Below are 117,910 nucleotides of genomic sequence, written 5' to 3'. Positions count from 1 at the left end.
GTCAATGGTTACACTCCCCTCTGCTTAGAAACCAAATATAAATTTAACAGTTTGGCTTGTAGAATCAAACAAAAGTGGTTTATGTCCGGGTTTATGTCCATCCCCATTACTAGTTTATCCCTATTACTATCAATTGCATTACTTTGAGACATTGCCACCTAAGCTTATTTTAAGCTATAAATGAAAGCAAGATGACTGTATGATTCTGTTAGGTGCTCTTTTTAGCTTTGTTATTGACTTAGCCTCGTTTTCTTGATACGTGGTTTGTAAAGACTCCTTGTGACCTGAGTAGTGGCCCATATTGATATGGGTTGTGAGAACAGCTTGTCAGTGGAGGTGGTCCATTAAGGGCAGAAACGTTCTCGCACCCGCAGTCTGTAAACTCATGAAACATCAAAGACCTGTGGTTTGCTGAGTTCCGGGCTGGCTCGGTGCACTGTTCTTACCTGTTCAGTTTTTGAACCGAGCCCTAGGAATGCATTTGATAAAATTGTTTGGTTGAAGTGTACGGGAATAAAAACTGAGTGAAAGTAATGAAGCTAAGATAGAGTTTTTGGAGTTATATGAACTGGAACCTGTAATTTGGAATCCACTACACAAAGACCATAAAGACAGAAACAAAGTGTACGATGCATGAAAATGCATCCAACCGTGTTTCAGCATTGAATCTTGTCTAAAATGTTTAAATAAGAAAAGAGAAATCCTAATGGTGACCTAAAGGAAACTTTCTTAGAAGGTGAAGAAAACTAGTACTGGAGGTGCAACATTTATAGTGTACAAGCCCAAATAGTGTTCATACAAAAAAGTGGTTCTTCTTGCATATAGTATAAACACTCAGAGGTACTAAAGGAACTGAAGTTGAGGTAAAGTATTGTTTATTTATTATGGCTTGGCCTTTCTGTTTGAGCTCGTCGGTAGCTTTTGAAATATACAAGCCACCTCCACCGTGAGAACAGTCACGTTCGCAAATTCTCTGATCCGTTGACTGATCTAGGAGATCTGGGTTTTGCCCTAACACGCGCCATGAGAACGAGGCTTTGGGTAAACTATTCCTTTAGCCAAGAACATTTATACAAACCTAAGATCGAAGGACAGTACAAACCCACTTGTGAACAATCAAAAACCTGGGAGTTTTTCAAAAATTTAATTTTTTAAGACAGCAATCCATATTATGTACTTGGGTGCTTATTTTAGGGTGAATGAGAATAAAGGGTGAGTGTAGAATGAAGTGAGATGATCTGTGTGCCGTACTACCAGCTGTTTCATATTCAACATTATTTATTGTTGTACCAATGATCTGTAGTAGATTTAGATGTATGAACTTCTAAGACAACTAAATAATATGATCATAGTTTGACTTTAAAAAATTATTATTTTATACTTAATTTATAAAAAACTACCAACGATAATATGTCAAAGTATACATTTATTTTACTGTTGTATTAAATAGTAGTTAAGAAATAATTTGAGCAAAAATAATAATAAACAGTTGCTAGGCTGTTTTTATCCTGTTGAATTATTTTAACACTATTTATTGTAATTATTTTGACACTATTTATTGTACAATGTACATAAAAATGAATAAAGATATTTGAATTGAATTGAATTGAATGGTGACAAAAAAAGTCTATTGCAGTGCTGAATACAGCTTGTATATTTAATATACATTATTGTTTTAAGTAATTAAGCGAACAGTTAATTTTGCTGCCCTATAGGGATGTAAAAACCTGCCCGGTCCCAAAAATTATACGATGACAGCTGGCGTGGCCAGATGACAGCTGGCATGGCCAGCAAAACGTATAACTTTCAGCCACCAATTAAAAGTAGCCTATGTAAAAAAGCTAAACACATCATAGTGATCATAGTGTGGTGAAAAATAATTTGGTTTAATTTTGTTAACTTTTCTTAATCTTACAAAATGAAGCACACTGTCTCAAGATTGATGCACATAAACAAAGACAAATTGTTGCAAGTAATTTTGTAATATTTGTATGTTAACCCTTGTTACGTTATAGTTATTCGAGGATTTCAGTTTTAAGTCTTCTAACTACCGGTAAGGTAAATTTTCAGCTTAATTTTCCTATGTTATGTTCAATAAATCGTTTTTTTAATTGAGCCTTTTAATTTTGTATTATTACCTTTCAAGGTAGAAACCGCTCTAAAAAGAAACCAAAATTCATTAGCCTAAATATATTTTCAGTTTGTACAGGGTAAAAACTTAATTGTAAGCAAGTCTTTGAAATATTTATTAATTAAAAACTATTCAATTTTATAAATACAGGAATATTAGACTAGAGCAGCTATCGTGCTGCTTGTTCTATTGACTAGACAATTTATATTTTAGTATCACTTTGACTTATATCATAATGACTCATTCAAATGACTATTACTGTAGTTAATTTATAAAAAGATTTTGTACATTTGGCCTTTGTATCAATAACTATTTACACGAACAAAAAAACGTTAAATAAATCGTCTTAAACTAAAATTATAAAATGTAGATCACAATGAAAGTCCAAATCCTAAAAGCCTGAAAGTCTAAACTATAAAAACGGTAACTGACGTCTGTGCTTGAGTTAAGTAGAGCACAATTAATCTGGAATGATAGTTAACTAATCTTGTGTTACAAAATTTGATCCTTACACTATACCTATCTTTGGTTGGTTTTCAAAATATAAAAAAAACATGTGAAGAGCAATATAATGTTGAAATATTGTCTTTTTAGTTACTGTATAGTCCACTGTCAAATGTGCACCCGTGTGCTCCTTGATGAGGCAGGTGTGGGAGTAGTCTTAATCTCTTCGTTTGACCTTTGAGAAATACAATTTCGATGGTGGCACTCTTGGAAATGGTGCGTTTGAACGCTGTGGGTAAAAAACAAAATGGCCGCCATTTTAAATGTTTAAAGTCAAATTCCATGAAAACCAGCAATAAAAACAAAATTTTGCAACACATTATTTAAAGTCCTTTATATTACAAATCGAATGACACTTTATTTACGAAAATCGGATTATAAATAAAAAAGTTATGTAACTTTTATTATTAATAGTATTTATCAAAATGGCAGTCATATTAAAATCACAAAGTTAAATTACATAGAAACTAGTGACAAAAACCTTGTAAAAGTTGCATAACTTTTTTATTTATCATCCGATTTTCGCAAATTAAGTGTCGTTCGATTTTTAATAAAAAGGACTTTACATATTGTGTTTCTAAGTTTTGCTTTAATTGCTGGTTTTCATGGAATTTGACTTAAAAAATTTTTATGGCCGCCATTTTAAAATTCGATGTGCCTGATCAAAGATTTTTTTTGGAGAATGTTTACAGTTGTACACTTAAAGTTTATACCAAGTTTCATCAAAATATCTCCAAGGGCTTTTGAGTTATGAATTATTTTCAAAAAATACAAAATGGCGGATTACGGATAAACTAAGCCGAAATTGAAAAAATGTTATACAACATTTTCGACTTATTTTTGCACATAGAATCTGAATCTGCATAGCCCGCTACGCTTTACTGAAACACCCTTTATTACTTTTTGAAATATTCAACTCTCCTGGGACATTACATCCACCCTGATTAATTTTATTTATGAAAAATATAAAATTATGTTTTATGAAAGAATGGTTGATCCTACCTAAAAACTGTAATAATCTTTTTTGTGCAGATTTAAAATAGCTACATTTTGGTATCAACAATTCTTTCATAACTCTAACGGTTACTAATATAAGTAAGAAAACAAGTTTGCGACGGCGGCAATTTTGTTTTTTACCCACAGTGTTCAAACGCACCATTTCCAAGAGTGCCACCATCGAAATTGTATTTCTCCAAGGTCAAACGAAGAGATTAAACTACTTCCGCACCTGCCTCAAGGAGCACACGGGAGCCTGTATGTGTACATTTGACAGGGGACTAGTAGTTAAAATACCAACAGCTGTGTTTGTCTAGATAATTCATGGATCTAACCACAAATACTAGTCTACACGATTACTAAAAAAATACCTGGTATGGATCATAAACATCAACAAATGACGTTTTTGGCCCGAAAATAAACATTATTTAACATTGGTTAAATGGAACTGCTAAAACATATGTTCAATAGTCTAGTATTCGTGGATCTAACAGACAGAACCCTACATTTTTAGTATTGAATCAGCAGAAGAGACAGGTAGGTTTATTTTAAAGGCACAATGGTTTGAATTTGAACATATCCTTTCACCTCCAATTTTTATAGCTAGCTAACAATTTATTTTTAATTAAAAATTTGTTTTTAAAAGCTAGTATTCATAACTGTTTACTGATTGTTAAACATCTAATCCATAAAATAAAGACAAAGGAACGTGATGAAAGTTTAATCGAAAGTTGGGAAACTATTTCTATTCAGGTAATAAACCATTCTGAAATCAAACAAACGGATTGAAAATTTATAGTTCACAACACACTGAAATAGTAATGAACCTTTGAATGCCTACAGAATATGGGGCTTTTGCTACTTGATGCACACCACACACAACACACACACCACACACACACAAAGAACACTATCAGGCTCAGTGCACAGGATATAGAAGCAGCTCCATTGTCTGACAGAAGGTAGACATCTCGCTTGTTGAGGTCTTGAAGTCTGCGATAGTTGAAGTCCATTGGGTCATTGTCATGTCCAGGAATGTGGACTAGCTTGAAAATTTCCATCTGTAGAATATTGCACAAAATTGTATAGTACTGTTAAGATAGTTTATTACTATTTTGTTGTAGGATTTCAGACAGTTTCACTAACACTATACATCTGCCAAGTCATTCAAGTATCATTACAACTAAAGCAAAATACCAAAACATACCTAGAGACACAAGTTTAGAGAGTAATGTCATCACAAAACTGGTAAACTATGTTCAAAACGCTAATGTCCAAAGTTAAGTTATTTTTCACCTGAGGACGGGATCAGATACCAGATCCCGAAACGTTGTGTATTGTTTTTTACCATCGTGATGGGAAATGTCCGCAATAAACCTTTGAACAACATTAACTCACCATCACCAACAATGAACTTCAAACAAAGAATCTAAGGGATATAGAGAGGAAATAGCTAAAAACTACTTATTTCCAAAAAAAAGTATCAAACTGGCCATTGGTGACCTGCATGTTTATAGGATACACTAACAACCACATAGCTAAAAGATTCACCCAATTACACACAACACAAGAGACGTGCATCTAGCGGTGTCAGACAGAACATTCCTAACTTCCTGTAAGTCCTTGTACATAAAGGAGGTTTAGAAGGGGTTATGTTTATTTTTATACATATTTTTTTATATTTTTCCATTCATTGCAGAAAATATTTCCTGAGACTACTCAGGTGAAGTAATGATTGCTTTCAAATAATTTGCATGTTTCCCCATTAATCCTCTTTCTACTACTAATACATCATTTTTCAACCTATTTCTGAAATGAAGACCATATGGAGAATATGTAAGTTAGTATTCATCTAATAAAATTTTCAAGGTTAATTAATACCTGTTCTTTAGACACGGGCACTTTGGTCTCCATGATGGTCCAGGTGACAATCTCATCGCAAGGTGGGGTTGTTAGTGATTTAGAATACCTGTAGAAGCTGCTCCTGACCTCTGGCAGGAAGTCTAAAGGGTTGAAGTGAGAAGGGAGGCGGTCTTTCAACCCAGTTCGGCCAGCTATTCCTTTCATTACTTCTAGAAATGGATCCAAGGCCTCTGTTCCGTTCTCTGACTCCTAAAAAGTAATCTCAAGTTAAAAATGCAACAAGGATTTTTTTAAGTATAGTTTATGTCCTTCAACTTTGAGAAAAGTTTTATATATAAAATTCTCAGTTATTCATTCTCTATTTTCTGCATACTAAAATAGGATATATTACAATAACAAACCAAGATGGAAACTAGTAGTGGTAAAAACCAGAACTTTTGAAGCTTGAACGAAACCTAAACTTATTTCATTCATCCCCATAATATATGGGACCCAATATTTATAATAAGCGCCTTCAACAATGAAAGAAATGGGGGAAGCGGAGAGAGTGCCATTCTATCTTTTGCCGTGGGGGTTATAAACTGTCAAACCCCTCAGAACCAACCGGTCATTGATACCTGGTTTGCACTCAAACTGACCCTCGTCAACATTTTTAGGCAACTGGCACTCGGCCCTGCACTCAAGAAATTGATTGCATATAGAAATTTTTAAAAAGCACTTGAGATAATTTAAAACATAATCTTAAGATATGACTTCTGGAGAAGGCTTTTATTCATTGGAAGATTTCCTAACAAATGTATGATTATTTTTAAGTATTCGGTATGTTGGTTGTTTGATTGTTACAATAGATTTTAGTTTTAAAACAAATGACCTGTGAAACATTGATCGTAATGATCTATAAAGATAAAAGAGGATGTTTGTATATACAGTATATATATTTGTTTGGCAGTGATAAACTCAGACACCGCTGAACCGATTTCCTCGAAACTTGGTACATACGTGTAAAATTTCATGGAATAGGTTTATACACCATCAATTTCGTGATCCGTCCAATCGGCTCCGCCCCAGTGGCTCTGGAGTCCCATGTTAACCTTATGAGAAATGGCATTAATGAATCTTCACAGCTGTTTCAATTAAACAAGTTGGTTCTGTTCTATGATGTTCAATAGCATCAAAGTTACAAGGATTACCAACAGGGTGCAGCACTATTATTTCTTTTACATTTATGACAACAGCTAATTTGCAACCAAAAGATGAGTGAGCGTAGCGAACGAACTTCAACCTGGAGGCGAGTTAGTGTAGCGAACGAGCTAACCTGAAGGCAAGTGATCGCAGCGAACGAGCTCCAACCTAAAGGTGAGTGAGCGTAGCGAACGAACTTCAACCAGGATGTGATTGAGCCATGCGAACGAACTTCAACCAGGATGTGATAGAGCCATGCGAACGAGATCATTTTGAAAATTAAGAAGTTAAACGGGGCAAAGCCCGCCGGTTACAGCTAGTAATACATAAATAATTAAATCCTTATATATGGAATACGTGAAGGCGATTTCTACGAAACACTACTCCTCTGTTAATAATGGACGGATTCTTACTAACGATGTGTCAAAATTAAGTATTTTTTGCGTAGACGCCCCCTTTCACCAATTCCTTTAATAAAAGTCTTTGGGCTTTGCCCCACAGGCCATCCAAATCCTAATTTATCAAGAAAAATTTTGTTTACTTAAAAAGGCGAATAATTTGTCTTAAAACAGCTGTTCGTTTTTAGCGAATTTCCCTATAGGGAAGTAGCTATTACCGTAGGTCTCATGGTAAGACCTGGGCGCGGGACCGATTTACTTTTTTATTTTGATGTCCCCAGAGGCCAAAAACACTAATCGTTCAAATTCATATATATTTATATATGTGTCCGTTAGCGCGATAACTCGAGCAAAAATGATCCGATTTCGATGAAATTTGGTATGAACGTGTAAACCTACGTTTATTCGAACGAGTTCGCGAACCAGCATGATCGGACTAAAGGAACGGGTGTTTATGGGGGGTTTTATGGGGTAAAAATGGGGTTTTCCCATTTTTGACCCTAAAAATAAAAAATTTTGCAATTTCTTTTTAGACCGTAGAGCTTAAAAAAAGAAATAATTTAGTATATTGAAGGGGTCGCCGGAATTTTATCCCCCTGGAATTTTAGCCCCTGGGCAGAGCTGATGTCACTATGACGTAGTAACCTGAGTGGCCAAAAGTTTGTTCGCGGCCGGAATTTTACCCCCGCGGATTTGGAAGTCTAATGAAAATAGCCAGAGCGTGATTAATTAGATTAGCGATAAAAACCGGAATTTTACCCCCTGTCCATATAACTAGCGTTTAGACAACTGAAGATGTACGGGCCGGATTTTTACCCCCGGAATTTTACCCCCGGATTTTTACCCCCCGGAATTTTACCCCCGGATTTTTACCCCCCGGAATTTTACCCCCTGGCCGATTTTAGAAATTGAATGATTGATTTTCTTATTTATGTTTTTAATTAATTGTAAACATTTCATTATTTAGTAGCCTATCTTTATTAATTTTTTATTGTTGTTGTTGTACAGAAATGTTTGATACAATTATCACTCAGTTGATTGTTTATACCTCATATTAACCAACTGTTGGCTTCAAAGATCGAATGCTAATACTAGAATCTCTAAATTAAAATTCAAAACCTGTTCGATTAGTTAATGTTACAAATAAATTAATATAGGCTACTTCATAACAAAATGTTTACTATTAAATTAAAACAGAATGAAGATAATTAATCATTCTCACTAATTTATATATCTGGCCAGGGGGTAAAATTCCGGGGGTAAAATTCCAGGGGTAAAAATCCGGGGGGTAAAATTCCGGGGGTAAAAATCCGGGGGGGTAAAATTCCGGGGGTAAAAATCCGGGGGGTAAAATTCCGGGGGTAAAATCCGGGGGGTAAAATTCCAGGCCGTACACTCTAGGTTTTTATAATTTGATGTATTCTGATTAAATTCACAACCGTGAAAATATATGTTTAATTCCGCGTTTAATCCATCGAGCTGATGTCGCGAAACTCAAAAGTTCGCAGCCGGAATTTTACCCCCTGGTTTGTGACGTCACGTTTGCCCAGGGGGTAAAATTCCAGGGGGATAAAAATCAGCTACCCCTATTGAAGCGCTGTTGTATGCCTAACGGTCACGGAGAAAATTAAAAAATAGTGTAATTTAAAATTCCCGTGTTATTCTTATGGAGAAAATGAAAATTGTTGTAGTTTACTTGTTTATGGATATATATTGATAAAATTTGGCAAATTTATTTATTTCATCCTATACTATTGACGTATAGTCAAAAAACACTTTTTACCTTCCCCGTAGCAGCAAACCTAAGCACTCGTTAAATCTAATGTTATTTAAATAGGGAATAAAAATATGTCTTATTTATGGAAATACTAGCAGAGTACCCGTCCTTCGTACGGGGTTGGCGTATAAGTGTAAAATGCTAATTGAAGTTATACTCTAACTTAGCGTTTGCAATGGGGGAGGACACAGTTAGATAAAATTAGCTTCTTTAAATATACGGTATACTTAGTATTACACATCTACCATATTAATAATGTTCTAACTCTCCACCTAAACAATAGAGAAAAATAAATTATTAAAAATTTAAACAATCCTACTTTGACAGTTCTCATTGCCTATCACAGTTTTTTGTGGCTGGTTAGTTCAAATTATCTGTTTATATAAATGCAAAACAATAATAGTGCTGCACCCTGTTGGTAAATCTTATAACTTTTTAATACTTTTGCATATCATAGAACCAACTTTTTTAGTTGAAACAGCTGACTAAATACTTTCAATTCCCTTTAAATATGAACACTCATAAGGTTAACATGGGGAACTACAGAACCACTGGGGCGGAGCCCGAAACGATTTTTGAGATAAGAATATGTCTATATGTTAATCGGGAATATGATCTATCATCATGCCAAATTTCAGCCCAATCCGTCCAGTGGTTAATGCGTGATTGAACTTCAAACAAACAAACAAACAAACAAACACACAAACTTTCACATTTATAATATTAGTAAGATTTGAGCAAAAATGTAATAAGACGAGTTGAAATTCGCTTAGTCTGCAGGTTTGCTGCGGCGGGGATATTTTTTTCCTAGGACGCTTAGGCACGAGCCTGGGATTGTTTTTCACATTACTTCAGACTATAGACCTAGGGGTTGCGGCATTATCAATAAGTTAAAATCCATTGGTGACTTGGCGGGTATCGAACCAAGGACCTCAAAGACTAAAGTACCGCGCTCTAACCACTACGCCAGCTCGCTCCCCAGCTGTTTATAGTAAACACATCATACACAAAGAGAGTTTCTTTTTCAGAGTGAGTCTGTTTTCAGTTTCAATTACTGTAGTGGAGTGATTAATTAGATTATTTTGACTCTTAAGTCATCGGAAATTATGACTGTTATTTGTTTTGAAATAACGCCTGTAATACTTTGCAATTTCTCAAATTCGAGCAACAGGTGCACTAATAAAAATAAATAATCTGAATAAGTGACTATACCTGAACTTGAAACCTAAAATACATAATTTTTCTCAAACAGTTAATTACTGCTACAGAACTCTTACCCCTATCAAAAACACAAATTTAATTAGATTTATACTTACTACATACACTAAAAAAAATTATGATGTTTTCATAAATGTCATAAATTTTATGATAAACAAAAACACTGAAGCCTGTGTTTAAAAGAAGTTACTTTGGGCCCTTCTGATGAAATATACCACTATCCAACTACTATTGTTATAATGATTATCACAATAAAACAAATTAACTACACAAATAATTGGATGTTAAAATATCTGGGCAAGCCAGTGAAATTTTTGTTCCTGCCATTGGTGTAAAACTGAGATACATGGAGTTTAACTGGATTTTCTGTCAACGCATACATTTAACCAGAAATTTTGTTTCAAACTAATGCGTGTAAATATTAAAAGATGGGGACGCCACCTATGCGTATTCTAACCCAAATATGAGTGTAGAATGTTGTGTGATAATCTGTGTAGCTTTACTGACTAAGATTGGCTGTTTTATCAGCCAGGATCATTTATTTGAAGCCCAATGATCAGAGGCAGCTGGGTCCAGTTTCAAACCATCAATGACATAGGTACTGACTTTTTTCAGGATCGAACCGGTGACCTTTTGATTGTTAGGCGAGCTCTTAACCACTCAGCTACCCAGCCTACTTGCTAGCATAATAACCAAGCTGACGTTAACACTTTGTATGAGTAGCCTATTACAAGAAGAAACAAACCTCAAACAAAACCCCAACAACAGCTAGGGCGTCTTGTGGATGATGGTGTATTGCCTCACTGAAACTTGAGTACAGTACTTGCTGTTGTAATGGACGAGATGTAACTCCAGAGGGAACCTACCAGAGCAACAGTTAGATCACTTGGTTTATTTTGTCAAGACCTGTTCACTCACAGCTAATACCCAACAGATTGAGGGATTTTCAGAACTCCACTCATCCTTCTGACTCGCTCAGCAAGCCACTTGGTGACAAATAAAATCACTATAAAACTTATATAAAAATAGTAAAATCTACTGAAGCTGCAACAAATGAAACAAATTTAGGAGATTTTTTCATAGAATTATAGTAGTTAACACAACGATATATTATTATATCAATATTATATATCTGCGCTTGTTTTTTGCCTGAAAATAGCCACTTTTGAGGCAAGTAATGAAATTCTTTACATTGTTACTTTATATTGTATCTAAACTGACCTGTCTCCATTTACAGTGTGTTCCGAGTCCCAATGGAAGTTCATTTCATGTAGGACGTAAAGTCCTCGCAACATTCCTCCAGTCACCCCTGAGTCACAATGGTCCTCATCAAAATGAATGGCAACTATCAACAGAAGCATTTGAAAGGAGATCAGCAAATTGAAGAGCAACTGTCATAAATCACACTGAATTGGCTCTCACAAAACTACTACAGACTAGTCACAGAACGAAACTAAGTGGCTGAAGATGTAAAGAGAGTGAAATTAAGCTATTGTTGTTCAGAATGAAACCATAGATAAAAGATAATCCCTTAGTAGATTTCTCATCACTATGGAACAGCTGAAGCCAATTTTATTGTGAGTTCTGTCCAGTGCACTGTAGAACTTGTGTTTTGTTTACGGTTTTTTCCTGTTATTTCAGTAATTTAAAGCCTCATTTAACCAAATAAAACTATATAATCATAAGCAATAACTCTTACCCTAGTTATAAAACCAAACAATAAAGCACAAATCATAAAAAAAACCTAAAATAATAAAAACTAAATTTCGCCGACACTAAGGCCCAGTGTCACTGGATGTGGGGAAATTTTTATTCAAAATTTTATAACAACAGATCACAGAGTGAAACTGAAGTAGTTGCCGATGTTAACAGAAACCAGGTCACAGAATGAAATATTGTTATACTATATAACTTGTTAAAAACTGATCCGGGTGAAACTATGGTTGTAAACATAAACAATACTGCTTACTACTTTCTTACTAAATGGCGACCATACTAATGAAGGCATTTCAAGTCAAAAGTATGAATCGAGTAATAGTTTACAGAGTGAAACTATAAATGAAGACCAATTATAACATGCTACAATCCTTTACTCGTATGGTCACCATTATATGATATTAGTCAGTTACAAAAGCGCTATACATCTCACCCTGTATTAATTCAGCTTAAAATAGTAATGGCAAACGATGTGGGTTGGATGTGAGAAGCTTGAGTTGTGACCAACATCAGCTGTTCCTAAGCTATTTCCATAAAACTATTATTAAAATATCAATGGTTATGGACATCAGGGTTTCAGTTTCAAACTGAAGGATTAAACCAACAAACATGTAATTATTAGGTTAGGTGAGCACTTTGGCAAATCTTATATCTAGACATTCCATCCCCATGTTCAATTTGTAGCCAGATTTGTTATCGAAATCTTCGTAGTTTATGTGAGTCACCTACAAATTGCGCTGATCTAAATTGCTAAATTTTGTCAAAACCTGGTCAGCAATAAAAAATAAGGTTTTAAAATGGAATTTTAGTCACTAGCGCATTCTGTGACTAGCTCACACAACTACTTTCTTTTTTAATAAAAAAAAATTAGCTACAGCTGGTCCGGGAAGTCTACTTCTGAATCCAGTAGTCAATGCTTATATATTTAAAAAAAATTGTTTTACTTTTCCAAGTTCGTATATTTTGTTCATCTACCCGACCAATTTTCATGATTGAGTTCTAAATTGAAGGTATGTACACACAGATTTCACATCAAGCATCGGCATAAATTTATCTGCAGTCCTACTCAGCTTATAAGTAAATTAAATGTGCTCCCTATGTATTTCTTATGGGAGTTAAATTTGTGTTTTCTTTTCCGAGTTTGTTTGGGTCTATTAACCCACCGATTTTCATTATTGAGGTCTCAGATTTTCATTATTGAGGTCTCAAATTGAAGGTATGCACACACAGATTTCACATCAAGCATCGGCATATATTTATCTACAGTCCCACTCACTCGGCTTTATACGTAAAAGAAATTTGCTCCCCATGTATTTCTTATGAGAGTAAAATTTGGTTTTTCTTTTCCAAGATCGCTCTTCTACCCGACAGATTTTCATGATCGAGATCTCAAATTGAAGGTATGCATTATGCACGCACAGATTTTGAAAAAAATGAGTATCTTGATTCACAGAACACGTAAAGAACCATTGTCGGAAACTCGGCCGGTTTTGACAAAAATCCTCCAAGGAAAGTTTTATTTAAATCGTCTGTTTATGAATGTTATGTGTGATTGACCTGTGTTAATTAAGTAAATATTTCATATTGTCTGTGTTTTATATGTAAGTTAGTATTGCCAATCTGTCATTTTTCTTATTTGGCTGTGCATGTATTCTTTGCAAATCCTGTTCTAGTTGGTCCGTTAAAGTTTTTATGTCACATGTTCTCACACCCAGAGAAAAAAATATGTATATTATTTATTAAATTAATCATATTGTCAAGTTTGTTGTAGAAATTATTAGAGGTTTAAATATATATTAAATTGAATTTATAAAGCCAATTAAATTGAAATCAATAATTATCTGTGTTAAAAGATCAATTTTTTATTTCTATGTTAAAGGTCAATTTCTGTAATTACAGCTGAAATTATTGTATTACATTTAATATATTGAGTTATTGGTTAATCAAAAAATCAGTTCCATTGCGACTGGTTGATTGTGTTTTTATAGGAGAGATTCAGAGGCAAACGTCGCATTGTCCACGATTGAAGGCTAGGAGGAACTTTAAAGATCACAAGGATAAACTCCCATTAGAGTCAAATTGTTAATTTCAAATAAACAGTCTACCAAAGATCTGACTCAGTAGTCGATCGGCCCATTTTTGTATTGAACATCGCAGTGGTACTGCAGTATAGTCCACTGGCAAACAAGTCCCTATTGCAATAATATACAACCGGCCAGCTGTATAAAATATACTTGGAGGGTCTGGTGATCTCAAAATTAAATTAATAAATTGGTTTTCTCTATTTTTCCCGGAACAGTGCATATTATTGGGGTTGATAGGATTGAATCAAATTATATCACAATCATATCCTCCACTTGGAAATAGACTGTATTTCTCTGACTATATTCGATTAAGTTTTGTATCATCCATTCCCTGCTGATTGTGTGAATTGTAAATTTAATTAATAGCTCAAAACACATTCTTTTTTCAAATATCATCTTTTATTCTCCGCCAGTTTGATCCTAGGATATTATTTTTTTTCAAGATCGACACATTTTTAAGAAACGGCTTAACCGATTATCTATATATATATAAAAGGCAAAGCCCTCACTTACTCACTCATCACTAATTCTCCCACTTCACATTTACCTAGGAGGCTGAAATTTGGTACACTGATTCTTTAGGCATTAAATAGGAAAACTAAGCTATTTTTATTCTGATCGGACTCTCGGGCTCCGCCCCAGTGGCTTTGGAGTTTCCCACGTTAACCTTATGAGTACTCATATTTAAATGGAATTAATGAATATTAACAGCTGTTTCAATTAAACAAGTTGGTTCTGTTCTATGATGTGCAATAGCATTTAAGTTACAAGGATTACCAACAGGGTGCAGCACTATTTTTTTTTATTTATGACTACAGCTAATTTGCAACCAAAAGGTGAGTGAGCGTAGCGAACGAACTTCAACCTGGAGGCGAGTTAGCGTAGCAAACGAGCTAACCTGAAGGCAAGTGAGCGCAGCGAACGAGCTCCAACCTAGAGGTGAGTGAGCGTAGCGAACGAACTTCAACCAGGACGTGATTGAGCCATGCGAACGAGCTCACTTATGAAGTAAAACAGGGCAAAGCCCGTGGGTACAGCTAGTACTATTATATATTCAACTTGATTTAACTTTGCATTTTATTTGACTATCCAAATATCAACAAAAGGTAATATAAATATGTCAGTAAAATCAGGCAATATTGAACAATTTATTATCAATCCAACATTAAATAAACAGTTTATTATTATTTATCAAATTCAGAGTGCCACATCACTAGTAAATTGTAAGAAGATTAGCATATTAGAAATAAGTTCAACAAGGTGATTGGAGGAGGACAGTTGACAGATCTGTCCGATCCCACTTTGTATTTGCAGATATATATATATATATACATTACATAGTAAAAAACACAAAACATAGTATCTGAAATTTACCACTGTGAAATGGTCCTGTTCAGTTAGCCGTACTAAATTAAGTTTGTCACATTAACGTAAAAGGATCATTATTTGACAATGTCACATGAACTATAAACCTTTATTTTTTTTACAAACCTTATGTCACCAAATGGTGAAGCAAAACATTACCCTATTTTTAGTGTCTATTGAATGTCGTGGTAATATATTGAAAATGTCCTCCGATAGTTTTGCTCATGATCATCTTTGAGAAAAACCTAAAATTATGAATTGCATCCATTGCTCAAGAGTAAATCTTACAAACACTTACTGGTATGGCCGTTGTTTTCTAGGGTCCCATTAAGGCTTTTGAAGTTGAAAAACTCTAGAGGCTCAACCACAAAGCGCTCAGCTCTTTCTGCGACTAAGGCTATAGGCGACTGTCTGGTGCCATCAATACATAATCCTGGCCACCCTGTACACACACAGTGTTATCATTTAATTGGTAAAACAAAAGTAAACAATTAGATATACTTGATAAACAGTAACAAAAACTGAACCGAAACATTAAGCCATTTTGCCTTAAACAAACATGTTGGTGTTTATATACACCATGTACTTGTACCCATATACAAGTTCGAGGCTTTGAAAAATACAATTATCTTGTAAATGTAACAATTTGACGCTTGCAAGACAAAGGGGCATAAGTACATATGATGAGCCTATGTACCAACACCCCTTTGTTTTGTGCGGGGCCAATTATTACCTATGTAGGAGTAATTTTAATTTTTTCAATTTAAAAAAAAATATCATTTATTGCTTATCCAAAAACATACACAACATGTTTCCTTCCATGTTATCCTTATGAAGAGCACACTAATTATTGTTGTATATTACTATATAGGCCTATCATAATCCTCACAAGATTTAATAGTATATTTAGTACCTAGGGCCGAAAACAAGGTTTTGCTGGCTCGAGATAGTTTTTAGCAAAATGTAACTTTCAGCCACCAACTAACGTATGTAATACAGCCAAAAACATCATAGTGTGGAGAAAAATATTTATTTTGTTCATGATAGGTTTTTACAATACACAAATTTGTGTGTTTCTCACAGCAGCGAACCTTATTCACCATATATTCCTTTTACTCATATGTTTGGCATGTGTCCTAAGTAACAATTATTTTTTTTTTAATTTGCTTGCTGGATTAACAAAGCAAATGGAAACTTGCTTGGTATCTAGGTTTGGTGCAACAATGCAGTTTTTACAATACCATGGAATGTTGTTAGTAAGATCCAAAGCTATGTGAATACAAACCAGCCACAGGGCTGAGTAAATAAATAACACACCCTTCACACTGTCAAGGGCCAACACATTACGTCACATCAACTTGACAACTTAACTTTGTTGTTTCATACCTTCAGGCTTGTCAGTAGGAGAGTGCTTCCAAGCATGACTTAGACCTGAAACAGAAATACATGATGGTTGATGACTCAAAAATCAAAAGTTTCTTTGGGTTTTTGTTAATAAGCTATTTTTGTTAATTAATTTCAACTGCCAAGGGTCTCGGCAATGTTTTGCTCTAACAAATCTGAAAATTCACTTGTAAAATGTAGAATGATTTATGTTACCAGTAGGATGATTTCATGCCCATTAGGATACTCAAGAGTCAAAACCCTGATTCAATATTCATACCATTTCTTTAGTGCTCTATGTCAGACATGTGTATCTCAATCTGCATAGATAAATTTTTTTATGTTACAATTTTTACTAGAGGTCGTCCAGTGGTCGAAAACTCGACCAAAAATTGTATGTTATGTACAGATTTCTGTATTTTCACCCCACACAGTAAATAAACATGTGATTGGAATTTCTTCCAATTGTTTTGATTTTCTGTTTATATTTCGATGTTATTTCGTCCCTAACATGGCAACCCATAAAGCCCGTGTTAATTTTTTTTTAGATTTTTTGTGCTTATTTTGAGCTTATTTGAATTTATAAAAGGATTCTAATAAAAAGGTTAAATACCTGTAGTACTGTCAGTGATCCTGGAATTTAGGTCAGCGACCCAGGTTTCGAACCTAAAGGTTCATTTTCAAGCAGGTACCATAGTTAAAACACATAATCCTCTTCATAACTGTGGAGAGTCGTTAATAACACATAATCACAGTTATGAAGAGGATTATGTGTTTTAACTATGGTACCTGCTTGAAAATGAACCTTTAGGTTCGAAACCTGGGTCGCTGACCTAAATTCCAGGATCACTGACAGTACTATAGGTATTTAACGTTTTTATTAGTAAATTACGTGATCCAGAGGCTAAACATGTTAAAAAAGGGATTCTGCACATCTACAGGAAAATATCTTTCCAACAATATCTTCATCTCTCCTTAGGGGCTAAACAATTTTTTTACTCCCTTGGGCCTAGAGAGTAAAAATAATGCTACTTTAGACCCACAACGCATACATTAAAACGGCTGCTTTTGCTGCCGAAAAAGTACTTTCGTTTCTAACTAGGTTCGTTAAAATATTACTATGAGACGGAAAGTAGCTATGTAGCTGATTGGTTAAAGTGCTCGAATAACAATCAAAGGTCGTCGGTTCGATCCTGAGAAAGGTCGGAAAATGAGCGAGGGTTAAAAAGACCCGTGTGGTGAACTATATTTTTCATCATATTTCATCATTATTATAAAAGACTAAGCTAGAAAACGAAATAATTTTTATGTAAAGATAACCTCTCAAAACGACTTCCAACTTGTTTTCAATTCTCCTAATGCAAATAAGCAGCTGTTTAGTAAGTGATTCAATCATTTCGTCTATTACGATTGTACATTGTACGATCAATACTCGACCAATGGACAACAATAGGAGAAGAGACCTTACCTGATAAATCAATCGATAAATAATTTAGATCGATATGATTGTCACAATCGAAATTTACAACTGTTTACAACAGCTGATTTTTACTCCCTAGAGACTAAAAATGATTTTTACTCCCTAAAGAGAAAACGTTTAGCTTTCTAACTTTACTATCATGCATCTTTAGCCCCGCAACGCATGCATTAAAACGGCTGTTTTTGCTGCAGTATGACGAAAATTAATATTTTATGTGTTGCCAAACTAGTGTTACATTATATTTTTATAATTTGTCGAGTCTTGTTAAAAAAAATGTAAATTCTGCATCGTCTTCATTAAGTTCTTGAATTGTGAGCAAAAAAGAGTTATAGGCTATTGTAAATGTAATTACTTGTTTTTACTAGCACTATTCAATTCACAGCATTGGAATATTACGAGGAGACACGTGCGAATATTGCTCAATAATATACTGTAGGCTAGTTCAAAACGCGTCTCCAAAGCATTACGAATAATGCAATACTTTTTTACCTAAGACTGGTTTTTGCCAGGCCATACATTGACATCACCTCATTCGCTGACTGAGAGGAACAATACTGAGAAACTAACGGTCAGGACACCACAGTACAGTGTCACCTCTTTGTATAAGCCTCACGAATATCAGTATGTATTTACAGAGCCCAATAATCTATGCTATGTGACATTAATATCGTCTTGGGGGATAGTAATTGTCAGGCTTGGGGATACAAATAGACGATTGAAAATTTTACAAAACTTGAAACCTGGGCTGAGGCAAATGACCTGCAGCTCATACACGATCATAAGCTCCATTGCTCCTTTAACAGCGGTAGGTGGAAGAGAGGTTATAGCCCTGACAACATCTTTGTGAGCAGCAGGATTGCCTCACAGTGTGAAAAGTCTGTAGGTGATCCGATTCCCCGAACTCAACACAGACCTATAGTATGCACCGTTAGTGCTGTTGTTAAACCTGAAGTTGTTCCTCTAAGACGCAGGTTTAATTTCTAAAAGTCCAACTGGACGGATTTTAGGAGATAATTGACAGAGAATCACCAATATCCCTCCACAACCTGATATGTATAAGTTATTCATGGAAAATAATACCAAATCTTATTAATTCCAGACCTAACTTTGAAACAAAAATATGACTAAACGTCATCATCATTAACGAATTTGCCTATTGGAAAGTAAACTATTACCGCAGTCCAAAAATATCAATACGGTATGCGAAAACTGCTCAACACTTTTGATTTCAAAGTCCCTAGAAGCCAAACCTCCAATTATAAATATTTCCTGATTCCTAAATAATCCAAACCACCATGCCACAGAGTTTCTGTAGTGTTTGTAAATATTAATTTTGTAAAAATTGTATATTGTAATTAAATTGACGCAATCTATCCGATGATGTCAGTCAAAGATGAAGACATTGTAGGCCTATTCAAGTAATCCTGAGTCCTAATGTTGTAACTATCAACTTATGTTTACTGTTAACTTTTTAAGAGGTTTATTAGTTAGATAGATATACAATATTTTGTAAATGAAATAGAAATACATTGTTTACATACATCTGCAAATATCATTGTAGAAATATCATTGAAGTTTCTTGCTTGCGTTTAAGCATGTCATTAATGCTGTGCAGAGGTACAGAAGGTCACATTTAGCACATATCTTACGAATATGTATGGTAAATAAAATTCACTATATCTAGCCTACACTTTTTAAGGAATAATATCATAAAAATACTATACTAACTGTAATTGAATCTGATAACTATTCAGTTCTTATGCGTTGTTTAGTGATTTACGTTTGAAAACTTAGAGTGGCGTAAAAAGTCACCCCTATTGTGAATTAAGCTACAGTGAACACCTTTACTTAAACATGTGAATTTATTGGTTTACAGTGGTTAAGTCGTGTTTAAGCAACTGGTTTAAAGAGACCGGTTTCATTTAAAAAATATGTTATCTAAATGAAAAAATTACTATATTCTACAAAACTTAATTTAACGTAAGTTGATTCCGTTGTAACTGACCTGCGATAAGTACAAGTTGAAACACCGACAGAATTGCTGGCAACTGACTGACCATCCCTCCCCTCCTCCGGAAACCTACCCCTTCACCCCCAAAACTCTAGACTTTTTCATCTCTTGTTGGATTGGGAAAATTAAAAATATCAAAATTATAATAAAGAAGCCACGTTAAGTTGAGCAATAAAAACAATGTAATAAAAAAGTAAACATAAAAAAAAATAGCATATGACAAATACGCACACACATGATAGAGACAGTTTAAGGAGAAAAGTCTTTAACATACTGCAACAAAGGGCCTTAACACGTTGCCTACCAGCCGTCACACCCCTCTTTGTGAGGACTCTTGTGTGACCTGGTAGTGAATATGTTAAAGCAACAAAGGGGTTTAACAAAGATCCCATAAAAGTCTCATTAAAAATGTAGTATTTAAAAATATTATTAATAATGCGGCTTAGAATCTTCTAGTCGAGTGGCAAAGGAAATACTTTTATTGCTGGACGGGTCAGGTGTCCTGAAGACGTCTTGAGGTCCACAACACGGACGATCCCATCCTTTCCAGGATGGATGCCCGTTATACGCGGGCAAGAGGCCAATTGAGTGGTGGAGAAGAATCGTGCACCAGAACTAGATCTCCTATCTTCAGGTTTTGAGAATTTTTACATTATTTTGAGCGTTGTTGAAGTGTATGAATGTATTCCAAGCTCTATCGTTTCCAAAGTCGTTGATAGAAAATCTGTACTAACTGCCAATGTTTAAGGCGATTTGTTGGCACATCCATGACGTGAGGCTCTGGAAAGGATGCCAGTGAAGTTCCAATGAGGAAGTGACCGGGAGTTAAGGTTGAAAGGTCAGCTGGATCGCTTGAGAGTGGAGTTAACGGCCTGGAATTGAGCATGGCTTCAACTTGAGTGGTGAGCGTGATGAATTCTAAAAGAATGAGAACTGTCAGCACCGACGAAATTCGTGCCACAATCACAATAAATGTCCACACAAAGTCTACTGCGGGAAACAAAGCGCGTTATAGCTGCTAAGAATCCATCGATGGTGAGATCTGTCACTACTTCGAGTTGGACAGCCTTGGTCACCATGCAAATGAAGATGCACAGATACACTTTTACGTGTTTCACAGAACGGAGATTTAAGTTTTTAATTGTGGAAGGGTCCACAGTAGTCGATTCCTGTAGAGAGAAATGGCCGAACAGGAGTGATTCGAGAGGAGGGTAGACCACCCATCAGCGGGGTGTTGTTGCGTGGTTTATTTCGGAAACATGTAACGCACTTGAATATACGTGAGCGAACAACGCTACATGCACAAACAATGCAGACGGATTGAACGATCAGAGCTTGAGTGAGTTGAGGTCCAGAGTGGAGATGTTTGACATGGAAATGGTCCACTAGCAGGTCAACAACATGATTCCTAGGTAGCAGCAATGGATGTCGAACATCAGAAGGTAGTGATGAATTTTGAGGCGACCACCAACGCGCAAAAGTCCATCAGAGTCAAGAAATGGTTTCAAACGTTGTAGTTGGGTGGAGCAGTCTTTGGAGGGACGAAATTTCATCTGCAAAGGTGGCTTGTTGAACATGATGGAAGATCTTGAGACGAGCTTTGGAAATTTCAGACAATAAGAGAGAATTTAGGGATGCCCTTGCTCTACGTTATGGGAAAACAAATGTAAAACTCCCTGCGAGGGATGCAGAAAGGAGTTCAGTGTAGAGCATGCTCTTATATGTTGGATTGGAGGAATTATAATAAAAAGACACAACAAAGTAAGAGACACAATAGGTAACATAATGGAACAAGCCTGGGGAAACTGCATTAAAGAGCCCTTGATAGCAGAATTCAGTCATCAAAACGAACCTGCCCTAAAAGCTAATTTATCTTGTAGAGGCGTATGGGAGAATCAGATGGAAGTATTGTTTGATGTTCGTGTCGTTGACACTGATGCTCCATCTTACGTCTCCATCCCTCATCAACAAGCTATAAAAAAGCAGAAGATGAAAAAAGAAAGTATACAAAAGCTTGCGAACAACTACATACATCATTTACTCCTCTTGTCACAAGTTAGTGTTGATGGAGTTTTTGGGAATGAATTCCAAATGTTTTTAAGAGTTATGGCTGAAACATAATCAGAAAAATGGAAAAACCCATACAGTTTGGTAATTAATTGGATACGATCAAGAACAATTTGTGCAGTTTTAAGGGCAACCAGTATGTGTCCGAGACGAAAGAGAAAGAAATTGCGTTCAGCGAGGGAATTTGAAGATGGAGCTAGGATTCCAATTTTTTTAGTCTAAAAATAATTGTTAAATTCTGATTGTACTGTTATTTTTTTATAAAAAATTCCATTGTAATTAAATATTTGTTGTGCTATTATAAATAAATCCATTGTGCACTTTACTCCCCCTGATGTAACATCAGGGGTCACACTATAATTTTATTTCAAAGTAAATCTTGAAGTTAGTAAAATAGATATTTGAAAACGGTGAAAATGTACCGGTAACCAGTCCAGTACAACCAATGTATAGTTTTAAACAGTGAAATTAAAATGAACAGTCAAAATGTGTTTATTTCTTAAATTATATTGATTAGTTTATGAACTGATTATATAAATTAATAAAAGAATTGATACCAGTAATCTGACATATACTTTCTCCTATTAGCTTGCCAACATAACTAACTCTTTATTATGGGTAATCGTACGTCAAGCTGTCGTCAAACTAATTGACTGTCATTTGACATGAAATGAACACGAAAACTACTGCCTACTGCTTTACTAAGCTGATTCGGATAGCGAAAATCAGTAGCACATCAAACAATAGCCTTTTCAATTACGTCAGGCGTTGGACACGCTTAGCTATTCGGTACAAAGAGGTGATTTCCTGCCCCGGGTGAGAAGGTCCGCGGCGCTCATAGGCGAGTGATTAATCTCAAATTTGGCGTGAGCGAGCCTCTGGCTGCCGTCCAGGCTTCTTTTGACCACCTCTATCTTAAATGTTACAAGCAATTGATAGGGGTTTTTATGACGAACGGTCAGAAGTTATCAGTAGATTTATATGTCATTGACTTTACTTTTGGTCTCATCTATGGACTATCTGTAGTGGATATTTTATTAAAATATGATGAACCACTCAGAGAGTGTGCTACAATCAAAATTATATTTTTGTCATTCGCTTTTGATACTATGGTGGTTGATGTTACCTAAAAAGATGGTATAGTTTACAAAGTGGTATTTAAATTTGATTTTAGTTTGGGCGTATTTGACAATAATTCCGTCGGCGGCTCAGTTCAGCTATATGTTTATGTTTATCCTAAAACTGACTACAGCTTAAATATGGCAAGTGGGAGTGGTATGTCATGTCTCATTGTATGAAATGTCAAATGCACTATCCAAAATCAAGCATAGGCTAGTAAGTTAGTCTATTCTTGTTTTACACGTGTTGGTTACAGAGATATACAACGCTAAACGTATTTCAGTGTACAACTAATAGACAAAATTTGAAAAATATTTTTGCTTCAAACAATTTTTTATTCGTAAGATTCAAATACCTTATAGGTATTTAATTCATTCGGCATTTTTGACATTATTTCCTGTTCTTGTTTAACACTTGACATACGATTCTATTGTGACTATTGCATCTAGCTTCACGTCGAGTTTATAGTGTATATCTAGTTTTACATCAGACCATTTAAGATTCAAACGTTACCATTCAAAATTACCATTGCGACACTTTTAGTTTTAACCTGAAAATGCTATTAAATTGAGACGAACGATAATTTAATTGAAAACTATGCCCAAATTACCACAAGAACTGTAACAATAATCACCAGTGTCGGTTTATTCACTGTCAGTGACATAATTCACTTTCTAGACTCAATTTGGTGTTAGATCAAAATCCCCAATTTCCAGCTGCATGCAATAATTTAGAGGGTAGAGAAACGCTTATCATTTTTACTAAATGTGAAAATAGAATAATAATTTAGAATTTAATTAATTTATTTTTTTTATTTAATTTAGAATAATAATTTATGTACAATATGTTAACAGCAGCCATGTCAAATCATCTGAGAAAGGCAATATAATACAGAAGATACATAGGTAAAGTAGGTTCAATTGTACATAATAACTTGATAATAGTTAGCAAACCAATAAATCTATCTATATATATAAAATCCAATGTATGTTTGTTTGTTTGTTTGTTTGTCCTTTATGGACTCCGAAACCGCTCGACAGATTGTAATGAAACTTTCAGGCATTATTAAGCATTATTCAAGGATGGTTTGTGTGAAGTTTGGTGCAGATCCGTCAAAAGGGCTCCGTCCCAGTGGCTCTGGAGTTTCCCATGTCAACCTTATGATTACTCATATTTAAATGGAATTAAAGAATCTTAACAGCTGGTTCAACTAAACAATTTGATTCTGCAATTCTTTTTGTCTATGGTGATGTTCATTAGCATTAAAAAGTTAATAGGTCTACCAACAGGGTGCAGCACTGTTTTTTTTTTTTTTTTTTTTTTTTTTTTTTTTTTTTTTTAATTTATGACAACAGTTGAGTGAGCGCGAACGAACTTCAACCTGAAGGCGAGTTAGCGTAGCGAACGAGCTAACCTGAAGGCGAGTGAGCACAGCGAACGGGCTCCAACCTAAAGGTGAGTAAGCGTAGCAAACGAACTCTAACCAGGACGTGATTGAGCCATGCGAACGAGCTCATCTTGAAAATGAACGAGCATTTGACATAAATCCACATTAGGACAGGACGACGTCTGTCGGGCCAGCTAGTGATCTATAAAAAATTTATTTCAGTTACAGAAATGCGGATCATTATTTTGTATAAACATGGAAAATCATAACTATAAGTAACAGTTTCATGTTATTCCTAAATGGAGCATGTTTGTAGCACTAAACGATTCAACCGTTATTACTTAAATAAATAATTAGAAACATAATTTTAATACCAACATTTCTAAGACTGTACCAACAAAGTGTCAAAAGTCCTCCTCACATGACTGTAGATCTGTGTGAAATACTCGAATCACCTCTTTATACAGACATTTACTCCTCGGCCATCTCTTGCATTACCATTTCAGACAGTTCTCACCGTTTATTTACATCTTGCCCCAATGTCCAATGTCACGCCAGTTTTGGCTTGGAGCCATCTTTCTACAGTGCGACAGAACCGGACCGAACAAATACAAATCGGCCTAGGCGACGGTTAATTATGTAGAGATTCCGCGTTGGGAGATGAAAATTGGTTAATAGGAGATGAAAAGGTCCAGAGTTTAGGGGGTGACGGGGGGAGGTTGCCGGGGGAGGGGAGGGAGAGCGATGGTCAGTCAGTTGCCAGCGATGCTGTCGGTGATTCAACTTGTACTTATCGCAGGTCAGTTACAACGGAACCAACTTACGTTCAATTAAGTTAAGTTAAAATATGTTTAAAATTAAACCGGTCTCTTTAAACTATTGCTTAAACACGATTTTACCACTGTAAACCGATAAATTCACATGTTTAGGTCAAGGTGTTAACTTTAGCTTAAAATTCACATTAGGGGTGACTTTTTACGCCACTCTATAAGTTTTCAAACGTAAATCACTGAACAACGCATCAGAACTGAATAATTCTCATATTCAATTACAGACATAATGTTTTATGATATTATTCGTTAAAAAGTATAGATGCGTCCATATAGTGACGACGTTCTAAAACCTTATATTTAGTTACCGGCGTAGCAAGTTTATTTTTATGTGTTGTAAGCAAGGAAGTCATAACAATAATGTTCACACTGTTTTTATTTAGGTAAAATGATAATGTTATTTAGATCATACGTAGATGTTTAGGTAAAATTGTTTCCTTTTTTCATGCATTTGAGTTAATAGCTTAAATAAGTAAACCAAAAGTACTAAATATTACCCTTGTTTGATAAGTTACCGTAAGCACGACAGGTAGATCTGGTTGACGTTTTGAATGACCCAAACACATACAGATTAAATAAAAATCGTTCTTGATTTTCAATTCATACATTATGCAAACAATGTATTTCATTTACAAAATATTGTATAGCTAACTAATAAACCCTTTAAAATGTGAACAGTTGACATAAAAGTTGATAGTTATTTTCAACATTAGGATTCAGGATTACTTGAATACGTCTTCATCCTTGGCCAACATTATCAGATAGATTGCGTCAATTAAATTACTATATAGGCTACAATTTTTACAAAAATAATATTTACAAACACTACAGTTACTTTGTGGCATGGCGGTTTGGATTATTTAGGATTTAGGAAATATTTAGGATTGGAGGTTTGGCTTCTAGGGACTTTGAAATCAAAAGTATTGAACAGTTTTCGCATATTGATATTTTTGGACCTCGGTAATAGTTTACTTTCCAATAGTTCAATTTGTTAATGATGATGACGTTTAGTCATATTTTTGTTTCAAAGTTAGGTCTGAAGTGAATAAGATTTTGTATTATTTCCTATGAATAACTTGTATTTTATTTATTTATTTCTCTTTAACATACCATTGCATGTAATTAAATTCAAGTATTTTAAATGTTTTAATTTTACATGTGATAAAATGTAGTTCAGGTGATAGCAGCAACTATGAAATCGGTCTACCAAATAGGTTAAGTTTAGTGAAATGTATACAGTAGTTATTTACGGTTCGTTTTGAAAAAAAAAAAAAAAAAATAGGAGTAGACAAAATACCTATAATGCTAAAATTTAATACCTCAGTCAACAATTTAGTTATCAACAAAAGCACACTTGATAATCGTTCACTTAGGTTGCAATTAGTATAGCCTACATAGATATTATTTGGTTATAAACATACAGCGCGTTTATTTCACTTAATAAATATGAACTTTCTGTAAAAAATATTGTTGGAAGGAGAAATATTTTAAAATGAAAACCTAAAATGACATAATTTCTTAATTACAAGGCAAGCTAGAAGTTGTACATAAACGGGGAAAGTTTGGCGAACACGTTTTGATGAGTCAGTTAGTAATGAAAGTTTCGTAGCCGTTCCGATTTACCATCAAAGAAACCCATAGAGATATTTCAAATATATGTGTAAAAGACGTTTACAAGGCGAAGTATTTTGAATTTTTGAAAGTTTTACATACAGATAAACGTACGATACACAAGGAAACTGATTACTTATAATCGTGTATGACGTTTATACCCAATTGGATATAAGACGATAAGCCCGTTTGTAGAAAAAAGCTGCCAACGCAAGAGGTCATGATCATATTATGCTGACAGATTTCCGTGTGAGGATCGTGGGTCCTGTGACAGCATCCAAGCAAATGTGGTTAATATCGTAGGCAACTGAACCTAACGTAGATCTAACCCCACATTATCTACCCCTAACCATTAAATAAATCATGAAACAAAAGTTTTCACTTTTGAAGCGTGAAACATTTATCTAACCTAATGACTGAAAGAACAGTTTTTATCTCGTTTGCTGATATTTGTGAGTATATTTTATTGGAACTTCATAATCATTATGCGGATACATTTCCAATGTACTCTTATGAAGCCCGGTTCAAAAACAATAGTCCTCGTAGTTCTGGTTCGAGGGGGGCTGCCAACTCGAATTTGGCATCGAAACCTCGATGGCCAATGCCAAAATTACCCGCACATAGAGCAGAAATCAACATCTATTGATGATACTTGAATTAGTTACTCAATAATTAGCCTAGGTCTCCGAATAAGCCTTAGACCAGTGTCAGACGCGTTTTCCTCAGTTTAGATACTTAACAAAAATTGAACTTAAGACTTATAATTTTTTAATACTTACGAAGTCACGACTTTCCTTAGCTTAAAAGTTTTCGTCCGCTGTTTTGAAAAATATTATTTAGCAAAATATATTTTCGTGATAAATTATGTGTCTGCTTCTGAATATAATGTGTATACTTGTTGGAATTATCAATGTCAACACTTGTACAAAAAAGAAGAGTTCAGCAGTTTCCCGGAATCTAACTGGATACAGTTTTTTGAATATACTTTGGCATACTAGTAACTGCAAAGTATATCCAGGATTAGTACTGCCAGTTATAAATTACACACTGATACAAAAAATAACTCAGTTCAGGCAAACAAATAACGTGTTAGTCCCGGGCCTAAAACAAATAAATATCACTGAGCCCAACGAGTGCATAGGTTTGCTGCAACAAGGAACACACAAATGCGTTTTTGTCAAGTTTCAATGTCCGAAGAACGTTTGCTACACCCCTTGACGATTTAACTGTAAGAAAAGCAATCCACACGAATCATTCAGTCATTAGACACCGAAACGCATTCAGCTATTTGCTTATCTCGTATACCAATAATTTTCTAAGTTAGTTTTTTAGCCGAATTGAATTTTAGCGTGAATACAAAAAGTCCCTATTCCATGATCGGATCGGCGATCGGAGAGTGGTCACGAATTAATTATTTCGTTTGGAAATTCGATTAATTCTTTTTCAGAAAAATCTGAAACCCTCCCCAATATTATCATACCTTGATATAATGCTAGATATAATACGAGACAATACGAGATAAAGCGATACTCGTGAGATTAGCCAAGTCTCCGTTTCTCACAGTGTAGCAGAGAGGTGTGATTAGTATGAGAAGTTGACGCACTGTCTGGTATGCAGAGTGCTGACAATAAGACGCTACTATGTGCAGATACCTGAATCTTCCGAGTATTGACAGGGGTTGTCTAGAAACACTAATAATTCTCAGTAAAAAGTATTACTCAGATTACACAATTTCAAAAGTCGATAAAAAAGAAAGAGGGATTTGTATGACAAAATCCGACCTTTGATGCTTGCAACTGTTTATGAACGATAGCCTATTTATTTGCCAATGATCTTGTACAAAGTGTATTAAATGTGTCACTCATTGGTTAAATATCACTAGTTAAATGACGGACCTCATTATCCCATCAATAGAAACCACTGTGACTAATAATGGTCATTGGATTTATGACTATGTTGGCAATCTGTAAACGAAATAATTACTGATAGCTGGGTCAGTGTGCGTTTTCCCGACGTTAACCCTAAGACCTTATGATTGCAGACATTGATAACTCTTTCACTGATAGGTTTTATAGTTTATGGTTACGATATCTGAACTGTTTTATTTGTTGTCTAAGGTCCCAAAATGGTTTGTCAACTGATTATGTTTTAAAAGAAGTATTGATTTTTATTTTACGTCAGCTATTTTTTACCTTTAGTGGAAGGCTACAAAGAAACAAAGTAATTTGGATGTTTTACTTTTTTTACGATTTGACACCGACGTTAGGAAACAATCAATGTTTCCTACAACAACTCAATTCAAAACACAATGTTCAAAAAACAATTCAATGTTCAATGTTCAATGTAGATGTTTGTCTATAAACGAATTAGCGGTTTGCTGTGCTCTATTTATGCATGTATTTGTTGTAAAAATATTTGCTTACGCTAATAGCAATATCAAAAATACTGTTGTAATAAATACATATATTTGTTTTATCCATTGTATGGTTCATAACGCATTCGCTTCTTTTGCGATATTACCTTCTCAATGTGTATAGGGTGGTTATTAATAATGTCTTCTCAATAAGTGCCAAAAATAAATATTTGCAATCCGGAGATCGTGTTTATGACTGAAAAATGTTTATGGATTGAGAGCTTTCATCCAAGTAAAAAGTGCACTGAGTATTAAGTGAGCCGAATCGTTTCTTATTATCAGTTAAATTATTGAGTATTAAGTGCAAACGCAGCTTTTCACCACAAGACAAAATAACGAGAAGCATATGATATTTAGTTCAAAGTTAAATACACCAATCCAGAGAACCTACGGTATAAATTGAAAGTTATTGTTGCTAAGAAACAACAACAATGTAACAAAGTAACAGCTGATTCAAGGGCTCTCATTGGGCTTCTTTCGTCAAAAAACATTAAAACTGTTTAAGGATTATACTATACATGGTTCATACATGGTTCATATTATTTGTAAGGAGTAAAAATTAAGAACTAAATATTTGAAACCTAAAAATATTGCAATCAATTGCAGTTGTGTCTGAGATAAGAATAGCTTCTGCAAGACAAAATATGAAGACAGAGGATACATGTATTCTTACTTGCACATTTTAGGTTAATATATTAGTTCAAGATTTGGTTTATTTTTTCCTTGCCCATATCTTTCATGCCAATATGAATATATGTTTATTTATATCTATAAATTAATAGACAGCATGGTTCTCGTTGCAGGAAAATCTGCGTATATTAAAAAGATATTTTCCTGTGCAAAATCCCTTTATAAATTAAAAAAAGCTCAAAAATAAGCAAAAAAAAACACAAATTAGTTTAAAATGAAAAAAAAAATAACATGGCCTTATGGTTTGCCATGCGGTGATGAAATAACAACGAAATATAAACAGAAAATCTAAACAAACGGAATAAATTCCAATCAAATGTTTTATTTACAGCGTGGGTTGAAAATAGAGAAGTCTGTAAATTACATATTTTTGATAGAGTTTTCAACCACTGGACGACCTCTAGTTTTTATTAACATGCTTAATCCTATTAAGTTAAGTTTATACTTTTAAACATCTAAAAATTTAGTTAATTGCAGGAAACTATTCACAAACATGTTTTGAAATCACAACAGCTTAGGAAGTATAAAGCATATATTAAGAATATTTTAATATCAAAACTTTCCTTTAAGTCCAATTTGGGCCAGGAAATAAGAATGCTTAACTTAGATTGGATTCACTTCACGCCAATTGGTTCGAAGTGACGTTCAGGCGGTAAAACTTCTCAGAACAATGATAAAAAAGGTGATTGATTACAAATATAGCAGTGTTATTTTGCACTTAGGCTAGTTGTTTATTTATGTCAAAGGAGTTAGACTTATCAGTCTCAAAGTTTGAAGAAACCAGATGTATTTGATGGAATATATCTGGACAGAATTATCCAGCCAGATTATTCAAATTACAAATACAAGTTTTAACGTTAATAATTAATTGATTTTAAAATAGAGGTCTCCGGTATAAATGAGTTCCGGATTATTAGGGGGTATCTACATTTGCTTGACCTAAAACGTACCTTAAAATTAAAAAACAAAAATTAAAAGGAAAAATATGGTCTTTGTAAACGAATTTACGGCCATCATGTAATCAGTGAGTACAAGTTTTCATACGGCGATGATCTCCTTCAAAAACACTGTTTACACAAAGTCAGTGAATCATGAATCCAAACTAAGTCTACTTGCCTTAAATTTGACCGTTCCTTGAATAAGACTTCGTTAAAGCGAAATTCAATCGTAGATTGTAGGTTACCCATTCGTAATGATAATTTCAAAAGGGCTCATACCTGTGGTTTGAGGGTTATTTAGTTTACAACACTTTTGCTGGTTCCAAGAGATTTTTTTTAAATATACAGGGTGAGTCTTCTAATCTGTCCTAAACAGATTGCAGACGAACGGCTTGACATACAGAGATGACACAAAACCGTTGCCCACTAATTCATACCCAAGGAACAACGTAAAAATATTTATTTAAAATTTTAAAATACAGTGTTCGAAAAACTGGGGGTCATGGGTTCGAATCTGAGAGTTTTCAAATGTAAACATATGTCATGTTATGCATCATTTTAAAGCTCTAGACTAGACAAACAATTGAGTGAAAACAGAACTCTTTTATCTTTATCCGTTTCAAAATGGCGGTCATTTGTATGGAAAATATTGATATTTACAGAATACCCTGTATCTTAAAAACCACTTAACCTATTTTCGTTCTGTTTGAAAATTCTTAATCCTTGTGAGTTCAGCTTTAATTTTATATGCGACTGTCAATTTTTAAAAAGTAAATATTTTCTTCAATGATTTTATATTTTTTTATGTTGGTAGCCTTGTAAAAAATAAAATTAAAAGTAAACATATGTGAAATGGAGTATCATTTTAAAGGTCTTGCAAAAACAAACAACTTTTAAATCTTTGGTAGTTTTCTAGTAATTAACCAAACTCCAATTGCCCGTATAAAACCTATGTTAGACGTGTAGTACTGGAGTTTAGTGGATGCAGATATACTATTCCCATGATACTGCACTTTTAACATGGGTTTTATACGGGCAATTGGAGTTTGGTTAATTACTAGAAAACTACCAAAGATAGACGGTGAGTTTAAATTTAAAAGTTGTTTGTTTTTGCAAGACCTTTAAAATGATACACCATTTCACATATGTTTACATTTATTTTTTTTATTTACAAGACTACCAACATAAAAAAATAAAATCATTGAAAAAAATATTTAGTTTTTAACACTTTAACCTGTCGCATATAAAATTAAAGCTGAACTCACAAGGATTAAGAACTTTCAAACAGAAAAAATGAGTAACAAATATTGATTTAATTGTTTCAAAAATGACCACCATTTTCCAAAATGGCATGGATATTTAAAAATAGGAAAACTGTGTATGTTATGGTCTTATCAAATTCTAGATGCAATTGTAAGACTTTTTTACTATTTGCATTTTCGCTCTAAACGTACTCGTTTAGGAGCTACATGATACAGAATGTACACCTCAAGTATTTTTTTTCTTAGTTTTAAAACACTGTAACTCCTAAACGAGTAGCTTTAGAGAAAAAAAATGCAAAGAGAAAAAACGTTTTTAAATTGCATTTACTTTCTAAAACAATCATAAAATATAGGGTCTTCCACGAGGAAAATCAAAGTTAGCGGCCATATTGGAAAAATAGCGACTAAAATTATTTTTTCAACTTGACCAAATTAAAAAAAAAAATTCAATGCAGTTACAATTTAACATTTTGTTATATCTCTTATAACTTTCGGATGAAATAGCTGGTACAATATCAATCACCCTGTATATACTAGATTTTGACACTCATCTTCGGGTTTGATAAAACTGGATCTGTTTGATAAACAAACCAACAGACAGACTGGACGTTTCTAGATATCTAGAAACAAACAAGAAATCTAAACAACAAACCTTCGTGTTGTAACACTTTTGAATTATGACTGAGGAGCGAAACCATACTCATTCTGGAGAGATAATTCTTTTTACGAGCCAACGAAAATGACTAAAATAGATTCTAAACGCACTTTGTTTGGATAAAAAACAAATATGCGTCATTTTACTATAGGAATCAATAATGAAATTTGATAGAATTCATTTTAAATTTAGTGTTTAATTTCTGTCGATTGTTTATTTCTATTAACAAGATTTTTATGTTCTGACTAGACAGGCATTTCCCCGAGGCGAGATAAGACAAAAATGGTGTGACTAGTTATCACACAATAATGCTTTCAAACTTTGTTGTCTAACCAATTTAAATATGGATTATATTTTTGAACAGATTTACAACCTTATTGGCAATATGAATAGAAGCGCAACTGGTATTCTCCATGTAAAAATAGTTTGTTTGATTTTTAAATATATGTCAATAAGTATGGTTTGGATATAAATTTACTGACTTATACAAAATTTAACTGTCGAATGATTTTCATTGTGCAATCATCGACACACACACATATACACATATTTATTGTGTATTTAATACAAACAAAAAATAATTTTGTAAGAACCCTAATACTGTATTCAAAGTTAAGAGGAGAAATAATTCATTGCTCATTGATATTTTTAAGAGGCAAGTCAACAGATTTCCGCTGAGATTAGTTTCTTTGCAATCATTCAGCTCTGACCATTAAAAAATTATAACTTTTAATAATAATATTTTATTAACTTCTTACATACAATGATCGAGTATAATCCATCTATTTGTACCCCAATAATTAATACAATAAGAGTTTTTTTCTGTAACATCCCTTTTTCAGCCATCCTACTTAACCAAACTTGAAGATTGAGGTGTAATTTTAATGTTTATAATCTAGCGCAGTGACAAACTGTATTGGAGAAATAATTTAATTTAGAGCATTGCCCCTTTGGCCTTTTGTTGCGATTTTCCCATATAGGGAATAAGCTATTGCCTAGCCGTAAGTGTAATGGAAATACCTAAACCCAGGACAGAATTAGTTTTTTTGCCCAGAGGCCGAAAACACCATTCATTTAATAAAACACCATATAAACGACAACTTCCATAAAAATGGTCTGATTTTGATTAAATTTTAATAAAAATGTGTAAACCTAAGTTTATTTGAACGAGTTCAGGAACCAGCATGATCGGACTATGGGTACGAAGTTTTATGTGTAAAAATAAGATATCCCATTTTTGACGCTAAAAACATAAAATTTAGCAATTTACTTCCATACCATTTTGTAAAAATAAAAATAAAAATAATGTGTTGGAGCGTTGTTGACATTTACAATAGCCTATAACTCTTTTTTGCTCACTATTCAAGTATTAAATGTAGACAATGCACGATTTACACTTTGTTTAACAAGACAAATTATAAAAATACAATATAACACTTACTAGTTTGGAAACATGGATTTACTGTTTGTTTGTTTACAATTTGGTTAGCTAAATGGACCAATCTACTCTTAAGAGCTATATATGTGTTCCTACGTATTGTTGGGAAGTAAAACCCTCAAGATTTTCACTTGGGAAGGGAGCATGTAAAATTAAAACATTTATCATTTTATCATTTATTGTTTATGACCCCAAATCACCCAAATCGTTCAAATAAAATGGTTTCTGCAACACGAAAAATTTGGTCATTTTTAATACAATGTGTTTTATGAAACAATTGTAAACATCCGTTTATCAATTACATAACTTAACTGTAGTGTATCCTTAACTTAAAGCTTTTAACTTCGACCGGTTCTGCTTCTTTTCCGGAAGAAACAGATTGCCGTGTCAGTTAAGAAGCTAAAGCGATTATGAGTCTTGCATGAAGAACAGTAACTTACCCAGACCAACTAACAGTTGGAAGGCCTCGCACGTCACAACTATATCCACTTAGGCCACTTTGTTTACAATAATAGCTATATCATGTGTCACTCTCATCCGGAAACGTCAACTATTAGATTTTAACGACTGTTTTTTTTTTTCATCCAAAAGACTTGACTTTGAAAAATAATAGAATGAATAAAAAAAAAATGAATGTGGGGATAGGTACTTTCTATGTAACATTTATACATTTGCTATGACTAAATTTAAAGTTCACGATACAAATTGTAACAAATTAAAGTGTTGAGTACACTCAAATGTGTGTAGTGTACAACATTATTTTGGAAAGTATATTTTATTTGAGTTAAGATTTCTGAAAGGTAATTGTTTAAGAGATACATTGATGCATTTATGAAGGTCTGCCCACTATTATTGTGTCTCGTAACATAAGACATGAAACATCATAAACCATAGTGTGTAACGCAAACATAAACTATTTCTTTTATCCCCACAATTCATAGAATTTACAATAGACTTCCTTCATAATTTAAATCTATGGTACTCCATAATTTATCAAAACTTCAAAAATATGGGTACTGAAGAATGTTTCTTATTGAGTGGGTATTTGTTTAATTTTAATAATTATGGTTAAATAACTTTTTCTTTGATAGGCCTATTACTTATTTTATTTTTTAGACAAACCACCAGTTACTTATTTGATATAATGTGACTATTACACAATCAAATAGGTACAAATTAATACAAGTGTAATAGTATATTTCATCACTTCTTCTTTAAAGTGACTCTTTTTTACTGGAGTTTAAGTTTTGGAAAATCGGCGTAAAGAGCGAGTGTTGAATGACACCTAATTCACGTATTGTGAACTATATTTTCGATTATCAAAAAATCAATTAATAAAATAAATAAATCTATCTATCTATCTATATATTAATAGGCAAGCGTGTTTCTTTAAAACCTTTTTTCTCAGCTCGTGTGTATCGTACGGAAAATCTACGCATACCGTTAGAAAGATGTTTTCCTGTAGGTGTGCAGAATCCCTTTATAAACTAAAATAGGCACAAAAATAAGCACGAAAAATGAATTTGAAATTTTAAAAAATTAACATGGGTTTTATAGGTTGCTATGGTGATGACGAAATAACAACAAAATATAAACAGAAAATCAAAACAAATTGAAGACATTCCAATCACATGTTTTATTTAACAGTGTGGGGTGAAAATAGAGAAGTTTGCACAAAACATACTTTTGGTCGATTTTTCGACCACGGGGCGTGCTCTCGTACTTTTTTTAATACGCAAGCAGGTTTTTTGTGACAATTACTCCTCCGAAACTGCCGAACCGATTGACATGTTTTTGGTGTCATTGGAAAGTGTGTAACGTGAAGTTGTGCAGGAAACGTTCTTTTTAGGAAAATGATTAAAGAGTGAGGCCCAGGGGCCCTTTAAAGTTTTGTATTTCTCCATAAGATTAACATGGGAATCAAACATTGTTATGAAACTCCAGCTGTAGTTAGAAGTGCTGTTCTGCTATTTAATTTATTTTTTTAATTAAATTGTTTACAAGAAGAATTGTTTCATGGTGCCATGTGGTCAATGAATTATACTTTTGAATTTGTTTTAAATGCTATACACTATATAAAATGATAGTACCGTAATACATCAAGAGATCTTCATTTAAATACCGGTAATCAATAAGCACGATTGAGCCTTTGCCTATATATTTCCTGGTAAGTGTGTTGTAACTGTTTCTTATAGTAGATTATAGTATCTTAAAGTAAAAAGGAAATATTCTTTTTTGCATTCTCACCCCGTAGCGAAGCACGGGTAGAGCAACTAGTCAATTAAATAATTTCCATTTAGTTCGACGTATCACTAGGTGTGTATTTGAACTCAAATATAGTAAAGGATGGATTAGAATGTTGTGAGATAATATGTGTAGTTATAATAGTTTATAAATAAAAAACCTTTTTAAAACAAACCATTTTTAAACACACTAAAAAGTAGAAAATATTTTATAAATATGTGGAGAGTATAAATACTTGTAAGATTTAAAACGAAAAACGTGGGGTGCATGCAATAGATAATAAACAATTACCTTCACCTATTGAACTAATGAATTATTATCAATTGCATGCACCCCACGTTTTTCGTTTTAAATCTTACAAGTATTTATACTCTTCACATTTTTATAAGTATTAAGTAAGTATACATTATTTTCTAATTTTTAGTGCGTTTAAAAACGTTTTGTTTTAAAAAAGTTTTTTATTTATAAATTATTTTCTACTTTTTAGTTTTAATGTGTGTGGATGTTAAATCTATTTCAAGCATCTATATCAAATTAAGACAGAGGCATGTGGGAAATCTAAGGTTTATTTGAGTTTCTTTTCATATAATTATGTATTAGATTAAAATGTATGGCCTATCTACTACAACTATAAATATATCAATCTATTTAATTTATTGTTTACCTTATAGAATACTAAATAAATAACAATTGACATTATTAAAAAACACCTTTATATCTGCAATCAGATTGTTAATCTTTATTTTGAAATGTTTGTTTGTATAAAGAATCTCTTGGGAGCATAACCTGTACCTCAACCACTGCTCTTCGAACTGTCAAATTTAAGTATTTACAGCTGACTTATATTAATTCATATATTTACATTAATTCAAAATGTAAACATGAAAAATTTGGAAGCCCATGGAGCGTAGCCCAAGGGAAATATGAAAATTAAATGATATAATATTGCATTGTCTTCCATTTGTGAGCTATGTGTCAAGTTTCAAGTCTCTAGCTCATCGGGAAGTTAGTACTGTATAAATTCGATTGCAAAATTTGTACCGGACAAGAAAGCGAGCTAATAAAAACATTTTAAAATGTTTCGTCAGTCAGGATAATCAGGTATAGCTGGGTCCAGTTTCGAACTATCAAAAAGCTGCCAAACATGTCTCAGGATCGAACCGACGACCTTTTGATTGTTATTCGAGCATTTTAACTAATCAGCTACATAGCTACTTTTTGTCTCATTGCAATATTTTTAACGAACCAAGTTAGAAAGGGATCTTTTTGGGCAGCAAAAGCAGCCGTTTTAATGTATGCTTCGTGGGTCTAAAGTAGCATTAATTTTACTCTCTAGGCCCAAGGGATTAAAAAACTTATTTAGCCCCTAAGGAGTAAAAATCTGCTATTATCGACTCAGTTGTAAATTTCGATTTAAACAATCGCATGTATCGAAAGTATATATTGATTTTTAATCGATTTTAGCTTATTGTTGCCTTATTGTAGTTAGTTCATCATACGAGCAAAAGGCGTCTTTTCAACCCTCGCTCATTTTCCGACCTCGGCTTCGCCTCGATCGTGAATCATTAGCCTTTACGCCCTGGTGATGGAATATACTATTTATGTAAAGACCATCTCAAAACGACTTCCAGCTTGTTTTCAATCCTGCTAATGTTAATCAGCAGCTGTTTAGTAAGTGTATAAAAAATGTTGTCTATTTCAATAATTGTGTTACTGTTTACAGTAACAGACTGCTGCTGTACATAAGTATTGACAAGAATGCAACAATAAGCTAAAACCTAACCTAATAAATCAATCGATAAATAATTTTGATCCATCGAAATTACAACTGTTAACAACAAGCTGACTTTTACACCTTAGGGACTAAAAAGGCAAGGGAAAATCGCTACTTACAAATAGTGTAATTTTTAATTGTCAAATAATAATCCGCCTATTCAACTTAGAGAGAGATACTGTTTAATCAATTAAAAATAATATAATTGGAAGAAGTAAAGACATATTTTTTATGCCAGAACTATTTTTAGAACCAACATTTTCTTTTGTTATAAAACAAACCACAAATTTCATATACAATCACGTAAATTCAAGACTTTAAACCCAACTATCACGTAGTTATTGTATAATGAATAAAAGAAGGTGTAGAAGACGACATTTGCATGATTCTTCTACAGAATGAGGTCAAGTGATACTTATACAACATAGGCTGAATAAACTCTTGAAAGGCCCAGAGGATGCTTTTTGTTGTTCCTCACTTTCGTCTCATATATTTTTTAATCGTAAATAACCCCTGCCGCAACAAACCTACAGACTAAGAAAATTCCTGTTTACCTTATTATATTTTTTTGCCAAAATATCTCCTTAAAAATGTCAGATTGATAAAATTTCAATAAAATTTGTTTAATATGAGTTCATTGGTCTGCTGCTACAGGAAAGGTATATTAAAAATTAATAAAGTTTGCAAATTCGATCCAAATTTGTTCATAAACAAGCTAACTAAAAAAGTTTATTTTATATAACAATAGCTATATAGAATATTAAATTTACATTTTTTTAGGGGTTTTCCATAAAAGGTCATAGCATTGCTTCAATGCCTTCAATATACAAAATTGCTTGTTTTAAGGTCTACAAATTGTTATCAAATTATTAAAAGAGAAATTGCAAAATTTTATGTTTTTAGGGTCAAAAAAGGGAAAACCAATTTTTACCCCTTAAACTCCTGTTTCCATAGTCCACTTTAATAAGTAGGCTACCTATAGGTTTGCTGCTACAGGGAAGATTATAAAATGTGATATTTTGAATCAATGTTGACCCGTGGTGGCCAACAGTGTAATTTGCTCAGCATTTGTTGATAGCTAGGGTCAGTAATAAAGATTACTTTTGAAACTTTGACTTGCCTACTATACGCTCCCGGTCAAATTAAATTGTAATTGTATTGATAGATGTAGGGGTTATGGAAAAATAGTAGTTTACGCAACGATTGCGTAAAGATAGTGTTAACGACACGAGTAGAAAATTTAAGGCACGAGCCTTGGCGAGTGCCTTAAAAACTTCTACGAGTGTCGTTAACATTATTTACGCGAGTTGCGTACACTATTTTACCTACGACGTTGTTTTAATTACTAAAAATCACTACTCATAACTTCTAAAAGAGGTAATGTTTTCGTTTATAACCTCTCATTGCCACTGACAGTGATGCAACGAAACATTGTATCAAACACTAATTGCACCAATCAACAATTAAATTGGCCTGAACAGCTGATTAGTTGAATTTCGAATCATTACAATTTTACTTCTCCTCTCTCAATCCTTGAACCTCATTGGTCCGTTACCCGTGTTGTTATGAGTAAAACTATGCTGTTATGAAAGTAAACAATGCTGTTATGAGATACTTTTCAATTCTATGAACTGTACTGAAACGGCTACTTTGAAAAACGGTCGTAGGTAAAAGGATTTTCCTACAGTTACCTAACAATGTACATGTTCTCTCACTGATTTGAGAAAGCAAAGTGGCCAATTCGCTCATCAGTGAGACAATGTTAACATTGTCTCACTCTAATTACTTTGTCTCACTCCAGATTTGCAACGTGAAGGCACGAAATAGTGAGCGCGTAACATGCAGGCAACGTCGTATGCGCGCGAAATACGTTGGCAGCACTGGCTGTAAATCAGCTGGTCAGCTGTTGTACTGTTGTATTTGTCACTTCACATTAAATGTTATATTAAAAGTTCACTTCTGTGTAAAAATAGGTTATGTTTCTTCACAAATTTATTTGTTTTATGGTAACTGTAGGAAAAGTATAATGTGCAACTCGAGTTCAAAGTACAATTGCCTCACTCGAGAAACCATTCCTCACTCGCCTACGGCTCGTGAGTAAGAATTTCTCTCGAGTGAGTCAATTGCTCACTTTTCTCACTATTTGCACAAATAACTATTTATAACTGGAATGAGACAAAGTTATTAAAAATCGTTCTAGAGGTTTTACAGGATTGAGTTACAAATCTATAACTTACTAGAGGTCGTCCAGTGGTCGAAAACTCGACCAAAAATATGTAATGTACTCTATTATAAACAATTGTAGCCATTGATTATTGTAGCTATTCATATCCAAACAGGTTGCCGCAAACCGATTTCAAATATCTCAAATAGTTAAAAAGATAAAGGGGGTGCAAGTTAATTTTCAGCCACCCTCATGGTTATTTGGATTTGATACGTTTTAGGGCGCCATTTTGTTATTAGTGGGCCGATTTTCGTTTTCTTTATGTCAATTGTTTCGTTTCGTCAAGACCTGTAAAATGATACCCAACTCGACCATACTTCCTGTTTGAAAACTTTAAGCTACCTACCCCCAACTCCCACTACCCCTAAGGGCAACATTTTTTAAATTACCCATCATTATTGTAGCCATTCATATCCAAACAGGTTGCCGCAAACCGATTTCAAATATCTCAAATAGTTAAAAAGATAAAGGGGGTGCAAGTTAATTTTCAGCCACCCTCATGGTTATTTGGATTTGATACGTTTTAGGGCGCCATTTTGTTATTAGTGGGCCGATTTTCGTTTTCTTTATGTCAATTGTTTCGTTTCGTCAAGACCTGTAAAATGATACCAAACTCGACTATACTTGTCATTTGAAAATTTTGAGCTACCCCCGCTAACCCCAAGGGCAAAATTATCAAAATTTACCATAATTGTAGCCCCTCATATCTAAAAAGGTTGCCGCAAACAGATTTTGAATATCTCAAAGTTAAGGGGAGTTCAAGTTACTTTTCAGCCACCGCGTATAGATACTAATAGGCAAGCATGTTTCTATAAAACTTTTTTCCTCAGCTCGTGTTTTAAAGAAACATGTTTGGCTATTAATATATTAATAGGCAAGCCCCTGCTGTTGTACATCTTAGGGAAAATCTGCGCATATTTTTTGAAATAAATTTTTCTGTAGATGCGCAGAATCCCTTTATAAATTAAAATAGGCTTGAAATAAGCACAAAAAAATATTTAAAAAAACTAACATGGGCCTTATGGGTTGCTATGCTAGGGACGAAATATAAACAGAAAATCAAAACAATTGGAAGAAATTCCAATCACATGTTTTATTTACAGTGTGGGGTTAAAGTACATAAGTCTGTACATAATATACAATTTTTGGTAGAGTTTTCGACCACTGGACCACCTCTAATAAAAATGTTAACACACTAAAGTTTATTTATTCAAATTGAGATACACATGTCCGACATAGAACACTAAAGAAATGGCATGAATATTGGATCAGGGTTCTAACTCTTGAGTATCCTAGTGGGCATGAAATTATCCTACTGGTAACATAAATCATTCTACATTTTACAAGTGAATTTTCAGATTTGTACAGCAAAACATTGCCGAGACCCTTGGCAGTGGAAATTAATTAACAAAAATAGCTTATTACCAAAAAACCAAAGTAACTTTTGATTTTTGAGTCATCAACCATCATGTACGGTACTTCTGTTTCAGGTGTAAGTCATGCTTGGAAGTACTCTCCTACTGACAAGCCTGAAGGTATGAAACAACAAAGTTAAGTTGTCAAGTTGATGTGACGTAATGTGTCGGCCCTTGACAGTGTGAAGGGTGTGTTATTTATTTACTCGGCCCTGTGGCTGGTTTGTATTCACATAGCTTTGGATCTTACTGACATCATTCCATGGTATTGTAAAAACTGCATTTTTGCACCAAACCTAGATACCAAACATGTTTCCATTTGCTTTGTTAAACCAGCAAGCAAATTTCTAAAAAAATAATTGTTACTTAGGACACATGCCAAACATATGAGTAAAAGGAATATTTGGTGAATAAGGTTTGCTGCTGTGAGAAAAAAACTAATTTGTGTTTTGTAAAAACCTGAACAAAATAAATATTTTAAATTTTGTGAGGATTATGCTGTACAGTATAGTAATATACAACAAAAATAATTAGTTTGCTAAGAAGGAAACATGTTGTGTATGTTTAGCATTTTGGATAAGCAATAATGATAACTTTTTTTAATAAAGAAAATTAAAATCATTTCTAAACACAGGCAGGTAATTCAGGGCCGATTTACCGAATAGGCACGGTAGGCACGTGCCTAGGGCGCGAGGCAATTGGTTTTTTTTGGGGGCGCCAAAAAATTGGAAAATAAAAAAATTGTGGTTGTATTTGCATGCGATCGCGGTAAACTTCTGATGATCCCTCGCGGCCGTGTAGACATCGTAATCGTCTCCCGCGATTGCGGCAAAATTCTGACTATTTTCCGCGGTCGTGTAGAAATAATTATCGTCTTCCATGATCGCGGCAATATATGAACATATTCCGCGTCGTGAGGAGATTGTCATCGTCTACCGTGAATGAGGCAAAATTCTTATCTTTTACCGTGGTCGTGTGGACATTATCATCGCCTTGCGCGATCGTGGGCAAAATCTGATCAACACTCGCGGCCGTAAAGACATCATTAAGTTGTCACCCGCGGTCATGTAGATATGGTAATCGCCTCCTGCGATTGCAGCAAAATAGTATTAATCTCCCACGCTCTTTAGGAGATCATTAGGCCTACCGTCTTCCGCAAATAAGGCAAAAAATTTTGATATTTTCCTGCGATCGAGTGGACGGACATTACATATTCTTGCGCGATCGCAATAAAATTCTGATTACCCCTCACGGCCGTGAAGACATCTTTATATTGTTCCCAGTGATCGTTTGAACATAGTAATCGCATCCCGCCATTGGGGCAAAATGGTAATCATCTCCTGCGACCATGTGGAGATCATCGTCTTCCGTCAATGGAAAAATTCTGATTTTTTCCCGCGGTCATGTGGACATTATCATCGTCTTGCACGATCGCGGCATAATTCTACATCCCTCTCGTAGGCCTATTATTATTGTATCTCCCGCAGTCCTGTAACCATCCTAATCATCTTCAGCGGTCGTGAAAACATCCTAATCGCCTCCCGCAATTGCGGCAAAATGTTAATAATTTCCCGCAGTTGTGTGGAGATCATTATCGTCTTCGGCGATCGTGGGCAAATTCTTGCTGTTTCCCGCGGTCGCGTGGGCATTATCATGGTTTTCCGTGATCGCGGCAATATTCTGATCATCCCTCGTGGCTTTGTAGATATCATCATGGCGGTCTGTTGTTATGCGGGATTACGGAAAAATGACAATTCCAGGTAGAAAATACAAATTTAATGCATAATTCCCGGTTTAAAAAACTCACTCATAATTCACGGATTTCCCAGTTTTCCCGATTTGTGGACACCCTGTTATGTATATTGCAAAGGGGCGCTACTATTAGTTGTGCCTAGGGCGCTGACAGGGTCAAAAACGGGCCTGAGGTAATTTGACACTTGCAAAACAAAGAGGTGTTGGTACATAGGCTCATCATAATATGATGAGCCTATGTACCAACACCCCTTTGTTGCTTGCAAAGAACAATTTGTTCTTTGCAAGCGTCAAATTGTTACATTTACAAGATAAAATTGTATTTTTCAAAGCCTTGAACTTGTATATGGGTACAAAGAAGTACATGGTGCATATAAACACCAACATGTTTAAGGCAAAATGTGTGTACAGGGTGGCCAGGATTATGTATTGATGGCACCAGACAGTCGCCTATAGACTTAGTCGCAGAAACAGCTGAGCGCTTTGTGGTTGAGCCTCTAGAGTTTTTCAACTTCAAAAGCCTTAATGGGACCCTAGAAAACAACGGTCATTCCAGTAAGTGTTTGTAAGATCTTGAGCAATGGGTGCAATTTATAATTTTAGGTTTTTTTCATAGATGATCATAATCAAAACTATCGGAGGAACTTTTCAATATATTACCTTTGACTATCAAATTATCTTGGCATGTAGACACTAAAAATATTAGGTGACATAAGGTTTGTATAAAAAAATAAAGGTTCATGTGATATTGTCAAATAATATATGATCCTGTTACATTAATGTGACAACTTAATTTAGTACGGCTAATTGAACAGGACCATTTCACAGTGGTAGATTTTAGATACTATGTTTTGTGTATTTTACTATGTATTACATGATAAAAACTTAACTTTGCTTCAACGATCCAGAGCTACTCATCAAGAAACACAGAAAATAATGTAAAGGAAAAAAAAAGAAATATTAATTGATTGATTTGATATTTATATATACTTATATTATTATAAATATATTATATATATATATATATTAATTTATATATCTCTGCAAATTTATATATTAAGGCAAGCATGTTTCTTTATAACCTTTTTTCTCAACTCGTGTGTATCAAAGGAGAAATCTACACATACTGTTGGAAATATATTTTCATGTAGATGTGCAGAATCCCTTTGTAATTGAAATAGGCTAACAAATCAGCACATAAAATGATTTTAAAATTTAAAAAACTTAACATGGACCTTATGGGTTGCTATGCTGGTGTTGTAATAATAATGCAACATAAACAGAAAATCAAAACAAATTGAATAAATTTCAATCACATGTTTTATTTACAGTGTGGGGTGGAAAATGGAGAATTCTGTACATATCATATTTTTGGTCGAGTTTTCGACCATTCCCTATACAGAATATAATTCAATATTCCATAAAGGTGTGAAACCACAAAAAGTTGCCTCCTGGTGGGATTTAAATAAATTTAATTTAATTTATGCAGAACCTATGAGGACATTAATCACACAGAGCCTGGGCAGTGAAAGATTTGATGTTAGGTGTGTAGGTCAATATAATTAAGTTACCTCAGAAGTCCGTAAGTGGGATCGGAGAGATCTGTCAACTGTCCTACTCCAATCACCTTGTTGAACTTGTTTCTAATATGCTAATCTTCTTAAAATTTACTAGTGATGTGACACTCTGAATTTGAGAAATTATAACTAACTTACCTGATTATTGAATCTTAGATTGATGATAAATTGTTCAATATTGTCCGATTTTACTGACATATTTATATTATCTTTTGTTGATATTTGGATAATTAAATAAAATGCAATAAATCAAGTTGAATATATGATAGTATGTTCGGTTAAGCCGTTACTCTTAAAAATGTGTCACTCTTGAAAAAAAATAATCCTAGGATCAAACTGTAAGAGAATAAAAGATGTTATTTGAAAAAAGAATGTGTTTTGAGCTATTAATTAAATTTACAATTCACACAATCAGCAGGGATGATACAAAACTTAATCGAATATAGTCAGAGAAATACCTAATTATTTCCAAGTGGAGGATATGATTGTGATATAATTTGATTCAATCCTATATACCCCACTAATATGCTCTGTCCCAGGAAAAAAAGAAAAACTAATTTATTAATTTATTATTGAGATCAGCAGACTCCCCAAGTATATTTTATACAGCCGGCCGGTTGTATGATATTGCAATAGGGACTTGTTTGCCAGTGGACTATACTGCAGTACCACTGCGATGTTCAATACAAAAAGGGGCCGATTGACTACTGAGTCAGATCTTTTTGGTAGGCTGTTTATTTGAAATTAACAATTTGACTCTAATGGGAGTCAATCCTTGTGATCTTTAAAGTTCCTCCTAGCCTTCAATCGTGGACCGTTTGCCTCTGAATCCCTCCTCTAAAAACACTATCAATCACTCGCACTGGAACAGATTTTTTGATTGACCAATAACTCAAGATATTAAATGTAATACAATAATTTCAGCTGTAATTACAAAAATTGACCTTTAACATAGAAATAAATAAACGGTATCAGCAATCTGACATATACTTTCTCCCATTAGCTTGTCGTCAACCTTTCTCATGGGTAAGCGATGAGAGTAACTATGATATTTAACAGGTAAAATCACAAAAGTTTCATTAACTTTTGAACAGTAATTTTAACAGGAATGAAGGGATTCAAAATTTTGTTTAGAATTATAATGACCATAACAGAAGAATTTTAATCAGTATCGGTTTTTTTCTATCCATTTTTCCGTGAATAAATTGGTGTTTTGTGGGAAAATAACATAAGTTTCAATAACTTTTTTGAACCATAATTTTTACAGCAATATGGGGGGTTGCACTATGTTGTTTGGAATTATAAGGATTATCACATAGCCTACTAATTTCAATCCAAACCGTTTTTTTAGATTGATTTTTACACTGGAACTGATTTTTTGATTGACTCGAGATATAAAATGTAATACAGTAATTTCAGCTGTGATTACAAAAATTGACCTTTAACATAGAAATAAAAAAAATATCTTTTAACACGGATAAATATTGATTTTAATTTAATTGGCTTTATAAATTCAATTTAATAGATATTTAAACTTCTAATAATTTCTACAAGAAACTTGACTTTACAATATGACGAATTTAATAAGTAGATAATATACATATTTCTGGGTTTGAGAACTTACCTAGCACAGGTCAATCACATAACATTCATACACGGACGATTTAAATAAAACTTTCCTTGGAGGATTTTTGTCAAAACCGGCCGAGTTTCCAACAACGGTTCTTTACGATTGTCCGGTTAATCAAGATAATTAATTTTTTTGGAGCCGGATTTGTTTAAAAAATAATTTTTTATTTCTGCGTTTCACACTCGATAATTTTGACAATTGCTGTCTGATTGAGCACGTACAATTTATTTTGAATGCTATATACCGAACTACAAATGAGTTTTTGTTTTTGATGAATTACTGACCTCGTCAACACGACTCTACGTCCGTCCTCCAAAGAGATCGTTGCACGCTTCTCCTTTCCACATTCAAACGTTTATCTATATATCCCTCCGCGATCGTTGGACAATGTTGTCCACTGTTTTGGCGCGGATTTTTAATGAGTGAATTCAAAATCGGCACAATAATTACTAAAGGACTGGTTTGAAGATAAAATAAAAGATAATATTTAAAACCTTACTGGCAAAATCACAAGTCTTCTGAGTTGAGACTAATTGAAATTCTGAAAGAAATGTCCACTGAAGAAATAACAGTCAGAAGAAAAGAAATACCTTCATACAAAGAATGAGGTAAACAGCATATAGTTGTCAATGGAAATATGATAATAAGCAGGTGGCGTTTGTTATAAGCCAAAGGTGACAATGCTGGGAACGAGCCAGAACGGTCTGTTCAACCAGAGGTTATTTCTGTGACAGAGTAGTTATATTTACATCAGGCCGAGGCAAATTGCTTCTTGACATAGGCCTGTGAATTCAAAAATTAACAATATTGCCAAATTAAGTTATTCTGATTTATTTCATGCTATTGGATCACTTCTGACTAAAATACTAAACGTTTCAAATAGTAACTCACCAAATAACTCCCTCAAGAAATACATGGGGAGCAAATTTAGTTTACCTATAAGCCAAGTGCAGCTGTAGATAAACATATGCCAATGCTTGATGTGAAATCTGTGCGTGCATACCTTCAATTTGAGACCTCAATCATAAAAATCTGTCAGGTAGAAGAGCCAAACAAACTGGAAAAAAATCCAAATTTAACTCCCTTTAGAAATAGGATACAAAATTAATTTATAAGCCAAGTGGGACTGTATATAAATATATGTCGATGCTTGATGTGAAATCTGTAAGTGCATATTTTCAATTTGAGACCTCGATAATGAAAATCTGTCTGGTAGAAGAGCCAAACGATCTCGGAAATGAAAAACAAAATTTAACTCTCATTAGAAATACATGGGGAGCAAATATCTTTTACAAGTCGAGTGGAACTGTAGATAAATATATGCTGATGCTTAATGTGAAATCTGTACGTGCATACCTTCAATTTGAGACCTCAATAATGAAAATCGGTGGATGGGGTAATAGACCCAAACAAACTCGGAAAAGAAACCCCAAATTTAATTCCCATAAGAAATACATAGGGAGCAAATTTCGTTTACTTATAAGACGAGTAGGACTGTAGATAAATATATGCAGATGCTTGATGTGAAATCCGTGTGTACATACCTTCAATTTGAGACATCAATCATGAAAATTGGTCGGGTAGACAAACAAAAAAGAACTCTGCAAAGAAAAACAAATTATTTGTCTATAACTATTGATATTTTAATAATAATTTTATATATAGCCTAGGAACAGCTGATCTTGGTCACAACTCAAGCTTCTCACATCCAAGCCACATCTTTATTGAAATGTAAACAGTTTGCATGTTTTTTTAACTAATTAGAACGCGGCAAAGAAATGTTACCTATAGGACACGACGAGAGAAAAGTTTTACATTTTATTTTCATTTAAACATTCCAAGGACCTGACGACAAAGAAATATTGCCTACTATTTGAATTATGGTTGGCGTAAATATTACAATGGAATAGTACAAATAAAACTGAACCAACACTGTGCTGCATTTCTTGATCAATCATTTAAACAAAGAGCCAATTTGCAAACTATGGAAACATGGGAAAGTCATAGAACACCACCAAGTAGAAGAAATAGAAATAATGTGTTTTTTTAGAATTAATAATCATTATTATGGACAACCTCATGTGGCTATGAGTGGGAAACATTTGTAGAAGACACTTAAAAACATGATCATCAGCTTTTGAAAAGTGATAAGATATTTACAAGAAATGTTGATTATATCGAACTGTTATGTACATCATGAGTATTTCCATTATCTTTGAGGCGACTCTTTTAAAGTAATCAGAAATTATGACTGTTATTTGTTTTAAAATAACGCCTGTAACACTTACCAATTGCTCGAATTCGAGCAACAGGTACACTAGTATTTGGTTAAAGGAGGTTTAAAATGACTGAAATAAGAAACAAATTGTAAACAAAACACTAGTTCTACAGTGCACCGGACAGAACAATAAAATTGGCTTCAGCTGTTTCATAAGGATGAGAAATCAACCAAGGGATTATCTTTTATCTATGGTTTCATTCTGAACCACAATAGCTTAATTTCACTCTGTTTACATCTTCAGCCACTTAGTTTCGTTCTGTGACTAGTCTGCAGTTTTGTGAGAGCCAATTCAGTGTGATTTATGACAGTTGCTCTTCAATTTGCTCATCTCCTTTCAAATGCTTCTGTTGATAGTTGCCATTCATTTTGATGAGGACCATTGTGACTCTGGGGTGACTGGAGGAATGTTGCGAGGACTTTACGTCCTACATGAAATGCACTTCCATTGGGACTCGGAACACACTGTAAATGGAGACAGGTCAGTATAGATACAATATAAAGTAACAATGTAAAGAATTTCATTACTTGCCTCGAAAAAGGCTGTTTTCAGGCAAAAAAACAAGCGCAGATATTGTAATTATTGGTTTTAGAATGGACTTTTGGATACTGTAAAGTCTGGATTATCCAATTGTCTATCTTAAGGATTTTGAAAAAAAAATTACAAAAAAGATAAAGAATTTTAATGAATTTGATGATTTTTTACAGGTTAAGAATGTTTTTTTTTTTACTTTCCAGTTTATTTGGCTTTTTCGGTTGTTCAATTTTTAACGCTGGTGGCTTATGCCGGATGATCAAAACTATCCTGTACCATTTGCAAAAGATAATCGTTTACATTCTGTTTAAAACAATTAAACAGGTCTAAATAAAATAAAAGTTTTAATAAATGGGTTCAGCAATTTGACACATCCCTTCAGCTTGTCAAAAACCTTTATCTTGAGTAAGCAGTGGGAGTAACAATGATAGTTTGTAGGAAAATCAATAAGGTTACAATAACTTTTGAAAATTGATTTTTGCAGCAATGGGAGTTGTACAATTTTGTTCAGAATAATTCAAAGGACTAAAACATACAATATTTTTATCAAGATAGTTCAGGCCATTTTGGAGTAAAATCAATTTTTAAAATTATTTTATAGGGTTTTATGGGAAAATCTCAATTGAAAATCTAAATTTCAAAAAATAAAAATAAAGCCTCAATATACCATGGATTAGTACATAGACAACAAATTTCATAAAAATTGGACTACAGGTGTGGTCTGTAGCTCTGTACACATCCACACATACAGACAGACATCACTTTGAAAACCATTTTTTTGGGGTTCAGGGGAACCCAAAACGGATATCTACACTCAAAACTCAAAATTTTTGATTGTATAGGCTGGAGAAAGTAAAAATCTAATTTTGAATCGGTTAAGTCAGGTGTACCGACTTTGAACAAAAGGGGAAATTGTGGGAAAGGATAATCATTAAGCATCTCAAGGACCGTTTCCATTACAGTTACTATCTATTATTATCTACAGAACAGACTTTCTGTAAATCTATATGGTGTTAAAGACCAAATGTGTACATATACTGTGTTTTTGTATGTGAAAACTATTAAAAATTTGAATATATGAAATTAGGGATTTTTGGAACTCAACTTATCCTCTTACCCATTTGACCAACTCTTCTAATTAAGTTGCTATTTTAGTCTTGAACATTTTCAATTTCAATTTTTAAACATAGATATTCTTAAAGTACCGTTTAAAGTTATTAAAGTTTTTAAGGTAGCCGTTTCAGTTCAGTTCTTAGAATTGAAAAGTTTCACATACATTATTTGTTTACTTACATAACTACCTAATTAGTTTTACTTAACAGCACGGGTAACGGACCAATGAGGTTCAAGGATTAAAAGAGAGAAGAAAAATTTTAATGTTTTGAACTTCAGCTAATCAGCTGTTTGCCGGAACCAATTTAATTGTTAACGATTGGTGCAACTAGAGATTGGTACAAGAGTTGTATGGCAATGAGAGGTAATAAACTAAAACATAACCTCTCTTAGAAGTTTTGAGTAGTGATAATTGGTAATTAAGAACGAGTCTTAGGTAAAGTAGTGTACACAACTCACATAAATAGTGTTGACAACACTCGTACCTTAAATTTTCTACTCGTGTCGTTAACACTATCTTTATGCAATCGTTGTGTTAACTACTATAATTCTATGAAAAATCTCTTAAATTTGTTTCATTTGTTGCAGCTTCAGTAGATTTTACTATTTTTTATATAAGTTTTTATAGTAATTTTATTTGTCACCAAGCGGCTTGCTGAGCGAGTCAGAAGTATGAGTGGGGTTCTGAAAATCCCTCAATTTGTTGGGTATTAGCTGTGAGTGAACAGGTCTTGACAAAATAAACCAATATTGATCTAACTATTGCTGTGGCAGGTTCCCTCTGGAGTTACATCTCGTCCATTACAACAGCAAGTACTCAAGTTTCAGTGAGGCTATACACCATCATCCACAAGACGCCCTAGCTGTTGTTGGGGTTTTGTTTGAGGTTTGTTTCTTCTTACCTATCGCTGATAGGTTATTATGTTGGCAAGTAGGATGGGTAGCTGAATGGTTAAGCGCTCGCCTAACAATCATAAGGTCGCCGGTTCGATACTGAAAAAAGTCAGTACCTAGCTTATTGATGGTTTGAAACTGGACCCAGCTGTCTCTGGGCTTCAAATAAATGATCCTGGCTGATAAAACAGCCAATCTTAGTCAGTAAAGCTACACAGATTATCACACAACATTCTACACTCGTATTATGGGTTAGGCCCGCCGCACATTGGAGAGAGGCGAGGTGCAGGCTGGAGCGAGGACTTTTTCGTGTCACCGCACATTGAAGAGAGGTGGGATAGAGGTTTCCTAGCTTTGGTCCTACTGTCGCGAGTAGAGAAATATTATTTGGACCTTATTCATTCTATTTGTGAGTTTAATAATTTAGTTTGACTCTAATCGCTATCCGAAAAACGTAAAAAAACGTTTTTGAAAACGTGATTACACGAAAAAATATTAAGCCATGGGGAGTATGTTTTAACTACTGAACTGCCAGACCGGTCTTTTAGAGAATATTTTCGTGTGAACAAACAACAGTTTAATGATATCCATAACTTGATAAAAAGTGGCATTAGTGGAAAGGAATGCAAAGCTCAAAAACATATAGCCATCTGAATTAATGCTCCGTTTCTATATCTTTCACTCACAAAACACTTGAAACCCAACGCAGGCGCGAGCGAGGTGCAGGAAAACTGTATTCCAACCACAACGCCAAGGAGGCCTGACAGAGGCTGCCACGAAGCCTCTGCTCAATGTGCGGTGCTCCATTTAAACACGTGTATTACAGAATAGTCGCGCCTTGCCTGCACCTCGCCTGCACCTAGCCTCGCTCCAATGTGCGGCGGGCCTTAGAATACGCACCTAGGTGGCGTCCCCATCTCTAATATAAATACACATTAGTTTGAAAAAAAAATGTCTGGTTAATTGTATGCGTTGACAGAAAATCCAGTTTAACTCCATGTAACTCAATTTTACACCAATGGCCGGAACAAAAAATTCACTGGCTTGCCCAGATATTTTTCACACCCAATTATTTGTGTAGTTAATTTTTTTTTTATTGTGATAATCATTATAAAAATAGTAGTTGATAGCGGTATATTTCATCAGTAGGGCATCAGTAACTCTTTTTTAACACAGGATTCAGTGTTTTTGTTTATCATAAAATATATGACATTTATGAAAACATCATTATTTTTTTTTATTATATGTAGTAAGTATACATCTCATCATTCTCATCTTTGTGTTTTTAATAGGGGTGAGAGTTCTATAGTATTGTTTGAGAAAAATTATGTAATTTAGGTTTCAAGTTCGGGTATTAGAAACTTATTCATGTTATTTATTTTTACTAGTGCCCAATTCGAGCAATTGCAAAGTATTACAGGCGTTATTTCAAAACAAATATCAGTCATAATTTCCGATGACTTAAAAGAGTAAAGATAATCTAATCAATCACTCCACTACAGTTATCGAAACTGAAAACGCTCACTCCACTCCAGTTATCAAAACTGAAAACAAACTCACTCTGAAAAAGAAACGCTCTTTGTGTATGATGTGTTTACTATGAACAGCTGTTTTAGTATGCAATTTAGACAAATTATTCGTCTTTTTAAATAAACAAAATCTTTTCTTCATAAGAAATACGTTAGGATTTTGATGGCCTGTGGAGCAAAGCCCGAGGTCTTTTATTACAGGAATTGGTGAAAGAGGGCGTATACACAAAAAATACTTAATTTTGACACATCGTTCGTAAGTATCCGTCCATTATTAACGGAGGAGTAATCTTTCGTAGAAATCGCCTTCACGTATTATACAGGGTGAGTTTTAATTGTCCCCCCCCCCAACTTTTTTCTACATTTTTTTCAAATATCAATCCCAGACCACTTCCAAACATTGTTGGGTAGTAAGTACTTCATTTTGACAAGGTGGCCATTTCCGGCCGCCATCTTGGATCCGCCATATTGGATGCAAAATTTTTTTTTTCAAATGTAAAGGTGGGGTTGTGACCCATTATTTCGAACTACTTTTTTAAGCTGAACTTAATTCCATGATCCGTTTTTCATTTTCATTTTTTGATTTTGAAATATTGACATTTTTAACAAAAAAAATTCAATATTTCATAAATAAAACTTGATAACAAAAAATGGATTGCGGCATTGTCTTCAGCTTAAAAAAGTAGTTCGAAATGATGGGTCACAACACCCCCTTCATATTTAAAATAATTTATCACATTTCAAAATGGCGGATCCAAGATGGCGGCCGAAAAAAATACATTAGTCATAACCAAGTGAAAATAGGTCGACAATTACTGGTAGTGTATACTTATCTTTATCTAGCACTATTTTGAGATTATGGTCTTAGTTTGTAAATGCACAATGTTAAAATGGGCTAAAAATAAAGTTTTAAAAAGCCCTCATAACTTTAGAATGAATCAAGATTTTTTTAAACAGTTTGCGGCATTGTAATCAGGGTAAAAATTTAGTTCGAAATAATGGGTCACAACCCCACCTTTACATTTGAAAAAAAATTTTGCATCCAATATGGCGGATCCAAGATGGCGGCCGGAAATGGCCACCTTGTCAAAATGAAGTACTTACTACCCAACAATGTTTGGAAGTGGTCTGGGATTGATATTTGAAAAAATGTAGAAAAAAGTTGGGGGGGGGGGGACAATTAAAACTCACCCTGTATACATGTATATAAGGATTTATTTATTTATGTATTATAATCAAATTACGTCAATGTTTTACAGGTGATTTGTTTAAAAACTAAAATCTTTTCTAACAATCAAACAACCAACATAAGTTACCGAATACTTAAAAATAATCATACATTAGTTAGGAAACCTCCCAATGAATAAAAAGCCCTCTCCAGAAGTCATATCTTAAGTTCACGTTTTAAATTATCATAAGTGTGTTTTTTTTGTTGATATGCAATCAATTTCTTGAGTGCAGGGCTGAGTGCCAGTTGCCTAAAAAGTTGACGAGGGTCAGTTTATAGCCTGAGGCTTGGCGGTGTGAGTGCAAACTAGGTGGTATCAGTGACCAGTTGGTTCCACGGTGCGGTGGGTATAGGGGTGGAAAGATCAACCAGAGGAGGGGGGGAAGGATGAGCTAAACTTATTTGAGCGTTGACGGTTTTGACAGTTTATGACCCCCAAGTCAAAAGACTGTTCTACTCACTCCGTTTCTCCAATTTCTTTCATTTTTGAAGGCACTTATTATAAATATTGTCTCCCAAATATTATGGGGACGAATGAAATAAGTTTAGGTTTCGTTCAAGCTTCAAAAGTTCTGTTTTTTACCACTACTAGTTTCCATCTTGGTTTGCTATTGTAATATATCCGGTTTTTGTATGCAGAAAATAGAGAATGAATAACTGAGAATTTTAAATAAAAAATTTTCCTCAAAGTTGAAGGACATAAACAATACTTAAAAAGAGTCTTGTTGCATTTTTAAATTTTGATTACTTTTTAGGAGTCAGAGAACGGAACAGAGGCCTTGGATCCATTTCTGGAAGTAGTGAAAGGAATAGCTGGCCGAACTGGGTTGAAAGACCGTCTCCCTTCTCACTTCAACCCTTTAGACTTCCTGCCAGAGGTCAGGAGCAGCTTCTACAGGTATTCTGGGTCACTAACAACCCCACCTTGCGATGAGATTGTCACCTGGACCATCATGGAGACCAAAGTGCCTGTGTCTAAAGAACAGGTATTAATTAACCTTGAAAATGTTATTAGATGAATACTAACTTACATATTCTCCACATAGTCTTCATTTCAGAAATAGGTTGAAAAATGATGTATTAGTAGTAGAAAGAGAATGAATTGGGAAACATGCAAATTATTTGAAAGCAATCATTACTTCACCTGAGTAGTCTCAGGAAATATTTTTTGCAATGAATGGAAAAATATTTAAAAAATATATAAAAATAAACATAACCCCTTCTAAACCTCCTTTATGTACAAGGACTTTACAGGAAGTTAGGAATGTTCTGTCTGACACATCTAGATGCACGTCTTTTGTGCTGTGCACTTTATAAGTACAGACGTCTTCACTTCATCAGTGACTATCCTGCCATCACAGCCATGGTGTCGTTGCACTGCCTGCTGAAAGTATGATCTGCAATCTAAGATATCTTGTTTGTTCGTTGTTGTTGGTTGAACGTAATATTGAATAAAACCTTGATGTAGTTATATAGGATTATTATAATATAGCCCCCCTGTATGGCAAATAATTGGTGCCTGCGTGTTTGTAGCGATATACTACAACCACTGGGGCATAGTGAGGTGTTCATAATCCTCGGTTTAGACATACACCTTGTATCATCGGATTGGACGAATCTTTTAGCTATGTGGTTGTTAGTGTAACCTATAAACATGCAGGTCACCAATGGCCGTTTTGATACTTTTTTGCAAATAAGAAGTTTAGCTACTTCCTCTCTATATCCCTTAGATTCTTTGTTTGAAGTTCATTGTTGATGATGGTGAGTTAATGTTGTTCAAAGGTTTATTGCGGACATTTTCCATCAAGATGGTAAAAAACAATACACAACGTTTCAGGATCTGGAATCTGATCCTGTCCTCAGATGAAAAAAAACTTAACTTTAAGTTAAGTTTTACTTAACTTTGGACATTAGTGTTTTGAACATAGTTTACCAGTTTTGTGATGACATTACTCTCTAAACTTGTGTCTCTAGGTATGTTTGCTTTAGTTATAATGATACTTGAATGACTTAGCAGATGTATTGTGATAATGAAACTGTCTGAAATCCTGCAACAAAATAGTAATAAACTATCTCAACAGTACTATACAATTTTGTGCAATATTCTGCAGATGGAAATTTTCAAGCTAGTCCACATTCCTGGACATGACAATGACCCAATGGACTTCAACTATCGCAGACTTCAAGACCTCAACAAGCGAGATGTCTACCTTCTGTCAGACAATGGAGCTGCTTCTATATCCTGTGCACTGAGCCTGATAGTGTTCTGTCTGCTCAATACTTGGCTCAGATGAAGACGTAAACATGTTGTTATAAAAACAATCAAGTAGCAAATGTCCCATATTCTGTAGACATTCAAAGGTCAATTACCTACTATGGGTATTTCACATTTGATGCTCACCAAAGTGTGAACTATCAACAATCAGTGTTTGTTTGATTTCAGAATAGTTTATTACCTGAATAGAAATAGTTTCCCACCGCAACTTTTGATTAAACTTTCATTATGTTCGCTTGTCTTTATTTGATGGATTAGATGTTTATTGATGTTTAACAATCAATAAACAGTTATGAATACTCGTCACTGACCTGAGCTTACCTAAATCTTTTGTTTTATTTCCTAGTTAATTAAAAAGAAATAGTTAGCTATAAAAATTGGAGGTGGAAGGATATGTTCAAATCCAAACCATTGTGCCTTTAAAATAAACCTCCCTTTCTCTTCTGCTGATTCAATACTAAAAATGTAGGGTTCTGTCTGTTACATCCATGAATTATCTAGACAAACATAGCTGTAGGTATTTTAACTAACTAAAAGACAATGTTTCAATTTAATATTTCAACATTATATTGCTCTTCACATTTTTTTTTTTTTTTTTTTTTTTTTTTTTTTTTTTTTTAACCAACCAAAGAAAGGTAGTGTAAAATCTTTAATGGATCAAATTTTGTAATACAAGATTAGTTAACTATCATTCCAGATGAAATGTGCTCTACTTAACTCAAGCACAGACAGTCAGTTGCCGTTTTTATAGTTTAGACTTTCAGGCTTTTAGGCTTTGGACTTTCATTGTGATCTACATTTTATAATTTTAGTTTAAGACGATATATTTAACGTGATTTATTCGTGTAAATAGTTATTGATACAAAGGCCAAATGTACAAAATATTTTTATAAATTAACTACGGTAATAGTCATTTGAATGAGTCATTATGAATGTAAGTTAAGTGATTATTGTTTTCATGGTTTATTTGTTATAATTCTGTGAATATTAAAATGGCTACACATCAATGTGTAGCCAGCCTATCAATATGTTTAATTCAGAGATGTAATGAAATTTCGGACTATGTTATACATGTATTGTATAGTCTGAATATTAAAGGTAAAAATCACTTTACATTAGTTTCACCATAGTACTAAGTTCTTTCTCAACCGTACTGAAATATAAATTGTCTAGTCAATAGAACAAGCAGCACAATAGCTGTTTAGTCTAATATTCCTGTATTTATAAAATTGATGAATAGTTTTTAATTAATAAATATTTCAAAGACTTGCTTACAATTCAGTTTTTACCCTGTACAAACTCAAAATATATTTTTAGGCTAATGAATTTTGGTTTCTTTTTAGAGGGGTTTCTACCTTGAAGGGTAATAATACAAAATTAAAAGGCTCAATTAAAAAAACAATTTATTGAACATAACATAGGAAAATTAAGCTGAAAATTTACCTTACCGGTAGTAAGAAGACTTAAAACTGAAATCCTCGAATAACTATAACTTAACAAGGGTTAACATACAAATATTACAAAATTACTTGCAACAATTTGTCTTTGTTTATGTGCATCAATCTTGAGACAGTGTGCTTCATTTTGTAAGATTAAGAAAAGTTAACAAAATTAAACCAAATTATTTTTCACCACCATTGTTATTTTTTCATTTTTTATTATTATTGTGGTGAATAGTGGTAATAGGGTATTAGAGTGTGGTGAAAAATAGCTTTTGTACCACGGACCGAAATGGTTTTGCAGCTCTCGATCCAGTAAAACCTAATTTTCGGCCTTCGGTACTACTATTGTTGTAATCTGTATTGTAATAAACTACACACATGTAATTTGTTTTCTTGCTGTTACAATTATCAGGAAATACAAAACGATTAAAGGAATATGAAAAGTATATTAACTAAATAATCTCAAGGTAAGTGACATATACTATTAAGTAGGTTCACGAAACTACTATGAAGGACAATCAAAGTTAATTATATTTTGAACCAGGATCAAGTACAATTGAAAAAAATGACATTTTTGAACATTATTAACTTTTTAAAGTCTTGGGACAGATAAAAATTCAAAATATAATAAAGATTTAACTACAAAACATCAAACATTCACTGGACATAAAATTAACTATATATATATATATTTATTTATATATTCAGTGATAAGATACCTCTTTAGAGATAAACAAATCTGCCCACCTGGAGTCGGGAAAAAATCTTTTCATGGTAAGCATAGGTTGATATGCACACAAAATTTGTTTGTAAAATAAAAAGCTGCAAACTGACTCAAAAACAAACAGACAATTGGGTCAAAAATAGCAAATGTTGTAGATTTCTTAAATCTGAGTTTTGAATCTTTAAACAGCTCCCAGAGGTTGGACGTATTTCACTAATAAAGACCATTAATTCAACATGCATACTAACTAAGCCATGCTTACAATTTATGATTTTCTTTTAATTTCTAGCAGGCACCCAAAAATTGCAAATTGAATATATCTTTCAACAACTGTCATTTTTTAATTGGTTGTCTATTTGAGTTCAGGATTGCAGCATTGCATTTTAATGACAAAGGCCTTTTAATTTGATGTGCATCAACCTATGTTTACTTTAAAAGATTTTTTTCTGATTTTTAGTGGACCTGAAGAGGAAGCATATCACTGAATATGCTAATTATTTAAATTATTTTTTATCCAATTATTCTGTTAGGTGAAAGGAGTAGGCCTACCTTGATCATTTTTTGTATTTAATATCACTAATCGTCAATAGAGTAGTTAAGACGACAACAGATGTCACGTACCAAGAGACTTACAATAAAGACCAAAACTAAAATAAATGCCATTACACTAAACAAATAGCACTTTGAACACAGAAAATAATCATTACACACTTATCAAACTTATCCAAGAGATTAAATTAGAAAACTCATAAAATGTAAAACAAAAGCGAAAACCGACATTTGCCAAACTACTAGCAACATAAAGATTATTTATACAGTCGATTTTGTAAAGAAATATTGAAAACTAAATATTGTCTCCATGAAAATTATAATTTGGTACAATTTACTGTTTCTATAATAAAATAAGTTAATTATAAATAAAGTTCTATTTTATGATATACCCTTAAATTCGGCTTAAAGAATTAATTGTGAAGAGCGTGTGTGAAGATTAAAAGAAAGGTTCTTTTTCAAATGTTAAAAAACTTTGGTAAAATAGGTGGGAAGAAATAGTAAATAATTTAAAGGATACTTTCTCTTTTTAAAAAACCAAAACATTCCTCTGGTTCATACTTACAACAAATGTAAGAAAATCACTTAAATGTCTATAGTTAAATAAGAAACAATCTGTCAACTCATGGACTGAGTTCCTCCAAAAAACAACAAAGACATTATCTTATTATTAAACCTACTCTAGGTAACTTAAAATTTGAATTATCTTACAAAAAGTAACAAAAAAGTCATATTTACATTACTGTACATCTTAACTTATAACAAAATTATCACATTTTTAAAATAAGAATTCACAATTTACAAAGAGATATTTACACATGAGAGTCTGACGTATCTTCTGAAACAGAACAAAAACATATCTAAATTGAGTAATATTGTAGAGAATGCCAAGTAGTATACTAACATCCTGACTGGTGTTGGACTTTCACTAGTTTCCTATTGTGTCTGAATTTAATAACTAAATTCAGTTTTAGAGATAATTTCACATTTTTAAAATGCTCTCCCCTTTACCTGGACTCAGATAAGAAATACAGAAATATCAACCGTTGATCAGGATGAATCGGGCATCAAAATAAGAGAAGACAAAATAAAAAAAAAACATTATCTTAATTTTTGTTATGTTAATAGGAGCCATATCATAACAATTATTAAATTATAGGTAAAATGTCCTTAAAAAGATTAACTCTAAAAAACACTAAGATAACGCTTCTTGAAATAGCTACTTCCCTATTGGAAATTCGCTAAAAGTATATTATCAAACATTCGCACAATATTCAAACATAAATAACATAACATATAAATTTAACATAACTGTGAACAATCCTACTTTGACAGTTCTAATTGTGTATCACAGCTTTATGTAGCTGCTTAGTTTCAATTAGCTGTTTTCATAAATGAAAAAAAAATTGATAGTGCTACACCCTGTAGCTTTTTAATGCTATTAAATACAGGGTGGCGCAGAGAAAAGGAAATTTTGAAGTCGTTGTTGGTACACCTGTAAGTCTCATAGGAATGGGAAACGGTCCCTCGGTGTCATGAAACGGTTAAATCATGACGCCAAGTAGTAACGGACATTTATGTTGTTATTAATATTATTATGTTATTGCCCATGACCTCTCGGATCGTTTTACATCGATTATTTGTATTCGACCTTCCATCTTTAGTTTCAGATCTTTGCCGATCTCACGGATATCTCCAGGTATCGATGGGGTAAAGGTTTCCCTGATCCTACTCAAAATTAACGTACAATGCCCGGTCTTCCCGGTTTCCAGGTCGGCTGGACACCCTGTAACGGAAATATAGTCATCGTCCGCCACAATTGCGAGAAAACCAAGATTATCCCATGGTCATGTGGACATCAACATCGTTTTCCACAATCGGCAAAAAAATTAAGATCATCTCCAGCGGACATCATTATTGTCTTACGAGAGCATAGCAAAATCCTATATCTCCCATGGTAACAAAAATATAATCATCATCCTCCATGAACACAATCAAATCTTGATCATCCCCCACTCTTGGAAACGTGATCATTGTCTTCCATGACCACGGAAACGTAATTGCTGTTGATCGTGGTGAAAGGGTGAACTTCGCAGACACGTTTTGCGATAGCCTTTCTTTATGTGTGAGTCCTAGGACGCTAGGTACGAGCCTGAGATTGTTTTTCACATTACTTCAGGCTCGACCTAGGGGTTGCGGCATCATCACTTAGATAACATCCATTGGTGATTAGGCGGATTTAAACCCAGAACCTCTTGGACCGAAGTCCTGCGCTCTAACCACTAGACCAGCTCACTTCCTTGCGATAGCCTTTGAAACATTTTGATCATAAAATCCCAGCTCGAGATCCATTTTCTGACTTAGTGCTCAATTCCTTGAGCTTGGAGCCTATGCACGGCTTGAATTGAAAATCGAGCCGCTCGTACACCTCTACATCTAACATATTCAAATTTGTGTTGATGAAATGAGGGAATAAAATACATAAAATACTTTATTAATAATTGATGTAAAAAGGAAAGATATTAAAACATTAACACTTCAAACTGTGAACATATTAGGACAACATAATAAAATATAATCAAGCAGCTGATATTAAAAGACACATTAAAAAGATATTTGATTATATAGCATTAAGCAAAGCAATACTATATAAAATCCTCAACATTCCCCCTTAATCAAACATCTTTTTTTATTTAATCTGAGTCTTTAAGTCCCAAGTCCGTCACAAAGTTATTAAATTTTTCACGTGACAATGATTTGGTTAAAATATCAGCCGTCATATTTTCAGTTGGCAAATACTTAATTTAAATGCACTTCTTAACCATATTCTTGACCGTTAGCAACAAGACGTGCTTTGAACTTCTCACGATCACCATCTACATTTTTCTTAGTTTTATAAACCCACTTGCGTTTAACCACATTTTCATTCTTTGGACGATCAACCAACTCCCAAACATTGTTCTTAATTAGAGAATTATACTCTTTATTCATGGTATTCATCCATTCTTCTTTGACATTGTTTTCAATTGCCTCATTGAAAGTTTGTGGTTCTGGGAAAACATCAACAGCTTGATATGAAACGAAGTCGTTCATCCATAATGGTTTTCTGCGATCACGTTCAGGTCTTTTATCTTCAATCAAAGAATTTCCTTCTTCCAAAACTTGCTGTTCTAGATAAGTATTTTCATTTACTGAAACTTCCTGTTCACTTTCACTGTTAGAATGAACAAGATATTCTTCGTTGTCAACAAATGTTATATCATTGTTTGGTTCTTCCACAAGTTCAGTTGTGCTTCTGTTTATAACAGTATATTCAACTTGTCGACTTTCATTTTTCAGGTAATCATTAACATCAGAGGTATGAGATTGGTCTTCTACAAAAACAACATCACGTGCTTTTATTATAGAATAAGGTTTCTTAGGATCAATTAGTCTGTAGCCTTTGGAATGTTCACAATATCCAACCATAATACAAGGCTTTGCTTTTGTATCAAGTTTCTTTCTGTGACATTTCGGTATATGAACATAAGCTTTACAGCCGAAAACCCGTAAGTGACTTAGATCAACCTTTGAACCAGTCCAAACTTCCTCTGGTGTTGCATTCTTTAAAGCTGCTGTAGGACTACGATTCTTCAAATAGATAGCTGTGTTTATAGCTTCTCCCCAATATCGTTTTCCTAAACCTGAATCTTGAAGTAAACATCTTGTCTTTTCAACTAGTGTTCGGTTAACACGTTCACTTACACCATTTTGCTCTGGAGTGTGGGGTATAGTGGTCTCATGAATAATGCCATTTAAACGTAGAAAATCTGCAAATTGTTTGTTAACATACTCACCCTTGCCATTATCAGTTCTCAAGCGCTTAATTTTTAAGCCAGTTTGATTTTCAACTTCCATTTTGAAGTCTTTGAACTTACTTAAAACCTCATTTTTGTGTTTAAGTAAATAACCAAAAGTTTTTCTTGAGAGATCATCGGTGAATGTTAAAAGATAAAGAGATCCACCCCAACTTTTAACTGACATAGGTCCACATAAGTCTGAATGAATTAGCTCAAGTAATGAAGTAGCTCTGATACTTTGACCTTTAGGAAAAGATTTTCTTGTTATCTTACCTTCAATACATGCGGTACAAGTATTCTCCTTTTCTGATTTTGAATAATTTACTCCATTAACTAAACCATTTCTAGTAAATCCATTCCTTTATGACTTAGATGACCTAATCTACGGTGCCACGTACCTTTGGTTGCAACTGTAAGAGCAGCTGATGAATTATCTTCTTTGAATTCATAGTGACCATTCAACTCTGTTGGCTCAATTAAGTTTAGTTTATATACACCACCGTCATTCACAGCAGAAATGTCACTATTTCCCTCTATTCGACAGTCATTTTCTGAATAAATTCTGCACGAATCTTTGTCAAAAACTACTATTTTACCTTTTTCTGTAATTTTATTTACAGACAACAAATTAGTAGCAAGTTCTGGTATGTATAAAACATCCTTAACAGTAACTTTATTAGAATTTTCTATATAAAGTTCAATATCACCAACACAATTACTTGTAAGTTTTGCATTATTGGCCACCAAAACTTCCTTCTTTTCAAACTTACCATTTTTCACCATTTGATTACTCATATGAGTTGTACAACCTGAATCAATTACCCAATCATTATGATCAACTTTGGATTCATAAGATTTTATATTTTCAGTATGGAAAACAGTTGTAAGCAATACATTGTCATTTTCTTTGTGTTTCCCAGCATAATTTGCCTTAGATCTGTGCTGAGAATTATTGCCAAGATTAGGACAGTTAGGCTTAATATGTCCAGGTTGGTTACAAAGATGACAAATAATTTTCTTGTTCTGTGGTCTAAACTTATCTTTTGAATCTTTCAACTTCTCAATTTTCTTGGCATAAGAATGTTTAGTTACCAAAGCTGATTCACTTCCAGTTGAAGTATTTTCAGACCTCCTAAAATCTTCTTGTAAGAGACGAGTTTTAACAAACTCACTTGAGACAGTTGTTTGAGTAACTTCAATACCCATAATAAGCGGTTAAAATTGCCATTGTGCTAAAATCTTCCAATTTAGTTCTAAGTAAACGTCTTAAAAGACTAAGTCTTCTAACCAAACTTTTGTTTTCAAAAGCATTCTGGAGATTATCCCAAGCTTCTTTAGCAGTGTTAGCATTCCTAACATAAGGATAACAAGTAGGCAAAACATTTAAACAAATTTTTGCAAGAGCCTTTTGATCCCTGTTTTTATCTTTGATTTCAGTATCAACAGATACACAATCCCAAAGTCCATCAATTATTAATGCCATTTTCATTGAAAACTTCCAATTGTTATAATTTGAAACACCCTCTAGACGTTCAACATTACTATTTCCTCCCATTATAATATTTGTCATACTAGACAATCCTGTATTACTTGAGGTAGGTGTAATAGTAGGAGTTGTATTAGTGTTTTCTTGTGTAGTTTCCATTTTAGGTCAAACAACATAAAAATTCAGTTCAAGAAATTAGGTAACAAAATATTGTTCATAAACCTAGAAATCTTACCAAACACAATCAGTCCAGAATTCTTCATTTTAATGTAGTTTTATAGATATTCAAAATGAATTTTATCAAAAACGTCTTCTGGGCCCATAACCTGATGAAATGAGGGAATAAAATACATAAAATACTTTATTAATAATTGATGTAAAAAGGAAAGATATTAAAACATTAACACTTCAAACTGTGAACATATTAGGACAACATAATAAAATATAATCAAGCAGCTGATATTAAAAGACACATTAAAAAGATATTTGATTATATAGCATTAAGCAAAGCAATACTATATAAAATCCTCAACATGTGTACTACTTTTGCGATAGCATCTACGGCATCCCCTAAAACAACCGCTTCCGTGGCGGTTGCCCCACCCAAGCAATGGCCCAATACACAAGATCTGGCTCATAAGCTTCAATGCAGAAACAGGAGTAAAATTTTTCTTAAGAACAAGGACCCATGAACATGTTGCCTGGGCCGTATGAGGATGAAAAAGTAGCTTAAAGATCTGACAAAAAGCTTGTTACTTACAATTTTCTTATCATCGCCTCCTTTTGCTGCGTCTCTTCTTAACAACTGGTTGAGGTGTTAGTTTGGGTGGTGAAGGCGAAGGCTGCCGGGTTTTCGACTTTGATCCTACACACAAGTCAATTATTAGCAAATAATAATTAAACTAAAAGTGAACAGCAGATATCATCATGAAAAAGCAAATTAACAACAGAAGACTCACTCTTAACTAAAATCATGAGCTTTATTGTCAGTGACATTTTTACAAGGAATAGATATAGACAAGAGAAAACCACCTCAGCTGCTCAAGCAAAATCAGATCTCTTTTTTCCGTCCTAAATTAAATACCACCCCCTCCCCGCAGCAAACCTGCAGACTTTTCACTCAAATGTTTCTATCAGGTCAGAGTTATTCCCTATTTAAATAATATCAGGTTTAACAAGGTTTGCTGCTACAAGGAGGGCAATACCTATTTTTTTAAGCTCTTCAAAATAAAATAGTTTTGATGGTCAAAAATGAGAAAAAAAACTATTTCTACAGAGTACAGGGTTAATCTCCTTTCTTTACAACATATGTACATATTCTTTAATGAATTTCCTATATAGGGAATAAGCTATTACTCATGGTAAGACCTGGACCGGGGACCGATTTACTTTTTCGTTTTGAGGTCCCCAGATGCCAAAAACACCCTCCGTTCAAATTCATTATATGTGTGTGTGTCTGTTAGCGCGGTAACTCAAGCAAAAATGATCCGACTTTGATGAAATTTGTTACAAACTTGTAAACCTATGTTTATACGAACGAGTTTATTGGAACGAGTTCGCGAACCAGCATGATCGGACTATGGAAACGTTGATTTATGGGGGATTTTATGGGTAAAAATTGGTTTTCCCCATTTTTGACACAAAAACACAAAATTGATAGCTTGTGAAAGTCTACAAGATATGTGCTCAATATGTGGTTGCCAGTTTAACTTGTCATAAATATAAATTCCTAATAACTTTGAAAAAAAAAACTTTGCATTTGAGACCAAATCATCAGTAATTACACCACCTACAGTCCTTAATGTAAATAACATTTTTTTGAGTTTTTGATCATTAAGTAAAAATGCATTTGCTTTAAACCAAGTCGCAGTGTCTTTCAAAGTTGTCTGGACAAGTAAATTGAGCTGAACAAAGTCATCAGAAATGTCTACAAAAGTGGTATCATCCCAGGCAAAGTTATAAGCCATAACAGAGACTTTGTACGAACAGAACTAGGAAGATCATGAATACTATTTAAGAGCAGCAGGGGTCTTAAAACAGATCCTTGAGGGACTCCGTATTGAACCAAGATTTCCTTGAAATGCTCACCATTAACTGAGACAGTTTGAAGTTTATTTTTAAGATAAGATTCAAAAAAGTGATTGAATTACCAGAAAACCTGTAGTAGTTAAGTATTAATAAAAGATCATCATGGTCAACACAATCAAAAGCCTTGCTCAGATTACACATAGTGACCTGAGCATAGGCTTTGTTCTCAAAAGTCATGAGCACTTCTCTTACGAGCCAATCCACGGCATCGATAGTGGATTTTCCTTTCCGAAAACCAAATTGAGAAAAATTTAGAATGTTATTAGCTTCTAAAAAATAACTAACTTGATCATACAAGACTGCCTGTGTCCATATACAAAACTGTCTGTATCCATATACAAGACTTCTGTATCCATGTACAAGACTATCTCTATACATGTACAAGACTATCTGTATCCATATACAGTCTAACCTTGATATAACGAACCTCGATATAACGAATTCCTTGATATAACGAATTTTTTTTAATCCCCTAGAACTCTCCATAAGACACAATGTATATTTTACCTCTACATAACGAACAAACCATAACAACAACCTTGATTTAACAAATTTTTTGTGATTTCGGCTAAAATAAGACACCTCAATATAACGAATTTATCATTGTCAGAACCTCTACATTGCGAATTTAACCTCTGCATAACGAATTGTCTACGTCTTTCCCTTGATATAACAAATCCCCCACCCAATTATTGTTTTGGGAAAATCTATTTCTTTATCAAATGAAATGGAAAGGTCACGTCATCGCTTGCGCTAACATTCGTCTGCTCCGTCTTACATCTCTGTCTGCTGTCGCTGCGCGCGCTATGTTGCAACTGAGAACTGATTTCATTCACTGAGGACTGATGACGACGTAATGTTTAGTAAGCTGTGATTGGGTGATATGGGATAACTATGGTGAATTGTACAATTTTTGGATAAAGAGAAACGTAAGAAAGAATATAAAAACCAAAACCAAAGAGAAAGAATAGCAACATCGTTATTTTAACATTCCTTTTACGAGTTTTTTTATTATCCTTAAGTTGGCTGTGATTATACACTTTTATAATGACTTATCTAATAATTTATTGTTTTCAATACGATTCGTTTCAACTAGCAACACCAATGCTATAGTTAATGATTATTATTGACATTCCTCTGTTGTGATAAATCAGTACTGTACTGTAAGTAGCCTACCGGCCTATCGCGAGCAGTAGCTTACAAAACTTTCTACCGTTTTGTTTTGTTCTTTACATGGTTTATGACTACGCAATACAGTGTTTGGCTAGGTTTTAGGAGGGTTAGAACAAGCTGTGATTTTAATCTTACAGTTTTTAACATGTACCAAGGTCAATGACATTGTCATGATTGCGCAATATTCATAAGATCCCTCCCATTTATTATGCCGGATAATTTAGGTTCTACTGTATAATGTAAACACTGTACTGTAAAGTATTGTAGCCTATGCTACTTTAATTATCCTGTATTTTAATGAGGTCAAATCCCGACCTATATTGACCGACGCTGGTTCTGAACCTCGACTTAGCGAAATTCCTGCAAACCTAACCTCTATATAACGAACCTCGTTTTAACAAAATCCTTGATATAACGAATATTCAGTTCGGTCCCTTCAGATTCGTTATACTGAGGTTGGACTGTACAAGGTCTATGTATAGATATGGATAGTCACGTATATGGACAAAAATAGTCTTTTAGATGAATACAGAGAGTCTTGTGTTCAGGGTGAATAGAAAGTAATAGCCTCCCCTTGGGCTATGACAGTCTTATGTATATGGACACAGATAGTCTTCTATATGGACACAGATTGTCTTGTATATGGACACAGGTAGTCTTTGACATTGCCTACCCATATGAGTTATTTACATCGACATATATGGTCTCATTTACCTAGCCATATGAATTTTTGACATCAACAAATACTGTAAAATTTCCTAGCCATATGGGCTATTTAAAAAAACTGTCATTGGGGAAAAAAGGAAAAAAACGTATCCGGATACGAAGATCCGGATCCGATTTGTTCAAGATCCAGATCCGGATCCAGTACCGACATTTTCTTGGATCTCCCTATCACTAGTATCATATTTTATAAATAAATACATAGTTTTATTTCTTTCTTACTTTTTATCTAGACTCTAGCCCAGAACCATTCTTACACATTACTTCAGGCTATACCTACAGAGTTGCGGTATTATGAAAAAAATAAAATATCCATTGGTGATTAGTGGTATTTGGACCCAGGACCTCAGGGACCGTAATGCTGCCTAAGTGCTGTGCTCAATCACTAGTAAAGTGACAGCTGGTCTATTAATTATATTTGATTTTGATAACACATGTTATGATTATTGTTTATTGCTATTATTTTAGTTTACCTAGTTACTTGAATATAGTTAGTAGTACATTTTTATTGTGAAATATTATATGGCACCGCTGCATGGTGGCAGCATTTTTAGTAACAACCGCAATGTCAGAAATTGACCGGGAATGAAACCGAAATGACGGGAATCGACAAATTGACTCTTGTAGGCCAATTGTTTTAAGAAATAACAAAAAAACATCTTAATCTGTGAGTACTCTTCATCTAGAGCCACCGGAGCCTTTTGATATGTGGGATCCTGCAAAATGGTTTCAATGGATGCGGAGATTTGAATTTATCGCTCAGCATCAGGATTATCAACGAAAGAGAACCAACAGGTAAATTCAAATTTACATTATTCATTGTCACATAAAGTATTTGTAGGCCTACATTGCAAAGCTACTACTGGTGACATTTTCAATTTAATCTTAACCTACTAATTAAATTACAGAAAATTATTGTCTAAACTTTTTTTAGAGAAATGAAAATTACATATAATAGTCCTGCTTAATTTTATAAATAGTTACTTACAATGTAAAATACTTGGTTTAAAAGATAATTTTTAGTATATTCTTCAATTTGTTTAAATGGATTTGGCTTTTAATGTTTGCAGTTAAAAACTTCATACCCATGTAACTGGGACCTTTTTCATAGATTGTTAAATTATGTATTAGGTATTGAACATTTTCTTTGTTCCTTGCGTTGTGTTGCGCGTAACTGCAGCTGTCCACAAAGATAAAAATTCTTCTGATCTTCTAACAGCAAGCATGAATATTAGAGAGAGGGAAAACTCAATAATCATGTTTTAAGATTGGCTTAAATGAGACTTGTGGCCGTAAAATGTCATATTGCAAACAATCTATATATTTAATACGCTAGGCATATTTTTGTCATAATTGTTTTGGAGCGGTGGTGCTACCAATCACCATGTCCAAGGTGTCGTTAAAAAGGTCTTGGCATGTAGTAGTTTTGCCATCAAACAAAAAAACTTTGGAATTCCATCAGGGCTCTGCCCCAGTGGCCTTCAGAGATCCTATGTTATTCTTAGGGAGAAAATGATTGTTTACATTTGAACAGATGAGTACTTTGAAATTGTCACTAATATTTGAAACAGCTGGTTATGCTAAAATTGGAGACATGTGCTATAAGGATTTATTAGATTAGTTTAAAATATTGATGTTTCACTTTTTTAAACCAGATTTTATTTGCACAAAATCAAAACATAACCAGAAAACGTTCGACATAATGGAGACTATATGACGTCGACCAGGACAGCCAATAGGAGGAGGCCGACAAACATTAACTGGTAGACGCGAACGAAATACAAATAATGCTATTTTCGTTGATAACAAAAAAAAGAAAGCACCCTTCCGTGTTGGGTTTAAGTGTGCTCTTTAACAGCCGCCTGAAGCTTTCACATTCAATTTAGAACTCTAGGATAATCGCTGCATAAGCTGTTGATTAACAAGATTGGCAGATGGGCCATTATGAACACAGTTTGTCACAGGACATGGAAAATTTCAAGGCGAATTTGTGGAGGTTTCACCTGATGGAAGAGGAAGTATGTAGATGTGGAGAAATAAAAACCACGAGTCCCGCATTTATAAAAATTATTCACTTCAGGAGACAAATAGGAGAAAACAGGAATAAGTCTTAGATAAGAGAGGTCTATAGATGAGAAAATAAAACATGATGTGTGACAAGGAAGCAATTGAGACGTTTAGAAAAGTAGCTAGGGAAATAGGAAAAAAAGAAAGAAAAGGAATGAAAACTTGCCCATGAAGGGGAGAGGAAAGGTTAGAGTGAATCTCAATCATCCCTATCGCTCAGGGCGGTATTTGGGGAAGGGAGTCGTGCTGTTAGGCTTTTGGACACATAATGTGTCTAGACGAGGATTGAAAGTGGCTGAAGCCTAAAAAGAAAGAAGATTTTCACTGGGAATTGGCCTGGCAAATAAGTTCCAGACTTAAGCCGAGGAGTTAGCTACAAAAAAGTACTGACTTGGTTGAAATTCAATATTTACCTGAGTACCTATTTCCATAATCTTTGAGTCAAATCTTTTTAGGTCATCAGAAATTATGACTGTTATTCGTTTTAAAATAACACCTGTTATACTTAGCAATTGCTCGAATTCGAGCAACAGGTACACTAGTTTTTTTTTAATTGAATATTTTTCTTCAATCAGCCAATTGACAAACCGTATAGCTCAATTCCATATTTCACTATGAAATAGAAATAGGCTAAAAAACATTAATCTAGTTTACAAATCAGTTTCAACTTTCAACACAAGCCTTTAGAAACTCACGTCTATTGGACTTTCTCCTGATAAAAGAATATTTAAGAACAGGTGAAAAACAAATTTAATGACTACTTCTCAGTTCATAAAAACCTGTTTCATGAACGAAAAAGGTTTCTCCAAAGACCTCGTTCTCTTTGGAGAGGATAAAATGAGTCTGTTGACAGCTAAAAAATTATCTTTTAAATTGGCTGATAAATTTGAATAGTTGTTTGACAAATCCAACTTCAATACAGATATGTTGATACTGAAATTAGTTTCAGGTTTATCAAACAGGACATAATCGACAAAATTGCAGCTTCAGAAAGATCTTAGGTTAGAAACCATAACAAGTATTCCGCAATCTGTCGCCATTGAAGAACAGCAGGATGCAATTTAACAAGCAAAAGCGGGATCCGAGGATGCAGAGGATCATAATGGAGTTATGAAGGTTGCAAGGAATAAAAATAAAGCACAACAACCTTTATTCAAGTAACTAGGTAATTTTTTTCAATAAGGTTTAGTTGAATTTATTTTGCCAAGAAAAATCCCTCAAAACTGTAAAGCGCTTTGGTCACAAGAAATATTTTTAACTTCTTTTTAGTGAATTTCCCAAGTATGGAATAATTTCCCATAGGGAATAAGCTATTACCGTAGTACTCATAGTAAGACCTGGACTTGGTACTTATTTACTTTTTCGTTTTGAGGTCCCTAGAGGCCAAAAACACCATCCGTTCAAATTCATATATATTTAGGCTATATATGTGTCCGGTAGCACGATAACTCGAGCAAAAAGGATCCAATTTTGATGAAATTTGGTTCTTACATTCATTTGAACGAGTTCGCGAACCAGCATGATCGGACTATGGGAACGGGGGTTTATGGGGGGTTTTATGGGGTAAAAATAGGGTTTTCCCATTTTTGACCCTAAAAACACAAAATTTCACAATTTCTTTCCAAACCATTTTGTAGAGCTTAAAAAACAAATAATTTTTTTGTACACTGAAGCATTATTGTGCGCCTAATGGTTACAGAGAAAATTCCAAAAATTCTAAATTTAAAATCCCCATGTTATTCTTAAAGAGAAAATGAAAACTGTTGTAGTTTGCTTGTTTATGAACCTATTTTGATCGTATTTGGAAAATACATCCATTTCTTACTAAACTAACATTTTACAAAAAACACTTTTTTACCCTCCCTGTTGCAGCAAACCTAAGTACTCGTTAAACTAATTCTATTTAAATAGGGAATAAATGTGATATTTTTAAGCAGGCATTTTAGTGTAAATCCAATCAGGCTAATTGAATTTCGCTTAGTCTGCAGATTTGCTGCGCAGGCGTATTTTTGTAAACTTTGTACAGTTTCAATTCCCCATGCATAGAATAAGTAAAGAAACTATTATAACCTCAACTAACTGTTAAAAATCTTTTCAAAAGGGTGGGGTTTCTTTTATAAAAGTTTTTATTTTGACCAATTTTATGACAATTATTTAAAATATCTAGTTTCCCGGTTGTATGCAAAACTCAAAGATTTTTTCTTGGTTATTAAAATTCAAGTGCAATTCCTAGTTTTCCTGGTTTCCAGGTTGCCTAAAAATCCTGTTAAAAATTTTTCCCTACTGGTACAGGGTGCGGCAGAAAGAACTCCCCTATTAGGAAAGCTAATAAAAACAAAACCAAGTAAGATATGACATTTTTATTGCTATTAACCAAAAACACACATTATGCCATTTTAATTAATATAAAATTATAGTGCTTTAAATAAAATGTCGTTTTAATAATCGATAATTTAAAATTATCGTGTTTTGAATAAAATGTCATTTAAATGGTGGCCTCCAGTGTTAACACATTGGTTCAATCGTTCCGCCCTCAAAGTTTAGAAGCCCTCAAGGAAAGAATAAGGCATGAAGTTGCAGCCATCTCACCCGACATGACCCGAAAGGCAATGGACAACTACCGGGAACGTTTGAACCAATGTGTTAACACTGGAGGCCGCCATTTAAATGACATTTTATTTAAAACACGATAATTTTAAATTATCGATTATTAAAACAATATTTTATTTAAAGCACTATAATTTTATATTTTTTAAAATGGCATAATGTGTGTTTTTGGTGAATAGCAATAAAAATGTCATATCTTACTTGGTTTTGTTTTTATTAGCTTTCCTAATAGGGGAGTTCTTTCTGCCGCACCCTTTACAATAAAAAGCATTTACAAAACCTAAAGTCATGACGAATGCAAGTAGAATTAAGATTCAAGAAAATGTATAGTAAGAAACTTACTGGAAGATGACACAGTTTTGGTTTTGCTCCGTCTTGTTGTTTTAATTTCATCGTCATCTGATTTGTCCTCATGGGTGGTTTGCCTTTCCAGGTTAAATAAAGGCTCATCATCTGAACCAGGCAACTCCTCGATGGTAGTAGTTGCTACTTTCTTCTTCCCATGACGACTGGAGGAATATCGACTGGAGCTGCGTTTGCCTGAAAGAGAATAATATGAATTTAAATAAAACAAAAAATTCTGACCCTTAAGACATATTGTAATAAGTGAACTTTTGTAAAATAAGGGTTATAATTAACAGAATTGAACAGATAGGCTACACAAGCCTAATAAATTCACGATTCGTAATTGGCAAACCGATTCAAAACAAATATGTAAAAGTTGATAAGAGTTGCTTTTCTAACGCTTTATCATTTATTGTTTTCAAGTTTAAAAAATGAATCAATGAAAGAGGATTAGTAACCAATAAATAAAAACTGAATGTTTGAAAAAATAGTAAAAGTCAAAAGTGTAAAGTTGTTCTAAAAACAAAAAAGTGTACAAACATCAATAAATTTAATGTGTCTGTTATTTTTATAAACTTACATGACTATAAAAAAATCTGAAGTGAAAATATGCTGCAATATTTACCTTTATGAGATATCCGCAGTGAGTTCTCTAACATATTATTTTTAAAATAAAATTTGGCTTTTCTTTAACAGTGTTACTTAGAGATTAACTTTATTAGACTTTAGCATTGAAAACAATAAGTTCTTGAGCAATTATATCAATTTTCAGTATAAGGCAATGTTATCACAACTCTCAAAATGTATAAATTAATAATAACAAACTAAAACGTGACTTTCTTTATATAACAATTACATTTAGAATTACGAGTATTTAAACTGGGTAATTCAACTTATGCTTCATTCTACAAATTCAATACTTAAATAGCTCCTCTTCTTGTAGTTCTTCATTGAAAGCCACCACACATCATGAATTTATAACTCATACAGAGAAGATTGTCAGAAGGACGTGGAGATCTCTTATGTTGTCTTCGGCGAGTTGTCTTGGATTCATTTTTAAATGTAAATTGATTATACAGCCAAAGTTTTAAAAATTGTAATTTTCTAAATTTCCAATTATTTGAGGAGTTTTGTGTTTTTGAGCTTTTTGACTAAAAACCATTTTTATGAATTTTTATTATATTCAAAAACAAAAATATCTGGTGAAGGCATAGTTATAGTTATGACAAATTTTAAGATCGTTCAAAATTATTAGCATAGTGTTGAGCTTTGGAAAGTTTGGTTCAATATTTAATAATGATCGATATATAAGAAAATGTAATGCCTTGTTCAACATGTTTAGAGTTTCCTATTGAAATGGTGCTAAAATAATTAATTTTAAATAAACAGTATTATCCTTTGTGAATCCTCTTGTGTGTCCAACAACTGAGAAAGCCTATGTATTGAAAACCATATCACACCGCAAACCATGAATAATAATTAATAATTAATGAATAATGAATAATAATAAGCATATAGTTGCCAGTTATAATTAAGATGTGTCAAAAGAAAAAGTAAGTAATGAATCCTCTCAAACAGGGGGTTTCATTCATGTTCAATGATCATAGTCTTCAATTTCTTTCAAATTGAATCCAACAATTTATCCAGTTTTCTTGCATATGATGACTTCCTGATGACCTCCTTGGTGTATTGGGCTGCATTATGACATTTTCACACCATATTTCAACATCTTGTGTTTTATTATGTTAAATACATTAGTATATCTTTGGATGTTTAAAAAGTTAAAGTTACACAACTGACTAGCTTTTAAAGAGGCGTATTTGAAAAGTTAATGCTACTAAGAAGTACTTTTTTTTAATTGTGTTGAATCAAAATTATTCGTCCTTTAAAACTTCAAGTATGTACACTTTTCAATTCAAGAAAAATATTACCATTTATAATTTTAAAATAAATTTTTTTAAATTTGTTTTGTAATTTTGGATGAAAAGGGAAGTTGAAGGTAAGTTGCAGCTTTGAAATACTGTACATAGTGCACAATTTGACCTCTACTTCAGACTCCCATGTTCATGGTAACTTGTTATCACCACTTTGACTTTGTTTTTCATTCCTCTTGAAGTGCAAGCAATTTAATTTCAACATTTCTTAATAACATAAGTTCAACCATTTACAAGCTGCTTATAGGAAGGCACGTGATTAGAAATTGCAGCTAGAATCAAATCAACATCTTAATTTTAGTCAGTCAACAATTACGTATTGTAAGTTTAAAAAATTATTAATCTTATGATGCATCTGCTATTTCAGTCTTATTTTTAAAGAAATAAAAAACTATCTAAACAAACGTTAAATAAGACTTAATGGTTATCAGGTAACAAATGTAACTGTTTGGAACTAGTAAATAAATACTAATTATGTAAGCCTTCCTCCAGTTTCTTTAATTTTTTTAACCTTTTCTTTTCTTTCCTTTCGTGTTTTCGTTTCTTCCTACTACACTTTCTTTGACTTTTAGGAATGTGTTCACTCGGTAAGTCTGATTCTACTACCGACTCACCATACTCTGAAGGGAACTCACTAAGTACACAATATCTACCATCTATTGCCTTGATTTTAACAGGTGAAAACCTGTTATAACCTACAATAGCACTAGGGCTGGAAGATTTTGTGATGTCAGTCATCAAGAGAGAATTAGCAAAACCGGTTTCAAGTTTCTCTTTACAACTTTTTGACTCAGTACTTTTGCTTGAACAATCAAATTTGTCATTTTGACAGGCCTGTTCTGTGTTGGAGTATTTTTCAATTGTAAAAGCTTTCCTTTTTTTAGGAGGGAGACTTGCATACTCCTTTTTCTTTTCAGAACATTTAACAGATTCTGGTTTGTCAATCGTTGGAACAGTTATTTGAAGTTGATTACTTTCATCCTTGTCCTTTTTTCTTTTAATTGTTGTTCCAATTTTATCTTCTAAATTAAGACTCTCAGAGGATGGCAAAGTATCTCCAATAGATTTTAACATACTTTCATCTCGGTCATTACAATACAAAATCTTAGAAACCATGTCTTTAATATCTGTTAGGCCTATGTTTATTTTGTTTTTTTTGTCCACACACTCAACTATTCTTTCTTTTCGCAATTTAACAATTTTCTTATGGTTCCTTTTTATCTTACGAAGCAATCTCTCACAAGACCTACAATGACATCTATCTGAGTAGTCTGGGTAACATTCAATGCATAGATCCTTCAGAGGGTCCGGAACAGGGTTTGTTTCTAAAATATTTTCAGCTTTTTTATAAAAGGTTTCCTGGTTCACTTGGTGCTTTATATAATTTTGATATTCTTTATCTGTAGTGTTGTGTGATTTCTCATCAAAGATAATTAACATACCTGGAGGACGAATTTTATCTTCGGAAACATCACAAACTTGATCATTTGCAGTTAACACTTCTCCTCTTGATAAAGGAATAGTTAGCTCCTTCATCTGACTGAGTTTTGGATCCTCTTGGTTTAACGTTTTTTCCTTCTTGTCTTGAGGATGAGGGTCTACATCCCGAGGGCTGGGTGGGGTAGATTCCAAGGCTTCTTGCTGTAGCCTTGTCGACTCTAATGAGGTGTCCAGAGGACTTTGTTGCAAAGAATCACTTGAGGGAGTCAATGCATCGAAATCTTCGTCGTTCTCTGATTTTGACTCTTCCGTTTGCTCACGGAAAGCTGGTAGTTTACCGCCACCAGCAAACCTCCTGCGATCTTGATATCGACTATCATCATCCGATCCATCGTCAACTGGGGTTGGATCAGATAATAATCTTTGAAGGAACATATCATTGCAGGCATAGCTGTCCTGTCTTCGTGAGAAAGGTACATAACTTTCGGTTGACGGTGTAATGGAATATAAAAACTGATTATCAGGGGACCCAGATACATTTTCTTTAGTTTTGATAACATTGGAGTCATTAAGAACAGTGCTGTCAATAACTATTTGTCGACGATCGTCTTTCATTATTGATTCTTCATTCACTACAATTTCAGCATTACAAAAAGATGTAGAACCTTTAGTAATGCCAATCACACTTAAAATGTCATTTTGTACCATTTTACTGTCTGTGTCAAGAAACAGAAAAGAACATCCCGAATCTTGTTCAATGTCTGATCCAATTACGACTTCTTCAGCAACAAAGTTTTCAACAATTGTGGTATCTTCTAGATTTGAACTGACTGTTGTAGATGGTATAGCTTCAATATATTCTACTTTATCATCAGTTTCACAACTTTCTTCCCCTGCTTTTGTCACAGTGGGTTCTTGCCCGCTAGGCTCTGCCATTGAGATGGTGGGGTTTCGGGGTGCTCTTACTGGGCTAACTTCTGTGAAATTTTTTACGCTGTCAGTTATTTCTCGACATTGTTCTGGTTCTACAGTGGCACAGGGTTTGGGTTGCTTCATTTCAGGACTGTTGATAAAAGACACCAAAGAATCTTCAGATTTTACACACGAAACAATTGGATTATCTTCTTTTGTAGATACAGAAGTTATGGGAATTGTTAAATCATTTCTAATAAAATCCATAACTGCATCCTTGCCAGAAAAATTTTTCATAAGGGTATTATTGTTTGGTTTTGTAACTTTACGCTTCTTTAATGAAGTTTTCAATACACCATTAGTAGGTCTATCTTTTAGAGTCTTCTTAGGTTTTTCATTTCCTTTGGTCCTCTTTAAATCGACAATAATATCCTCGTCTTCTTTTGTTTCGATAATATCCATAGGAATTAGTAAGGAATCAAAACAGTCTTCTTCATTATCAACCAGATTGTTCCACATATCATTCATTAGATCATCATCTGGCTGCTCGTTTGAATCCTGTAACAGAAAAGGGATAAAATGTTAGCTTTGTACGAATAAAATGAAATAATTTAATGTTATTGTAATATCTATCTACTAGAGATAGTATGAAACATAACTCCGAGGAAAACAATATTCCGAATAATTCTAGTTACATCTTGTTGAGTTGTTTAAACACTTGTTAGAAATATCTAGAAGAAAAGACGGATGTTTATCTCGCCCTACTTCATAAAAGAAATATATCCCGGAAAAATCTTGGATCTCCAGCTCAAAGATTAATGGGGCGCAGAACAAGGACACTGCTCCCTAGCACAGATAAAATTCTGCAACCTAAAATAATTCAAAATGTTCACAATGAATTGAAAAATATTCGGGAAAAATCCAGACAATACAGTAACAGAACAAAAAAGAACAACTTAGAATTTGAAGAAGGAGAAAAAGTACTGTATAGAAAAGAACACAGAGACTGGCAGCCAGCTACAGTCTTAAGAAAAGGTCCGGAGCCAAGATCATACCTTATAGAAACTCCAGATGGGAATATTTATCGAAGGAACTCTTGGTTTTTGAAGAAACGATTTTATGACGTTGAAGAACCGGCAGGAGCAAGTACAGTGAAGGGAAGTAAAGCTGGAAATGGAGTTAAAGACGTAGATAGTAGAAAGTCATCATGAAGAGTAAATCCTCCCAAAAGACTTGACTTATAATTGAAAAAGGGAGATGACATATGACTATAAAATAAAGTCATATGGTTGTTAATTGTTATTATATTGTTTTTGTAAACAAACTCACTTGTAGTTCATAAAATGGAATTCTTTATCTAAAGATTTAGTTTTATTTTAAAACAATGTGATGGTTCAAATCTTTAAATTAAATAATATCTATCTATATATTAATAGGCAAGCATGTTTCATTAAAACCTTTTTTCTCAGCTTGTGTGCATCGCAGGGAAAATCTACGCAAACTGGTGGAAAGATATTTTCCTCTAGAAGTGCAGAATCCCTTCAAAAATTAAAATAGGCTCAAATATAAGCACAAAAAATGGATTTGAAATAAAAAAAATAATATGGGCTTTATGGCTTTATGACGGTGAAGAAATAATAACGAAATATAAACAGAAAATCAAAACAAATGGAAGAAATTACAATCACATGTTTTAACATTGTTTCTTCATAATATTGCCAAACGGCTATATCATTTTCCAAAATAAACTTAACACACACTTTTTATAAAAAGTTCTATATTTCGGCATTAGCCTTCTTCAGGAACAAACAAACAATAACAAATTATTACAAATTATAACAAGTTATTGTTTGTTTGTTCCTGAGGAAGGCTAATGCCGAAATATAGAACTTTTTAAAAAAAAGTGTGTGTTAAGTTTATTTTGGAAAATCACATGTTTTAATCACAGCGTGGGGTGAAAATAGAGGAGTCGGTGTTAGATAGTTAAATGTATGAGTAATTAATACATCAGCTGATTTATTATTATTAAGTTTGTTAGTAAATATTCTGCTTAGTTTTGATGTGTTTAAGAATTCAATAAAATGGTTCTTTTATATTTTGAATATCATTTAGTGTAATTCTACATTGGCGACGATGAGTAAACGAACCAAAAGAAGAAATAGTCATTTCAATGAAGAAGATAAGTATGAAACTAAAGAAGACGCATCACAATCAAAGATAGAGAAGTTCAAATGTCAAAGCTATGATGAGTCTAGTAGGTGGGATAATTATGAAGCACATTTTCTATTGTTATGCAAGGTAAAAGGATTGGGAGAAGATTCTCAGAGAGCAGAGGATGCTCGGAGGGATCTTTTGCTTGCCTATGTGGGTCCTGCACCATTAAGAAAAGTTTCAAACTTTCTGCTGCCTTTAAAAGTACATCAGGCTACGTGGGCAGAACTAGTTAATGGTTTCAGGTCAGTATACAAAGCTAGTAAAACTATATTTTCAGCTAGAATGGAATTTGAAAAAAGTATCAGAGAAAATAGTGAAAGTCTTTCAGAATTTGTAATACGTTTGAAAAATTTAGCAGATTTTTGTAAGTATGAGAACAAGTTTGATGAAAGAATAAGAGATAGATTTGCTGGAGGTATAAATTTCCCAGAGTTTGAAGTAGAAATTAGACAACGATGGCCTGATGGGGTAAAAGAAAATGGTGACAAGTTAACATCTGAAGATGTTTTTGAACTGGCCACTTCAATGGAAAGAGCTCGTCATGAGATATTCAAGAATAATGATAAAGAGCTGGAAGTATCACAAGTAAGAAGAAACAATAAGGAGTTTAAAAGAGAAGTGAAATACAATGAAAAGACAAATCATCCATGTAGTAGATGTGGAACAAAGCATGAATTTGGTAAATGTCCAGCCTCTCAACAAAAGTGTGTGAATTGTTAAAAAATAGGACATTTTGCAAAGGTATGTCGACAAAAACGAGTAAATAATTTGCATGAAAAGTCAGAAGATGAAGAATCTGAATCGGACTCACATGACATGAGGATAAACGATGTTAAAAAGGAAAGAAGACATATTTGTAAAGCACGTATTCATTTAAAGTTAAATAAGGTAGCTACAAACATGGAATTTGACTCTGGAGCTTGGGCCTCAATGATAGGTAAGCCTCTTTGGGAGAAAATTGGTTCACCAAGACTTGATAAGACTAATTCAAAATATGTGGCATATGGAAACAATATTTTAATTTTAGATATACTTGGTGAATGTTATGTCAATGTTTCAGTAGGTGATGAGACACGTAGATTAAAAGTAGCAGTAGTAAATGGAAATGAGAAACCGCTGTTTGGTTTACCATGGATATTAGCCTTTAATATGAACCTCCCTCCTGATGTTACTATTAGTAAAGTAAAATGTAAGCAGAATCATAATCAATATAAGATGGATGATGTGAGGGTTAAGGAAGTACTAAAAGAATTTGAAGATGTGTTCTCTGAAGGGCATGGGAAAATCAAGGGTTATAAAGCACGAATTCACGTTCGAGAAGATGGAAACCCTCAACATTTTTCAGCGCGCAGGGTTCCGTTTCCCTTGAAAAAACGAATTGAGAATGAACTTACAAGACTTGTAAATGAGGATATCATTGAAGAGGTAGATCCTGCTGCTACACCTATTCCCTGGGCTACCCCAACAGTTAATGTAGAGAAGAATGATGGTTCAATAAGAATTTGTGGAGATTTCCGAGTCACTTTGAATCAAAATTTGGTCCCAGAAAATGCAATTATTCCGACATTTGAGGAACTAACAAACAAAGTTGCAGGCGGACAAGAGTTTTCCAAGATAGACCTACGAGATGCACACCTACAAATGGAGGTTGCAGAAGAACACCGAAAGTATTTAGTAATAGCAACGCATAGTGGTTACTATAAATACAAACGTTTACCTTTTGGGATATCATCTAGTCCAGGTATTTTCCAAAGATATATGGAAAGACTCTTAGCTGGGATACCACAGGTTGGAGTTCTTCTGGACGATATTATAATAACTGGAAGGAATAAGAACGAGCATTTACAAAATTTGAGAGAGGTTTTGAAACGAATGAAAGAAGCTGGTATAAAAGCAAAGTCTAGTAAATGCAAATTTTTTGAAGAGTCAGTGACTTACTTGGGACATACAATCGACCGGAATGGAATACATCCTACTGAAGAAAAAATAAAAGCCATTCGAGAAGCACGGTCACCTACTAATGCCAAGGAACTCCGATCATTTTTAGGTTCTATTAACTACTATGAACGATTTATTCCGGGACTTCATTCCATTTGCAGTGATCTCCATAAGCTGACTGGGACTAAATCACAATGGAAATGGTCCGAACAAGAAGAGGGGACATTTAAAAGAGTAAAAGAAATTCTATCAAGTAAAGACACAGTAGTGCCATACGAAGAAATGAGACCATTGGTAATGGTCTGTGATGCATCAGAAAATGGATTGGGAAGTGTACTAATGCACAGATATGAAGATGGACTAGAAAGACCAATTGCTTTTGCCAGTCGTACACTATTGCCCGCTGAAAAACAATATTCAAATATCGACAGAGAAGCGCTAGCTATTATGTTTGGACTCAGGAAATTTCATCAATATGTATATGGTCGGAAGTTTACTTTAGTAACCGACCACAAACCTCTACAACGGATATTTGGAAATATGCGAGATCTCCCAAAAGTTGTAAATAGCCGTTTAGTGAGGTGGGCTCTCCAGTTGAATCAATACAACTATGACATAGAGTACAGAAAAGGAGAAGATAATGTGTGTGCTGATGTTCTATCAAGACTTCCGATTGAAGAAGATCAACCTGAGGAGGCTCACATTGGGTTTTTGAATGTTGATAAGGTTAACTCTATCATGTCTTATGACCTTTTGAAACAAAATTCATTTACAGATAAAGCAATTAAAATGGCAAAAAACTTTGTATTGAGAAATACATGGCCCCCTGTTGTTCCTGAAATGTTGAAGTCATACAAACAGAGGAAAGATGAATTGAGTGTTGAAGATGACATATTATTGTGGTTTGGAAGAATTGTAGTTCCAGAATGCATGAGAACTGATGTTCTGAAGATATTGCACACAGGACATCCTGGTATGATATCCTGATATCAGGATATCCTGGTATCCTGGTATCAATGAGGTCTGTAGCACGACACTATGTATGGTGGCCCAACATGGATAAAGATATCGAAGTTTTTATCAAGAGGTGCACATCTTGTCAAGAGAATCGAGATAATGTGGAAGAAGTACCATTATATCCTTGGAATGTACCTGATAGAGTTTGGGAAAGGGTACACATTGATCTGGCAGGGCCAGTTAACGGATCTATGTGGTTGGTAGGTATTGATGCTTTGTCAAAGTGGGCAGAAGTGGACTGTCTCAAGACAACAAACTCTTCAACAATCATTCAACGATTGAGATCTTGGTTTAGTCGATATGGAATACCAAGTGAAATTGTGACAGACAATGGACCTCAATTTGTATCAAAGGAAATGGAAACATTTTTTGAGAAAAATTCTATCAACCACATAAAAACAACTCCTTACCATCCTAAAAGTAATGGACTTGTGGAAAGACTAATTCGTACTTTGAAAAGACGGTTCTACACAACAAAGCAGGATGTTGGAGATGGAATGCTAGCTCTTCAAAATGTTCTTTTTAGCTACAGAAACTCGCCTCAGAAAACAACTGGTAGGGCTCCGGCAGAATTGTTTCTCGGTCGTAGACTACCAACAATTTTTGACAATATAAAACCTAATCTTAGGAAAAAGATGGAGATGAAGCTTTGGAAAGAACAAGGGGGGGACAACAAAAAAAGTTCGAACTTTTGAGGAAGGAGAAGATGTGTGGATTAAGAATGAACATGGGAATGGTTGGTCAGCTGGAATGGTGAAAAATAAAAATGGACTGTACTCATATGATGTACTTTGTGGAGGTGTTATAAAAAGGAAACATGCGGACCAGATGAGACAAAGAATGGGAGCTGTTGAATCCGTGTAAAAAGAAAGAGGGGAAAAGTGTTAGATAGTTAAATGTATGAGTAATTAATACATCAGCTGATTTATTATTATTAAGTTTGTTAGTAAATATTCTGCTTAGTTTTGATGTGTTTAAGAATTCAATAAAATGGTTCTTTTATATTTTGAATATCATTTAGTGTAATTCTACAGCCGGTACCTTTACATTCCATCCCCATGTTAAAGTTGTCACCAGTTTTTTTCTTTAAACTCGTCGTAGTTGATGTGAGCTACCAACAGATTGCGCTGATCTAAATGACTAATTTCTGTCAAATACACAATGTTTTTTACCAAGTCAAACTTATAGAATGACTTATTATGATACATAGCAACTGTTACGACCCATCAACTTTGTCAGCAACAAAAAATAAGGTACAAAATAGAATTTAGGACACGCATTCGGTAACTGGCTCTCACAACTACATGTTTTTAATTTTAAAAAATGGCGACAGTTGGTCAGTAGAAAATGGACAGTAGATGGGATACTTCAGTATCCAATAGTCAATATGTGTAGGCCCACATTACATGTTTCTGGTCGAGTTTTCGACCACTGGATGACCACTAGTATATATAAATAAATCAATGGACTAACATAAATTCAAGAACGGAGGTAAATTGGACGTCACAGCAAGAATTCTTAAGTAAAAAATCAATAACTATTTGTAGAAATGAACGTCAGGCGCGCCATTTGACAGAGCGTCGCTAAAAAAGTACAAAATATCCAAAAAACACCACCAGGGTGTGCATGTCGTGTAGGATACTCGTTTCGGGTACGGTAGTGTAAGGCAGTCAGACAGAGAATGCTGAGGGAGTGAGTTCAGTTGTACATGTGCGGGGAGAATAGACTACGCCGATGCTATTTTGAGACTTGAGACTTGAGACTCCATGCGAGTGCGTAGTGACTTATGACGCTTATACTATCACCATTCCACCAGTGTTTTTTACTAAATAACAGCTTGTATTTAGCGAACCGTGGTGACTAACTTAGTTTAACTCCAAATAGGAAAGTTGTACAAATAATAATTGGCATTTATTTGCTACATTAAACTACATAAACTGTTACTGTGTGATTAATATTTCAACAAAAAAATCCCAAAGCCGATCCACCTACACAATATAACACGTAACATCAAAAGGGGACCGTAGCAACAAGAAACACTTTCCTTAAGGGGAGTTGAGGGTAATAAGATTAGCTCACTGAGCCTGTTGAAAAAAATATGGTAGTAATTTATGTTTGATCATTGATAGAAACATTTAAAACTAAACTCACATCGTTGTCATCGTCTAAGAAGCTTATTTGCAGGTCATCATCAAAGAGTAGGCTTCTTTCTAAGTCCAAGTTTGGTTGCATCTTTTTCTCCTCTTTTAGAAATACCTGAACAGTACAACATTTGATCTTTTCAACTTATAACAAATATTTTACCCACACATTAAAAGGCTTGAGTATGCCAATTACCTAGCTGTACTCTCTTAATAGATGGCATAAACAGTTTGAGTTTATACCAAATGTTGATCATTTGTGAAACACAAGAAAACCCATGTCTGCATTAGGATGAATCATACCAAAAGTGTTCTTATATGATTGTGGAACATATTGTTATAAAAAATTCAATTTACAAAAGTCCATTGACTATACAGAAAACCACCCAACCCCTCTAACAGACACTTGGATCATACCAATATCGTTATCTATATATAAAGCCAAAAGTACCCATGAACTTTTGAGAAAACTACAAGTCACACACCCATAAACCATATACTTAAAATGTTTGTCATTACGAGAAACCTTGCGCAAAAATTATCCATTTTTTCTTAAATTGCCCTTTAAGGTTGTAATTGCTTTCCAAAGGAAATTTTCCATACACCTAATGCTAAAAATACCTCAGCTGTATTCATTTGTATGTTATTCTTTCAATTTATTACCTTATTATAATCAGGTGAGATTATTTGTTTGTATTAGTAAGTTATTCTGTTTTGTTTATTTCAGCTTAACCTAACCAATCAATAGTTGTATCAAAGATTACATATTGCGTAGCATATGTAATCTTTGGTTTTATTAATACTTTATGACGTCAAAGGGGTGATGCTCGTGGGTAACAACTAGTTGTTAATAGTACCGTACCTTTTTAAAAGTGTCAAAAAGGTCATGTTAGCCTGTAGTGAAGTCACAACTTCAGACAGTTCATAATAAAACTCAAAAATATGTCGGGCGAAGCCGACAGACAACAGCTAGTTATTTATAAATGGTTATTCAACCTTACTGTACTCAGGTTGTGGAATACTTGGAGCAACACAAGGGTATGAGCAGTGGAATACTTGGAGCAACACAAGGGTATGAGCAGTGCAATACTTACAATTTGACACACACAAAATTACTATGAAAAAAATGTCAGTTTAACATGAGCCTGTAAATGGACTTACTTGGGCTTTTTTCTTCACATTGAAGGGCGATTGCATGAAAAACAATGTGATTCTGTCTTTTTCCGATTTTGAGACATAGGGGAGAACGTTGGAGAATAGACCAGTCTTTAGTTTCTCAGTAAAGTCTGGTGGAGGAGTCAACTTAGTTACAGCTTCTTTGTTGATTGTGGCATAATGATCCTTTCCTGCTAGCTTCTTCCACAGCTTAAAAGACAAGATGTAGCGAATGTATGAGGCTTCATACAGCCTCCCTGGTCTTTCTCTTAATACCCTCCTACAAAATCATATGGAACACTGAACAGGAGTCTTTATTATTTAAATCTGAAGAGAAATACATTTTTTAATATAGAGCTGAAAAACAGTAGAAATTGTCTAGAAAATAATACAAATTTAAGTGGTAGAATGGAGTCAGATGCCTTGTGTAGCCTTCTTACTATTTAAGACCACTTGTTTCTTTAACCAAGACTATTTATTGGAGGCCCAACAATCAAGGTTTGCTGAGTCCAGTTTAAAACCATCAAAGATTTTCTTTATTTAGAATCATATAGGTTGCCACTTTTGTTAGACAAAGACTATAACCATTTAGCTACTCAGCTAATCCACATTATACAGGATGTTTAGCAACTCTCTTAAGGTATTATTTCACGGTTTAGAAATAATTTAAATATCTACCTGTCTACAAGTCAATGATTTACTCACAGGGTTGCCATTTTGTATTTTTAAACGTTAAATACTATTTATTCAATAACCGTTATACTTACAACTTCAATATTTTGCATGAATTTTAGTACCAGTCAACATGAAAAAAATTCAAAATTTTGCAATTTAAAAGTTTAAAATGACGGCCATTTTAATTTTTTGAAAAGAATAACTATTGAACCGTGAACCTTGGTAAAAAAACACAGCAATATTATTCTTTATGAAAATATTAATAGGTACTGTAGACCCTCTTATCCAGACACCTTTTAACCGGACATCGGTTTAACCGGACATCGGTTTAACCGGACATCGGTTTAACCGGACTACACTCGGGGGAAATGACATCTCTTTAACCCAACAATTTTTATCAGCACATCCGTTTAACTGGACTAGATCGGCAGGAAGTGGGTGGTACTAAAACGACTGTTCTCGGGGGGAAGACTTGAGACCACTGATCACATGTCTAAATACAATGCTCTTCTAAATTTAAGTCAAATACTATATACAGTACGCATTTAAGCCTTCTTCTGTTTTACAATTTTTTGGGACGTCGGTTTAACCGGAAAACCCGTTATCCGAACTGGCCCCGGTCCCAAGGAGTCCGGATAAGAGGGAGTCTACTGTACAAGAGCTAAAGTGAGTTGTTGATCTTAACTTACGCCATTATGGGGCAGCAAATCTCGCTGTATTTCTTGATGAAGAATTTGGATTTCAAAACAGTGTCCAATATATGTTCTATTGATTTGTCTGTAAAAGAGAAAACATAAAACAAGTTTAACAACTATTTAGGTACTCTACTAAACTTTGATATTTTTAATAGAAAGGCGGATGAGTTTCCCAAGCACCTCATCCGGGGTGCCTACAGGGGGGTTTAATGTCACAAGCTGCAACATCGGCAGATTTTTTGGGGGGAATTTTGTGGTTATTATTGTAGACTTTTGGGGGGGATTCCAGCTGTGTAGTTTGTTAGAAGCACATAAAAGATTTATCACTTCCTCAATTTATTACTGGTGTTATTACACAATCACAATCCCATTTAAAATTACATCATTATCTTGTACATAATTTAATGATAGCTATAAATTTTTTTATGTATATGTGGATTTTCATTTCCTGGCTCATACATAATTTTTGCAAATTATAACAACTTCTTACATAATAGAATGTAGCACTGCAATTAGACCTAAATATTAAACCTCAAAATTCAAAGTGAAAGCTAACTTTTGACTCCAAAGGTTCAATATAGGTATTGTAAGGTAAACGTTACCATTTTGAGCTTCGGGTTTTGAGGTAAAGGGGGTTATAAGAGAATTTGTGCTTTTTTTCAGTTTCATGTTTTGATTTTTTTTTTTTTTTATCCCAAACCAAGTCAAGTGCAAAATTGCAAACAAATTGGCTCTATCTAATCTTGTTAAAACCGGAATGGATACAGAGTTTGAAATTATTAATCGTAAATAATTTATTTAAATAACATATGTATTTTGCTCCAAACTGCAAAGGAGGTTTTGAGACAGGTGGTTCATGAAAACAAAAAACTACATATTTTTCTACTTCAACGCCCGACAATACGGATTATATTGAACATTTAGGAGTAAAAAGTTAGATTTCACTTTGGATGTTAAGGTTAGGTCGTGTTTTTTGCTAACTTTACTGTACTACTATACTACTGCTGTAAAACGGTTTATGGCTGCAAAAGGGTCATTTGATTCTATGAAAGAGATTGACATACCTAGTACGACAATTTAATCAAGCTGTTTGAATTGTGTAGACAACTTTGAGAATGAAAACTATACTTCTGAGGTATTTAAATATTAGCCTATTTGTCTTAACTTGATTTTAAAAATTGCTTGGTACAAAATATTATTCCACTTAAATATAAATTGTATAATTAGTTTTAAGTTAGTTAGACCTAAACAATATTTTGTTACTTATATGACAAATTTACACCTTTAAAAATGTTAAATTATTTTAAAATATATCACGTCATGTAGTCCAAATTTAAATTACTTGCAAGTTTTTTTTTTCTCTTTGTGAGTAAAATCCATACCCCTTATTTGACTACTTTACTTTATCTTTTACTTCACTTTTTTTATTAATAATTAATGTTAATTTGACCAAACACTAAACAGTTTATTTTACTAATAAATTATTTATTCATTAAAATACAGAAGGTAGGCCAACTAAATGCTTTTTTGTTGCATTATAATTATTTATATATATAGTTCTTTCAACTGCTCCTATTGAATTGTCTTTCACATCTCTAAGGCAATTAATTGTTGGCACAGTATCAAATGTAAAATCTAAAACAAGTTAAAAATGATAGCTTACATATGATAAATATGTATATACAAATTGTTTTGAAGGAAGCGACTGTACGGTTATTCTTTGAAAATATGAATTATTCAAGCAGTGTGACATATTCTCAACTCAACTGAAAAATCAACCACCCAACCAACCCAATCTAACTTTAGTCCCCGGACCAAAAACCAGGCTTGGGAGCTCGCGACTAAGTTGCAGCGCAGCTAGATTGACAGGGAACTGCGGGGAATTCAGGTTTTGACGTTGGCAACGGCCACTGCAGAACACGTTACTGTTGACAACAACAATAGATGAACAATTGAAGATGGATACAATTTAATCTTGGTATATCAATGGTGGCTAATTAGTAGACTATGGTGTAAGTTTCTGCATTTTACCATTGCAAAAATGTAGTTTTGTAAGATCGTTGATTTACAGTACATCTCAATGACTGCTATGTTTTATCTATGGTACTACACCTTATAAATACGTACAGACAAACATTGGCTTTTGAAAATCAATATGATTTCTTTCAGAGATCAAAAACATTAGGTAGGCCTAATCATTTAACAAAGATTACCCTGTGTGTGGAACGGTAACATCTGAAACTCGATTTTATGCAATAAAAAGCTTCAAAATTAAACAGCAATTGCCCTGTATAATATATGGGTATTGACGGAAATAAAAATAAAAAGTATTTTAAGTAATTGCGGAGGTTATGATTGTGTGAAGCAAAGGTATATCTTTTAATACCTACAAAAAAATTTTGGTCAATTTTAAAAATTTTAAACATGACACTCTTTTATTTAATTTTCCTGTAGGGAAGTAGCTATTACCGTAGGTAGCACTTAGTTCCGGCACCGATATACTTTTCCATTTTGATGTCCCTACAGGCCAAAAACACTATTCGTTCAAATGTTTATATATGTATAGCTAATATATTATACATACGTCCATGAACGTGACAACTTGAGTAATTTTTGTCTGATTTTGATAAAATTTGGCATGAAAGTGTAAGGTGCGATAAACCTTAATAAGTTCGTGAACCAGGATGATCAGACCATGGGAACCCGGGGTTTTATGGGATAAAAATAGCTCAATTTTAACCCCTAAAACATAAATCCTTATCTTTAAAATATTTTAAAGAGTATAAAAAACAAATTAGTATCTTAAAATGTTTTATACGGTTATTGGCTACAGAGATTTGTACCGATTTTGTTGAAAAAGGCAACAAATCAATACAAGTTAACGCGAAGAACAGTCAGCTGTTTTGAACAATAGATCGGTATAGACCAGAATGCACCACGCACTAAAAGAGTAGAGGGGATAGGTCTAGTCGGATGGTCATTTGCTTCCACCAGCCCCAGTTCGTTTCCTAGCTCCTGTTTAACTAGTTCGGTAAAGCCTTTCGTCCGTGCAAATTAAATTCATCTCGCGGCGTTTGGTCGGATAAATTTTCATTTCCTCGAAATCGTTTAGCCTATATCCCTAAGGGATATATTTGCAACGCGGTTGGAAATTAGAATCAGTTTTGTAATTCGAAAAGTGTCAAAAGTTTGTTTTAACCGGCCAACGAAGTCCGCCATTTGAAAATTCACGTTCGTCACGCAAGTTCAAATTGATCGCGTTTTTGAATAGAATACCGGCTAGTTACAATTCCCCATCCCTATCCTTCAAGTAGTGTTTGTGTTTAGTGTGGACGTCCGAATTTGTAAGTAATTTGTGTTATTTATTTGTTAAATTTAGAATTCAGTGAGTCGCACATTGTAATTTTCCTGTCATATTTTGTTATTTCATGTCAAATGATCACATGGTTTCCAGGTTCGAATTCAAGTCACTGATTCTTGTATCCATTTATAGTGTAATAATCTGTAATATTTTCTAAGCTGTGATAATCAAATAGTATTAAGAACAAATAGACGAAAATGTTTTTATAGGGAAATTCAGAGTTAGTTAATAAGATTTTCATCGTGTTGGAATTTTTACACAGAGTCATTATCAATTTTCATTGTTGAGTAAATGGTACAGTTCTTTTAAAGAGTGTCACAGTCAGTATCTTTTGGGGGAAATAAATTAATGTCAGAGGAGGGAGCAGGTAGCTGGTTCGATTGATGCGGAAGTGTTGTCGGAGGTTGTGTCAGTTTGAACATAGATGAACCGCCAAAGTACCAAATTAGCTATAAAGTAATAAAGCAACATTCTAATAAACATTACTACGATTGAACACAATATTGTTTAATCAGTTGGACTGCGAGACGACCTACGTTTTTTAATCGTTGGCCAACGAAAAGGATTTGCTTGGTACTGGTCATCTCAAACCATAAATTAAATACCACTCTTCCGTTAATACTTTCGCGATCGGTGTGAAACCGCACCGTACCTCCCCTTTGATAAATTCATTCAACCGTTTCAATAATTTCCAACTGATTGTGTAACTCAAGGTCATTTTGATTATATAAAACACAAACAGCAACTGTAAATTGAAAAGTGTAATTATCAAATTCTGTGCAATAAATTCAAATTGTTACTCATTTTATAGTTCTCAATAACCTTGGTAAATCATTATTAGTAGTATTATTCAAACATTGAAATAAAGGTAATTCAGTAAATCATAGGCCCCTACAAAAGATTCACCTTTTAAGTGCAACACTAAATAATAGTGTAGTAGTGAACAAATTAAATTCAGTGTAGATTAAGATTGGTTATTATTTTGAAATCAAAGGTATTACAGTCTGGAAGAACTTCAAACAGTACCAAGAACGTTCCCTAAGGACCTTTGGGGAGTATTCTTATTTTACAGGGCCCACACAAATATTTCTTTAACATCAAGCTTCCACTGCCAAGCTCTGTTTTGTATTTTTACTTCCAAGTTCTTCCAACCCAGGGGCAACCAAGATTTGTAAAGAATTCACTTTGAGAGCATTGCAAGGTGTATTTAAATACAATATTTAAATATATGAGTGAAATAAGCAGGGTTTCTTTATTTTTTCTTTACAGATTATTCAAAAAATCGTAAATTTAAAATTCCCATTTTGTCTTATTCTCTTGGAGAATAAGTTAACTGTTGTAGTTTGGTCATTTATGGTTATATTTTGATGGAACTTGACAAATTTATTAATTTTATAAAAAGGTGTTAATATTTTGATAAAAAACACACTTTATTGCCCTCCCTGTAGCAGCATACCTACATGTAGGTAGTTTTAGTTACTTGTTAAACCTAAAGAAGCTATTTAAATAAATTGCATTGAAAGTCCCATTAGGTTATTGGATATTCGTTAGTCTGTAGGTTTTCTGTGGAGGGGTTATTGATATACTGTATATTTTATTATACTCCAAATAATCTAAGTACTCCATTTTGATGTAACTAGCACTTGGTCAATGACACTGAACTGAGCTCAATCACAACGCAATAAAAATAAAACGATTATGACTGTGACCTATTTGCAGTTTTTTATGTTTTGTTTATTATCTCTTCACTCTTTCGTAGAGGGTGAGTGGGGGGGTAGGCCTATGTATGCGGTCGCTAATTTTTTCTTGGCTAATAAAATATTTATTATTAAGGTACGGGTGCTTATAACCAAACTCTCAGTTGAAATAAATTCTATTTAGGGTCCATTTTTTTTATTGCAGTTAACGGTAAAAACAAAAAACAAATAATCTTTCGTTAAATTTAGCTTTCTGCAAGATTTTTTTTTTAATTTTGAACAACAGAAACCTAAAAAAAAACTTTTATCAAATATACTTTGAGAGTAATGAAATTGTTTGGAATTTAATAACGAATTCCAATATAACATTCTTTTTGTTAATATGTAAACAATTAACTTGCTAATGAGGTAATACCGGCATGATGTCGACTTAGACCTGCCCTCTGGCAGGACTAAAGTTGGGGACTAAACTCACTAATTTTTATGACGAAAATATATTATTACTTAGTCCCGAAATCAGTCTCCCAAACCCACCGAGACTATCTCTTAGGCTGGCGCCTAAGTCTACTTGACTCCCAAACCAACAATATTTAGGCGCGAGATTATCCCTGCACAAGTTAGTCGCGCGCCTAACTGATCCCGAGCTCCCAAACCCGTTTTCTAGGCGGCAGCCTAAATACCGGAAATATCCGGTTCATAGTCGCGGACTAGCGCTAATACCGAGCTCCCAAACCGCCTCTTAGTATATTTTAAAGCTCTTCCAAAGAATCAAAAGACCCAGGCCTAGTCCTAATTATTAAGGAGGGCCTATATATGAATTGATTAGGTTACAATGAGGGTAGCAAAATCACTATCTAGTTCATAAGATTTAGATTGCATAAAGTACCTTTAACACAACACAAAAATACAGGAAACTAAAAAACATTTTAAGCCTTAAACAGCCACATCTAACAATATAAGACAAGATACAGAACATGTAATGACATAATTTGAGACCGAGTAGGCTTGAATAACGAAAAAAACAACAACTATGCTTGTGGTTGTCAATAGAAAAATAAAATATCTATAAAAAATATTTTAACTTGTACCGTACCGACTTTTTCGGTGCACCGCAGACCTCTACTGAACACATTTTAAAACTATTTATAAAATCCATCAAAGTTTCGGTTTTGGTTTTGAGATTCGAAAATTCTGGTTTCAACCATCACTAGAGCAGACACTATAATGAGTATTGTCATATCCTTTAGTCTATCTAGACAACATATGGTTTAGTTAATTTCAAATAAGGTCAAGACAGATGATTATTGTTGTTCAAAGGTTTATTGTGGACATTTTCCATCACGAATGTAAAAAAAAAAAAAAAAAAACATTCGTGATGGAAAATGTCCGCAATAAACCTTTGAACAACATTAACTCACCATCACCAACAATGAACTTCAAACAAAGATGATTATTGTTTTCAATGTTTACATTTTACTTTTATAGTTGATCATAACAATTTATATAAGAGTTTAATTTTAGTTATTTCAATAAAAATAGATACCAGGCCACCCGTTTGAGTCACAACAATTATTATTACAACTCTGAGGCTGCATGGTTGTGAAACAACACAAACTTTTAAAATAACAAGTATAGCTGTTGCTCAAATTCGAGCAATTGCTAAGTATTGCAGGCGTAATTTTAAAACGAATAAAAATCATAATTTCTTATGACTAGATTTGACTCAAATTGAAAGATTATGGAAATACTCAAGCTATACATAACAGATCGATATAATCAAAATTTCTTGTAAATATCTTATCATTTTTCAAAAGCTGTTCTTGTTTTTTAGTGTTTTCCAGGGGTGCCCACAGGGGGGTTTGATGTCGCAAAATGTGACATCAGAATTTTATTTGGGGGGGATTTTATGATTTTGGGGGGGATTCAAGCCAGTGGTTGGTTAAAAGCACATAAAAGATTAATCAGATAATTTTTACGACCTCCTTAATTTATTACTGGGGTAATTATGAAATCAAAATCCAGTTTGACATTTTATCTTGATTAATAAATCATTTTATAATTGCTATAAAATATATAGATACTTTTATGTGGATTTCCACTTTCTGACTCATATCATGTTTGACAGTGAGAACAACTCCATGCCAAAGGATTGTGGTTGCTTATTAAATTGTATCTGCAATTTGAGTTTGTTTTTACCTTTCCATTATGAACTCATTCTCAAATAGTATCATTGCCTTGAGGACCTATTGATGGTTTTTTAGGTTTGTTTATTATAATATATTCTTGATTCATAAAAAACCAGTATTATGATAATGATAATCATTTTGCTATTTTTACAACATGAACAACAACATGAAAGCTTGTAATAATATTTTGGCTCTCCCAAATAATTATGCCTGGGTCATTTATTCATTGGAAGAAATTGACATACTGTTGGTACTGTGACAATTTAATTAAGGTTTTTGATAGGCTATGTGTTTACGTTAACTTCAAGAACTGAAACACATGATTCTGGATTAATTAAATTGCATTTGTTATTGTCTTTTCTTGAATCTAGAAAGAGCTTCAAACAAATTTTACTAGTCTTAGAATAGATATATAATTGTTTTTTACCCCACACTACACTATTTTGACGAACTTCCCTTGCAAGGATTTAGTCCAGAAAACAGCTGTTTGTCCTTAATCAAATGGGGTTTCATACAGTACTACTGTACTGTAATGAGTTTTGCCGGACACCAAACAGCTGATTATACTGTGTTTGGGTGGCAATGTGTGGTTATAACAAAAACAATGACTAATGATTTTTAGTCCTTTAGTTGGTGGTAATATAGGGATTTGAACGGATTTAGTAGTATGGCGTAAACTATCGTACGTCACTCGTCCAAAATGTGTTGGCCGCGATCGTATAAAAAAAAACCACTACTCGACTTCCTTTCGCACGGGATTCAGGACTAGTAACGTAATATACTATTTTACCACACTATGATGTTTTTAACTGTTTTACATATAGGTACACTAATTGGTGGCTGAAAGTTACGTTTTGCAGGCCATGCCAGCTGTCATCGTCATTTGGGGATCGAGCAGGTTTTTACATCCCTAGGGCCGCAAAATAAGCTGCCCGTTTTAAATACACAATCAGTATCCATAGCATTGCAATAGAGTTGTTTTTTTGTCACCGCTGCCTAGCAACTATTTATTATTATTTTTGCTGATTCCACAAATTATTTATCCACATGACCTTAAAGTTGTAGTTGTGTTGACTATATCAGTGTGCAGTGCATTATCATTGAGGTGAATTAGTGGTAATAGGGTATAGTGTGGGGTGGTGAATAATAGTGTTCGTACCACGGACTGAAATGGTTTTGCAGTTCTCGATCGTTTTAAGTCCTCGACCTCGTATCGAACTTAAAAACTACCTCGAACCAGCAAAACCTCATTTTGGCCCTAGGCACGAAAAATACTATTAAGTTTAGGCCTAGTAATATTTTTGAGACTGAATATTTTACACTTATTTAAAAAGGACCAAACTCAGAAGTGGATTAAAGGGCAATTTAGAAAATATCTCAAACGTTTTGACATAACTTCAAGTACTTTCTCCCCTACAATTTAATATGGTAAAAGAATTGTTTATGTAAAAACCCTGATCCCAAAAAAGTGGTTTTCGAAGTGATGTGTGTGTCTGTATGTATGGTACAGAGCTACAGACCACGCCTGTGGTCCGAGTCCGATTTTGATGAAATTTGGTATTTTAGGTACCAATCCATGGTCTCTCCAGATGTTTTTTTTTCATTTTGGATTTTTAATAGTGATATTCCATAAAACCCTATAAAATAATGGATAAATAAAATTTTCTCAGAATTGGCCTGAACGATTTTGATTAAAAATGAACATGTTATACTCTTTGACTATTACAAAAATTGTATAAACCCTCTATGCCGTAAAAATTATGGTTCAAAAGTTATTGCAACTTTTGTGATTTTCCCTTTTAAAACCTATTAACTCATGGAAAATCGGATAAAAAAAACTACATGGCCAATTTCGATTCAAATTGTGTGCATGTTAAAAATCCAACTCATTTAAATTAAAACTAAGCTAACAAATAGTTTGCTACTAGAGTTTTAAAGGAAAATTGTCCATTTAAATTGGGTTAAAAGTTTGATTCAAACGCTTAAATTCCCATAAATTTAAAGAAGTGTCGGGGGCACCCCTTCCCTCCCCGCATTAAACATAACTATGGGATAGCCCCCAGACCTTCCGGCATGGGTTAAACAACAAATTTGGGGGGGATTCTGCGACGTGAGCTTTGGGGGGGATGGGCACCCCTGGTGTTTTCTACATATAGCCTTACTCATAGCCACATTAGGTTGTCCTTAATAGCGATTAAATAAAAAAAAAACATTTCTATTTCTTCTCCCTGGTGGTGTTCTATGACTTTCCTATGTTTCCATAGTTTGCAAATCAGCTCTTTCAATGATTACTAAGAAATGCAGCACAGTGTTAATTCAGTTTTCTTTTTAGTATATCAAATTGTCCAGGCTTTCTCTCTTTTTTCCATTGTAATATTTACGCCAACCCAAATTCAAATAGTAAATATTTAATTTCAACTAAGTCAGTAAATGTGTACGTAGCAAACTGTTAAATTAGCACACTTGTTGACTGTTTAAAATTAACACATGTTATTCTTCTCACTTTTAATTTCTGACAACAGCTGGAGTTTCATAACAAATGTTTGTTTCCCATGTCAATCTTATGGAGAAATACAAAACTTTAAAGGGCCCCTGGGCCTCACTCTCTAATTATTTCCCTAAAAAGAAAGTTTCCTGCACAACTTCATGTTACGCTCTTTCCAATGACACCAAAAACAAGTCAATCGGTTCAGTAGTTTAGGAGGAGTAATTGTCACAAAAACCCTGCTTGCGTATTAAATAAGTATAGATTATACTTCAGCTGAGCTGAGCGTTGGCGTTCCGGATCAGGATCATCTTACATCTTACATACTTTGGCCTCACCGAAATCTGTCAGATATGGGAGTTACAGTGTACTTTTATATGTTTGTGACAAATTAATTATGATTTGTAAATAAAAAGGTAAAGATTATTCTTCAATTATTTCACCGGTGTTTTCTTTTTTAACTAAGCCGGTATTTAGGCCTTGAAAGACACCAAAATCAACATATTGTTCCCGAAAACAGTATATATAAATATTTGGACAAATGGTGTTTTTGGCCTCTGGGGACATCGAAATGAAAAAGTAAATCGGTCCCAGGACTAGGTCTTACCATGCCACCTATGGTAAAAGCTACTTCCCTACAGGGAAATTTGCTTAATGGTTTTGACTACAAGATCCCCGTCCGTAGAACGGGCACACAGCTAGTAAACATAAAAAAGTGTGTGCATTTGAATGGCCAGTGTTTTTGGCCTTACGGGACATCAAAACAAAAAAAGTAAAAAAAAATTGGTTCTGGGTGTTAGACTTACAATAATATATTATTCCCTATAAGGAAACATGCAAAAAAGGAGCAGTTGAGACCACTTTATTCTAATTATAAAATAAAAAGCTGCTGACATTCTCAGGAAACTAATCTCCTGATAATCAGCCAAATTAGCCCAGTTTTCTGAAATTAGTACTCACCTAAGAAGATGAACAAAGATGTGCAAATTCTTTCAGCGATTTTCTTGGGATGTTCCCTTCCCCTCCTAAAACAAAACGGAGTTTTATTTAGTTTCCAGTAGAGAAAAAAAGGATGAAAGTAGAAATTAATAGCCCAAAATTAGATTATAAACAATTATTTGCTGTTAATAAAGTTGGTCTAAGATAAAAAATAAAACGTATAAAAATAATAATAACAGTAAGGGTAGTATAACAACAGGTTTGCACGCCTTATTTGTAACAAAAGGATTACTTGATAGCTGCTTAATTAACTTTTTTGTCTTTATAGGAATGAATTTGGATCTGTAACTGTTAGGCAATGAACAAATCTTATTAGGTGAGGAGGAACAGTCACGACCATTTATAAACTGTTGCTGATTCAAAGTCTGTTGTCAGTTTATTGCAAATAAATTGAAACAAAGAATTTATTAATGTTTCTGACATTAATATAAGTTTTGTCTGGACCTCGCTAACAGCGCTGGAATTGCTTTAACTAATTACTTCACAAACTTTTGAGGCCACAGAGATAACACAAAGCATAAAAGATTATACTAGCTAAAGAAACGTAGAAGCTTAAATCATAGCCCTGAACTCACCTTGAAGATTTCAGTTCTATGTCAATGTACACTGCCATGACGTCGCTCATTTTTTCTAGATAGCATGTGTGTTCTAATGGCTGTAAAAAAAAGGCAATTCAATTAAGTACCATAGCTATCTGATTTTTACTTATTTTTTGTAAATTTGATACAGAAGTCTGTTAACAATGTTAGGTGTTTTTTTTTTGTTTTTAAGGGAGAGGAGGGAAAATGCTTTTGCGCACACAGGTAGCCAGCCTGTAGTGTGAGACTCCTGGATCTATCACAGACTACTCATTAAAAAAACCCCTCTACTCTGTTGGACACAGACCTGGAATTGTCAGGCCAACATGTGACCTAAGCCCTCAGGGCTCTCACCATTTTTGGCATTTAGATACTTTATGTACTTTATGACCTACACCGCATTCCGGTCAAGGTCGAGCTTCTTGGCGCGGAGAATACCCTGGATGTAATGTGACACACAGGTCCAATTGTCCTCACCCTCTGTCATCATCGGTATGACCGTGTCCACTGACAGCAGTCCTACTAACTGTTGAGCCTCCAGGGGGGGCCATTCCCAACGCTGGCAGTGGAAAAAGGTATGTTCCACGTCATCGGGAATGCCTGGGCAGTATATGCAATCGGGTGACACGGCTTTGCCCATCCTGAACAGGTACGACCGGAAAAAGCCGTGACCCGTCAGAAATTGGGTGAGGTAGAAGTCCACCTCTCCGCACTGCCAATTAACCCAAGGTTGGACTTGCTGTATCAGTCGCCTGGTCCAGCGTCCCCGAGTCTCCTGTTCCCAGCTCTCCTGCCACAGCTGGTAGGTGCAGGTGCGTTCCTCTGTTCATGCCTGGTCCTCCCCACGGCGCTGATAAATTGCCTTTCTCTCTGCCGCCAAAAGTTTGACGGGGATGACTCCAGCAACCACCAGGACAGCGGGTTCGGACACTGTTCGGTAGGCGGATGCAACTCTTAGTGCTGCCTGACGCTGCACTCGGGCGAGCCGCATCCTATATACCTCCTTATTGAGAGCGTCTGCCCACACCTCAGCACCGTACAAGAATACGGACTGGACAGAAGACATTAACAGCCTTCTACGGCTGGACCGAGGACCTCCGACATTGGCCATCAACCGACTAAGAGAGGAGACCACCCTAGCGGCCTTGTCCGCCGTACGGAAAATCTGATCCCGCCAGCTAAGCTTGCTGTCCACCATAATCCCAAGGTACTTGGCAGAACGAACGGTCTGAACTTTGACGGCCCCCACCCTCAACGGCACGATGGTGTCAATCCGTTTTTTTGTTAATACTGTATCACGATCTCAGTTTTGCTCAAAGCAAGCGAGAGACCGTGGTCTGTCATCCATGCGTTTATGGTACGCATAACTCGGTTCAGCTTTAGCTGAGCCAGCTCAACGCTACGTGCAGCTATCAAAACTGCAACGTCGTCTGCGTACCCAACCAAAACAGTTTCCTCAGGCATTTCAGACCTCAGGAGGCTGTCATATGCGACATTCTGACAATCTGATTTACACAACAGTTTACGTAACCGTTAACAGTTAATCTGAACAGTTTACGTTAGTCAATTGTACAAATTAATGCTAACCAGGTACGCCAGCCGCAACAGACGGGCTTTTTGTCCATTGTTGTTGTAGTTAGTGCTAAGAAGCTATTTTTTGTACAAATATTTGTAAATAAAAGCACTTTTTCATTCATTTCATTCATTCATTCATTCATATGCGACATTCCAGAGGTCTGGGCCGAGTATAAAACCTTGGGCAGCACCGGAAGTGACACTCGTCGTCTGTGGGTCCTCTGTAGTTTCATACATGAGGAGGCGGAACCGGAGATAATCCTCTATGATACGCATGAGGTATGCAGGAACGTGGAAGGTGTTCTCCAGAGCATCTAGCATATCGCACCACCTCGCAGAATTAAATGCGTTTCGCACATCGAGAGTTACGAGCAGCACAACCCTACAAGAGTAGTGGTTAAAATCCTCAGCTCTCATCACGGCTTGCTTCACCTCCTCAACAGCGTCAACCGTAGATCGCCCCATCCTGAATCCATACTGGCGAGGGGACAGGTCCCCCGCAGCGACCACGGCTGAATTCAGTCGGGAACGGATCAACTTCTCGAGGACTTTGCCAGCCGTATCCAACATACCAGAGGTCCGTAAGAGGATGGCAGGTCTGGGTCTCCTTCCCCTTCCCAACAAGCACAAGCTGTTTTCCAGCACGAGGGGAAAACTCCTTCGACTAGGCAGGCGTTGTACATGTGCAAAAGGATCAAGGGGTTAATGTTAGGTGTAACAGGTAACTGAACGATATTATTTCTTTTAGCAAATTTCCCATAAGGAATAAATTATTAATGTAGGTTTCATGGTAAGAATCGGCCTGGGACCGATTTACTTTTTCGTATTGAAGTTGTGACGCAAAATTCTAGGGGGGGAATAAACCAGTATTCACCAAAGTCAGGCTAGGCCTACCCTAGAACCAGCCACACTCAAATTTCTTCCCCGGAGTGCTCAGAAGGAGCCGAGAAAAATCCAGGGGTCGATACGAAGTTGTCACGGCTTTGACTGATCAATTTATTGAACTTAAATCGAAGGCTCAGAGCTCAGGAAACGTTCAGGAAATCCTGCAGACGCTCAGTTGGAGCTATATATCATCCTTACCTTCGTTAAAGTGTTTTGTTAAATTTTGCCTAACCTTTGGAATGACTCTGTGGGGCCGACGAGTATTCAATCTTATCCAATGTGATGTAAATACTCGTATTAAACTGCAACTAATTAGTTAAAGGTACGTTGGTAATCGATCTAATATAAAATGTAAGGTCAAACAATTCCTACAGAGTCGTCGGGGCATATTCAATATAACTGAACGGATAATTTATCGTGATATGATTGAAATCAATGTTAATAGCCTCAAATCGGCCTGCTCCCAAGACTTGATTCTTTCACCCGCCAAAAGACGGGGTTTAGAACTCAGACGACAAGTCTCGGGGTATTAAACGACGAATTGACTAGAATAATTTAAGTAATAACTAATCGCTAAACGAACAGAATAAACGTAATTTCGTAGCAAATTAATTTAAACGAACCGAAAGATATCCACCGCTAGTTACTGGCAGGCAGGAACTGGCGGGTTTTATGCAAGTCGGCGAAAACGAAGTTATTAGAATTTATATCATTAGAATCGGGATGTAAAGAAAGCGAAAAGGTACAATAGATTAAAATAAAAATAACATCAAACGTGAAAAGGTCCTAACTAAGTATGCTAGCTAACCTTCGTAACAAAATCGTACAGTCGTGTCGATTATCGTGCGAGCGTAGATGTAACGACGAAGTTACTTCGAAGACGGCGTATGAACGAATAATCATGTCTTGGAGTAAAATCCTTCGTTCCTGCCCGCTCGAGGCTTACGCGCTCAAGCGGCGAACTCAAGTACTACTAGACAACAGCTGATCGCAAATTCACTTGTTGAGCTCTTGAGCTGGCCTAGTTCTCGTCTGTCGTCTGTCAACAAATAAACACTAGTTTGGGGTTATGTCGTCGTCGGCGTTAAATACCTGTAAAATCGGCCGGTTTAACTTTATTATGTGAAACGAAGTGCTATTATGAATAAATATGTAGTTGTGGATGTGTTTGTGTACTTCACTGTGAATAAAAATAGGCCTACGTTCTTTGGCCCATAACCCAAGCTATGGCCAACACATAGACCTAGGAGTAGGCTATTGTGGTTAAAAATCGGGTAAGTTCTGATGTTCATTTATTCGTAGTACGTTTTTACCCCCCTTAAAATTTGGTACCTTACAAAGTCCCCAGAGAACAAAATCACCATCCGTTCAAATTCATATCCATACTATTATATAAAAATCTAATTGAGTCTGTCTGGATGTGTGTTAGGTACTATTTAACATAAAAACTACAGAACTGACTGGGCTTAAATTTTACAAAAATATAGCTACCATACCAAGGATGGTCATAGGACAATTCACATTTTGATACTGACCGTGGGCTTTGCCCCTTTGGCATTAAAAGTTCTGAGGAAAAGTAAATATTGATTGGTCTCCATGGCTGTAATGAGAACAATCATTATGTTTACATTTACTTTGACATTTCAATGTAAACCAGAAGAAATGCCAAATTTCAATGTAAACCAGAAGAACTGCCAAATTGCTTATTTCACAATTTCAGACAGCTGATCCAAAGAAATAAAATATTACTAGTGGCTTGTAAGGACATAAGTCCCTAACAAACTCAATTGTAAAAACACATTATTGTAATATTTAAACAAAATCAGAATCAAATTATCTATGTGTCAGGATAGATATCACAGTAGGCCTACAACATATCTTTTGTGTAAAAACAGTTTGTTGTTTGTCTTTGTTTGCTTTCGTGGATGCTATTATCAATAAATAATTTGAATTACTTCAGAGGTTTAACTCTACTAAAGTCAGCAATGTTAGGGAATAAATATTGGCTTAGGTAGCTATGGTCTTTTGGTTAGTGATGATAAAACGGCTTCCCTGATTGAAATATTGGAAATTGTCTTTGTCAAATATGAAAAGGCAAATAAAGGTGTGTTTTAAGCGTGGTTCTTGGTCAAAGCCGCTTAATTAGCACCCCGGCCCAGTTATTATTTCTAGGTTTATGCTCCTTTTGTAAGAGGTATAACAAAATTAGTGTAAAGTAAAGGCATCCAATTAACCAAACTCAACGCTAGATTTGTTTCTGATCAACATGAAAAACTATTATTAGCCTAGTTGAAGATTATGTGGTGGTGTTTCTCCTAAAGATGCAATTGACTTTACATATTCTATCAATAAAGGGCCTAATCAACGCTGATTCCTTACTATTTTTTTGACTGGTTAGGGTTCCATTGCCCAATTATCGAAACCAATCACAAAATTTCTTTTCATCAGCATCTCCGACATGAATATTTTTGGTTAGTTTTAAGAAGCCGAAACTACCTCTAAGTTTTACTGTTATGATATGATTACTGTTGTATATATATGAACTCGCCTTTGGCTCGCTGGGGGCTCCGCCCCCAGGCCCCCTTTTTTGTTGGGGGTAAATAGAAATGGGCCATGGCGCAAGACCTGCAATTGAGCCAAATTTCAGATCTTTAGCTAATCTAGAAGTGGGTAAAATTGATTTAGACCGATGCACCTGTAGGAATAACATTGGGGGGGGGATTCTAATTTTCGTGGGGGGGGGGAGTTATATTTGTAAAATGTCACTTTTCGAAAAGGGCGCAAGATCAACAATCATGCAAAATTTCAGATATCTAGTTAATCTAGAAATGGGTAAACGTGATTTAGACTTATGCACCTGGAAGAATAACATAAGGGGGGGGGGTGGATTTAATATTTGGGGGGGGGGTTGAAAATACGACGCCCCCAGGCCCCCTTTTTTGTTGGGCGTAAATACAAATGGGCCATGGCGCAAGACCTGCAATTTTTCAGTCAATCTAGAAATGGGTAAACGTGATTTAGAACCTGTAAGAATAACATTGGGGGGGGATTTAATATTTGGGGGGGGTTGTAAATACGATAGGGGGATGAAACCTTAAGTAAACCTGAGTAAATCTATAGCATGAACGGACCATGGGAACGGGGATTTATGGTGGTTTTTATGGGGTAAATGTTATTCTCCATAAGAATAACATGGGGATCGTAAAAACTTTCAAATTTTGACATTAAACCTAAGTTTTTAGGGGCAAGGAGTAAAGTTACGAAAAAACACGTGATGTGTAAAATTTAAAGTAAAGTAAGGAGAATACAAAGCAATATTAATTTTTGCAAAAACAAGTTATTTAAGTATGAAAAAATGGCGAAAACCGGTAAAAATTTAAAGAAATTTACCAAAATTTGAAAGTAGGGCGTTTTTTTTAAGGTTAAGGAGTGCGATTTTCGGAAAACGCCTATTCAAGGTTTGTAGAAAATTTGATTCCCGTTCATGAAAATCCGTTCAAATCTTTTCTATCTCTTACCATTTTCGAGCTATAGGCGATTGAAAAAAATGTGTTTTGTCGTTTTTAGAGGTCCGCCATTTTGGATTTTTAGGGTGGTTAAAATTTGAAAATGGGACTTTTGCAAAATTCACCATAAACTTATGTCCCTTATTACAATAGTACCAAATTCCAAGTCTCTAGCACGTTTCTAAACGAATCATATGACCATACCAAAGTCATTATATTTCAATCTTATTCTCCATAAAAATAACATGGGGCTCGTAAAAGTGGCAAAAAATCTTCAAATTTTCAGATTAAAATTAAGTTTTCGAGGTCAAGGAGTTAAGTTACGAAAAAACATGTAGTGAGTAAAATTTAAAGTAAAGTAAGGAGAATTCAAAGCAATAATAATATTAGCGAAAAGGAATTATCTAAATATGAAAAAATAGTGAAAACCGTAAAAAATTTGAACGAAATTTACTAAATTGTGAAAGTAGGGCGTTTTTTGAAGCTGAAGGAGTGCGATTTTCGGAAAACGCTTTAGAGAGTTTTGTAGAAAATTTAATTTCCTTTCGCTAAGATTCTTTCAAATCTTTTCTAGCTCTTACCGTTTTCGAGCTACATCCGGTTGAAAAAACGTGTTTTTTTGTTTTCAGAGGTCCGCCATTTTGGATTTTTGGGTGGGTTAAAATTTGAAAATGGGACTTTTGCAAATTCCACCGGTGATGTAAGATCTCACACTACAATACTACGCAAATTTGAAGTCTCTAGCACGTTTCTAAGTGATTCAGATGAGCATACCAAAGTCAGCATTTTTCAATGTTATTTCCCATAAGAATAGCATTGGGGGGGGGGAAATTCTGAAATAAGGGGGGGGGGTTAAAATAAAAAAATGCGACTTTTGAGAATTTTCCCGGGGGTTTGGTACCAAGACAATCGTGCCAAATTTCAACTCTCTAGCACTTCTAGAAGTGGTCTAGAATTAGTATCTTCCGTAAGTGAGTTACATATGCGGTTGTATAGTATTTAGATGCTCAGTTTACCACCATGCATGCTGGACTATATTATTTAAACCTTTTTTGCTTGGAACAACAGACAGTACCTAGTTGAAATCTCCTCGAAACAATATTGCTTTTCTGCCTATTGGAACATGTTCTTAATAGGCCTACTTACTTAATGAACAAATATATTGCCTGTACGAAGAACTTATTTCAATTTTATTCCCAAGTTGTTTTCTAAGAGTGGCCTCGTTGGGTTATTCCACTTCATGCAAAATATTGATTAAACACTACAACAAACCTCAAATTAAAAATGTTAGTAAATATAAAAAAAATTGTGGAATAAATCTTTAACATATGTTTTGAAATCAAAACAAAGCAGAAGTTATCCATTGAATCTTGACTCGTTAATTATTTAGTCAATGGGGTTATTTCCTCTTAAATATTCCTACAACACAACGATAACCTTCAAATTAGAAGAAAAAACTTCATTATATTTTAAGCCATTCTAAGTTCAATTCCTTTGATTTGAGCCATATCCTATGATTCCACTACTTATCATACGCTTAACTAATTTACTTCGAAATCAAGACATAGAACGGGAAAAATTTATAGGAAAAAATCAAATTAATCTTCGTTATTTGTGTTTAGTTATACAAGTATACATAAAATAAACACAATGGAACACTTCATATTGTCAAAATAATTTTATACTCGTTTTTAACTATGCAGATATATCCACTACCCATCCGCGGATGTATCCCCTACCCGTCTTTGAAGATATGACCATGACAACGTTAGGCAATAGGCCTAAATAAAGAACAATATGTAAACAATAAACGTAGTGTTGAGCACAAAACGTTGAGGGGGGAGCGTAGGAGAGGTGGGGGTTGTGCGGGAAAAGGGGAGGCGTGGGAGAGGGGTAGGCGCGGGAGAGAGAAGGGAGTGCGGGAGAGAGCGCAGCCATGGAGAGAGCAGGAAAGTGACGCCTTGATACCACCAAACATCTGGTTACTGCTAGCGCAGCCATGGAGAGAGCAGGAAAGTGACGCCTTGGTACCGCCAAACATCTGGTTACTGCTCAAGCACCTGCCAGTCTGCCTGAAGAGAAGGTGGATATATCCGCTTCCCGTCCGGGACATCAAAAACCATAAGGGGATATATTCGCCACCCGCCCTTTATCACCAAAGACTTAGGTGGATATATCCGTCACCCGTCTGGGAAGGGTTAATGATAAATCACCATCAGCTGTATTGAAGTAAACAAAAATCAGCAGTAAATGGCTTCTCATGCTATTCTTATGGAGACGATTTTATGTTATATCTAATTTTGTATAAACATTTGGGGAATTTCACTATTTTTCCTGCCGTCACAGGATCGAGACCTTTAATTTGAGCCCTCTCCCGTCGTTCTACGACTTCCCAGTCGCCCACAATTTTGACGCAAAGAATCAGCTTACGTAATTAATGTATAGATATTTTACACAACTATCCTATGTCGTAGGTTTATTTAATCTAAAACATTATCATAGAATATTTTTTCCTACAGTACACTCCACGAGAGTCTGCATAAAATAACAATTATAGTTAAGGATTAGAGTTAAGGAGGAGCCTATTTACCTCGTGACTATGAAGGAGCCAATTGGGACAGTGTGGTATTGCCAAATCTAATAATACCAGCTGATTTGAAAATATTGTTTAGTATATAGTATTAGTGTTGAAAATTAGTGAACGGCGATGTCCCCGCCACCGATGACGCGCTAGTCCAGTCTTGCTATTGGCTGCCACCAACTGCAGACTCTCGTAGCCCCTAGTGTATGTTTATAGAAATAAAAAAAAAGATTCTATGTATAACTGTTGCTGTATCAACCCAGGCTCTGTTTCAGATTTTTAAGAGTGTCATAAGTTATGAAAATCATGTGATTGGTATATTTTCATGGAAACAGTATGAAAATTACAATGTATGGATGTTTTGTATGAATTTGGAGTATTTATTTATAAATTAAACTGCTTAACAAGTGTTTAATTAACCTAACATAACTTGCATTTCACATTGACTTTTTTACATTTAGGTTTATTTAATGATTGTGTTTAGTTACGCCTATGCTTAAATTAAACTAAAGAATGTCATAAATAACTAAATTGTAGGTCGTTGATTGATAAATTTTGTGTAAATTGCATTTTAGGTTAATTTTATCACATCTCATCAAGGATGATCCCGGAGACATCATCATGGTACTCCACGATTGCAGAAAATACCTGAACAACCATGTGGTCAAAGAGACATCATCATCTCCTGCGATTGCAGGGGACAGACTATTGAGAAGATGTCTACCAAACATGATTTATAATCTTGAGAATAATAGCACTGTATATACCTGTTTCAGCTGGTTGTATATCATATTGAAAGTCTGGAGGAATGAGGATATTCTCGTTTTCAGTTTGTAGGCACGTTTCGGCCTCTTATAACACTGTTTGGCTGTGTCATCGATATGCCTGAAATAAAATCCATGTATAAAGCTAATGCTGCACTTTACAACATTATTTAAAAGATATTGAAACATTTGTTAAATTTGTCTGTAGACCATATTATGCCATATTGTTAGCAACTAGTAAGCAAAGACAGTAAAAACTCACTCGTCAAAAGGTCAATTGGTCAAATATTACGAGTGCTAATCGGAGTGCAACTGGGTGGTGAAATAGCACCGAGTATTTACTTTCAAACCTAATAAAATTTTAAAAATGGGGATAGTTGGTGAAGTATGAGAGAGACTTGTGACTGTTACGTTCCTTTCACACTACAGAGTAAGAAACTGTACATACAGTTGTCCACTGTCACTGAACTGGACGGTAGATGTCACATGTAGTTCAATGTAAGCTTTCATGATGCAAGATTTTCTGTCATCAGGGGCCTACCAGCAAATAGATCAGCTGTTGCACTTTTTATTGTTTTACAATCTGGCTTGTAAATTTAAGACCGTTTATGATTATCGTGACATTGTAAGCACATTCATCTTGAACGGCAAGATCAATGTAATGTACAAAAGAAACATAAGACAAGGCATAAAACAGTATGGTTTATAACCGACTGGTTCACCTTACAGTGTGAAAGAAACGTTAGGAGAGAAAAACTGTGTTCATAATAGATTTCAATCTAAAAAGCCACAACATTTTAATAACATTTCTATCATCAATGCTGGAGGTGTATTTTTAACAACTTAGTTTCAAGATTTTACAAAATGAAAATATGGCAAAATAAATAAAAGGCCGTTTTATAATATTTTTATTAAATAGCTAAATGAGGTAAAGTTCTGTGTAGATAGGCTACTCCAGATGTATAAAGCTTTAAAATGTTATTAATCCCTACAGTAAGAGATGGTAGATTTGAAAAACTGAATTTTCTCTTAATCAGGTCTCAGTTCTGATCAATTGACAAATGCTTTGAAAACCAATCCTCCACTGTAAATCATAAAATGATTAAAACTCATATAAACTTGGAAATCTACAAGATTAAATACTTACCTAAAAAATGTAGATATCAATTCATCCAACTTTCTTATGTTTGGATCAAGGATTACATCCTTGCATTGGGCAGTGAACCTTTTTATCCATGGGAAGATCTGGCTTGTTCTGTTAGGAACTTCTTCCACATCTTCGTGGTCATCCAAGTCTCTAACTTTCAATTTTAAGCTTGCATTTGTTCGGAGAATTTGAACAATCTCAGACACAGATTTTCCTCCTGTAACTAAGTACAAACAAAATGTGACTAATTTAAGGGCAATTTAATTCAAGGGCAGCCTTTAACCATTGCCCTTGAGACCGGGGAGCTTGACGGTTAAGAGAAAAGAAATTCAACAAATTTAAACTTGTCTGATTACATTTTTACTAAAATATGCCTTATAGATTTCCATAAATAAGACATATTTATTCCCAATTTAAATAACATCATTAGATTTAACGAGTGCTTAGGTTTGCTGCTGCGGAGAAAGTAAAAAGTGTTTTTTGACCATAGGCCGTCAATAGTAGGATGAAATAAATAAAAATATTCCAAGTAACCTTAATAATAACATGGGAATTAAATACATTTTTTTTTCCATAACCGTTAGGCATACAACAGAGCTTCAATATAGTTAACTACTACATTATTTTTTTTTATAAGCTCTACAAAATGATTTGGAAAGAAATTAAATTAGGCTATTTTGTTTTTAGGGTCAAAAATGGGAAACCCCCATATTTAGGCCTACCCCATAAACCCCCGTTCCCATCGTCCGATCATGAACTCGTTCGAATAACTGTAAGTTTATAGGTTTATACCGAATTCCATCAAAATCGGATCATTTTTGCTAGAGTTATCGTGCTAACGGACACATATATAAATATATATATGAATTTGAACGGATTGTGTTTTTGGCCTCTGGGGACCTCAAAACGAAAAATCAAATCAGTCCCGGGTCCAGGTCTTACCATGAGACCGGTAATAGCTTATTCCCTATGGTATGAGAAATTCACTAAAAATTTTTGGTACAAATTAAACCCTGAACACATTATATATTTTAACTAGGAGAACCCGTCCTTCCTACGGGGTTGACGTATCAGTAAAAAATGCTTATTGCAGTTATACTCATGCTTTGTGTTTGCAGTGGAAGAGGACACAGGGTTTGAGAAAATTTGGTTCTTTTGATTAACGGAAGCTATAGTATTACATATAGGCCTATACCATTGCCATAATGTTCCACCACTAGGTACACGTAAACAATAAAAAAGTAAATTATCAAAAATTATTCGCACAATATCAAAACATTATTTATAAATTAAAAACATAAAGGAACTTAACTGTAAACAATCCTACTTTAACAGTAGTTCTCATTGTGCATCACAGCTTTTTGTTGCGGCTTGGTTCAAATTAGCTATGTTATCATAAATGAAAAAAAGTTAATAGTGGTGCACCCTGGTGGTGCACTTTAGACCTATAACTTTTAATAATATTGAACATCATAGAGCAACTTGTCTAATCGAAACAGCTGACAAAAATCTTTTTTCCTTTAATCCTTTCGGTTCTAGAATATTTTTTTGTAATTTTCCAAAAAGTGATGAGTTATTTAGGCCTACTTATTTTGTCCGAAAAGTGCTAGGCTTGCCACGCATGATAATTAAGTATAATGTCGATGTCTAATGTAATCAAGTCGCAAAGTCTAGTGTGCGAGAAAAAATCAACAAAAATAAAATTTTTCTTCTCAAAAGCCTAAGGAACGATATACCTATAGGGCCTCTATCGTATGAGGAATCGAAAGAAACCATCGCTGTTTTGAAACTACAAAACTCACATGATCGAAAGTCGTGCCGACACGATGTATCGTCGATTAGCGCTTTTCGGATGAATTGCGAACGATATATCGTTCCGTAGCACTTTTCGGGAAAAAGACGCACAATAATATATTGTTGCATAGCACTGAAAAGGTTAAAATATGAATACTCATTAGGTTAACATGTGGAAACTCCAGAGCTACTGGGGCGGAGCCCGAAATGGTTTTTGAGATAATAATATGTTAATCGGGAATGTGAGCTATTATCATACCAAATTTCAGCCCAATCCGACCAGTAGGCAGCTACTTAAAGCGTGATTGAACTTTAAACAAACAAACTTTCACATTTAGGCTATAATATTAGGTAGGTAGTAAGATTACTTTCATACAAGAGTAATATACAACTATTATTTTGTATGTTGTAGGCTACTTGTTCAATGTTTGTACAGTGAAATAAAATCACATAAATAAATCTAATAAGTAGGCCTACTGTAACGGGGTGGTGGTTATCAGAGACTTACGATTAAAAGGGTGACTATTAATCAATTGATTTATTAGGCTACGGTACCTAACTTAATCGACTGCCTAGTTTAATGTTTAATATTTGTTAGCGAATTTCCCAAAAAGGGAAAATTAAGTTATGCTATTACCGTAGGTCTTATGGTAAGACCTAGACCCGGGACTATAATACTTTTTCGTTTTGAGGTCGAGAGGACAAAAACACCATCCATTCAAATTTATATGGTAGGGTAGAGTGGGGGAATTGGGACCCTGGGGTAATTGGGAGCTATTTTTTTAAATTTTTAAATTTTGTATTATTTATTTTTCAAACAAAATTGTAAATACGTTAAACTTTAGGCATTCTAAAGGGGTTTCATCACAAATTATTGGATAATTGTAATCTTGTGTTTGATGTTTAAATTATAAAAAAAATTAAGCCGTGTTAGTATTTTGAGTTATTTTTTATATTTGTATGAATTAATAACCATACCAAAATGTATTTTTTGACACATTAAAGGTTTAAGCAATAGTTTGTTAGGGCTTTAAAATTTTTTTAAAAATTAAAAATTAATTTTATACATTTTTTTTTTAAATGGGTCCCAATTACTCCGGTGTGGGGAAATGGGACCCATATTTTTTCATCCCACATATAATTAATATTAATATTATAATTAATCAATAATTATATGTGGCTGCAGTGGTGATTATCATGTAGGCTATTATGTGTAAAAACAGGATTTTGAAGTAGGTCCCAATTACCCTAGCATGGAGTAATTGGGAACCAGTCTCATCGAGACGTAGGAATTGGCTAACTCAGGAACTCGCTAACTCGGTCGTGTGTCGGAACTGGCTAACTCTGGAACTGGCTAACTCTGGAACTGGCTAACCGTCTCAGTCAGGAATTGGCTAACTCTGGAACCCGCTAACTCGATTTTGTCTCGCGGCGGAATTCGCTAACTCTGGAAGTCGCTAACCCAGCCGCGCCCACTGCATGGAGCGTTGCCAACCTTGCACGACAAAATAATCGTACACTGCCGTATTTCAAAATAGGCTATCAGTGTCAATGAAGATAGTAAACGTTATTGTTTTTTGTTATCAACTCCACTTTGAACAGATAACTAGCCCAAAGTAATTAAAAGACAATTAAAAAGTAATGAAAAAGTGTTTTTTTATTGAACTGTACAATGGCCAATTAATTAAATGTTTATGATTTTGATCTTAAACATAAATGCTATCAGTATAAAAAAAATTATAAAATGTGAAAAATATTGAAAATTCTGTTTAATTGGTACTAAATAATTAAACATCTACGAAATAAAGCTAAAATACACGCCAGTTCTCAAACATGGAAAACAAATTTAATCGTAATGTCGTAATAAACCAAAACCATCAATTAATACAGTAATCAACCATTGTAACTTTCATAACTAATTCATAGATTTAAAATTAAATGTTCGTCGTTGAATCTTCCAACTTACGTGTAAAAAATATGACATAGACTAAGTTTCATATCAATAATTATAGAATAGCTTAGGCCTATATCTAGGCCTAATAGTTTAAACCAAAGCATTGTAGGTCTACTAGTAAATAGTTGCCTAATTCTAAAATGTGTTGAATTTTTTAGTAATAATGTTACATGTTTTAAAACAGTTTTTAGATTGTACACCTATGCACCTCTAGTAAATAATAGGAGAAGATATAATACATATAATAAAACAGAACAGGGTTATTTTAATTCACGATTCTTAATCAACGACTTGACGGATTTTCCTGATGTGAGTGTTGGGTTTCCTTTAGCCTATATTGTTTTTATAATCGAGTGTATACCAAGCCATTGCTCGGTTCCCCGTTCCCCGGTACTGAGCTACTCAATAGACAATAGCTTTGTTTTTAGATAAGATCAGGTAGTTTTAGCTATAGCCACCATTCAGGGCCGATTTACCGAATAGGCAAGGTAGGCACGTGCCTAGGGCGCGAGGCAATTGGCTTTTTTTGGGGGGCGCCACAAAATTGGAAAAAAGAAAAAAAATTGTGGCCGTTTTTGCATGCGATCGCGGTAAACTGATAATCCCTTGCGGCCGTGAAGACACCTTAACAGTCTCCCACAATTGCGGCAAGATGTTAATTATTTACCGCGGTTGTATATACGTCATCATCGTCCGTCTCCCGCGATCACGTCAAAGTTCTGACTATTTCCAGCGGATGTGTGGACATGATTATCGTCTTCCTTGATCGCGGCAATATATGAACACATCCCGCGGTCGTTATGAGATTATCACCGTCTACCGCGAATGAGGCAAAATTGTAATCTTTTCCCGGGGTCGTGTGGACATTATCATCTTCTTGCGTGATCACGATAAAATTCTGATAATCCATCACAGCCGTGAAGACATCATCGCCTCCCGTGGTCGTGAGGCATTGTCATCCTCTCCCGCCATTGTGGCAAATGGTAATCATATCCCGCGGTTGTTTGGAGATCATCATCGTCTTTCACGAATGAGGCAAATTTCTGATCTTTCCCGTGGTTGAGTGGACATTATCATCGTCTTACGCGATTGCGGTAAAATTCTGATCATCCCTCGCAGCCGTGTAGAGTAGACATCATTATTGTAACTCCTGCGATCCTGTAGACATCGCAATCGTCCCCCGCTGTCTTGAAGACATCATATAATCGTCTCCCTCGGTCGTGAAGACATTGTAATCGTCTCCCGCGATCGTGAAGACATCGTAATCGTCTCCGCGCGATCGTGAAGACATCGTAATCGTCTCCCGCGATCGTGAAGACATCGTAATCGTCTCCCACGGTCGTGAAGACATTGTAATCGTCTCCCACGGTCGTGAAGACATCGTAATCGTCTCCCGCTGTCGTGAAGACATCGTAATCGTCTCCCGCGGTCGTGAAGACATCGTAATCGTCTCCCGCTGTCGTGAAGACATCGTAATCGTCTCCCGCTGTCGTGAAGACATCGTAATTGTCTCCCGCGATTACGGCAAAATGTTAATAATATCCCGCAGTTATGTGGATATCATTATTGTCTTCCGTGATCGTGGCAAAATTTCTGACTGTTTTCCGTGGTTGTGTGGACCATGATCATATCCCGCGGTCATTTAGTCATTATCATAGTCTCGCGCGATCACGGTAAAATCATCATCATATCCCATGGTCGTTTAGACATTATCATCGTATCATGCGATCGCGGCAATATTCTGATTATTCTTCACGGCTCTGTGGATCTCATTATCGTATTGCGCGATCGCGGTAAAATCATGATCATATCCCGCGGTCGTTTAGATATTATTATCATCTTATGCGATCGCGGCAAAGTTCTGATCATCCCTCGAGGCCTTGTGGAGACATATTATCGCCTCCCGTCTCCCGTGGTCACGGAAACGTCACTGTTGTAAATTGACAGTTCCAGGTAGAAATAGAAAATTAACACATAATTCCTGGTTCAAAAAAATGCACGCTTAGTTCCCGGATTTCCCGGTTGGTGGTCACCCTGTTATATATTGAAAGGGGCGCTACTATTAGTTGTGCCTAGGGCGCTGACATGGTCAAAAACGGGCCTGCCACCATTCATAAAAATGTAACAAACAAGAACGCCTGGCAGTGGCGGTTCCAAGGGGGGGGGGGCTACAGGGGCTAAAGCCCCCCCCCTTGGACCCTGGAAAAATAAATTTAAACGTACAGTTCGCCCTTAAAACACGCAATGTCATAAAACAGACATCAATGTAGATTTTATTAAACTTAATAAGCGATGGCAGGATGTAGTATTAAGTTCCACATAGATCAACTTTGTGGACAATAGCACCGCAAATAAAACAATATTACGCAATGGAAAGTTAGTTATACAGAGGTGGCTGTGGTTATACGCATCATCCAATTTTTACAGCAGTCAGCTGTTGACATGCTAGGGCAAAGGCGAGCGCCGAGCGCGCGAGCAAGGACCATACAAGGACGGGAAAACAGCTGATTTCCTGATGTTCCATAGTTGTCAAATTGTCTGCTAGCCACTAACTTTACACAGGCCACAGGCATCAATCAGCAATCAGCGGTAGCACCAGTAGCCTTTTACCATTTACTAGGCTATATTAACACTAATGTTAAAGTTTTGTATAGTCAATGCTATTACCGGTACTGAATTCGATACTATAGGAATACATATTGTGACAGATCTATGAAATGGACTGTAGAAAAACATAAGTTTAAAAAACGTATCTACTTGCTTGCATGACATACGGTATAAAAAGCCCTAGCCTAGATAATAGGTGAAATGGAAGGTTTTAGGATAATTATTGAGCACAGTTCTAGCCGTTAGAAATGGCCATATTATAAAAGTGACCAAACGGCTTATTTTTAGGAGATATGGCTTCGTAGTCTACAGTAGGCCTATGTTTTGAAATTCATGAATGCAAGTTCGTCATAGTTTGATTTTTAAAATGTCTACTTACTTGCTCATGACATTGTGACTGTCTAATGTTTGTTAGTAGGCTAAGTTATGCATAGGCCTATTGCTCATTAACTTCTTTAATGGTCCAGAAAAAAGCTACTATAAGTTAGTTTACTTGGGTCTTAATGAAGAGTATGTAAATTAGCCTATAAATAAGTACTTACTAGAAGATTCTTCATTAAACAGTGCAAAACTAGATTCCGACATCGCTATGGCCTATTTCGTTGGTCTGATCTAAGTTAGTCTCCTCCATGAATCGTTAGCAACTTCATGATTCAAATTATGTAAAACCCAATGCCGAGATCACGACAAGTTAACGAGGATAAAAAGTTGCAAAGCGACGGGTCTACCTTTTAAATCACGATTTTTAAAGGATTTGTTGATTTGCACAATTTCAAAGATGGATGCACTCGCACTTCTCTTCTCACTCTCACTCCACTCTAAACTAACTAAACTAAACTAAACTAGTAAAAACTACACTCACACTCTCAACCATAGGAAAAAACATAGGTGTGCTATTCCCACATATTCTGACGTCACTCGGATTGCAAACAAAAGATCATCTGATTGTAACTGTCAAATTAGTATGTATTTGTTTTTATTTGAATGTTATTGTTTTTATAATAATAAAAACAATAACAACCAAATCAAAACAAACACATATACTTATTTGACGGTTACAATCAGATGATCTTTTGTTTGCAATCCGAGTGACGTCAGAATATGTGGGAATAGCACACCTATGTTTTTTCCTTCCACCATGACTCTCAACAGTCTCAACTCAACCTCAACCTCAAGCTGCTCAAGTCTCAACTCAACTAAATTATTTTTTTACTTTTTTTTTCCTTGCCGATAAGATGATCTAGGGGTTTTTTTAGCCATGATACCTCAATGTTTTCCGTGGTTGTCCATTAGTAAACACAATTATTATTTTACGGATAAGTCAAAAGACATAGCAAATTTATATATACAATACAAGGATTATATATCCCACAGTCTAGGATGCTTTCTTTTGTCTATACTTTCCGTTACTCATATTATACAAAGCGTATGAACTAAGCGTTGACCTTAACTAACAGTCTGTAATACATATTATTAACACAGTTGTGCTTACAGATTTTGTAGGTTTATCTATTTATGGGTAAATGTAAAACGTATGTGATAATGTACGTATATCTATAAGACAAATTATACACAGATTGTATGTACATTATACATTTTGCTATACAAATTGTACGTATATTTTACGTATAAACAGTGAAC

At 34.5% G+C, this 117,910-nt stretch overlaps 2 protein-coding genes and 1 pseudogene across 3 annotated transcripts; 1 reads left to right on the top strand and 2 right to left on the bottom strand.

Annotated features, from left to right (window-relative positions):
- Positions 1-4,394: 4,394 nt before the first annotated feature.
- Positions 4,395-18,886, bottom strand: LOC128995633 (carbonic anhydrase 7-like; annotated as a pseudogene).
- A 6,529-nt stretch (positions 18,887-25,415) lies between these two features.
- Positions 25,416-57,581, top strand: LOC128995335 (carbonic anhydrase-like). The gene is made up of 7 exons (XM_054420321.1): positions 25,416-25,480; positions 42,251-42,295; positions 44,339-44,482; positions 49,770-49,893; positions 51,835-51,946; positions 55,467-55,697; positions 56,823-57,581. Exons 1-7 carry the CDS (start codon positions 25,426-25,428, stop codon positions 57,003-57,005), a joined length of 894 nt encoding a protein of 297 aa, XP_054276296.1. The 5' UTR covers positions 25,416-25,425; the 3' UTR covers positions 57,006-57,581.
- A 790-nt stretch (positions 57,582-58,371) lies between these two features.
- LOC128994127 (uncharacterized) lies at positions 58,372-117,063 on the bottom strand. 2 transcript variants are annotated; one of them, XM_054418418.1, is made up of 12 exons: positions 116,812-117,063; positions 109,915-110,137; positions 108,771-108,888; positions 99,454-99,533; positions 98,840-98,904; positions 88,145-88,232; positions 86,787-87,060; positions 85,636-85,740; positions 77,406-78,873; positions 74,027-74,224; positions 65,787-65,891; positions 58,372-60,539 (listed from the first exon to the last, which is right to left on the bottom strand). In XM_054418418.1, the coding sequence occupies exons 1-11, from the start codon at positions 116,852-116,854 to the stop codon at positions 65,797-65,799; spliced, it is 2,757 nt and encodes a 918-aa protein (XP_054274393.1). In that variant the 5' UTR covers positions 116,855-117,063; the 3' UTR covers positions 58,372-60,539; positions 65,787-65,796. The 2 variants fall into 2 exon arrangements, 1 of the variants encoding a protein (XP_054274393.1); XR_008490870.1 differs by lacking the exons at positions 58,372-60,539; positions 65,787-65,891 and having other exon boundaries at positions 74,114-74,224; positions 74,655-78,873.
- Positions 117,064-117,910: the final 847 nt, after the last annotated feature.

The sequence above is a fragment of the Macrosteles quadrilineatus genome, unplaced genomic scaffold (genome assembly GCF_028750875.1).
Source record: "Macrosteles quadrilineatus isolate MER2022 unplaced genomic scaffold, UCM_ALF_1.0 Scaffold_5__1_contigs__length_97177068, whole genome shotgun sequence".
NCBI lineage: Eukaryota > Metazoa > Arthropoda > Insecta > Hemiptera > Cicadellidae > Macrosteles > Macrosteles quadrilineatus.
This window is presented reverse-complemented; position numbering and strand designations above follow the sequence as displayed.

Bases quoted from the DNA above. Each gene is read 5' to 3' on its own strand.
- LOC128994127 (XM_054418418.1), bottom strand. From the start codon at position 116,854: ATGTCGGAATCTAGTTTTGCACTGTTTAATGAAGAATCTTCTA. The intron at 110,138-116,811 runs GTAAGTACTTAT...GTTTGTACTTAG, and splicing joins GTTTAATGAAGAATCTTCTA to TTACAGGAGGAAAATCTGTG. The intron at 87,061-88,144 runs GTAAGTTAAGAT...ATGATTTTGTAG, and splicing joins ATTTGCTGCCCCATAATGGC to GAGGGTATTAAGAGAAAGAC.
- LOC128995335 (XM_054420321.1), top strand. From the start codon at position 25,426: ATGGTCAGTCAGTTGCCAGCGATGCTGTCGGTGATTCAACTTGTACTT. The intron at 25,481-42,250 runs GTCAGTTACAAC...CTTCTGTTTCAG, and splicing joins TCAACTTGTACTTATCGCAG to GTGTAAGTCATGCTTGGAAG. The intron at 51,947-55,466 runs GTTTGTTTCTTC...ATTACTTTTTAG, and splicing joins TTGTTGGGGTTTTGTTTGAG to GAGTCAGAGAACGGAACAGA.